The following is a 142,132-nucleotide window of genomic DNA, read 5'->3' on the forward strand; positions in this document are numbered from 1 at the left end:
AGGAGACCTTGTGCTCTGAGAGGAGAGAAGCAAATCGAATTAAAATTGGCTGGAACTAGGGCTTCCCTGGTGGCGCAGTGGTTGAGAATCTGCCTGCCAATGCAGGGGACACGGGTTCGAGCCCTGGTCTGGGAGGATCCCACATGCCGTGGAGCAACTGGGCCCGTGAGCCACAACTACTGAGCCTGCGCGTCTGGAGCCTGTGCTCCGCAACAAGAGAGGCCGCGATAGTGAGAGGCCCGCGCACCACGATGAAGAGGGGCCCCCGCTTGCCGCAACTAGAGAAAGCCCTCGCACAGAAACGAAGACCCAACACAGCCAAAAATAAATAAATAAATAAATAAATAAATAAATAAATAAATAAATAAATAAATAAAAATTGGCTGGAACTTTACCCTGTATAGACATTGTTCTCGGCCCTTCAGAGGGTTCTGGTTACTAAAATAATCCCTAATACTGAACAGATGAAAAGAAAGCATGAGAAAAGTTGAATAATTAAAATTCTAAATAGCAGCTAAACAATTGGGTGGATACCCTATGGCAGTTGAGGAATAATTGCTAGGTGATATTTAAAGATAAAATTGCTATTTGAAGAATACTGAATTTTAGACATACTCCCATAGACATCTAGAAGACATATTTTTCAGCAGAATGAGTAAGTAGGATAAATTCGTTAAGTGGTCAGTTTCACTAGATCTTGATGACATCACTCATTATTAGAGCCGTCATAAATTATTACATTTCCATTTACTTGGACACAGTGCTGGTTTCTGTTTGTCTGTTTTTTTGTTTTTAATTGAAGTAGAGTTGATTTACAATGTTGTGTTAGCTTCAGGTGTACAGCAAAGTGATGCAGTTTTATATACATATATATTCTTTTGCAGATTCTTTTCCATTACAGTTTATTACAAGATATTGAATATAGTCTCTGTGCCATACAGTAGGTCCTTGTTGTTTATCTATTTCATATATAGTGGTGTGTATCTGTTAATCCCAAGCTCCTAATTTATCCTTCCCAGCCCCCCACCCCTGTCTGTTTGTTTTTAACTAACACGCAACTAAGGGAGTGCAGAGTATCCAATTTGTGGATTTCTATAATCAACATTAAGTTCTAGGTTTTCTCATTTAGCCATTTTGGACACATTTCTTGTGATTGGCTACAGCTTGCTCACCACAAATGGGAATGCCATTCAGTGTAACACTGACCTAAGAAAATAGAATTGGGCAGGACAATTGGTTGGAGACACACAGAGGCACGATCTAAAGCTAAAAATAAAGACCGTTAGGTTTTGCACCCATTTTGCATTGTCTTCTCGTTACCTCCTCCATTAGCACAAATAATATAGTTGTATAAAGTACATCGAAACTATTACGACTCTTGTAATAAACGATTTCCTTAGCTCTGCTTAAAGGTTTCCATTTCCAATCAGACATCCAGCACCTTTCCCAGAGCTGCCTCCTTCACCTCAGAGAGAAAGAAAAGAGCTGGAAGCATTTTTGGAAAACAAGTGACATAATGCGGGAGTCCTCAAGCTTGGCTCCCCCCCAGTTACACTGACCAGACGATGCTCACAGGCGTGACACAGTCCCGGGGCTTTGCCCGGGTGCAGGAGCAAGACCCTGCTTGCTGGCTGTCATTCCAATCCTCCTCCCCTTCCAATAAAGCAAAACACATGTGAGTCAGTGAGGATTCCATCCCGGAAGTAGCATCTCTGACTTGTTGTAAAGTAAGTCATTCACCAACTTTAGTCCTTCACACGTTGCCAGTAACAAATTACTTGGAGTACACCAGGCATGCAGGCTACCGCCGCGTGTTGCAACAGCCCAGACGAAATGAGCTGGCACAGAGTATAGAATAAAACAACCTTGTCATCTTAAGTGACACACTCCAAAAAAAAAAAAAAAAATGGCAGTTATTTTGCAAGCAACTAAACACATTAAATCTAAGCCCAAAGTCTCCTAGGGAGTTGGGGATAGGCACACTGAAGAATATCCATTCTCTTTTACCAAGTAAAGTACTGAAAGGCACCCAGCTCTGGGAAGATCACATTTTCCAAGCCCCAAATTGGAACAAATCTGCTGCAGATGGTCAACAAACAGACTAAATATTTAAATTCAAGATGGTCCTGTAAAATCTAAGATGTCGTGAAGTCAGGCAAGGGAAGCACTGAGGTGCTCAGCCCAAACGGGGACAGAGGTGGACAGTTAGGGATGGAAAAAGATCCAGAGGGCAGAGAGGAGTGGGGGGAGCTGCCCGATCCATGTGAGCATGAGGTGGGCGTGGTGGGCGTGTCTTTGTGCCTGGCGAGGCAGCACGGGGCTGTGTCCACCAGCCTGCACTGCTGTGAACCAAAAATTAGAGTCCCCAGTCCTGAGTCTCACGTTTCACTCTCCTCTTTGGGACTAACAGGAGAGCCCCTCCAGAGAATCTGCATGCATCTATTCTTGGATAAGTATTTCTAAACATTAGAACAACTGCACAAAACACGGCAGCATCAGATCTACTCAGAAAATAGCAGCGAAGCCAAGAGCCAAACAAACTTTCACCTCGGGTGTCAAAATCACTCCAGTCCCGTGAAGGCAGAGCTGCTCTCGCCTGTTCCGAGCACTTTTCTAAACAGAGCATTGTAAGAGGATTCCTAAGAAGTAAATATTTAGAAGGCATGTTGGCCGATTAAAATATTTCATTAATAAATATTTAGGGACGTGAAAGTGTTTCTGTAAATGGTACCAAGATGAGCAATTCTTACATCAAGAGGAAAATCTTTAGTTGGTAATAAGCAGTGAATCTATTTTAATTCTTGATTTTGGGAATCCGAACTTACTCAACAAAGTGGAAGAAATTCCAAAATCTTAGGAAACTAAAATGCCTGCAAAAGTTAAGCTTTGGGGAAGCAAAACAAAGGGATGCAGACAATTGAAGGGCAGGGGATGGGTTTTGTGGAGACAGAAGTGTTCCAGAATGATCTCTGTGAGAGAAGATGGCCAAATGGAATACACACACACACACACACACACACACACACGCAGTTACGTTTTGTCATTTTGTACTGTTTTTTAGAAATGTATTTAAATGAGCAAATTATTTGGAAGTTGCCTTGCATTTTCTGATGCTGTTATGTAGCACAGGAAAGTTCCTGACTATAATGCCATCATTCATGTATTCTCTCATCCAACCAGGACTGACTGAGCATCAGACACTGTGAGAGAGGGTGGCATACAAAGGCAAACACACCCAAGCACAGGCTTTGCCCTCCTGAACTTAGAGACAAGGAAACAGAAGTAAGCCTGGAATGAAAACAATCTGGTGAGCGACCCTGAGGAAAGTGGCAAGACGTCTCCCTTCTTGTGACGTCTTGTGACGGAGGGACTCGGGCTGGCCGACCATCCTGGTTTGCCTGGGACTGTCCCAGTTCAGTGCCAAAAGTCACTCAGTCCTGGGCAAACTGGAAATTGGTTGGTCACCTAGCAGGTAGGAGTGGCCACTGCTGGGAAGGGGTGGTGAGCAGACAGTTGTATGGAGTGGATAGGATGGATCTGGGCCTGAGGTGTAAATTGGGGGTGGTTAGCACATGGCTGATAATGAACTGGGTGCAGGGAGAGAACGCGAGTTCTCTCTCATCAAAGTGAACTGACATCCACTTTCCTGGGGATGCTTCTCACATTAAACTTGTTGACAGTTACTAACATATCCTCCCTCACTTCCTTTTCAGTTCTCGTTTACCTGATATGTGTTTGCCTCTATGTACCACTTCTTTCATCATCATATTTTAGGCCTGATTTTGTAAGGAGCATATCGTGTTTTTTTTTGGTTTTTTAATTCAATTGTCCCCTTTTACTTAGAGAAATAACCCATTTTCACTCAGCATCATCATTTATATTCCAACTTGCTTCTGTCTTCTTGTTTTATGCTCTTTTCTTTGTTTTCTGATTGTCTGCTTTCTAGTCTATTTTGTTTGGGTATGTTTTTGTTTTTCCATTTTTTTCTTTTGCGATACTTGACTTCTTTGTGATCTGTAGGGCAAATAGCCTTTTAATTCTGTTAATTGTCACATCATAGATTTTTAAAATGCATTTAAAATTCATTCTTAACCTTAAGGGAAACCAACCATCAAAGTGAGCAGGTAGGCACACATTGTAATATCCCTTGAGGAAGACAGTGGGTTTGTTTAAAAATTACCTTTATTTCAGTATTTAACTCTGCTCACCCTCTGCTCTTTCCAGCCATGATTTCCTCAATTTTGAGTTCTATTTTAGGGCTGATTTTTATTTTATTCCACTATTTTTAAAATTTCTTTAATTCCACTACTTCTTTAATTATTGGTTTTGCTCCATCTCCATTCTGCACTCTCTTTCTGTAATCTTTAGAGCTGTCCTTCATATAGTTTTTCCTTCTCTCTTAGTTTAGTCAGCTCAGGCTGCTCTGACAAATAGCACAGACTAGGTGACTTAAACAATAGACTTTTTTTTAAATTTTATTTATTTATTTATTTATTTATTTATGGCTGTGTTGGATCTTCGTTGCTGTGCGAGGGCTTTCTCTAGTTGCGGCGAGCGGGGGCCACTCTTCATTGCGGTGCGCGGGCCTCTTGTTATCGCGGCCTCTCTTGTTGCGGAGCACAGACTCCAGATGCGCAGGCTCAGTAATTGTGGCTCACGGGCCCAGTCGCTCCGCGGCATGTGGGATCTTCCCAGACCAGGGCTCGAGCCCGTGTCCCCTGCATTGGCAGGCAGACTCTCAACCACTGCGCCACCAGGGAAGCCCAAATAGACTTTTATGTCTCACAGTTCTCACAGTTCCTTCTCTCTTAGTTTAGTCAGCTCAGGCTGCTCTGACAAATAGCACAGACTAGGTGACTTAAACAATAGACTTTTATGTCTCACAGTTCTGGAGACTGGAAGTCTGAGATCAGGGAACCAGCTCTGTCAGGCGAGGTGTGAACCCTCTTCCTGGTTTGCAGATGGCCACCTACTCACTGTGTCTGCACATGGTGGAGTGCAGAGAGATGAGGAAGCCCTCTAGGGTCTCTCTTATAAGGGCACTAATCCCACAATGAGGGCTCCACCCTCATGACCTAATGACCTCCCAAAGGCCCCATCTCCAAATACCATCACCTTGTGGGTTAGGGTTTCAACATATGAATTTTAGGGGGACAAAAACATACACTTACACCCCCCTTTATAAGACAATGGGCTGTGCTTCTTCTATTTGCTTCTAGCAGCACTGTCCCTGGCAGAAAACAGGTATTTACAGAAGCCAATTTTGTCAGCATACCACTTAAAAGGAAATCAGGAGCAGCAGAAGGGATGAAGCAGGAGGAGACTCTAATCCTGACTTGACCTCAGCGGGATGAATATTGAAGAAAGCAGATGCAGAGCCACCGTGGTCCCTCCCATCACCCACCTTTGTGACCACCATCCCAAATGCTTCCGCCTCTGAAATGACGCTCCCAGACGCCCATTCAGACTGCACCCTCTCATCTGTTCTGGCTGCTGCCCCTAAAACCAACATACAGCAAGTTGAAAAAAATTGGTCACCCTCTTGTTATTGCCCTCCTTGTCCTCATCCATTCAGTCCGATTTCTTGAGAAAGTCCTGAGCACTGGTCACCCGCCTTCACTTCCTGTGCCTTGCCCAATCCCCTGCAGTCTGCCCTCTTCCCCCCTGCCCCTCTGCCATGCCATCACTAAAGTGACCCACGATCTTCCCATGGCCAAGCCAATGTTTTCCTGCATTCATCTTTTTAGTCATCTCCCTGACATTTGACACTGCCGAACCCTTTCTCTTACTAGAAATATTTTCACTATTTTCCTTGAGAGACCCTTATCTACCCTGACTTCCTTTCTATGACTTTGTCTGTCCCTTCTCTCAACTACTCTTTGGATACTCATTCATTCACTCAACAAATATTTATGGAGCACCGACTATTGGCCGGTGGATAGAGCAGTGACAATAGTCTCTTCTCTAGTGGAACTTACAATCCAATGTGGGGGGAGGGAGGAAGAGCAAGGAGCGAGTGGTGAATGAATAAGTATGTCATCTGATGTCAAAGGGTCATAAGTTCTAGGCAGCAAAATAAAGCAAGGCAAAGCTAATAGAGAGTAACAGTGGGATGGGGTCTTTCATTGGATTAAGGTGATCAGAGAAGACATCTCCAAGGAGACACTTCCTCAGAGCTGGAATAATGTGAGCGAGTGACCGATGTGAAGACCTGGGGGACCGTGCATCTGGAAAATAGAACAGCAAGTCCAAATATGCTGAGGTAGATGTCTATTAGGCATGTTCCAAGAGCAGCAAGCGGAATATGGTGGGAGAAGGAAGATGAGAGGGAAAGTGAAAGCCAAGGTGTCCAGGGGTAAATGACAAAGGCACCTGCACACCAAGGAGGAAGGCCAGTGTTCTCCAGGGAGCTGCCATTAGTCTTTTTTCTTTGTATATTTTCAGAGAGGGACCTCATCCAAGCCTAGAACTTCCATTACCACCTTCATCCCAGTGAAGCCAAGTCTACTTCAGCTCAAACTTCTCAGTGAAGAATCAGATCCTAGTTAAGGCAGCTCTACTCAGATGTGCCATATGCATCTCAGACTCAACATGTCCAAACCTGATTACATCATTTCCCCCCAGAACTTCTCCTCATCTAGGATTTGCCATGCCAGGAAAGGAGTCATGGTCCACTAAGGCCACCGGGCTGAACTTGAGGCCTCTCTCCAGACCCCTCCTCCCTCATCCCCCCAACGCAACCACCAAACTGTATAGTTTCTGCTCCTTTAGATCTACCACCTCTGCCTGTGCCCTCTGCTTTGTTACAATGCCACCATCCTGGTCCCAGTACTCAGCAGTTCTCGCCACAAATGTAACAACCAGTTAACTGTTCTCTGTGACCTAAATCTGACCCTCTTCTGGTACATCCTGTATATGCTTGACAGAGGGGACATTTGAAGAACTGATTTCACTATATTCCTACCCTGCTTTAAGTCTAGAGTTTTTAGTCCAAATCACTTGGAAAGGGGATCTGTCCATCATTTGACTCTTAAGTGTACTCCTCCCCAACACACACACACACACACGCACACACACTCTTCCATCCCACCCCTGAGTCACCAGTTAGCCCTGGCTTTATCTCTTGCTGTTCTGTATCCCCATGCCTTCCCCCACCCGTCTCCCGTGTTCCTCTGCTTATAATGCCTAGAACCTCTTCAATTAATTTATGCCTATCTTGCTTCAAAATATAGCCCCAGCTGGTTAAGTAAATGCTGGCACATCCATATAAAGAAACACTATTCTCATTAAACAGAAGGAGGCAGAGCTCTGTAAACTGCTTCAGAAGCATCTGTAGGATTTTCTGTTTATGCAAAAAAGCAAGCTGCAGAATGTTGTGCATGGGATGCTATCATTTGTGGGCAAAAAAAGAATATTAGAAATACAATAGCAGAAGTAAAGATAATTTGGTAGAATATTTGAAAAAGAAAATGGAGGTGATATCTTTTAAAAACAGAGCATGCAAGAGGGAGGGGATGTGGGGATATATGTACACGTCTACCTGATTCACTTTGTTATACAGCAGAAACTAACACAACATTGTAAAGCAATTATACTCCAATAAAGATGTTAAAAAAAAAAAAAGAATAAAAACCACAAAAAAAAAAAAGAGAGAAAAAAACAGAGCAAAGGACAAAGAGATAGAAAATAGGTGGGGGGAAAATATAAGAAAAACGGCATCAATCCAGGAAGTCAAACATCTGAATAATAGGAGCTCCAGAAAGAGAAAATGGAGTAACAATTTATTTCTCAGTTTATTAAAGAAAAAAATTCAGAAAAATTTCCCACAATTTAAAGATACGTGTTTCCAGATTGAAAGGGCTGTTAAATTATCCATCACAAACCAGAATAGATGAAAAACATCAAGAGAGAGCTCAAGAAATTCACAACCTGGAAACAAAGAAGTTTCTAAGTACATTGAGAGAGAGAAAAAAATATATATCCATAAGATGGGCTCTGCACATTAGATGTGAAAACAGTCGGTCTCTCTGGATGAAGTGATAAAGTTCTTAACAGATAACTTACTTATTCATGGGTTCCTGGGTTTTCCCTTCTCTTTGGTTGCCAGGGAGCTCAGAGTCCAATTCTAGACTCAATTGCAGGCACTCTGATCAGTCAAGTTTTGCTGAGGAAAAACTACTTCCATCTTTAAATAACATTTCAAGGCTCTTAAACATTTATTTTCCTTTTAATGGCTTTATGGCCTATGTATTACTTATCATAAACTGTCTAAATCCTTTGGGAGACACATGAGCATGAAAAATAAGCCTGAAGGAAGATCTCCCTTCTTTCCATCACAGCTTTCCAGGTGTGTCCAGCCCCTGATGGGGACTTACCTGCAGCCCAGGGCACCCCTGTTGATGGTAGCCACCCCTTCTTCTGAACTGTTCTTTCTTCCCTCTGAACCACTGATGATCTTCTTTTGCAATGGTTGTCATGTTTGGGGAAAGGAGAAAGAAAAACAACCAACCTAGACTTTTTTTTATTTAAGTATTGCTAGTAAGTGTTTTAATTAATTTATTTATTTATTTTTGGCTGTGTTGGGTCTTCGTTTCTGTGCGAGGGCTTTCTCCAGTTGCGGCGAGCGGGGTCCACTCTTCATTGTGGTGCGCGGGCCTCTCACTGTCGCGGCCTCTCTTGTTGCGGAGCACAGGCTCCAGACACGCAGGCTCAGTAGTTGTGGCTCACGGGCCTAGTTGCTCCGCGGCATGTGGGATCTTCCCAAACCAGGGCTCGAATCCATGTCCCCTGCATTGGCAGGCAGATTCTCAACCACTACGCCACCAGGGAAACCCCCCCCAACCTAGACTTTTTAATGTAGTTACTTATTGTTTGTTTCCTCTACCAGATTTTTAATGTTGTGAGTGCGTACCCCCGGCTATATTCCCCATGGTTACAACAATGCCTGGCACATAGAAAGCTCTTCTATTAATCCGCTGGGCTGTCATGCAAAATATCACAGACTGGGTTGCTTCAATAAGAGGTGTTTATTTTCTCACAGTTCTGGAGGTTGGAAGTCCAAGATCAAGGTGCTGGAAAATTTGGTTTCTTGTGAGAGCTCTCTTCCTGGCTTGCAGACGGCCACCTTCTCACTGTGTCTTCACATGGCCTTTCCTTGGCTTGGAAAGGGAGAGCTCTCTGGTGTCTCTTCCTCTTCTTATAAGGACACCAATCCTCTTAGATTAGGGCCCCACCCTCATGACCTCATTTAAGCTTAATTAACTCCCTACAGCCTGTGTCACCAAATACAGTCACACCGGAGTTAGGGCTACAACATGGGAATATGGTACAGGGCGGACACAATTCAGCCCATAACAGCTCTTCAATATTTGTTAAGTGAATAAATGAAGCTAGAATCTTGGAGCTTGAGGGGATTTCAGAGATGGTCTGGGCCATCTGCTTATTTGACCCAAACTCAGAGAGGAAAAGTAACCCATTCATGGTCACAGAGGCAGCAGTGGGCACACCTAGGACTACAGGCCTCACTTGCTAGGAAGCAGTAGCAGGTGCAACAGTGGCTGGTGAAGAACATCTGATGTTAAACAGACCTGGGTTCAAGTCTGCGCTGTGCCACTTTCTAGCTATGTGTGATCTTGAGCACCTATTTAATCATTGAGAATGACTTTTGTAAAAATGAAAATAATATGAGGTCAAGCACGTAGCATAACATCTGGCATGCTAGAAGCACTCAAGAACTGTGAGTTAAATTTGACTCAGTGTTTCTTGGGGAAGAGCTGCCTTGGAAACCATGCTCGGGATCCTATGATGATGGAGATCGTCTGTGCCTTTGACTCTTTGCAGCTGCTTGCGAAGCTAGACCCAGAGGTGAGGGGATCAGAGAGTCCCCAAGCTCAGGCTAGGTGGTCCACCTGCACGGTGCAGAGCAGAATAAATGTCAGGAGGAGCTTCCCATGGAAACAACTGATAAAGACTTGGAATCTAAAGCTGGTATTCTGAGCAAGTGTGTAAACAGAGTGCCAACCACCTGGGCCTGAGAGTCCTCATCTGAGAGATGCAGTAACAAGGACCTAGTCACAGGGTCCTAGTGCGGATGAAATAGATCAGCTCAGCAAAGAACTAAGAAACAACCCAGGAACCAGCATCCTGCTCCCTTAGGGCCACACCCTGGCCTCTAGGAGGAAGAACCAGAAATGGGTACCGGACACCTGGGCATCTTTTTTTGTGTGCAGTACATAGTTATACATTCGTAACATGTGACAGTTCTTGATCCATACTTCAAGAGCAAGTGCTTCTGCTGCTGTCTAAAAGAATCTCTAATGTATTCGACTCCAGAAACAGATGGCTCCCCTCCCCCATCTCTGAAAGTTTAGATTCTGTTGCTCAGAGTGGAAACAAAAAAGCCCCATGGGCCCTCTTTCCAAGTGCATCTGGACAGAGAATCTATCTGACTGCTGTCTCATGGCGGTTCTCTCTGAACATACCTGGTTATCTGGAGAGAGGGCAGGTCAACTGTCACCTGCTCTCTGCCCTACCCTAACCCTAATTTGGCCTCGTCTGGGGGACAGTGGCTGAAGCCCCTCAGGCTGATACGCTGAACAATCAGCTCAAAGGGAGGCACTGGAGCGGGGGTGGGGGTCACCCCGGGGCCAAGCCCAGAGCCGGCCACCTCCCAGCACCGTCCTCTCCTCCTGTGTAGTGGTTCCGAGGATGCTTGACTTGCTGCTGACCAGAGGGAAGGTCTGCCTGACAGCTTCCGGATTCACTTCCAGGACGTTCAGATGAGCAGTAAGGTCTGCTGGTGGCTGGGGAAGAATGAATCATGAAGTCAAGACTGAGACTGTTGTGGAGGCCCAATGAGCATGACCTCCCCTTGATGCCAAGTGCACTGGAGAAATAGGGCCCGTGCACTCGTCAGTGGCTGGAATCTCAGATTTTAGAGTGGGGCAGACCCAGAGTCAAAGTCTATGTCTATTCTTAGCTGAGTCATTCAAATTCTCTGAGCCTCTGTTTCTGGATTAACCATGTGGTACTTCGATGACACCTGGGGCCAATTCCTCAACATAGTAAACAACTTGCCCTGAAGCGTGCTTTTCAAATGCAAAGCAACCAGTCCAGAGTTCACACACCTCATTTATTAGGCCCTCACATTCCAGGCTATTATCCACCTGCCCTAATCACACTAGGGCCAGATAGCAGACAGCTAGGGGCAGCTCGTAGGCCCCAGAACCTGCTGCAATTATTCAAAATAGCCAGTCCAAGCCTGCTTACCCTGCGGTGCCCATTCCTTGCCTTGGAAAGCACAGTACAGCTTTCTTGCCCACATCCCCCTATTCCCTCTGCCTCCCACCAAAGCCTGGTGCCTCTCCATGTGGCCCTGGGGGCCACGTCTCCTGTTTCTAGGGAACTGTATGATAGGCTTCTTTGTCTTTGTCACTTCTGCATCTGCGTGTCCTATCATACATGATTAGGACAAATCCTGGGTACCCTGAAAACAGTTTCCATAACTTCAGAGTGGGGATGATGAGGGTTATGCCCGCCTTCTAGGGCTGCTGTGGGGACTGAGCACAGTCACCCACCTAAGGTGCTGGCACAAGGCCCCTGCCAGGACTGATACACTGTGGCAATTATTACCATCTTCATTACCTGAAAACCTCTACATCCCAGGGCCACGCTTCCAGAAAAAGTGACAGATTTATGTCCTGTTGGCTGACTTGTTCTGTGTCCATACTTAAGATGTGGAGGTTTTTTGTTTTTTTTTTTTAATTTATTTTATTTATTTATTTTTGGCTGCATTGGGTCTTCATTGCTGTACGTGGGCTTTCTCTAGTTGTGGCGAGCGGGGGCTACTCTTCGTTGTGGTGTGCAGTCTTCTCATTGTGGTGGCTTCTCTTGCTGCGGAGCACGGGCTCTAGGCGCACAGGCTTCAGTAGTTGCAGCACACGCGCTCAGTAGTTGCGGCTCGCGGGCTCTAGAGCGCAGGCTCAGTAGTTGTGGCGCACGGGCTTGGTCACTCTGCGGCATGTGGGATCTTCCCGGACCAGGGCTCGAACTCGTGTCCCCTGCATTGGCAGGCAGATTCTCAACCACTGCGCCACCAGGGAAGCCCCAGATTTGGAGGTTCTGATTGGCCGGGCCTGGAGCTGGGGGTGGGGTGAGCCCTACTAGAAGCACACATGATTCCCTGAAAGAAACCGAGGGGGTTTAGATGGTAGATAAGATAATCCAAGCACACACTAGAAGCCAGTAGTTCAAATGGTTGTTGTTAACTTTTGAAGGGTTAAAAACCACATGAGGACCAGAACTTTGTCTCTATCCAGTGAGAAACATGCTATTTAATTAGTCACCTCAAGTCCATTTTTCTCTCTGACCCCAAAAAAGACTACAAAAGCAAAAATGTGGCTAAGATGGGTACAATGTGAAGAAAAGCTTCTTATCACAGCAGAGAAAAAGAAAAAGGAAAGAAGAAGGAAGGAAAGGAGAGAGAGAGTGAGGGAAGGAGAAGAATGCTCTTCTTAAAATCTTATACATACAAAAACCCACTCCACCAGAAGACATAACAGCAAAACAGAAGAAAAACTTTGCTAAGGAATCTGTGTCTACATCAATTCTCTGTCATTAGGAAGAGAGTCTAACGCTTCTTGTGGCCGTTCATGCTCTATAAAAATTGAAAAATTTATGTTGATAGTTGAGTTTTATGAAAGACATGGTGGGTTTTGGACCAAGGTACTATTTTCCAGTGTAATTCTCTTTTTCTTACAAACAATGAATTCTTATAAACAATGACTTCCGCCTGGAAGGTTTTAGACACCTAGGATTCTAAAAGGCTCTCCTTCCCGCCACACTGACATATTTGAAATCCACCCAAGGGTCTTTCCCAACGGACTGCTTAACAGAAAGCAGTGGATTACGTGTTTTACGGCAAGGGCACTGCGAAAAGGAATCAGCACTCCCTATGGCAGCAGTGCAACAGTTTTCACTGGTTCTGGAAAATTCTAATCCCAATTTGAACCCATATTTAAGCCTAATTTAAACCCATGTTGATATGGCCAGTAGGAACTGATTTTTTTGAAAAAGAAGAAAGCAGCATGCCCCTGGCCATGTGGAAAGCCATGTGCACACAATAGGAACAAGTCCAGGCAAATCTCAGACCTCCAGGCAGACTTTTCTGCTCTTCATGCTGCTTCCTAAGCACCGCTTGCAATTCCCAAACTGACCTCACCCTTAAATTCTCAAACTGACTGAATTTTGTTAAACTCTCATAGTTTGACGTGGAAATATTCACTGTGGTGAGGCCAGCCTTATGCAATTGGGGTTCTGCGCTGTGCAGGACACCCCAGGGTTGGAGCTAGCCTGTCTGTACAGCCACAGCGTCCCTGGGGTCACACATCCCACCTGGCACGACACCCAGTGAGCAGCTTGTTTCCTTCCCAGAGCAGGTTCTGCTTGGGACTCTGCCCCCTCCTCCCGGCTTCTAAGCCTAAGGCAAATTATACTTGCCCTTTGCAATCCAGCCCTGAGGATGCCCACCCCCACCTGCATCCAGGCTGGGTCAGGTGGCTGTCCTGTGTGCACCCTGACACCTAATTGACTACTTAACACCCTACAGAGTAATTTCTTGTTCCCACAGCTGTCTGATTCTTAGATAAAAGGATCTAAGTTGTACTTATGTTCTTATCCCGGGATCCTAGCACACTGCCTGCTATATAATAAGCATTCTAGACATATTTGTTAAATGAGTAACTGAATAAATGAGGAAGGAAATGAATATTTATTTAGAAGTATTTCTAGAAGTTTCCGGAAAGCCACAGAACTCCTTTCAGCTGACTTTTTTGTCTATCTCCCTTCTGGATTCTGCACATGCACGTGTGACATCCTAGTCATGCCCCTGTGGGTATGAATTAATTAAGGACACCCAGCAGGATGGAGGGCTCAGTGTCACAGCATTTTAGGGTGGGAAGGATAGAGGCTTCCGAGAACGGCAAATAGGTCACCCAACATTTTCTGACCAAACAGAGACTCTCTTGCAGCTCATGACTTGTTGAATTCTGAGCTGAGCGGGGAGCAGGTGAGGATGCAGCAGCATCTGAACGCCCCTTGATTCCCCGCATCCCTGCACGGTCACTGGGCTTTGGGGGCCCAGCACCTGCGAACCTCTCCACCGACACCTCTCATGGTTCTCCACCTCACTCTTTCATTCCAACTGCACTGCTCTCATGGCAGTTCCAGAAGGGCATGAAGCTTTTTCTAGCCTCTGTGAACTAAACTATTGCCTGCCGTATCAGTAAACAAAGGACATTGCAGCCATCAAGCCATCACATTAAAGCTGCCGGGATGGTGAGCCCCAAGGGAACTCTGAACGGAGGCAGGATGCCCCCTCCCCCCATCGAATCATCAGGTTACAGCCACCCACCCCACGCGTGGTGCACCCGAGGAGACTCAGGATAAGAGAGCACAGGACGCTGGCCCCAGACAGCTGAGGTGCGTATCAAAGGAATGATTTCAGTACGCCCAGACTCTTGCATCTTCCCATACGTAAAAAAGCGCTACACTCCTTAACTTGAGATACCTGGTTTTCCTTCACTAACAGTAATCTTTTGATGTTCCGACTACCTGATCTTTGTTGCAAAAACTCCTGTACATCCTGGCTCCCTCCACCGCCCTTGCCTCTTCAGAACGGTTTCTTAGCGTTATCTGAGATGCTGTGTCCTGGGCTTGAAGTCCTCGGAATGTCTGCCAAGTAAAACATAACGTTCAAATTTTAGGTTGTGCCATTTTCTTCCATCGATATCTCAAAGTCTTCGCATATGCTGTTCTCTCTGCCTGGCGTGCCCCTCCCTGATTTCTTTCACTTTGGGTCTGATGTCCCCTGTCCTACCTAAGTCAGGTGTCTCATTATCTCTTGGCTCAGGTGATTTCCTTTAGAGCATGTGCCACCCACAGGCTTGTCCCTCTCCTTCTGTCTCAAACCACCACCGGACTCTCAGCACCAAGAGAGCAGAGCTGATGCTGTCTCGCCCAGCCTCCTGTTCTCAGGGCTGAGCCCAGGGCCTAGCACACAGGTGTCCAATAAATATTTCTCAAGTGCACAACTGTCACTCTGTAGGCTTGTGGCTCATGCCGGGAGCATGTTCTCCCTCAACTGAAATCCACAGAGGGTCCTCAGCCAGGCCAGGGTTTTCCTAAGAGCCCCCTCTTCACATTCTGAGTCAGAGACTGCAAATTTGAAATTCCATTCGGCCACATTGATGATATAGATTCCACTGGAAAAATACCTTATGCCTTACGCTTATCTTTTCTCCCTTAGCTGTGTTTTGTATCTTTTTATTCTCTTCTCCCCATGACGTGGACGTTTGGTCAGTACTGATTTCTCTTCACCAAAAGAACATTATTCTTTTGATTTCCTTGTTGAGAATGCCCTTGTGCATAGAAAGATACTTTCACCAAGAGCCCACCTGAGATTCCTGAGTAGTTACTTCCTAATGTGAAGAATATTTTTACAGGCGGCTAGAATGCTACAACATTAGCAAGCTTTGGTAGAGTTCAGGGCAGTATATATCCCTTAGGAGTTATTCTTGTTTGAGCTGCTATTATTTCTGGCAGTGCTGTATGTACTTTGGGAAGCCCCAGGAATGAATCTTTGGTGGTGATGGTTGGTGTGGCTTAAGCTCACACCACCGCTGCCTTAAATAAAAGCGCTGCCATGTTGACGGCCCAAATCCACTCCAGCCTCCTCTAACTTCCTGTGCCTTTCACTTTCCTACACACAGGAGACTTCCTCAAACGGCATTTTCTCCGATACACTGAGTACATGCCGTTATAGAGGAGCCCACACTCCTGGAGAAATTTGGCAGGTGAAGTCATTTTGTGAAGTCTGAAGGTCACTTTTCTTGGACTCTCTCATCAACACTTTTCCCTCAGGGTAATGTGGTCAGTTCCTTGGGAACTAAGGTGGCTTGCAAAGAGGTATGTCTATGTACAGCTGATGTAAAACCAGGAATGAGAGAATAACTTGTAAGTATGTGTGTGTATACATGATAACAATAGCTTATATTTATAAATGCTGTATGCTCTGCGCTGAGCAATCTGCACAAAATATTTCATTCAATCCTTGCAAGTATTGTGCCCATCTCAAGATGAGAAAACACCCAGCCGTTAAGTGGTGGGGCTGGCATTCGACCCCAGGCAGCTTGATTTCAGTACTCTATTTGTGCGTGTGTACATTCATATATGTATATGTACACCATCCACATCACACACGTATCATATATACATACACGTGTGCTAACGTACATGTAAATGCTTAGGAAAAGTTTCTGGGTGGACACAATACTCTGTTAACTGTGGGAAGGGTATGAAATTGGGGGGTGGACACAATACTCTGTTAACTGTGGGAAAGGGTATGAAATTGGGGGTCGATGCCTACTTGTTACCCTACCCATTCCTCTAATCATTTGAATCCTTTGAAACAAACATGGATTATTTCTGTACTGAAAAAAACCAAGTTATCGATTTTGCTGAATGTGTCTCCACTAGAAATGTTTACTGAGTCACTGAATGTTGTGTATGGCTCATGTTTTTTTCCTTTCTTTTGCCTTTGGAAGGGCAAGTAGGAAAAACTGGCGGGATGAGAAAGCATAAAGTTAACAGGGAGCAGCATCTTGAGACCTCCTTGCCTTCCAGAACACCAAGGACCGAACAGTCCACAGACAACTTACCCCTGGCCACGGGACACTGTCTCTCCAGCTCATTCCTGCCTCAAATCCAAGCGCTTCGGCAGTGAGAGTACAAGAGAATCTGTTCATGTCTTTTTCGCGACTCTCTTTAAACATTCTGACTTCCATAAACTCATCCTCTCGAAGGATGCCGGCTGGTTTGAAGATGCTCATGGCACCACGATACCAAGTACCGGGTTGGTACAGCTGTGGACACCATGAGACATGCTCTTTGTCCCTCCAGGTGAACGGAGCAGGCGCTTTGCTTATTTGCACTGTACCCTGCATTTCTACCGCAATTCGTTCTTTGTGCATTTTAACATCTCTTCCTCCCTCACTGATCAGTGAACTCAGCTTTTCCCAGACCAGACCTTGACTTTCTTATTTGATTGTTTTTGTGTTTTGCCCTTGCTCCCTTCCTCAGCGTGGCTGCGAGCTTTTCCATGCGTTGGGCCATTTGTGTGCTTCTGGGGATTGTTTTTTCATACCCTTTGTCCATTTTCTACTGGCCTGTCTTGTTCAGTGCTTTACAGCCATTTTTACACAGTAAGGCTATTAGTCATTGGGAAAAGCAGTAATAATAGTAGCTAAAGCATAACGAATGCTACTCTGCGCCAGGCCCTCTGCTACGCACTTTACATGCTCCACTGAATTTTCATTCTCATTTAGGAACCTCAGTCACAGAGATTCAAGCCCAGCAGGCTGGCTCCCAGGTTAGTACTCTCAACGTGTTCTTATACCACTAAGGACATCCTGGGCCCTCACACGCCCTAGACACCCTCCTCCTCTCCGAGGCTTTTCTACCTGTCCTTTCAGGGTGACTGCTTCCTTTTGAAATCTGCAACATATATTTTAGGGCTAATTGTATCCATTTTCAGAAATTCAATTGTCCTAACACATAGATGACACCCAAATCAGAACACCAGTCTCCACCCTTCCAGATCCATGTCTCTATCTTCCTGTGTCTCCTTCTGAAAATTCAACACGGACTTCAAGTTGAGGTGGTAGAAAACCAGATCCCTGAGGTAAAGGGAGGTCTCCAAGACCAACGGAGCTGCAAGGGCTTGGGATCCAGAAAATACTGGGTTTAAATTCAGACTCATGCCCCAAGGGATCATGACACAGTACATAAGGTCTAAAGTCACCTACAAAATGGGAATAGTAATACTCTTGGCTTTGCTAGGTAATGGTGAGGAATGACTCAAGGAGTGTCTAGTTCTGGCCACGGAACAGCAAACGTTAGCGTTTCTCCCGCTGAAGACCTGTGCTTCCTTCTGCTTTCTGCGTTGCAGGGGGCTTCCAGGCCTGCAGTAGGGTAGTTGGTGGTCCCCGAATCGGTCAGAGCCCAACCTCTGGAGTGGCCTCGGGTCAAATTCTGGTTCTACCAGTTTGTTGCTGTCAAATTAATTCTCCAAGGTTCAGGCTACTCATGCATGAAATGGACTAAGGAGGGTAGCCAAGTGTGGGATTTCTTGAGGATTAAATGTTCCAGTCCATGGAAAGTGCTTGCCACACAGTAAGTGGTGCGTTCATTCACAGAGCATTTATTGAGTACCTGCTACGTGCCAGGCATGTTCTAGGCGATGGTGACCCAGCGGTGTACCGGCCATTGAAAGTGTAAATGGCTAAACGCTATGTATTCCATTTGCGATCTGCTTAGCAGGAAGTTCTTTGTAATTCTCCATGTGACTGCCTTTTTCTTGTTCTTACTTTTTAAACTTTGCGCTGGTCCGCAGTCTCGTACCTGCTTTTTTCCCACGGTCCTAGACAAGTGTGTCGTAAGAAGGATTTTGAGAATTAGGCGCCACAGTCCGCGGCCTGGTCAACGCCAGCTTGCGGATCCAAACCTCACCCAGGGGTCTCCGCTTGGGGCTCCCAGAGAAGGAGTGGGAGGATGGAGATGCCAGGGGCTTATGAGCGCTGCCAAAAGGTCGCGATGCAACAGCCACTTCTAGATTTGCTCGGTATCAAGGACCACGATCCCGGGGACGCCCGGCCGCCTGGACCTCGCTCCCTGGCCGGCGCCTAAAGGAGGAAGAGGAGGAGACGCCGAGGCCGGATCCCCGCCGGGGCTCGGGGAGACGCGGCGCCAGACCCAGCCTGCGCGCGCTCCCCCGCCCGGCCTCCCCGCGCGCCCCGGCTCGGCCACGCCCCTCCGCCCTCGCCCCGCCCCCGCGGACCCCACCCCACCCCCGCCTCCCGGCCGCCGCGGCTCGCCCCTCCCCCAGCCTCCAGGCGACAAAGGCTCGGCCCCACCCCCTGCTTTTCCACCCCTCACCCCCGCCCTCCCCTCGGCAGCTTCAGATAGGCCCCGCCCCTCCACTATAGCCTCGCCCACTAATTATTCACACCCCGCCCCACTTTTCAGCCGCCTTCTAGACCCCGCCCCCTCTGAGCTTGCCCCGCCCCCTGCTAGTCCACACTCCGCCCCTGCCTCCCGGAGGCCCAGGATAGGACCCGTCACCTCCTTCTCCAGGTTTTCCTCCCACCCCAGTCTCCCCAGGGGGCTCGGCTCAGACTCTGCCCCCGCCGCCCAAGGCCCAGCGCCGGCGCAGGACCACCCCTCTCCCGCGGCCCCGCCTCCGAACCCCCGCCCCCTGGACCCCGCCCGGGTCGGGAGACCACCCCTGCAGCCGGCTCCCTGGTCTTGGTCTCGCGCGCCCCGCCCCCGCCCCCGCGGCCCCGCCCCGGCGCGGGGACCACCCTCCGCCCGCGGAGGCGGGGGCCAAGCGCTCGGGGCACTCTCGGCTGTCCCGGCCCTTCGCCGCCGCCGCCGCCGCCGCCGCCGCGCGGTGGTTCCTGCGGATCCGCGTGCGCCGCCGGCCGGGAGAGCTCTCAGACCGCGAGGAGCGCCGCAGGAACCCGTGGGACGCAATGCGAGCCAGGTAGGCAGGCTGCACCCCGGGCCGTCCCCTGCGGGCCTCTCCAGCCCCGCGCCCAGCCTCTCTCCCGCGGCGCCTGCTGGGGCTCGGCGGGTTTGCACGCCTCGCGGGCGCCGCTCGTTCCCCCGCCGCCTGAGTTCGGGGCTCCGGGGTGCCCGGGCGCGGCTGGCGCCGGACGGCTTCGGGAAGCCTCTCGCGCCCCTCGTGCTCCTGGGGGACCCAGTCACCCCGGCGCAGGCGGGCGAGCCGGGGTTCCGGGCACGGAGCGGCACTCATGGCCCCCGCGTGCGCCCGGGGGATCCCCCTCCCCTGGCCCTAGCGCTTCCCGAGGCCGGCCCTGAAGGGTGGCCCGCCTCGGCGACCGGACGCGTCCTCGGGGCGCTCGGCTCGGGGGGCTTGGGCGCTCCCAGGGCTGGAGGGGCCGGGGCTTCCTCTGGCGCGGCCCAGGGGAGGAGGGAAGGGCGCGCGGTCCCGGGTTAAACTTGGTGACAGTGCATATTTCAACTTCTTCGGAGACCTTTTATTTTAGGATGGAAATGAAAACCCCGATTTCTGGCTTGGCCGTCCGGGGACCGAGCAGCCGCGAGGTGACAGCGCCGGCGGCGGGCGGGTGGGGACGGCCGGCAGAGACGCACGTTGCTGAGTGGTGTTTGCCGGGAAGCCCGCTCCGCGGTGCGGATTGGTGGTCTGCAGGATCCCAGCCTTGGAGTGCGGCGGCTCCTAGCCCGGGGCAGGTCGTGCAGCCGGTGGGACCAGGCCGCGCTGGCTCTTCCCCGGGGTGTTGGGCGGCCGGCGGTGCCGCCAGGGGGGCGCAGCGGGACGGCGGCCGGGCTTCCTGCGTGAGGAGAGGCGGGTGGAGCCTCACCGGTCAATGAGATTTAAAAAGGGAACGCCGGGCTGGGTTTTATCCGTGCTTATTCTTTCAAAGTTAGTGCAGCAGATCGGTACCGTGTGCTTTGTCAGTAGTAAGAAGTTCGCATAACTTTTGTTTCGATCACAAAAGCAATATATTCTCTGGGTAGAAATCAGAAGTATAAACAGTGAAACAAACCATCATTGATCCCACAGTTCCTGCCGGCCTCAATATTTACACTTTGATATTCACATTTCACAGGCTTGCGGATCTAATCGATAAGTTTACAAGTGGAGCCTCTCTTGACTAAATGAAAGCAATCCTTTTGTGCAGCTCTCCCCTTCCCACCCTTCTAACTGGGTGTGTCTCCGAGCACCAAAGTTTGGGTGTATCGGCCAGGCTCCCTTCTCAGGCTGAGTCCCCTTTCCAGTGTGTGGTGTTCTCCATGCCTTCTGTAGGCTGGAGATGGAGAGAGAAGCCAGCAGTCAGCTAGACCACTGGCTCAGACTGGATTGGCTGTGGTTTTGGTTCCTTGCCTTGAAAAAATGAAGGTAATGTTTCTCAATCTGCTGCTCAGGGCACCATAAAAATTAATGGGTGGTTTGCAAAGCGTTTGACACCCTTGGGTGGACAGTGGCGGTGCTTTGTGGGGCTGGGGGTGTCCCTTGCTTTCGTCATCAAATAAAACAGTCTGTCTCCTACTTGGCCATCCTGACCAGGAAACGGGCGCCAGGAGTGACTGGTGGGGTCCGGAGAAGGTTCCTTGGTTCCCTGCTCGGTACAGTCGGCCCAGGCTAAGCCCCGCAGAAAATGGGGGGCTTGGAAGGAGACAGAACTCCCCAATCCACCTTCCCTGTCTGCTTTCTGCACGTGGGCAGATGTGGAGAGTGTGAGGGGGCTTTGACGTTAAGACGGGACCCAGGGTTCACAGGCCTGATGCCCGCCCATCCAGAATACCGAGGCCTGCTGATCCAAGAGGGAACAGTTAGTTCTGGGAGAAGGGCTCAGGCTGTGAACAACCCTGGCTTCCTAGGCATTTGTTTTATGGCTCTCTTGTTTACGAAATGAACAATGACCAGCTCAGATCTGCGGTGCCTGAGAAGCTTCTGTGAGCTTTAATTTTTTTCCTGTTGTCCCAAGCCTCTGGCATCGTGCTTTACGGGGCTTTTTAAACAATTGGGAGAAACTCATATCATTTGTTAACGTCTGATACCGAAAGCAGGAGGTGCCGCACAGGTTGCCTTTTGTTCCCCTTGCACAAAGCAGCGGTGATGGAAGCTCCTCTTTCTTTAGCAGGTCTCGAGGGCTCCAGTTTGTCATTTGATAGTTTCATTTTTTTTTTATTGTCGCTGCCACCAGCACTTTGTTCTGCCCAATGTCTAGTAGCTGACCAGACCCCAGACACAGGGGGGACCCAGAAAGTGGTCTGGACAAGTTGCTTATAAGTGTCCTTCCGGGGCTCATCGACTCTTAGTACTGTGCCCCGAATTTTCTCCGCGTAGGGAGGAAAGGGGGAGTCTTCCTGGATTTTCTTCTCTACTGCTGTTTGCTAACTGGATTTCTGGTTGCCCAGCAGCCTGGAATTGTTTTCCTGCCGGCTGCTTCAACAGACCTTTTTCTTATTCTAATGGTTCTAGTGTGATGATAAGATTTGCTAACGTAAGTGGGGTTTGCGCCCAGGGTCCTGGGAGGCCACTCCTGAGTTTAAATCCTGGCACCCGGGCCTGCGAAGTGTGGGAGGGTGTGTGCGCTTCCTTCTTCCCGGGGAGGAGGCCAGCTGACTTCCCTCAGCTTCTTAAGGGGAGCCCTTGGCCCAAACAAGGTTAGGAGTTAACTGCTGTGTTGGGCCCTGGCTGACCTCACCCCCAGCTCGGGGCAAACCTCCGTGGCTCCGTGTTTGAGGAACCAGCCTTGCGCCTGCCCGATACTCAACTGAGGAGAAGCCGTTGTTCAGCCAGTGGGCCTTGCTCCATCCACGTGGGTTTCCCTTAGCTTTGTTATTTTCAGATTCGACACCCGCATTGGGCCACGTTGCAGTTTTTCTTCTGAGAATTGGATTCAGGCCCCTGGGATATTTCCTAAGGCCCTGGAGATGGGCGCTAGGACTTATTTGCCCTGAGGTCACTGCCTGATAACCAGGAACTGGGAAGGGTCACCGTGCAGGTAAGTAGACTTTGCCATGACTGCGTGGCCAGGAGGGGAGCCCGGGGGCCATCCAGTGTCGCACTCAGCTTCCAGCGAGCTGGGTCTCCCGCCTCCCCAGCTGTCTGCACAATAGAAGCCCCATGTTCTCCCATCACACCCTGGAGAGTTAACAAAAAAAACAGTTCAGCCAGCCCTCACACACAAGGGAACCATCCAGCTACTTACTCAGGGCCTTCAGGGAGCCCGAGCCTGCTTCTCCGTGGGCCCCGAGGGCATCGTGTGTTATCGGACCGCACGTCTGATGCCATGAGGACCAGTGTCTCAGGGGAAAGGATGTCGCGATGTTCAGCCTTTAGAAGGCAAGAGAACGCCGAAGGTATTTTAGAAACAGGGTGTGTGATGTGTTTCTAGGAAGGGTGAAATTCCTTATCGTGCCTCACTGCTTCCCATCCACCAGGTGTAAAAAAATAGCTTCCCAAACCTTCGATAAGAAAATATGGACTTGTGGGAGTAGAATGGTGTCCTGAGTTCAACTAATTTAAGTCGAGATTCAGGGTGTTTTTTAACGGGCATCGCTTGCTGAGGGTTTGTGATAGACCAGGTCCGGGGTGCACACTTTTATCCTCGCAAAAACAGCGAGGGGTTCCATTTTACAGGGAAGCTAGAATTGAAGTAGTTGCTCCAATCTAATCGTCCCAGTAAGTGCTTGATTTGAACCTGGACCTGCCTGGGCCCAGAGCTCTTCTTCACAGCTCCCAGTGTGCCAGAACGAAAGAAACAGGTCACACCTTCGGGAGCGTGAAGACACAGGCATGGAGATAGCAGAGTGCCTGCCTCCCTTACACAATGACCGAAAAAAGGTGATGAAGTCTTTAAAACCGTAAGAATTTTCGTAGTCTAAACGGAAAGCAACCCGTTTGCACCTTTGCTCCCCGAGAGCCGTGCCCTTGCGCCCGGTCTGCAAGGTAAAGTTTGATGTGTTTGGAAGATTGCGATTTTGAAGGTGGGACAACTCAGACAGAATCTGCTCTGAAGTTTGTCTTTGTACCATGAAAAGAGGGTATTCTGGGCAGATGAAGTCACTAGAATAAGATTAAGATTATGGGAAGGCTGTTAAGTAAATGTAAGATGAGGGTCCACCTTCCACTCTACAATCAAATAAAGGATATGCTAATGAGATTATTCTTATCTGCTCCATCAAAGCTCGTCTTAGGGGAACTCTCAGAGCTGATGCCTGGTAGCCCGACTCTTCTGAACAAATTGAAAAGAATCCTCTCCGTGAAAGGATTTCTGTGGTTCCATGTTCTTACTAAATCTCCCTCTCATCTCTCTCCCCTTCCCTGTTCTCCCAGTCTGCTTCATTGAGGAAAACCCTGCCCCATTCTTGTGAAACAAGGAAGCCTTCTAAGCTCTGTAGGCCTGGAAGGAATTCACATGTTCCCTTTCCTGGCTTTTTCCATGTTGCAGGTCCCTGAGTCCGAAGTGTGCTGGTCAGCCGGCTCCCAGGAAAAAAACAAAGCGTCTTGATGGTAGCATCTGTCAACTGCCCTGGTGTAAATCCTCCCACCATGGCTGATTTCAAGCTGCCAGTTGGGTCTGGCAATATTACCAAGTATTTGACAATCTGTGTAGCCAGTAAGAGTGGGCTGCAGCTTGCCTTTCATTGCACTGAGCTCACCAGCACAGCCCCCCTTGTAGAATGGATGAAATGGTTGCCTGGCTTCTGCTTGGACCACGGCTGCCAGGAGCTGTATGTACTGAGGGGATTTGGATGTCCTTGAGTAGCCTAGTTTGGCCAGCAAGAGTAGAGTGCTTCACAACTCAGACTCCGCATTAAAATCACCTGGGGGATTTTAAAAGCTGCCCAGTGGAATCGGCATTCTGTGTGTATCCGGGGTTGAACTCCACTGACATAGGGAATATGTGTAAAAAGAAAATTAGAGGTGTGGTTCGGGATTAGGCATGGCCGACCCTGTATTTGAGGCCAAGGAGTTGAACGTTTTCCGTGTGGGGTGAGGGAAGGTTTTCCAGCAGAAGCCTCGGAGTGGAGGAAGGGCCCACATTTTCCCAGTTGCCAGTCTGACTCCAGTGGCCCTCCACGGTGGCGGTCGACATTGTTTTGCCTTGGTTGCTTCTGCTGGTCTGGAACAGAGATGGGTCTTCGCAGAGGAAGGGGTCAGGATGAAGTGAGAGGTCGCTCCTTGGGGAGACAGCTCCTTGGGTCGGTTTGGTGAGCTGACCTCGGATGTTGCAGCAGAGAGCTGGCGTCTAGAGGAGCTTCCCAGGACCACCCAAGTGAAGAAAGGAGAAACTCCGTGGCTGAGGGCTCTTTAAGACTCTGGGCTTGGTTGCTCACGTAAGCTGATTACTTTTTCTCTGTCATAATTAGCAGTCAAATTATTTAAAATGTAAGAGCTTCCTTGAAAGGCAGCAAGCGCGTGGGAAGGGGAGTGTCACTGAACTTCTGAGCCATTTTTGGGAGCAGGTTTGGGAGCAGCAAGGGGCCAGCCAGGCCCGCAGGTGCAGATTTAAGGAGACATCACCCTTGGGTTGTACCCACGCAGGGTCCGCCCTGCTGGTCAGGGGTCGCCCGTGTGAGAGAGGGCTGGCTCGGACCTCGCTTCCTTAGAGTCGAACCCGTGATCGTGGAAGAGCTCACTGCAGACTTGAGTGTGGAGTGGGCCTGGGAGCATGCTTCTCAGTCACCCAATGAAGATGGGGTGGGAAGGCCAAGGGGGCGGAGGAGAGAAGCACCTGGAGGTGGGAGAATGTGTACCGTGTGTCCCTGAAGCCGAGGAGAAGGTTGGGGTGTGGAGGAAGGGGCTTGGGAGCCCCGTGCAAACAGGACAGTTCTGGGTTATGAATGATCAGAGAAGTAACACCCGGAAGTCTAGGGGCCACTGGGTTTGGCTTGTTAGAACCATGTGACTGTGGTAGTGGGGAAGCTTCTAGAAAACCAAGGACAAGGGGCGTAGGCTGCTGAGTTAGTGATAAAAGAAAAAGGACTGTCTTTTGAGGATATCAAGGCAGGAAGGACCCAGAGTTGCGTCAGAGGGCCTGGGATGTTCCGGACTGCGGAGGCCTGGTCGGGGGCTGACGGGGTGTTAGGACCAGCCCGGAGCGATGGAGGGTCCAGTGAGGGGGTGTGAGCGGCCCGGACTGTGAGGGAGAGAGGTGGGTGTGAGTGGTTCTCATCAGGAGGAACTGGTTAGAAGACTCCCCATGCCTTTTCACCAGCCTCTTTTGGGAGTTGGCTGGGGGCCTCATTTGTCCCTAAGTCCCAGCTCCCTGAGGCTTCTCATGGAAGCCTTTCCTGACTGCCCAGGCCAGGAGCTGACCGCTGCTTCCTCACCCGTCCGTTGTCCCCCTAGGCGGGGCTCTGCTAGGCATGGGGCTGCATCGTTATCTCTGCATCCTCGCTGCACAGACAGCGCATTCCGTGAACGAAGAGGGACCAGCCAGGATGAAGACCGAGGGTGGTGCCTTACCACGTAACCGTACAGCAGCAACGCTGAGAGTCTCCTTAGACGTCTTCACAGCTAAGAATTACGCTAGAGGACAGAAGTAACTTCTGTGAATCATGATCAGCTGACTTGTAAACGCTGTCCAGTGGCCCCCTCTCAGCTCTGCCCTTTACCGTTTCATTGAGTCCGGCTTCCCGCCTTTGTTTACCCGTTCATGCTGTTGCCCTTTTGGAAAGGATTTTAATTTTTATAGCTTTCGGATACAGAGAAATACAGCTCTTCCTCAACTTAGGATGGGGTTTGTGTCCCGATAAATCCATCGTACGCTGAAAATGTCGTCAGTTGCAAGTGCATTTAATTACACCTAAACTACCCAACGTCATAGTTTAGCCTTCTCTAACTTAAACGTGCTCCAGACACTTAGAATAGCCGACAGTTGGGCAGAATCATCGAACACAAAGCCTGTTTGGTAATCGAGTTTTGAATATCTCATGTAATTGATTGAATATTGTACTGAAAGTGAGAAACAGAATGATTGTCTGGGTGCAGAATAGTTTTAAGTGTGTCCGTTCCTGGCCCTGGTGATCACTCCCTGCCCTGCCCAGCATCATGGGAAAGCATCAAACCCACATACGCTAGCTCCAGAAAAGAGCAAAATTCAAAATTCGAAGTACTGTTTCTACTGAATGCATATTGCTTTCACACCCTCGTAAAGTCAAGAGATGTAAGTCAAGGACCATCTGTAAATGGAATATCTGAAAAAATGCAGGTACCTTTAAGCATTTTAAAATTACCCTAAGAATCATCGTTTTGACAAGTGGTGTCAAATATTTGTATATGTCCCTTACAGAAGTAGAAAATAAAGGTCCGTGTTTGAATTTAACTGGGAATAATGGTTGGAGCTGGTGTATTGATAGCACATATAAGTAATTCATGTAAAGGGCTGGGCCCGGGCCTGTGATCCAGGGCCACTCGGCGGCCTGTGGTGGCGGTAGTGATGGTGTAAAAGCAGTCGCCTACTATGGTCGGGTCTCACTTTTCCTCCCCATCATCCCGTCCCAAATATCCCCTTGCAGAAGTTGTGGTTTTTTCCCCCTTGTGACTTCAGAAATCAGTGTTTACGACATTTTTCGGAGGACAGTTCTATTCTGGTTTTGTGCCGGTTGGCAGCCATTTGGCTGTTTCACCTTTACGTGCTGGATTACGAAACCAAAATTTCAAATTTTGGTCACATTTCAGGCCCATGTTGGAGTCTTCTGTAAATGGCTCTTTCTTTGCCGTCAACCAAATATGAAGCAACACGATTTGCACAACTGAAATTCATCATAGGTGATTCAAGAATTAAGTGACTAACCATCCATCATGTTCTCCTAAACACTGTTTTTTGTACCCAAGGCATCGTCAGGGAACAGAAATAGCTGAAATAAGTTTTCACCGACTGGAAGGTGACAAGTGAGGAGAGGGGTGGAGTCAGCCAGTGGCACCCCAGTCCGAGACCTGGGATCCAGAATGGCCCTGGCTGGTAGGCTGGGGGGACCAGCAGCCAGTGGCTGGAGGCCTCTGTGCCTCTTTGCAAGAAGGCCTTACCTGCCCTAGCTACCTTGGGGGGTGGGAGAAGGAGGTGAAGCATCTTGTGTTCAACATATGTCCTTTCTAGATACATAAATTGTTATGGGAAGAGGGAAAGAGTTTGTTGTGATTTTTCATTTTTTTCTTTAAAAAACCCTGTCTGCTTAAGTCCCCCCACCCCAACCCCCCCGCAGTTACTCAAGTAATCGTATGTTCATCTTAGAAACCTTAGAAAATGCAAAAGGAGAAAAAAGTTTCATCAGTGGAATTCTGCCACTCATGGTAACTGCTCTGGGCATTTTTGTGTCTTTCAGTTATTTTCACATGTAAATCTAGACTCTTCCAAACAAAACAAGATGGTGGAGTGGGAACTTGTTTTTAGTTCACTAGATACCTGACGTGTAGTAATCCTTCAAGCAGTCATTCATTGTTGAATGAACATTATGCTTTTTATTGAAAATTGTTGACATATCTCCAGATCAATAAGTACAGGTTTGCATCCTCAGTTTTACCGTCAGATTTATTCGGGGATGCACCCTCTTTAACAAGTCCACGTTCATGGACAGTCTCCAGTGACTTTGAAATTATAAACAGCACTGCAGTGAACATCTTTCAATACATGTAAGTTTCTCCTTCCAATGAGTTTTTTTCTTTTATCCTTAAAATGTATAAAGAACTTTTAACTATATTAATGGTTGGGTGAACCGTATAATTGCTGCTCAGAAAAGCACGTCCAAAGGGAGTGATAGTCAGGAAAGTTTCCCTATCTGTTGAATAAGACTTGGTGAACTTTGAGACCAGTCTTAGCCTTGCTGGGACTCCTTTGGGGGGAATCGATTTCTGATCATCAAGAGTGCTAATGTTCTCTGTCTTGTGAGCTTTGCGGGCAGGGGTTGGAAGTGCACATCTCAATCTTAGGGAGAGCACATACATGCCAGTTTCAGAAACAGTAACATATGGGGGAAACCGTGTGTCCTAAAACCTAGGAGATGTTTCTGGTGGACGTCTTCAGGGCTCACTCCTTCCCAGAAGGGGACGAGTCTGATTTCCATGCATTCAGCTTCAAGAACTGTCACTTCAAGCTCCCCAGGGTCCTGTCACTATGGGCGTTGAGTGATTCGTGGAGCTGCGTCCCTTGATGAGCTGCAGTTTTTTCATCTGGCACACGGTGATGGCACAGACTTCATTTTTGAGACCTTCGGGTTCATTAAGAGGAGAAAGTGCTTAATACCTTCCACTGATGGTAAGGCTGTAATTTTGATTTCTAGCTGTGGTCTGGTGTCACAGGACTTCTGCATTCTGGCAGGAGAGGGAAGCTGAGTTATGGGCAGAATATTCGTTGGCCTGTGTCCCGAGTGTGGTTTTGCAGGGGCCCTGGCTGCCTCCTCTGTCTTGGCTCCGAGGTATCCATGAGTCATTGCCCACTAGTGTAAGATGAGGCGGCACTTTTCGGGCTGTCCTTTCGTGCTGGCTATTTGTTCTGGATGCCAGGTCCACCTCATGGAGTTTTGGGGGGCTTGAGAGCCGTGCCCTCTTGCAACTCTCTGGGACGTTGCCCTAGCCCCTCTCCCTCCCCCCTTGTTAGCTCCTGTTTGACTTGAACTCACTCATTCCCTCCCTCACTCCAAATCCAGTGCATGCCAGATGGGGGGTGGGGGATTGGGGGGATGGAGAGACCACCAGGGACAGCCTCTGTGCAGGGAATCGGCCACCAGTGCCCCAGGAGAGGAGGTCAGGTTTCCCCGGGTGTGCTGGGGTTCGGGACTGGCTCCCCAAAGAAGCCCTACTATTAAGTAGGGGGACCGGAAGGAATTGGGTGGGTGCCTACAGGGGGGACTTGGGGGCGGTGGGTGGTTGAGTGAGTGCCAGGAACCGATAGGGGTGCCGGCCTTCTGGGAGCACCTGGTGGGGATGCAAGAGGCAGGTGGCAGGTGGCTGGAAGGGCAGGTCCTTCTGGGCTTCAGTCAGCTTTGAACTTTTATCTCAGGCCACCAGGAGACGATCACACGTGTGAGCCTGACTTGCAAGGGGCCCCGGGAGGTGAGAGGATGACCGTGCCTCCCTCTCACAGCCCTGACGCCCCGCAGCCGCCTTGGGTTCCCCTCCTGGGGCTCCTGGCGCCCTACTCTGCGACCCACATGGGGCCCCTCTCCCTCCTGACCTGTTGTGAGAGTCTCATAGATTCATCCGATTGATTAAATGACCACCTTGTTCAGTTTTAAGAGTTACGCTTCTTACCCAAAATGACACTTAGAAACTGAGCCAACTGTCGGGTCGTTAAAAGAGTCCCAGCATCTTATATTCCAGAAAGGAAAAGGTACTGATGAAGGTGTGGAGATTTTCCAGATAAAACAACATCGGAGGGACCCAGTGAGACAGATCGGAGCACCTCGCCCTGGTCAGTTGAGTCCCTGGCGGTCTCTGAGCGTGGCTGTCCCCCCAGGACACGGCCCGGGGCGCAGGCAGGGCGAGTCCTGGTTTTCCTTGTCAGGTTGCGAAACTCACCAGGCCGGGCAGTTATTCCCCTCCTGACATTCCCCCTTCTCTACCCCACTTGGGTTGGTCGCTGCGGAGTTGGAGCTTTGCTGGCCTTCTGGAGGATTTCTCTGTTTAACCCACATTAACCTGGCTAATCCTGTGTCTACTTCTGGGGAAAAACTTCAGTCCAATCTTCTGCTCCAGTCAGACAACCAGCTGTCCTCAACTTGCTCGGGGTAAAGCCGTGACTTTATCAAGGTTAAAAGGGACAGAACTGAAAGCTGGAAAATGATGTCATAAACACCGCTTTTTTTTGTCATTAGTGAAATTGTCAAGAAGTTGGCTGCTTGCTAAATTGAGGGTCATTATTATTCTGGAAAGAAGCAGGGTTATTTTGATGAGCAGGAAAATGGAAAGAATAGCAGTGATTCCCTTGGGGATCCGGTGTTGGCAGCCTGAGAGTAACAGGTGAGTAAGGCATTCAGGACAAAGTGCCGATTTGCGGCTTAGCAGATGATTGTAAATTAGGCATTAAGGGGAAAACTTGAGCATGTGTGACTTTGAATATGTCAGGTTGTTTGTCCTTTGCCTTCAGGTTTTACTGCTGGGAATTGCAGATAGGCCGCTCTGTAGAGCTTGCACACAGGGCTGGAAGGGAGTGAACAGAAATAACAGTGGTTTGGGTGTGAAAATTGGGGGACAGGTCTGGGGCCGTCATCTCCCGCACAACCGCAACCCCCTCCGTTGTCTTTAACAAGACAAAGTAAACTGTAAATTTAACATGTTTTGGGGAGAAAGACGAGAAATGGCAGCTAATATTTGTAAAACACCTACAGGCAGTCAGTATACCAGGTCCTCTCACTTACACGTGAGATCCTCCCAAAACGCAGCGGGGCAGGTGGCATTGTTCACATCTTACCGATGATGAAACTGAAACCGAGAGGGTAGTTATTGTGTCCATGGACACAGTGAGTATCGGAATATACCAGGGAGTAAACAGTTTTATGTGGTCCTTATGCCTGGATATTAACCGAGGGGGTTATTTACCCAAAACATGAATGCCAGGCCTTACGTGCAGCTGTCCCATTGTGGATCCGTGGGCTATTGGAGAGGGAGGATTAAGTGCATTGAAAATGACACAAAACCAGACGTGGCCCTGGAGGGTATTCGTTCACGAGCACCCGTCAGATCAGCGCTGCGACACGCCGCCCACTTCTCGCCCCTGTGAGCCCGTCTTAGACACCGGCATCTTGTTTTTAATGTTATACCGACTCTTTCTCACATCCTGCATTTGAGGATGCCTGCGCCTTGACTCTCTTTATCTTCCTTTGAATTACAAGGATACTCAGAAACTTCAGAAATAGTTCTTTTCACTGGTGGCAAATAGTGCCCGTATCAAACTAATGTGAACATTGCCTGTCTGCGGAGAAGGCATACATGCTCTCCTTAACGAAGCTAACGTCATCCTTGATAATAGGAGTAGTAAAAAAATATGTAATCCCACTTTGCTAGCAAACTGTGTTTACGTATCCCCTCTCCTTTGGGTCCTTGTCTGGCGTTCTTACATAGCACCTTTATGCTGTGCTCATAATGATGGTAATAATTAAGACACCAGTAGCATATGCCGTATGCCAGCCAACGTCTTCAGCATTTTACCTCTAAACTATTCACCTTTCCATCCTGTGATGGGAGGGACTCTTAGCATGTCTGGATTACAGGGAAGCGAGGGTGCCAAAGGGGAAGGGACTTGTCTGACCCATGAGTGCAGAAGCCAGGATCTGAGTCTGAGCCATCAACTTTGACCTGTTCTGCCCCGCACCGGGGGCCAGGTCTCCCCCAGGCAGGGAAATCCTGGGGCCAACAAGGTGCTTATGGGAACCAGGCCGGGGGGCGGGGGGGACGGGTCAGGGAACGTGAAGTCTCAGGTGAGATGAGGATGGGCAGGTAACAGCCAGGTGGCTCGTCTGACGGGGACGATTCCCGACCCCCAGCCAGAGCCAAGGCTTGAACACGGGAGAGAGACCTTAATGCTGGGGGGGGTGGTGGCGGGGGAGCTGGGCAGGAAGGGGCATCTCAGTGTCCCCCCCCCCCCCGCCCACTGCACTGTCACACTTGGCACACATGTGAGCCCTCCTGCTGTGGCCCAGTCCTCTCCTGCCTCCTTCAAAGCTGTCGTTTATCAACATCTGCACCCCATCAGGCCCTGTGCCAGACACTCGGTCAAGGTGTCTTCATGACTCTGCGTGGCAAATGTTTTAGAGGTAAATCTTTGTACCTAAAGAGCTTGTACTCAAGTAACTCTGTTTTATGGTGCTTTTCTGATTAGCCGTGACATGTTCAACTAAGAATTAGTGCAGTACGGGAAGCTCCCTGCTTACTGTCATGGTGCCTCTGGTTTTCCTGCCTGCCAGCCATGGAGGAGCCCCACTGGACTTCCCTCCATCAAGCGAGGGTGGCCATCTGGTCCTCTGGGACCCATCCATCCACGGCTGATGGCATGAAAGGTGGGCTTTGGTCCACCAAGGAATCTGGGACTCCGGTTACCTTGGTGACCACAGTGATGACTGATGAAAGGTTCCAGATCTTGCCTCTTTGGCCACTTGAACTCATGGGGGAATATTTGGAAGTAGGAACATCAGTAGAACCATTGGTGGGCCGTGAGGTGGGTGGGTTTACAGTGGTGATTCCGTGATGGGGTACTCTGGAGAGGCACCTGAGTGCCTGGCGCCAGGTGGACCCCAATGCCGTCCTTGTTGTTTTCTAAGGCATCTCTCCTTTTTATTTTAATATTCTCTTTAACCCAAGAGTTATTTGTTTAAGTATTTAATTTTTTTCCTTGTCTGTTTTCCCCTTTTTCCTCCCTCTTACTTTCTGGTTAACTTCTGGTATGACTGCATTGGGGCCAGGGGCTGTCCCATACAGGTTTCTAATTTGGAGAGTTTTTTGGGTTTCAAGAATGCTTCTGAGTGTTTGCGAACGTTCCTTGGATACTCGCACGGCCTTTGCATTTTCTCCAGGATGCAGAGGTGGGTGTGGATCATTTAGATGATGCTCGTTGATGATGTTATGTTTCACGTTGTAACCAGGTGATACTCTGTCCGCTGCGCTGTCAGATTCGCGGGTCGGGCTCCTGTTTCCCGACGTGACTGCGGTTTTGTCGAGGTCTCTGGATCAACCCTAGCAGCTTCTCCTCCGTACATATTAGCTGTTCTTTCAGCATAATTGGATCTTTTGATCGCTTCACCATTTTGTCAATCAAAAAATGCTCTTGTGTGTGTATTCAGTGCTTGTGGCCTGAATTTCACCTTTTCTGATACCGCTTTACTGTCACCCCTTCTGGGTCATTTTCAGGTGTGTTTCACGCAGAGACAAGTGCTTCTCCTCACTGGGTTAGAACCCCTTCCTGGGTGATTCACGTTTGGTGTCGTAACTCATACGCTTGGTTCCATTGCTGCCCTGTTCCTTGAAGGGCTTGCTTCTCGCGTCCTCTTGCTGACTGTGGTTTGGAAGGTAGACCCGTGGCTGGTGGCTTAGTTACATTCATTGAAAAGGGGAAATTCCTGCTGTAAGTGCTTGGTGCGTGTTGAGAGCCGTGTCAGGACTCGGGTCTGCTGCTCCCCGGACAAAGCGAGCGTTTCAGCCAGGCCTCCTCCCCCAGGTCCCCCCTTCCCAGGGTCCACAGGCGCCGTTTTCCTCCTGCGATGTTGCATCGGTGATGTTGCCGAGTTCTCTGGTTCTCTAATCGGTTGGGGTTTGCGGTCTTGAGTGTGGTTTGATTTTGTGTGTGTAACGCTTGGATCTGGGGATGACTGAGGTGCAGTCAGAGTCTGGCCCGTAGACTTTCGGGGCCCCCTCCCCAGCGCTCGGTCCCTTCTGTGTGTCTGGCGGGCTGTGTGTTGTCACGTGGGCTGTGGGTTTCGGTGGGACCCCGTGGTCGCATGGCACCGGGTGCTGGCCTCAGTTGTGCCTGGTGTGGCTCTGTGACCTGCCTTTGCCTGGGAGGCCGGCCCCCTCCTGTTCTTCCTGCTCATTCCTTGGTTCCCTCAGCAGACACGCCTGGCGGCTTCAGCGTGCTGGACACGGTTCAGCCGTGACCTTTGCCCTTTGCCAAGAGCTGAGAACACAAGCTGATCGTGTTTCTTCCTGACCTGCACACTCCGAGGCCTTCCTGGTTTCACAGAGTGAGCCTGACCTTTTCGGCACAGCACTGGGTCTGGCAGGCCGGCCTTCGAGCTTTCTGTCTGGCCTGCCCGTCTCTGCAGCTGCTCGCTGGTCCCTGAGACACCACAGTGGTCCCCAACCTGATGCGTTGGCTGGGCCCCTTGCATCCTTCGTTTTAAAAGCATCCTGGGTGACTCTATGCCCAGCTTAGAGTGACCCCCATTGGAACCCATGTCTTGAATGGTATCATTCCTTAGACGATGGTTTTTCAGAAATGTCGCTGTGCTTATTAAATTGTTTTATTGTAAGAATAGAGTGCTTTTGTAACAATTCCAAATATTACCGACACCTGGCAAGTGAAAAGTGTGAGTCACTCGTCCCCACTGGAGCAGGCTGTGTCTCTGCCTTTTTTTTTTTTTTTTTTTAATCTTTTTTTTTTTTTTTTAAAGCTTGATAGTATTCGCATTGCTTAATTTGTGTCATGCTTTATTTATTTATTTATTTATTTAATTTATTTATGGCTGTGTTGGGTCTTCGTTTCTGTGCGAGGGCTTTCTCCAGTTGTGGCAAGCGGGGACCACTCTTCATCGCGGTGCGCGGGCCTCTCACTATCGCGGCCTCTCGTTGCGGAGCACGGGCTCCAGACGCGCAGGCTCAGTATGTGTCTCTGCTTTTAACAACCTTCCTCGGGCTAATTCCATTGTGTTGTGGATTCTTCTGCCGACCTGTATCGCTCAGGTTTCCGAGTCTGTATTCCCAAGTGGGGTTTAGGTATAGTTTCCTTTTTAGTTTGTTAGCTTTACAGATCAGGATCACTTTTTGCCTCGTAAAGCGATTGGCAAGGAGACTTTTTTTTAAGCTGCTTCAGACCTATCTTGTGGGGCACCAGGCCCCAATGGAAAGGAGTTAGATGTGTGTTGCTGCAGGGCGTTGCCAGACTGAAATTCCAGAAACTACGTGAAGAAAACAAAATAGGCTACTGTATAGGACCTCCCTCTCTTTTTAAAAATTTTATTTATTTTGAATTGTGGTTTCAAAAAAAAAAAAAACCTAGTAAAAAATTTACCATCTTAACAGTTCTTTAAAGTGTACAGTTGAGTAGTGTAAATTGTTTTCACATGGTGGTACAACAGGTCTTTAAAACTTTTTCCTCTTGGAAAACTGAAACTTACCCATTAAACTTTTCCCCATTTCCCCCTCTCCCCTAGCACCCCCTGATAACTAACCACCGTTCTGCTTTCTGTTTCTGTGAATTTGACTCTTTTACACAGCCCATATAAGTGGAATCATATAGTATTTGTCTTTTTGTGACTGGTGTTTATTTCACTTATAATGTCCTCAAGGTTCATCCAGCAAGGTTCATCAACACCATGGATGTGGTGTTAGTTGTAGCACGTGACAGCTGCCTTCCTTCTTAAGACTGAAAGATATTCTGTTCTATGGAGAGACCACAGTTTGTTTATCCATCCCTCTGTTCTTGGACATCCGTTTTGTACCTCTTGGCCATTGTGAACGATGCTACTATGAATGTGGGTGGGCAAATATCTCTTTGAGGTGCTGCTTTCACTTCCTTTGGATAGATACCCAGAGGTGGGGTTACTTTATCATAGGATAGTTTTATGTTTAACTTTTGGAGGATCCTCCATACCGTTTTCCACGGCGGTTGTACCAGTTTACATTCCCACCAACGCCGCACAAGGGTTCCAGTTTTTCCATTCTCGTCCACACTTGTCAGTTTCTGTTTTTTGCCCATAGCCAGCTAAGGGGTGTGAGGTGACAGCCCATGGTTTTGATTTGTATTCTCTAAAGATTAGTGGTACTGAGCATCTTTTCATACGCTTATTGGCTTAGCCTGCCCTTTTTAAACAGTATTTAGTTAGATTTTCTTTAAAGTGTTTCTGAGGAGCCTTTTTCTTTATAGGTACTTGTGGTAAAAATGAAAACTCAAGTGAATTGTTGTAGATTTTGAGGGACTCTCCCACGTACATGTGCTAGGGGAGCTTATTTCTGAATAGACCATTTAGAAGGAGGAGTTCCTTGTGAAAAGTGGGCACACCCCCGCTCCCACCTCCACTCTTCCCCGTTTTCATCCCAGAAAGCCACTTTCTCCTTCGCAGGTTGTTTAAAGGGTCGATATAGTTCAAGTGCGTTGTGATGAATGACACCTGTGAAACACGACTGTCACCCTGTAGACTTGAAATGTGAGAATTGAAGCCACGCACGCAATGCCTCTAAAGAGGGGCCATCGGTTGTCTTCTTTGTTTCTTTACAAGTAGTCCATGCTTATCACAGATGTAGAAAATACAGCCTGCAGAAGAAATGAAAAGTCATCTGACTCCCTGTCACCCCATCGCTGTCACACGGATGTGGTGTTAGAAACGGGGTCATTCGTGCTCACTCCTGCAGCCTGCTTTTTTCACTCAGCAGCTGTGAGGAACGGCGTCCTCTGGCCACACCGATGTCACCCATGCCATGCGGCTCCTTAGCTGTCCCTGGGACGAGTTGAGTGCCGTGGTCTGAGGGGGTGATGTCAGCACTTCTTCACGACCCCTGCATTGATGGAAAGCAGTAGCTCACCCACTCCTGTGCATTCCGGTCTGGACGTCTCCCTCCCAGCCTCACTGCCTAAGGTGGAATTGCAGCAGGCGGCCTTCGGCAGGAGAAGCACCTTCGCGCTGCAGATTGGTAGCTTCCGTGCTCTGTTCCGAAGTGGAGCCAGCAAGGAGCTAGCCCCTCACTGCCTGTCCTGCGGTGGCACCAGGCTGGAAGTGACTCCAGCTTCCGGGGGAGAAATGCACGTTACACACCCTCTGGGACCGTGAGGCTGCCTCACCCCTTTGGCCGGACGCTTCCCAGAGACCCCCTCCTTTTTCTGAAACCTGAATTCGGGGGCTGTAGCTCGCACTGCCCACACGGAGTGCGGGCCAATCTCGAAGTGTTTTTCCTGCGTCCACTTTGGTAGGTGTGGTTTGGAACCTTCGAGAAGGAATGTTTTCACTTGCCTCAGTGGGTCAGCTCTTCACCTGGGGGAAGGTCAGTTGGAGATACGGGAAAGGCGTGAACTGGATCCTTTGCTGCCCCCTAAAATGTGCAGTGTGGGGGACGGGTAGGGTGGGCGGCTCTGTGGGCTCGCAGCCCTTGGCTAACAGTTAACCTGAAATGCAACTCTGGGTTTGCCAGGCCCGCTGGGAGCCCAGAAGCTTCTGGAATCTTTAGCTCCACTTGGCCCTGAGGCTCCTGCCTTGATGGGCTGGCCCTTCAGCTGCTCCGCGAGGCTGGAGCTCCATTCCCTCGCTGCATGGACCAGCTTCCTTAGCTCGGAAAGAGTGAGGGGTCCGTGCCCAGCACACCTGCTCCCGCTTCTCTGTACCCCCCCACCGGCTTCCCCATTCACTAGCAGGTATTGGGTTGCTTTTGGCCGCTGGGTGGGAGGAGGGGCAGGAATTAGGTGGCTCTGAGCCAGTCTGTGTGCCCACCCTGGGGCATGCAGTTCATCCTGAACCGCTCAAGCCTGCTGCCCGAGACATGTGGCGATTTGTGACGGGGATAATCGTAAAACTTAACCCCGATTACAGGCGCGTGTGGAGTGTGCCTGGCTCACGTCTCAGCCCAGCTGGTAGCTGCCTGGCACCCCGGGGAGACAGGGCAGGGACATGGGTGTGTGTTGGCTGGGGGTGCGGTGATTTCTTGCGATTGGCTTGGTGCAGAGCTGGACGTGCCTGGCAGCGTCCAGCAGCTCTGTTTCGGAGAGCTCTTCGGGAGAAAGGAGCTTGGTTTGGGTTGAGCTGTTTTCCCCAACAGGAATCCTTCCAGCCTGTGAGCACGGGGGCAGCGCAGTACTGAGCCCTCTGCCCGCAGCTGCTGCCCTTTGTCACTTTCACAGTTGGAAAAACTTCCCTGGGGAAGTTCAGTCACGTGCCAAGGCCACCGTGGCAGACCTGAACCCAGACGACCTGCTGCCCCGAGCTTGGGGCCCCTTCCATCCAGGGCCTGAATTCCATCCTGTAACCAGCTTTCACCTACCCTTGCCTGGAGGCTCATGCCTGGTTCTAGAATCCTACCTAGGAAGCAGGCACTGTGAGCGTCTTCATTCAGTGTTTGGGGAAACCGAGGCATCGAGAAGTCCCCCCTAACTTTGAGGGTCAAAAGTCAAACAAGAGTGGTTTGACTTGGAGCCTTCTCTCTTCCCTCCCCACTCTCTAGCCACTTTGCTGCTTCTCTTCCAGAAACGAGCTAAAAGAGGATGTGTTTCTTTTCTCCCGTCTCATCCTCGGGGATCCTCCACCCAGAGTTTCCAGGTCGCACACAGACGCTGAGCACTTCTGTAAACTGATTGATGACTCCAGAGCACAGGGGTCTGGGGCAGAGTTCAGTGTCAGGGACAGTGTATGTCCCCATACATGCTGGCGTCTCCTAGGGTTCGGGGCCCAGCTCTCATCCAGTGACCCCTCTGAAGGACTCCCCCAGACTTGAGGGACCTCATCAGGTAATCCATCCATCCGGGCAGCGGGGCCCCCCAGGTCACTTGGCCAGGTGTGTATAAAGGCCCAAGCAGGACAGGTGGTATTTGCACCCTTCTCCTAGAAATTGCTTTTTTTATAAATACAGGCCAGGTTTTCACCTCTATTTATTTATCCAGCCTCTCAGGTTGTGACTTCCTGTTGATGTTATTATAGTCAACTGAAAGTTCTGAGTCACCAACTTAAATCCTTAGGAGAGTGGAGGGCAGTGTGTGTGTGGTTGAGAGGCCTTTACATAGAGCTTCCTGCAGCCATGCTAGGCCTTTGTTCTCTTGCACTCGGGCTGAGCACTTCTGTTGCTTGTTTTATAATAAATAGAAAAGCTTGTATTTTTTGCCCTTCTGGCTGGCAATGGATGTAGGGGGATCTTTCAGCGGAGAAGGAGGGAGGGGCCTGGAGAAGGGGGTTCATAGAGGCCAGGCCAGGTGACCAAGGTCAACATCATCAGTATTAAGTCCTGTTGACAGTACGTGCCCTTGATACGGTGTGATGAGGGTACTTCACCTCTGCCCCCTTCCTCCCCCGAATCCACAAACCTAGTCTCACCATGAAAAAAACCATCAGACACATTCCAGCTGAGGGGACGCTTACAAAGTACCTGCCGGATCCTGCTCAAAACTGTCAAGGTCGTTGAAAACAAAGAGCCTCTATGGAATTGTCACAACCCAGAGGAGCCTCAGGAGACAGGGCTGAATGTCATGTGGTGCTTGGATGGGGTCCTGGAGCAGAAGAAGGACATGAGGGAGAAACTAAGGGAATCTGAACAAGGAACGGACTTTCGATTGTAATAACGTGTCATCCTCATTCGTTGGCGAACGGGCTGTCCTAGAGCACGATTTAATCATGGGGAAATTAGGTGTTGGTTGGCATATGGGAACGCCCTGTGCTATCTTTTCTATAAATCTAAACCTATTCTGAAAGAAAGTTTATTTTAGAAAAGAGACAAAACAGCGGCAGGGAAGGCCAGTGGGTGGCAGGGATTCCCTGGCGCGGCTCTCAGGCCAGGGATGGGCCTCTGCTCTTGCATCTGCTTTGTGCAGTGACCGCAGCTGGTGTCCGGAGGGCGCCCTGCAGTGCCGGCCAGTGGTACCGGCCGCCCCCTGCCAGGGAGAAGCCCCGGCCTCCACACCCGGGCTAGTAGCTGCCTTTTCTGCCAAGCATGGTGTCCAGCCCCTTCCAGGTCAGGCCACGGCCTGTCTCTTCCGGCCAGCGTGTTCTTTGTTCTCTCCTGGACCAGACTTTGAATGGTGAGCTGCTCTCCCAGCCAGCAAGGAAGCCGGCTTCCAAACACAAACACAGGTCATCTCTGCCAGGTGAACTTGAGAAAGGCAGCAGAGCAGTGGGGACAATGGGCCTGCTTATAAACTGCTCTCAAATTCAGAACGTGGAGCATTAGGCTGGCGGTGGGAGTTGCGGTGGTGACCGAGGGTCCCGCTAATCCTGTTAGCGGATCAGGGGTTGATGCACGGAAAATGGCATGAGATGGTGAGACCATCTCTGCACCGAAGATGGCTGATTAAAGTATGCACGGCTGCATCGAGGCATCGGCTCCTTTAGGTACTTTCTGCTGATGCGGTGAGTCAGGGCTCAGGGAATGAGCACTGTTACACGCCCAGCGCTGGGAAAGTCACTGAGCGCACGTGCACACGCGTACACACGCACGCAGGCACAGGGCCCCTGCACTGGAGCTTGTAATCTTCTTAGGCCAGAAGGCTTTCCTAGAGGACCGAGCTCCAGGATGGCATGGGGACAAATGTCCGTCTCCAGCTGGACCTGCCGTCCTCCGGCCAATCTTACGTGCCCAGGAATCGCCCGGGACAGGGGCATTCCTGACCAGCTCCCGAGTGATAGGGAGGAGGTGGCCGGCCTGGGGACCGCCCTCTGAGTGGCAGAGTCTCAGTCTGGGCTGGTGGGGGGTGACTTCTGGAAGGAGTGGGGCTCATGCTTCTCCTTGGGGGCTGGGACTGAAATTTTTTCAGGTGGATAAATCGGGAGGTAAGCCTGAACGCGAGTACAGGGATGAGATTCAGCTGGCAAGCGACAAGGGCGTGGCAGGTGGGAGAGCAGGAGAGATGGCAGCCGTCCTGGGCGGCCCTTGTGTGCACACGTGGTCCCTCATCGGAGAGTAAAACTGCGAGCACCTAGGTAGTGTCGGCCGGGGACCCCGAGCTGTTCTAAGCGCTTCACGTGTACCGTTCACTCCCCACGGCAGCCTGCGAGTTGGATGTCCGTTTGGATGCCGTTTTTGCGCCTTTTTATTTATTTATTTTAATTAATTTTTTTGGCGGGGGGGGCCATGCCGTGCAGCATGAGGGATCTTAGTTCCCTGATCAGGGATCGAACTCATGCCCCCTGCAGTGGAAGCGTGGAATCCTAACCACTGGACCGTCAGGGAAGTCCCTTTTGCACCTTTTTAGAGATGAGGGCAGGTCTGCTCCTTGCTCGAGTCTCCACTGGTGGGAGGCGGGTGGGAGCTGCGCTCCTGGACCCGGGCAACCCACCCAGCCCGGCACCTGCTCAGGTGGGGTTTCCCAGCCGATGTGTTTACACGGACGAGCATCCGACCGGAGCTTAGGGTCCCTGCCCTGGGTGAGCTCCGGGTCCTGGGAACTTCTGGGCTCACCCTTCTCGCAGACGAGCGCTGGGTCCAGAGGCTCACGTATGTGATGGACGTAGCGCCGGGATGGCCGCTTTGGTGTTCTGACCCCACCAGGGGCCTCTTCCTTGCTGTCTGGGCTTTCCCGAAGGTTCTCTCTTCACCACTCTTTGCTTCCCAAACTCAGGTGTGCCGATCTCATCCCCGACTGAGACTCACAGTACGTTTGAGTTAATACCACCACATTCCCCAGCCGTTCCTGGAAGAAACTCCTCCAGATTCCTTACATGCTTAGGGTGTGCTGTGAAAACACCTTTTCTGGTCTTTTCAGCTCTTCAGGGCAAGCAGGCTGTGCAGCTTGTGGAGGGTTTTCTACAGAGAGCCTGACTTTTTCGGTACTGAATGTTCCCTGTGTGTCTGCCGGCTGTGGGACAGGAACCCCAGGAGCAGGGTGGCCGCCTTGCCGTGGCCCTCAGGGGCTTTGCTCTCACGGCCAAGAGCAGCTTCACCTCCCTTCCTCACTCCATCTGGAAGCGCTTTGTCACTCATTCATTCAGCAAGTATTTGAGAGCCCGCTGCGTCCGGGGGTGTAGGCGGTGGGCAAAGGGCAGGGCTCCCGGCACAGTCTGCTTTCCGCCCGTGGGCAGCAGGGACCAGATACCCTTTCCCTGCACCCCATGACCCCCCCAGGCCCAGCTGGCGTGCACTTGGCCGTGTGTGCTCACCAAACAGGGTCACCCTGCGCACAGATCTCTGTCTGGGCTCCTTCCCTGCTGCAGGCTGCAGTCTCGCCCATCAGCCCGCGTAGAAAGTTCTTTTGTTCCATGATATTGCCATGATTGAATCCATGCCGCAGCCAAACAGGATGTGGTCTGGGTCACTCCCAACTTCTAGCAATCGAAGGTTCTTGTTTTCTGCTGCCTGAAGAGGGACAAACCCCACAGTCACAGGGCACTTCAGGGCCCTGGGTGGGGAGCCCTGGATTAATGAAGAGCCCAGCTCAGCAGCGTCTGGGACCTGCGCCTTTAATTGCAGGGGAGGGAGCGGGAAGAGGTGGGGCGAATTCTGAGAGTCATAATCCAGCCCAGGAGGACACAGCTTCCAGGTGAAGCTGGAGGCCTGTGAGTTTGGTTTGGAAGGAGGATTTCTAGGTGGGGCCCTACTTCAGGTCGCAGCTGGTCTGTTTCTCCGCAGGGCGAGGTGAACGGGAAGCAGTGGCTCGATCCCCGGCCCTGCAGTGATACCCCTATTCCATGGGGTATCAGGGGCCAAGCCATGTGGTCCCTAAATCTTGAAGAGATACAAATAAAACTTAAATATATGGGATGAATAGTAAATTGCAGAAACAGTGAACACTCGTATAGACTGGGATAGCCTCTACCAAGGCCAAGAAGTGGAACTTTACCCTTGACTTTGAAGTTCTGTTGCCCCTCCCCATCCCAACACCCTCTCACCTGCCCCCTTCCAAATGTGTTTTATCTGATATGCCATAGGTGTTCAAGGTAGTCCCTTCTGAATTTTGTGGTTGTCATTCCCTTGCTGTTTATAGTTGTACAGCATACATGTACATTGTCTCCTCAAGCAATATCGTTTGTTTTTCACGTCTTCTTATTTATGTAAATGGAACCACACGCTATCTGTCTGTGGCTGGCCATCCCTAATGTGGCCCCCGTGATCCCCACCTGCAGGCATTCACAGCCTTGTGTCATCCTCCCCGGGATGTGGCCAGCCTAGCGACCTGCTTCTAACTGATGGAATTCGTCCAAAGTGATGGGTGTCCCTGCCATGAACAGGATACATAAGATTATCACGTCCTTCTTGAGAACGGACTTTCTCTCTGGCTAGCTTTGGCGAAGCAAGCTTCCGTATAGAGGGGCCCACATGGCAAGGAGCTGAGGCCCTCAGTCCAACAGCCAGCCAGGGACCGAGTGCTGCCATGAAGCATGGGAGTGTAGGAGGAGAGCCTTCCCCAGTCGAGCCTTCAGTGAGACCCCAGCCCGGCCTAGGCATTGACTGCAGCCTGAAGCAAAGGACCCAGCTAAGTCACACCTGGATTCCTGTTTGTGGTCTTTTGTTACCCAGCACTAGGTAACTGATAAACATCCTTCTGAGTGTTCCCTTCTGGCTCATGTGTTCATGAGGGCCACAGCTGCAGTTCTCTGACTCGGTTTTCCATGTGTACTAGACCTCAGTTTCCTTATTCCTTCTGCCCTTGGGGATCAGAGCTCTTTTCAGCGCTTTGCTGTTACAAGTCGCCTTTTCAGCATAGCATCTCTATACCCATCTATGGGACAAATCTGGCTATGGGATGGAGGGTGTCCCCTTCACGTCCCACAAACCACATTCCAGGTCATTCATGTTGTTCCACATCCTCACCAGCCCTCCATCCCTGATGTTGTCTGACTGTTCATTTTGGGAGGAGGTCTGATGGAGGTGAGAGGGCTTTTAATTTACGCTTTCTTCATTATCAGCCATAAAGTAATGTTTATTGGCTGCTCCAGTTTCTTCTGATCTGAAAATCGTTTTCATGGTTTTTCCTATTTTTCTTACCGTATTGTAGTTCTTTGACTTTTCTGGAGAATAAGCCTTTCTTGGCTGTGAGCATTGCAAATATTGCCTCCCAGTTTACTTGCCCACACGGGCTTCAGAAATCCAATGAGGCACTTCCCGAATCCTGTCCTGGGCGATAATTTGCAGAACTGTTTTCCAGGCGTTTCCAGTTCTGGCCCATGGGTCCTTGGTCTTGGCCAAGGCATCGTGCCTGGGAGATTAGGTCTCACTTACTGTAATTATTTGTTGCTGCCTTCCCAAGGCGTCTCTCGCTTTCTGTTCCCCTCTTGGCTCACCCTCTGGTCTGGGAGTGCTTTCCTGCTCAAATTGCTTGCTTTAGTCTCTTAGTCATTTTTGAAGAAAATCTGAGTCAGCGCTGGACCTCGGGCGGGCGCGGGGTGCACCTCTCCCGGCCCTGCAGCTTTAAATCTGCATTTCACTGTGGCCCCTGGAGGTGGGTGTTTTACTAAAGGAATGCGGGGTCTGGGGAGCCTGGGCCCAGCGTGTTTAGAACGAATGCATTCCTGGAGGAAGTTAAAATTAGAAAAAGCGGCTACACTTCCTGCCATTCAGCCGCAGTTGGCTGGTGTTTGTTTGCACAAGGATTCTTCTGGTAACAATCTGGGGTCGGTTTCGGGTGGAATGTGAGGTGAAGTCATGATTTTCGAGATGGAGGTGATCCGTTTCCATGGCAATCTTTGTTGTCAGAATCACGGCTTTGTTTGTGGATTCTTGTAGAATTATGCCGGCATGAAAAAATATTCTTGAAACGACTCCTTTTTATAGCTAGCAAGAAAGGTTTTATTTTTTGAGAAAGCTCTTTAACGGGAAGTTGATACCGTGGAGTGCATCTCTTTGTCAGTGAACTCTGCAAGGAGCGGACCTGGACCCATGGGGGCTTGGCTCACCCTGCCCCCTCCCAGGGGGGCCACCTCCCACCTCTCCCCTCGAGGCTGGACTTCTTGGGGAGCCCCCTCTGATTGGCACAGCCTGGGGGCCCACCCTCGCACCGCCCTTCCTCCAGGTTTAGCAAGTAAAAATGTACTACGTCCCAGTATGTTTGACTATTTGGGACATACTTAGAGTAATAAAATTATTTGCTGTGTATCTGAAATTCAGATTTAACTGGGTGTCCTGGATTTTATCTGGAGGCCCCAACACCGCCCCCCCTCACCCCCGGCGATACTTTGTGGTCCTCGGTCTTGGTCTCTCTTGGTCTCTCCCAGATGAGGAGGGATGTCGCCTGCTCTTGGCTGGCTGGTGGCACGTGTGGCTTTTCCAGGGCTGTCCCTTTTGTGTTTGGACGCTTCTTCGTGCCGGCGCTGGGCCGGTCGCTCTCCCCTGCTGGGGTAAAGCTTGCGGTCAGGCGGTCGTGGATTGTGCTGTGCCCATTTTATGGATGGAGGGCGTGCCTGAGGGCTCGAGTAGCTCATAAACATCAGAGTCCTCCTGCTTTGTCACTCGAAGCCCAGAGGCTGGAGGGCACAGGAGAAACGGAACGTCATCTTCCCTGGAGAACAGAAGTGCTCTTCAGAGGCTCACGCCCAGGGAAGCAGAGGCATCACAAGCTCACCTGCACCGCACTGCCCGGAAGTGCCGTCCCTTAACAGGAGGAGGCGGCGTGCGTGTCACCGAGACCTGGAATCACGGGTCTCTTTGTGGGAGCCCTGGCTAGCCACTGGGCCTTGAAGGAGGAGGTGGGATGTGTGTGTAGGAGTTTTCTGGTGGGTGGCTGATGTGGCCGGAGTGAAGGGAATTGGCAGTGGGTGCTAAGGAGGCTGGTGGGATGGGGCCAAGCTGGGGGGAGCTTGAGCTGGGGCAGAGAAGCCTGGCCCCCAGGTGGGGTGGTGGCAGGAGGGAGAAGGGCACTTTGTGTTCACGGGTAGGGGAATAATCGCCGAAGGTGAGGGAGCTGGAGGATGGATGGTGTAGGTGCAGCTGGGACCATCCGGGAGATAGCTGATCATTTGCTCCAAAACTGGGATGCAGATCACAGGTACCTGGGGGACTTTTCTTTTATGTTCAGGCAACAGGTACTACTAATAGAGCATCTTACCTCGTGCTCCGTGCAGGGGCTGGGATGCAACATTGAGTCAGGAGGGTGGATTCCTGCCCATGGACCCTACAGATGAGCTTGTGAAAGATACAGATGCTGATTCCTTGAGGGGATTCTGTAGCAATTTACTGAGTGCGTGCTGTGTTCCAGGTGGTTTCGGAGGTACAGCATGGAGTCCTTGCCTTCGAGGAGCATTTTCTCTGGTGGAAGAGAGAGGAAATAAACAGATGATAAACAAAGAATGTTGGGAGTGATCCCTGAAGCCAGGTGGAGACATGGGCGGAAAAGCTGTGTTGTTTTGAGAGAGTGTGTAGTAGGCTGAATGATGGGCCCCCAGGGATAGTCACATGCTAATTCCCAGAACCTGTGAATGTGACTTTAGACGGCAAAAAGGACTTGGCAGGTGTGATAATTTCAGGATCTTGAGACGGAGAGATTACCCCGCATATCCGGAGGGGCCCTGAATGTAATGTAATGACCAGTGTCATTTTATGAGAGAGGCAGAGGGAGATGTGATTACGGAGCAGAAGACCATGTGATGATGGAGACAGAGGCAGAGTGATGGGTTTTGAAGATGGAGGAAGGGGCCACACGCTGCGAATCCAGGTGGCTTCTAGGATGCCAGCAGGGAAACGGATTCTCCCTTTAGAGCCTCCACAAGGCACCAGACCCAGCAATACCTTGACTTTCCCCCAGCGAAACTGGTTTCAGACTTCTGGCCTCCAGACTGTAAGAATAAATTGGTTTTAAGCCACCGAGTTTGTGGCAGTTTGTAACAGCAGCCTAGGAAAGTAACACAGAAGCCTGGGGATTTGAGGAGGTGGCATTCGAGCAGAGCCCTAGGTGTAGGTGACCGAAGGTCCTAACTCATGATGCTTTCAGAAGGTGGGGGTGGGCTTCCCTGCTGACCTGTGGGCTGGGACCACGGGGCCTGAACCGGGATACAGGCCCAGCTTAGAGTCAGAAGTTCCTTGGGAACCATGAGCTCTGACGGCCTCCAGCCTGGACCTGAGTGAGCCGCAGTGCATTTATACGTTTTTAATGTAAAAACGTCAGTCGGGATATAAATACCCTTCGCTTTTGTCCAGTTTTAGCTGAGTGTAAGTGTATCTTATTAATGGAACCAAATATTTCCTTGGCTTTCTAAATCGGGAATTTCTAACAGGACAAAATAGCCCACCGGCTTTGACCAGAAATGACCGGGAATGTGCGCGCACATCACTCAGCCGGGCTCGTGTCTTGACCAGAAGGCCCCCGGTGGCCTAGTGCCAGCTTGACATTTGCCGTCTGTTCTCATTTGGGACCCTCGAGTGCAGAGCCTGAGGCGAGGACTTGGGGATTGGTATTCTGGGGAGAGGTGGTCCCCAGAAGCAGGAAAGGGACGCAGGAGGGCGACACGAGGAAGTTGGGGAGGCACGTGCAGGGTGAGTGACTGCCGAGCTCGTGGTCCCCGTGACTGCTGGGGACCCCCCCGAGGAACCTTGGCATCGTCCCTCTGGAGGACGGGCTGTCCCGGGGAGCGTGTCCCTGCAGGCTGAGTGAGGGCTGTGGGCCTGGCTGCTGTGGAGGGCTGGTAGCTGCCCATTTGGAGGGTATCTTGACAGCACAGCGAGGGGGTGACTGATTGCACACCAATCCGGTACGGTGTGGCCTCCACGAAATGCAGACTTGACTGTTCCCTGTGGATCGTGAGAAAGGCAGGTATTTCAGCCCCATCCAGCGAGGGCTGAGACAGCCACCAAGGTCTGTCCTCACGACTGTCAGTCACCAGCAAAGCACACGGTGTTCAGACGATCATTGGAGAAATTTCAGATGTGTGTGGGGAGTGATGGGGACCCAGAGGTACCGAGCACCTCTCCCGTGGAAGGACTTTTGACCCCTGTGTGTAGCATCCTCTCTTGATACCTGTTTGGAGCCCGGTCAGCCCAGGTGGCACCTTCTCCGTGTCCCAGGAACCCCTTCTCCATCCAGGGGTTCTCTCTCCATCTAGTTCTGTACTCACACCAGCAGCTTTATGTCCTGGCATTTTCTGTTTTCAGCCTCGTCTTTTATTTAGGTACTTGCTTTCTCTTAAACTTCCATTCTAGAGCGCAGGACCCACGTGTTGTATTTATGTTGTCCGTCCCTCTGTAGCTTGCAAGGAACAGAGCCGAGTGAGGATATGGGAGAGACGGAGGGTTCTGTCGACACTCTAACCTCATGTCCCTCAAAGCCAAATGCGCACCAGCCAGGAGAGCTTGAGCTGTGTTTAAAGTTGTGTTATCCTTTTACACCTAACTGGTGGTTGCATGTGACGAAGGTAAGAATAAGTAGATATGCAGAGCAGTCACTGGGAGGAGAGACTCATCATAGAGCTTCAGATGGCTCTGGCGGGGAGTGAGGGATGGTAAACACAACCCACCTTTCATGTCGCATAATAACTACCTGGGCTGGAGGGTTCTGACCAGGACCTGATTCCACACTTGCTCACTCGTTCCAGCCTGTAGTTAGGAGCTGGGGGATCGGTGAGAAATGACCCCATGGAGCTGTGCCCTTTGCCCAGCCTTGCTGGTGGTGGGGACGTGTGGTCACCCAACCCTGTGTCCACTAATGCAAGCATCTGCCCAAATGCCCACCACTCCAGTGGACAGCCGGCCATTGAAATGGCTTCTTCAAGTTGGCTTTTTTTTTTTTTTTTTTAACTTTTTTGGGGAAGATTGCATTTTTTTTAGAAGGTCTCATTCAAAAAGTAGGATATTCCGAGGTTGGGGCCCACCTTGCATTTCTGGATAGCATTGTACTTATCTCAAAGAAGTGATTAAGAAACTGAGGATTCACTTTGGGGGAAAAAATAAAAATACAGAATGGTCCTCTTATAACCAGAATCAGGTCGTGGGCTTCAGAAAATGTTTGTTGCAGTGATTCTGTTTCTGACCCAGTTTCTACATGTCTTTGAGAGTAAGACTTGTTATCTAAAAGTAGGGGGTGGTCTGTGATATTGCAATACGTAGCAGATTAAAGAATTACAGATCGTTCGATGCTCTTATAAAGTAGGTATTCCGCACTTTCTCCACCGCTTTGGCTAGGTTTATGGAACTGAAATGAGCCCCCTTTGCAAAGCTCAGCGGGGAAGGGGCCTCTCGGGGGCCTTATTCTGGGTGAGTCGGGCGTGGAGGGGAATTTGGGTCAGCTGGAAAGGTCCGCTAGGGTGGCTCCAGCTGCGTTCCCCCCCTCCTGCCTCTTTCACAGTTGCTGAGGTGAGAGGTTGCCCGGGTGAAGGTCCCCAGGAAGAAGAATCCAAGAGGTCAGAGGGTGGGTGGTCCTCATCGCGACAGCTCTGCCCAGCTCTGCCCGAGGTCAGGAGCGGTGAACCAGCAGGAGGGCAGCTTTGAGGAAGGAGGTAGCTGCTGGGATTCTGGCAGAAAGGGACCAGCGCTGGACACCATGTGTGCAGGGGCCGAGGCTGCCACTCACACCAGGCTGGGTAATTCCCCGCCCCACCCGGAACCGAGGAACAAGGGTACACATCCCGGGGTCACACGTTCAGGGGCCGAGCCGGGATTTGAGGCCCTGTTCAAACAGAGTCTGAGCTTCCACCACTGACTTGTCCCAGGATTTTCAGCCTCTTCTACGTTTGTCGGGAGGCTCTTTGCTCTGTGCCATCTCCCAGGACTGGCACAGAAACTCCCTTCCTGTGGTTCATAAACATCAGGCAGGATATTGCACTTCTTCCTACTTTAGTAGACTTGGGAAGGGGGTGTGTGGTTATAATTGCTGTCTTGGAAGAAGGAAAGAAGGAAGGCCGTTCAATGTTGGAACCCAGGCCGGCATTTTATACCCTCACATGGAGACATCTGGTCTGACTGCAGCCTGCTTTGTCCTTTTCTTTTTTGATATTTTCTTGTTTTATTTTTTGGCCAAGCCACGTGACATGTGGGATCCTAGTTCCCTGATCAGGGATCGAACCTGCGCCTCCTACATGGAAAGCACAGAGTCTTAACTGCTGGACTGCCAGGGAAGTCCCTGCAATCTCCTTTTTCTGCCTTTGTTTTCTCTGCACTTGACTGTTAGTCTGTTCATCAAGGTCACGGGGGCTGCTTTGCACCGGGCGTTATGATCCCAGCTTCCCATTTCTTGACCTCGGTCAGTCATTGAAACCCTGTTGAACCTCAGTTCCCTCGTCTGCTGAAAAGGACACAGTGATGCCGGCCTTGCCCACCTCCAACCACCAGGAGGCCAGCTGGAGAAGCACCTTGTCAGCTACTGTGCATGATGTCAGTGGTTTTCACAGTGTGGTCGGGGGACCAGCTGCACCAGCATCACCTGGGTGCAAGTTAGAGATGCGTATTCTCAGACCCGGCTCAGGCCTCGGTGGGTGGTGGAGACCGGCAGTCTGGGTTTGAACAAACCCTCCAGGTGAGTCTGATACGTGCCCGTGTTTGAGAACCACTGCTTTATTCACATGTAAGAAGTTAAGTTCTCAGCCATTTATGCCATAAGCATTTTGCGAGTTTTCCACTATGTATGTGGCTTAAGTCTCTGAACTTTTATGTTTCAAAGAAGAGAAAGGCAGGGTCCCTGCCCTCAAGGTGGTCCATAGGCTAGTAGAAAAGAAGGAGAGAGTATACTCTCACGTGATACGGAGAAAAAAGATGATAAAGTAGGAAAAAAGAGAGAAAAGAGTAATCTCTCGCATGATATGGAGAGCCCTTTTACACTTGAGGAAACCAAGGCCCAGAGTCAACTTAGGTCATGGAGCAGAGGTTATCAGGCCAGTGAAGGGCGGCGCTGACCTGTGAGCCCACAGGTCTGACTGGGGACCATCTCAGAAGCCTCCGTTTCCAGGCTGCCTTCCTTCAGGTGGTAGCTCCCACACCCAGCCCCGGGCTGGTGCCGGCTCCCCGATTTTTCAAAGGAGCAGGTTACGGTCAGAATCAAAAACCTAGGACTTCCCCCGGAAGCATTCCCTCATCAGCTTTTAAGTGGTGATCATCAAGACATTGGATTTAAGCCTCCAGCCCCGCTGGGAGCCCAGAACTGTGACCCGGGTCAGATTGTAAAAGTCCCTAAGTCATTGGTCAGTGAGTAGAAAAAGTTAGTCTAAGCCTGGAAGAAATAGAATTTTTTTTTTTTTTTAAATGGAAAAAGCCAGTGTCCGTGGATCTTCCAGTCTTCCAATATGGGGTGAAGGTCTTTCTCTGAGTGTGGGTTTCATGGCTGTGTCTGGCATGGACCACAGCCTAGTACATCCTCTTGATTCCCCATTTAAAGTCAAGTGACAACACAAAGGCTGGTGAAGCCGTCTGAGGTGGAGTTTTATTGTTTTTTTCCTTAAATGTTTAACGTGGTCTAGTTTGCCAGCCTGTTTTTAAGCGATTCCCCATTATTGAGTCTTTTACAAAATATTCCACCTGACCAGTCCTGGAAGCTGCTCATCTCACATAATTATTTATGTGATAATTAAATCCATTAAAATGTCCATAACAAGGCCCACCAGCTCCATCCAGTGGGAGCAGAAGCCTAAAGGAGGAGGAGACGGCAGCCTTGTGGCCACAGGTGTGGGCGTCCCCATACCTGAGAGGGAGTGGGCACAGGGGCCTCCACCCTCTTCCCCGCCCTGCCAGGGAGGAAGGATGCTCAGAAACGCCGGCCACGGACAATGAACTAAACCACCCACTTGATACCATGTCAGGCACCAGGTGGGAACCCACAGATGTACGGGGTGAAACCACTGTGGGCATCTGGTTGATGTGTGTTTCAATAATCCCCCTTTTGTGCTTCATGTTCAATATTGGTTTCATACACGAGAGAGGAAAGGATATTCCTTAGCGCACCATCTATACCATTTGAAATGTTTTGAAATGTTAGGAGAGGTAGGTGAACCAGTTCCGTATTCTGTGTAAGAAGATTCTGCCCCATAGATCACGCACGATTTCACTTGGCTGCATCACCCACCTCGTACCTAAATACTGTTTCAGTGAACAGTTTTACTAGTGTTTATTTTGTTAGCATTAAATACAAAGGTCAGTCTGCAGAAGCGTGATTTTTCTCAGTTTTGTCCATTGGTTGCCTTGTAGTTTCTTCCATAAACAGTGAAAAACCGAGGGTGAAGTCCACGGCCAGGCCACAGGACCCCGATGCGCCTTGGGCACCCCTTGCGAAGGGACCGGATAATGGTGCTAACCTGCGCTCAGGGCTGGGGGCCGGGAACCCTCCTCACTCGAGGTTGGAGCCAGCTCCAGGAAACAGTTCCCAGTGCATGAAGTTTACCTTTGGGCCATTCCTGTTTCCGTATGGAGACACACTTCCCATTGTTTGCCTCCCCTTCCCTCTTGCCGTATCAGATCCTATCTGCTACCTGGCCAGCCCTCCGCCGTGGGTGCTGCCCACCTCCCTGTGGCTTGAGCCGACCCCGGCCTGGCCCTCTGCCCCGTGGCCTGTGTAGGGCTGGTGTAGACCAGGGGTCGGCACACTTCTACTGTAAAAGGCCAGGCAGTAAGTATGTCGGCTTTGTGGCCCCTCGGGTCTCTGCGGCAGCTACTTTTGTGTGTCATTGACACACAAAAGAACCACAGACAAACCGTAAAGGAACGACGGGTGTGCCTGTGTTCAGTAAAATTATATTTCTGGACACTGCGACCTGAATTTCATATAATTTTTATGTCATGAAATAGTCTTTTGATTTTCCCCTCCAGCTGTTGAAAACTATTCTTCATTCACGGGCAGACACGTGTCTGTTCTTCATTCTTCAGACACGTGTCGGGCTGGGTTTGGCTCTGCTTTGTGCTTTAGCGCTGCTACTTTGGTGTTTCCAGGTGTGGTGGGTCAGGGGTGGGCGAGAACCGAGCCCTGCAGCGGAGAGATCCCAGTCTAGCTATTGTCAGGTGCTGGATGTAAAGGATCCTTTGGCTGGTGGATCCGTCTGTCTCCATCGTGACGGTTGGAAACCTAAGGAAAAAGCTTCCTGGTTTTCCAGTTTCCCCCAAACCACCCTGGAAACGCTTCCCCTCCAGCTTTGAAGAACTGTGCTGGGCGTCTGCGTGGATATAGGGCCACTGAGCACATACTGGGATTGTAGGAACAAAGCACGCAGGTGTGGGTGTTCAGTGACATCAAAGGACCACGTAGGTCCTGCCCCGAGAGGCTTGGTCCTGCAGCACGGACGGCTCTTGCGGGGTTAACACAGGCCAAGCTGTAGGTCGAGGTGGATCCGAGGTTACAGAGCATTTTTGAATCCGTCACTTTCAGCTCTGAAGACAGGCAGCATGGTGAGAATTCCTAATCCCGTTTTGCAGATAGGTTGTATTAGTTTGCCAGGGTGCTGTAACAAAGGACCACAAGCTGGGGGGCTTAAACAACGGAAATTTATTGTCTCACAGTGCTGGAGGCTGGAACTCTTAAGACTGAGTGTACGCAGGGTTGGTTCCTTCTGAAGCTGTCCCAGAGAAGCTGTCCCAGGCCTCTCTCCGGCTTCTGGTGGTTTGCTGGCAACCCTTGGCTTGTAGAAGCATCACCCCGACCCCTGCCTTCATCTTTATGTGGAGTTTTCCCTGTGTGTGTATCTGCCTCCAAATTTCCCCCTTTGTAAAGACACCAGTCATATTGGGTTTAGAGTCACCCTAATGACCTCATTATAACTTGATTACCTCTATAAAGAACCTTTCTCCAAATATGGTCACATTCTGAGGGTCTGGGGGTTAGGGCTTCAACATAGGCGTGGGCTGGGGGGCATGATTTCATTCATGACATAGGGCAGGTGGAGAGAATGGCTGAGTGTCTTGTTGGGGCCTGTCCTGGGGTGAGAATTGAAGACAGGGCCGTCATCTCTGTCTTTGTTGGAATAGAGTCTACTGTCTAAGTTTCTGGAACCTCTAAGTTTACCTACCAGGCTTTCCAGACTTCCTCAGGTAGGATTAACTCTGTAGCTACATCGTCAGCCGAGATTGTAAGCTGTGGCTAAAACAGCTGCTAAGTGATGCGTGAGGGCGACCTCAGTGCTGTTCTCACTGGACTGTACTCGTGCTCGGAGGCTCTGGAAGACAGCAGAGTCTTCTCAGCATTGCTATTTACAGCTCTGTGGTTCTCGGAGATTTCCCCCAAACTTCGGCTAATGAAAGCACTGATGTGTCTGGGAACAAACCAGAAAATCAGGGAATTAGGCATGTTCTACACTCCAGAGCTTTGGGCTAACCTGGTCCACACACACTAAGTCCCGTGTTTTCTTTTGGGGGCCGTGGGGACTGATGGGCCCCCTGGTGACTGGCGGCTCCTTCTTTGGCCGAAGGACCACGCCCCTCTCCTGTCAGGAAAGCTGGTCTTTGTGCAGAAACCTGGGGCTTCCAGAGGGGTAGAGCCTGGAGCTGGGGAGGTGGAAAGGGGCCAGCTGGTCCTGTTCACCTAATCCCCCCCACCCTGGACCTCATCGGCATGACTGTTCACGGCCAGAGCTGTGAACACCGAGTGGGTAGAGGACTCCAGGTGTGCACTTGTACCTGCCCATGGCCCATCCAGGACCCTGCCAGGGTCCATTTGAGGGAATAGAGCTCGGCTTCAGGGCCGTTGGGCTGTAAACAGAAGCTCTGTACCCAGGATCCTGCTGGAGTAGACAAGAGCAAAGCCCAGGGGCTCCCTAGGCCCTTCGCCCCGAGTGCTGAGCGGCCCGGCGCCTAAAGCCGCGGTGAATGAGGATGCTGCAAGTGGACAGTGAGGGCAGGCATCCTTCTCTCTCCATAAAGACCTGGTGGCCGTCTGCTCTGGTTCCGCAGAGTGTACAGCTACTCTGTGTCTGAGAGACGGGCTTTAGCGTGAGCGGTAACGTGGATGCCAGAGGCCAAGGCCGTTAGCCGCACGGAGATGCTCTTTGCAGGGAAACCCCGTGGCCTCGCCAGCCCCCAACCACTTCTTGCCCTTCCTGAAGGGCCTGCAGATGGACCCATGCAGGGGTCAGAGGCCCAGCAGTGTGGGCCCCTGGTCGGGATGTAGGGTAGAAAGTCCCATCCCCCAGCCTAGATACGGGGGCTTTGGGGTTTATAAAGGAAAGGGGACATCCAAGTTTTTAGGCTGGTTCAGTGACTTGAAAAAAAAAAAAGGGGGTCTTTTCAGTGCCTCCACCCCCTAATACAATGAGGTTCTCACCTGCTCTGTCTTGACAGTCTTTGGGGTCCTGCGGGCCATCTGATGATACCCCGAGGTCCTTGGACCCGAGAGCAGCATGGCGGACGCGTCCAAAATCCGGGTGATGGGTGGACGGCGGCCTCTGGGTCCTGAGCATTCTCCCCCATCCCCGCATTTTCTCATCTTCTCAGGATCTAAATCTTTTGTCACATTTAAATATATATTTCCTCAGTCGTTGCTGCCTTTTTCGTAGCGTTCATCGATCTCACTGGAGTTTTTGCTTTTGCCTTTGTGGTTTCATACGTTGCTTGTGCGCTTAGGTCTGTCTCTACCTCGAGAGTTAACTGTACTGTACACCTGCCGGCTTTTCTCTTTGCTTCTGGTTGATTTCCTTCCGTGCCTCCCTCTCCCTCCCTCTGGGCTTTCTGTACATCTGGAATTCGTTTAACCGTGGAAGCCCCAAGGGGAAACGCTGTTCTGAAGACCGGCCAGCTGCCCCGGCATCTCAGGGGATAATTCTTGCCCTCTGGTGACGCTCCTTGTAATTGCATGTGAATCATTTACTCAGCTGAGGGTCTGTTCTGGGCTGTCTGTTCCGGCGAGGACAGTGATTTAGGGAAGGTATCCAGGATGAAATTTCCTCCTGTTTCACAGTCTGGCCAGGCGCAGCGTTCCTGTAAAGCTCGGAGCAGCTCTGTTACTGCCATCCAGAACATCGAGGTGGCGGGGGGCTGCCGTGCGGTGGTGGTACCTTCAGTTCCACCATCCATCACCATCCTTGTTTAAGGAATCTGTCACAGACATGGCCTCCATGGTTACTTGTTAGTAACCGCCTCCTAAATGACCAGCAAGTGGGGAGGAAACCCCACTGCTGGGAAGGCATCGGGAATACATCTTTTGGGTTCAGCTGATAAGATTATTCTGTTGAGCCAACACTGCCCGTCTCTGCAGCAGAAGTAACAGCAGGTGAGGGAAGACGGTGCAGCATCCGGGAGAAACAAGCAAAAAAAGGCCTTGTGGCAGGCTGGGCTCCCAGAAGCCAGCGGTGACACAGGTCACCATGCAGGTTTACTGTGACACCCTCTTGGGGTCGGCCCCCTTGGAAGGGACCGGGGGTTGGGGGCAGAGGGAAGCCCTTGGAGACCCCACAGACACTCCGGCCCTGGGACTGCACTTCCCATTTGTCCGGGTTGGGAGAGGGGTGGCGGGCATCCTTTCACCCCTTCATAGTTGCCCCAGGGCGGGGCCGTGACCCGGGGGGAGGAGTGCCTCTTTCCAGGAGGCAGTTCTAGGAAGCCGGCCACACTCCCAGCAGCCGGGATGCAAAGGGGTCCCGGTGCCCCATCCCAGCGATCCACCGCCGTCCTCACCTTCCCGATAAATGCAGTTTAGAACATAATCTGCTCTTGGCGTGGAAGAGTCTTGGAGGGAAGAGGTGGAAATGAGTTCTTCAGATGAATGAGACTCTGAATCTCAGTCACATTTCCCCCTTTTGTCTGGTAGCATCTTCCTGCTCTGGACAGAAGGCCGGGTCCTGGGACTGGTCCTCTTGACGTCAGAGAGCTGGGCCCTGTTGCAGGTGAGTGCTGCAGACGGGGCATCTGATGAGCAGCCGGACCGGGGCCTGCCACATGGAGGCGGCTGTGTCAGGACCGAGAGGCACAGACCCGTGTCGGGAGACGGGCCCCGCGTGCCTGCAGAGCCTCTCGGGAGGGAGAGGTCGCTTCCCCGTGACCTTTCTCGGCCTTTCCCTGCTCTGCAGCCCTGTCTTCACATCCTCGTCAGCTCTCCGTGTCCCCACGTGGGAAGGTCAGATGTCGCCGGTGTGCCTGGCACCGGTGAGTTCCCAGAACAGCCCCTGGTTTCTGTTTACCTTCGCGACGTCCCTCTCTGTGGCCACCAGTGGAATGTTCTCGCTCTCCCCAGAAACCAGCCGGGCAGCTTGTCCTCCTCCCCGACAGCACAGCCGGGGGACTGAGCCCAGGTTGGCTGTCCTGTGTGTTTACACAAAGGAGTTATTCTTAAAACCTAAGAGGTTCTGAGTTTCCCGAACAATGGGCACCAGTGACGAGGTGCGACGCGTTTGGCTGTGTGGGTCTGGGAGAGGTTAGTCCTGGGAAGGAGGAGTACGATGGCAGAAAATGTTAACAGGAAGCATTAGCCCGTATTCGGGAGGAAGAACTGGAGGCATCCGGCAACTCCCAGCAGAAGGGAGAGTAAAGGGTGGCCGGGTAGAATGTTCTCGGATATTTTCTCGGCTGTCCTTGATCTTTATTCCTGCGGCTGGCAATACTAGTAGGAAAAACCATCATTTGTAAAATCAGTTGAGTAAGATCATCTACAGAATATGGTGCAGGCTTCATGTGTTTAAAAAAAATGAGACTTTCCTCTCCAGGTGAAAGGAGTGGGTATAATTTAAAGGGGTCATTTGCAGACCCGGGGTGAAGAGGGGAGTTGAGACGGGGAACAGCTCAGAGGCTGCTTCCTTTCAGGGTCAGGTTTGAATAATAAAAGCCGTTCCAACTAAGGTGCCTGAATTAGTGAAGGTTATTCTTTACATCATGTGCGCCTCCTGTTCACCTGGGGGAAGATGATTGGCTTTGGTTCAACTTTCTTCCCTCCCCACCTTTTATATCACATTTCTTTGTTTTCCAGTATCAGCCTGTGCCTTAGGACCGAAAGAATGTTTGGGGACGTTTGCAGGTTATGACCCGGGGGCTTTTAGTGGTGAGTGAGGAATTCAGGAGTGTTCTGGTCCCAGGGTTAATCCTCACCCCACTGAGGTCTTAGAGACTTACAATATTTCTGCCCAGGAAGCAACCATCAGCAAGCCCTGGAGGCTGTGGTCTGTTTGGGTTGCAGCGAAGCCCAGTGAAAGGCATCCACATTCCTCGCATTCTTTTGGACTGGCATTGGCCTGAATGCTGGGATTTCTGAAGTCCAGCAAGCAAGTACGCAGCTGGGTTCTTTTCTGTAGATAAACGTGATAGATGCCAGCGGTGGTGCGGCAGGGCTCCCCGCCTGACCCCCACAGGATCCCACCTCTGCGTTTGAATTGGGGGTCTGGTGCAGACCCCCTCCTGAGCAAAGCAGAAAAGGAGGTCAGTGGGGCCCCGCCTAGGACCCCTCTCTGGCTCTGGCACTTCCCTGGGTGTCAGTTATGTGGTTTGCTTTGTCCGGCACTGAGCCAGGATCCCCGGGGCAGCAGGACCTCTGGGAAGAGGAAACAGGAGGTTGAGACGGGGCCTTCCATCTCAAGGTGACCTGAAGCAGTGCCTGCTGTTCTCATCTTGTCATTAGGGGTTCCTGGGAGTCTGGAGGATCACCTCTGCTTGCCTTGGAGATGACACACGGGCCCTGTGCGGAACTTAGGGGAGTGGGCATGTGTCTCCCAGCATTTAAAGAGACCACCCACACTGGCTGTGGCCAAAATGGGATCTTGACATCTGGCCAATTTTTGTGGCTTTTTTCCCTCCAGAAACATAAATGCAGTGTTTCCTCTTTGCTTCTTAATATTCAAGATCTGATTTGTCTCAAGTTCATTGTGAGGCAGAGCTTCCCAGGGTTTTGCTGGTGCTTAATTTTGTGATTTGAATGTAATTCCACCTCTGTTATCACTGTCAGGAATAGTGTATTGAAGGGCTGGTGGATGCTGCTATTCAAGGTGATGGACCAGGTGAGGGGGCAGGAAAGATGCCTGGCTCCGGTTCCCTTCACTTCAAGACCCCTGTGAGGGACCGGTGTAGCGGCAAATAGCAGCTTGGCCCGACAGCTCCTTGGGGGGTGTGCCAGCCAAGGAGGAGCCCTGTGCGGAGACGGAGGTCAAGGCTGGTTCCCATGGTCCTGCCAGTGGCCGTGGAAGCGGGAGCTCCAGCCTCCGCTCACCCTCCTCTGTCGTATCTCCTCCAGCCCAGGAACACTCCATACGTTCTGCCCATTTTACAGACAAGAAGTGAGGCTCAGAGAGTGCCTCATTCAAGTTCAAGTTCAGAGAGTTATTAATAAGCCTGTTTGTGTGCCCCAAGCCATCCTTCCTTATTGGGAGGACACATGAGCTACGTGGGCCAGTATCCCCGAGTCCCACTCCGGCCAGTAGCTATCAACTGTGAGTCACAAACGTGAGCCACGTAGGTAATCTTTAGAGTAAAAATAAACAGATGGAATTAAAGTTTCTCTCTTAGAACTGTAAATTTACTTAAAACAGGATGCAGTTAGGAAGTGAGCTGGATGATCTCAAAGGCTGGTGCTGTCCAGCTGCCTGGACTTGTCCGCTCTTCCTGTCGGGGAACTCTGGCCAGGCACCGTCTGGACCACGTGTACAGTCACTGACAAATTCTTGCTCTGCAGGGGTTACTTTTCATACCGGGGATCTCCACATTTTCTGACTGTGTGAGTTTGTTTTTTTCATGTGAAATTCACATAGCATTCAATTAACCATTTAAAAGGATACAGATTGATTGGCATTTAGTGCATTCACAGTGTTGTGTGACCACCACCTGTCTCTGGTCTCAAAACATTTTCATCACCCCAGAAGAAGACCGCCCTCCCCATTAAGTAACTACTACCATTGCCCCCTTGTCCCCGTGCCCTGGCCACCACTAATTGGTTTACTTTTGAGGTTTGAATTGGGGGCCAGTCTGTATGTAAGGGAGATCCTGGCTTTCAGGTGTCCTCGGGACAGAGCAACCAAGGCTGGCATCCCAGGCCTGCAGGGCCCCTCTGGCGGTGAGGTCTGACGTCACAGTGGTCACAGTGGTCGGCAGGTGATCCACTGGGGGGATGGGGACCCGGCCACGCATCGCCTGAATGTAAGGCGGTGCTCAGCGTCTTTCAAAACCTCTGTATGAATAAGCCTCACGTAAGCGCTGCCTCATTAAATAAAGGCTGCAGTTGACTGTGAGTGAGGTCAGGTGCCACGGAGTGAAGCCTGGAGAATGCGGGCGGGTGAGAAACCCACGCGCTCCCCCAGAAACGGCATCTGCATCCTTCCAGGCCTTGTGTTTTAGTCTCATCACCAGCCTGCCTTTTCACCCTTCTTAAAGCAGGAGTGTCATGAGGACCGCTGAGACATTTTTAACATACTTGAGGCTCTGGAGATAAAAGAGGTGAGTCAAAGAAAGATTCCACCGTTGTTTATTTCCAAAGCCTTCCATCTCGCTGAAACCTGCTTAGACTACAAAGAACTTCCCAATCTAATCAGAAAACCCCAGTTTCCCTATCTCTGGCTGGAGTTTTCCCCTTTTGTTCGTTATTTAAAGTTGACTGGGCAGATTGCAATTTAGGAAGGACAGAGTGACTGTATTTCATTCTTGGGTCAGAAAAATGTCTATGCAGAGAGCTTATCGTGTTGGTCTTTTCCAAGCAGAGACAAATTTCAGTTAGGAGCCCATAAGCATTTTGCATAAATTAATTTCCTTGGTCCTCGGTTTCCTCATCTGTAAAGATGGAGCCAGTCTCAGAAGGTTCTCAGAGATAAAAAGGAATCGAATATGCACTCAAACTTGCTCAAGAGAAAAAGTGGGAGGATTGTTGGAAAGATCCAGAGATCAAGCCCCCAGATCACAGAAGACCTGGGAACCGGGATTTGAGACGTGAAACTGCTCTTCAAGAATCGAATTGCATGTTCCCCTGTCATCCGGCCTCTGCTGCTCAGCCAGCGTGCACCTGGCCTAGGAATGGCCACCAGCCAAGGCCCAGCAGTCCTGTGTAGGATGTGCCCCTGGGCCGCTTTTGACTTTCTCAGCTCCCTGCTCTTAGAAGTGGGTTGGGCCCCACTGACCCTTTTGAGCTGGTCCTCAATTGCTGGGTCGGCAGGCAGACAGTGGATCGGTTCACCTATACGTGGTATCTGTGGCTGACCCATCGGAGGGGACAGGGCCATGGGGTGTCCAGCCTGGGGGTGTGCCTGGGCCGGGCAGTGAAACTCCCAGGAGAATGAGGAGGCGTCTCGAGGGCTCAGTAGTTGCAGCACGCGGGCTTAGTTGCCCCTGTCGACCACCCGCACAACATCTCCGATTTTCAGGTCTGAATCAGAGCAAGCCCAGGTCGGCTACAATCCAAAGGTGATTTTCATAAGCCAGGTCCTTCCCATTCTGTAAAGGAGCAAATATCATTGGGACTGAACAAAAAGCAACAGAAATAATAACCAGATAAAGGAAAGAAGAGTTTCATTTGGGCTTGGGCTGAATAATACTCTTGGTCAAGGGCAGACCTTCAGGCCCTCAGTCAGACCCAGCACAGGCTTATCTCCCGGTCACCTTATCTCCAAGCCAGTCTTAGGCCTTCCTCCAAGTCAGGGGTTTCGAGGGCAAAAATCATTTGAGGACTCTGATAAGGGCTATGGGCTTTTCCCTTTAGAAAATCAGCTATACCTGTAAAGTTGTACCTATCATTTTGGGGTCTTGAGGACCCTCTAAATGGACCGACAGCTAGAGGTCCATAAGCCTCATGGGGATACACCTGTTACTGATAAAGATTGTGTTCAATGGGCCAAGGCCCAGACCATTGGGCTCCATCAGAGGACACCCCAGGGATCTCTAGATTTCCAGCGGACTTAATGTAACTTGAGAACCGGGCCTCCATCTGCTTGGGCATAAATATTGGTCGCGAGGCAGGCTTGCATATGTCGCTAGGAAATAGTTTGCCCTCCTTGGGATGCTAAGTTTTGGTAGACATTCTTCAGGGTACCACTCACGAGTGGGCTTCAGAGTGAATCTCACTGAGCTCCGGTTGATGGGGTCCTGGCCACAGGGTGTGGCCTGGACTCTGAAACAAGCCTGTCCGCATGCAAATCTCAGGCACTAAAGCTGTGTGGCTCTGCCCACCGGCCCTCAGTGGTGCCTTAGTTTGCTCTTCTGCAGAATGGGGATGGGGGCTGCAGTTAGGGGAGGGCGGTGCCTTCACAGTTCGCTCCCGCATCGTGGTGGAGAAGTGGATCTGGTGTAATGAAGCTGAACCCACGGGGTGGGGACAAGGGCCTGCAGGCTGGGAGGCCTGAGTCTCTGCATCCAGGTGGCTCCAGGCCCCCATCCTGTCCTCCCGCAGCTTGCTTTGGCTGCCCCAGTCTGTTCCCATTTCTGCTTAGTGAGTTTGAGTTGCGTGTTTAGAGTCCTAAACCCGCCCCGCCCCCACCCCACCCCCAGATTCCCCGCACCTGTCCCTACTGGGGATGCCTTGCTCTAGTGGGACCACAGTGCCTGGGGGCTCTGGGTCAGCACCCTTGACCAGCGGCTGCCTCCTCGCCGTAACTGGGGTGCAGTTCGCCTTGATTCCTCCTGTTACGGCTTCTTCCCTTGGCTGGACCAGCCTCCCTCCTGACTAAATGTAGGGGTTTTTTTCTCCATCCTTTAGTAGTTTACCCCGATTATAACAAAAATATATCTCAACGTATACAATTTTTTAAGTAAAGGTATCTTTTCAGACTGTTCTCCGTGCGCACACACATTTTAGCCTGAATTGGGTTTCTGATGGGCACATTTTCGGGTGTCCCGATGTGGTGATACTTAGTATAGTCACGAAGTTGTACCACCACCACCTCTAGTTCCAAAGCCTTTTACCAACCCAACAGGAGACCTGGGAGCAGCCACGGGGCGTCCCTCCCTTCCCCAGCTACTGGCAGCCACTGACCTGCTTTCTGTCTCTCTTGATTTGCCTCTTCTGGGTATTTCTTATAAGCGGAACTGTACAATACGTGACTTTTTGTGACTGTCTTCTTCCATTTATCGTAGTGTGTTCAAGGTTCACCCACATTGCAGCACGTGTCAGAATGTCCTTCCTTTTCGCACTGGGTGATATTCACTGTATGGAGGGACCACGCTGTGTGGGTCCACTCATCCGTCACTGGATGCTCGGCTTGTTTCTGCCTTTTGGCTGTTGTGAATAGCGCTGCTAGGATTCATCACACTGTGATGTTCTGACTTAATTTTAAGAGCCATCTTCTCTCATCTCCAAGTTCTTGTCGAGACCCCTAGTTTTAGACTCCAGCTCCCTGCCCCCACCAGCCCTGTCCCTCCGCCTGCACGCCTGTCCCTGGCATCTTACAGGTCTCCAAGAGCCAGGGCTTGCCCTGGACTTGAAGTCACCCTTGGCATGGACTGGCTTGGGTCACTGTCGTGCGGTGGCCGCTCTGGTGCTGTCCCCTGTGGATTCAGCCATCCGTGAGCTAACACGGCAGTGCCGGGAAGTGCTGCTTACTGAGTGAGGGGCGTCAACAGCAGGTCGAGGCCAGGCGTCTCTCCAGGTGTGGCCCCTCGGTCGCCTGCATCAGGACCGCAGGGAGGCTTGTTGCGAGAAACCAGCCTCCTGGGCCTCGTCTGCAGTGGCTGCCTTGGGGCTGCCCCTCGTGCTCTTTCCACACCTGCGGGGGGGTGCGGGGTTGGCCCGGGGGTTCATCTGAAATCAGTGCATCAGGTGGGCTCCCTTGCCTCCAGTAGAAAGGCCGGGGGGTGAGGAGGTCGGGGGAAGGTTGGAGCAGCCCTTCCCTGTGTCCCCAGATTCCAGTACCTTCCTCGCCCTCCACCACCCCGCTGCTGTCGCTACCCCAGGGCATTCCTGCAACCTCCCACCTTGCTGTCATTGTACCTTTACTAAACTCGACTCAAATGATGCTAATCTGAGTGACAGCTCAGCCTGTCTGTCCCTACCCAGTGAGAACCTCAAGCTGGGCCCAGGAACCTGTGTCCTGCGAGGGAGGGGTTTTGACCTCCGGGTGGGTGGGCAGCAGGCGGAGCCCCTGCAGCTGTCCCGCTCCAGCCCTCTGGCTCCGACCCTAATCCTGTCCTGGGCTGGCCGAGCGGGGGCACCCGAGAAAGCTGCCCTCTCTGTACTGGGAAGCCGTGCTGGGAGCCTGCTGTCTCTTCCTGCGGGGGGCGCGAAACAGAGAAAGGACGGCATGTGGGAGGGGGGCTCAGGCTCGCCCCCCCATCTCTTCCTGCTTTGTTCCCATAGGGAGCTGCTGCTTCGTTTCCTTTCTTTTTTCTTTTCCTTTGGGCCTGGGCATGTTCAGAAAACCTCATAAGGGCTACTTGCTGCTTCGGGGGTATCGTACCTGACATTCCTAGGTTTTGATAAAGAATAGATCAACCGGAAACCTCTGGCGTAGCATTTTTATGGGAAACAAAGTATATTCTCTTTCGTTTTTAATGATTTGTAAGTGTAATACAAAAACCTTCCAGAAAGGAAACCAGCCGGACCGAGGCAGCCAGGACCACCGCATGCTCAGAACCATGGGTGTCACTCTGAGATGCCGCCCGGGGCTGCCGGCCTGGATTTCTGCTGGGCCCGTGTCCCCAGGAGGGCGAGCCCGTCCGAGGATGCGAGTGTTGGCCTGTGCTGCCGCGGGCCTCCAGCGCCACCCCTCTGTCCCATGGCCCTGCCCGTGGACCCAGAGGGGCCGAGACAGGAGATGGTGGAGGAGGGCGCCAGGGGGGTCGGGCAGTGACAGCAGCGAATTGTCCACGTGGGATCCAGGTAGGATGAAGGTGTGGGGTCCACGCGGTATCTGTGTGTCCTTGGACAAGTTGCTTCTCCACATCTGCTTCGTCATCTCTACTCACCGGATCCGCTTTGGAGATTTAAATTAGTTGGTAAAGCCTGTAGCACAGGGCCTGGCCCCAAGATAAAGGGTGTTATCTTCCTAGTTAGGATTCAAACGATTTCTGTTTTTGTAGGGTCAGGGTGGGCTCGTACCTGAGAAATTGAGTAGGGGGTCCAGATGGCAGGCAATTTGAAGGACGTGGGTGTCCAGGTGAGGCATGGGTAGTGCCCCAAAGAAGGCACGGAGGGGATGGGGCGCGGAGCCGGCCAGAGAGCAGGCGACGCCCGGAGTAGGGGCCAGTGGGGTGTGGCCTCAGGACCAAGTGGACCAAATCCTGCATGCACCCTGCTTTTGTAAATAAGGTTTTATTGGGACCCAGCCATGCACACTCACTGTCTGTGGCCGTCTTTGCCTTTCAGAGGCAGAGCTGAGTGGCTGGAGTTGAGGCCAAGTGGCCCACGAAGCCCGTGATCTTCCCTGTCTGGCCCTTTCTGGCAGTGGTGTCCCCAGGGGACATTGGCAGCGTCTGGAGACATTTTTGCTCGTCACAGCTGAGGTTGGGGGCAGCTACTGGCATCTAGGGGGTGGAGGCAAGTGTGCTGCTGGCCATCTGCAGTGCACAGGATGGGTCCCAGAGCAAAACATGATCCGGCCCCAAATGTCAGTAGTGCCAACGTTGAGAAACGATGCTTTCCAGAAAAAAAAATATCTGTTTCAACTAGAGAACGGACTGGTTTGGGGGAGGTGGGCGGTGCTTTTGTTGGAATGGGGATGCAGGAAATGGGGCAGGCTCGGGTGGGGGAAGATGAGCCAGGCATGCTGGCCCTGAGGTCGCCATCCTGAGGGCGTGTGGGAGGTGCTGCAGAGACAGGGCTGCCAGGCAGACCAGGCTTTGGGCATCAGCAGAGACTAGGTGGTCCCATCCCCGCCCTGTTCCCTGGGGTGGCTATGGCCCCTAAGGAGAACGCTCCAGGGGACAAAAGCAGAAGGGCAAGGATGGACGCGGGACATTGGACACTTGAAGGCAGACAGAGGAGGGGAAATCTCGGAAGGAAGGGGGAAGGACCAGCCATGCAGGTGCCGGGAAGACACGTGCAAGACAGGCTTCAAAGACCAGCTCAGAGAGGAAGGAGAGAGCCGTCACCCTGGGAGGCCATGAGAGGTCAGTAGTTAGAAAGCCGCCCGGTGAGACACATGCAGGAAAACGCCCTCAGGACCTGGGGCTCCGGTGGCCTCATCACCAACCCCAGTGGGAACAGTGTGTCCAAGGCTTGGGGCAGGAGCCGCTTCGGGGGAGGTGAGGGGAGGAGAGCAGTAGCCCGGGGGCCGTTGGGAGCCAGGGAGGATATTTGTAAGCAGAAAGACACCAGCGCCAGCCAGCAAGGAGCCCTGGGCTCGAGCCAGCTGCTGGTTCTGTAGGAAAGGGAGCCCCGGTGCCGCCCGGGGCTCTGGTCCAAGCCGAGGCTCTGGGTGACAGAGGGCACAGCCTTCCTGCGGACCAGGAGGAGGAGGAAGGACAGGGCAGGGGGTGGCAGCAGGGAGAAGATGCCGCTAAGAATCCGCTAGACGGCTGGGTATGAATGGTGACAAAACAAAGCAGAGGATGGGAACGGTTGAGGAGGAGCCCCTTTCTACGGTGGGTAATTTTTTTCTTCCCCTGATCCTTTTTCTTACCCTCTGTATAAAATAGTCATCCTCGGGCACTTTTTAGTTGGAGGCGAAAGGAAAGCTTCTCCGACTGCCCTCTGGCACCAGGTCACACTTTCTCCCTGGCCAAGGGCCTCTCCTGTGTCACCCTCAGAACTGGAAGGAAATTAGCTGATTATCAAAAGGCCAGGGACCTGGATTCCAGGGCCTCTGGTGAACTCACCCTCCCCGCAGGAAACCTGTCGGGTCGGCTGGATTCCATTTCATCTCTGCCTGGTACAGACTTGTAGCAGAGGCTCTGCAGAAAAACAGGGAGTGATTTCACGCCAGGTTTGTTAATTTATGCATTGATTACAAAAACAGAACAAAACCACAGAGCAGACACTCGGACTATCGTGCTAGCTCCGCCCAGCAGCCCAGCGTGGGGTCCTGCTCTGGTCTCCAGGAGCCGGGCTGCTGTTGGCCCAGCGGGCGGGGGAGGAGCAGCTGGTGGTCTCGGAATGGTCTAGAAAGGAGCTGCTCCAACCCCGCCGTCTTTGTGCTGGGCTCACACCAGCCTCGGGCTGACTGCAGCAGGCCCTGCGGCCACCCAGCTGGGAAACCTTGGACCAGTGACCTAGCTTCTCTGCACCTCGGTTTTCTCGACTGTTCGTTGGAGGGAATGATCAACCGTCTGTGTCATGGGGTGGCTGTGACATGTAAATCAGTGGGCACAGAAGCACTTAGAATAGTGCCTGACACACGACCAGCAAATGCTGTGAGGGTAGGGCAGGGCGACAGGCACCCTCGTTTTATTGCACTTCGCAGATACTTTTTTTTTTTTTTTAACAAATTGAAGGTTTGTGGCGACCGGGCATCGAGCAAGTCTGTTGGCGTCCTTTTTCCAGCAAGAGTTCCTCATTTTGTGTCTCTGAGTCACGTTTCAGTAATTCTTCAACTATTTCAAACTTTTTTTTTTTTTACTTTTTAAAATAAATATTTATTTAACTATTTCACATAATAACTGTTATTTTTGTGCTGGGGATCCATGATCAGTGATCTTTGATGTGACTATGGCAAAAAGACGATTCACTGAAGGCTCAGATGATGGTTAACATTTTTTAGCAATCAAGTATTTTTTAATAAAGGCCTGCACATTTTTTTATTTTTTAATTTACTTTTATTTTTTAATAAATGTATTTATTCTATTTATTTTATTTTTGGCTGCGTTGGGTCTTCGTGGCTGCACGCGGGCTTTCCCTAGTTGCGGCGAGCGGGGGCTACTGTTTGTTGCAGTGTGTGGGCTTCTCATTGCGGTGGCTTCTCTTGTTGTGGAGCGTGGGCTTTAGGTGCACGAGCTTCAGTAGTTGTGGCTCGCGGGCTCTAGAGCGCAGGCTCAGTAGTTGTGGCACACGGGCTTAGTTGCTCCGCGGCATGTGGGTCTTCCCGGACCAGGGCTCAAACCCATGTCCCCTGCATTGGCAGGCGGATTCCTAACCACTGCGCCACCAGGGAAGCCCCTGCACATTTGTTAGACAATGCTGTTGCACAGTCAATAGACTATAGTACAAGGTGTAGAGTAAAACTTTTCTATGCACCAGGAAACCAAAAAATTCATGTGACTCGCGTTATCTTGATACGTGCTTTATTGCAGTGGTCTGGAGCCGAACCTGTGTTATCTCGGAGGTCTACCTGTAGTTTCCCAGGGCTGCATAACAAATGACCATAAACGGCATGGCTTTGAACAACAGAAATGGATCCTCTCCAATTTGGAGGCTGCAAGTCTGAAGTCAAGATGTCTGCAGGGCCAGGTTCCCTCTGAGGGCTCTAGGAGGACTCCTCCTTGCCTCCTTCCAGCTCGGGTCGTTCACCCACCACCTTGACGCCCTCTGGCTTAAGCTGCATCACTTCCATCTCTGTCTCCATCGTCGTGTGGCCATCTTCTCTCTGTGTGTCTGTGTCTCTGTATCCCAGTGTCTTATAGGGACACCAGGGATTGATTTAGGGTCTGTCTGTGATTTAGGATTCGAGCATATCTTTTTGGGGGGGACACCGTTCAGCTGACAGCAGTGGATGTGGTTGGCTGTTGTACCTGTATTATGGTTTCTGTTGTAGTTCATGTCTGTGTCGTCATCATTTCTGCGGGCCTGCCAAGAGCAGGATGGTCTTGGTTTTCTTTGTGTTCTCGTAGCAGCTAACAAGGTGCACGACGAGTGCTCAGCACCCCTGTAGTTAGTGACTTAAATTAAAGAGGACTCCACTTCTGATGACCTTCAGGTTTTCAGGACAGACATGAAGAAGGCTATGAACATAAGAAGTCTTGCTTTGGAGAAGCCGCCCCATTCATATACTGTGAGTTTGGAGCAACCTGTAAGCCCTTGGTTGGTGTAAGTGCTACTTATTGAGAGATTGTTGCTGTGTGCCAGGGATGCTAGAGGTCCTTGCTGATCTCGAGCTCACGGCCTGGCTGGAGAGACACACAATTAAATGAGCAGTTACAGTCACGCGATCAGGTCCTGTTGTAGGGGAGCCCGGGGTGCCAGGGCTGGTGACCACAGATGTGGTGTTGGCAGAGGGCAGCCTATTGCTTTAAGGACTTGGGACGTCCCTCGGACTCTGGCAGCTCCCCGTTTGCCCTAGCATGGGCGCACAGGGGACGGGAACGTCCCTGCACCTGCCCACGGGTCCCGCGGGCCCCCGCGGTACGGCAACGTTTAGTGACTGACGCAGCGACTGACCCAGCATCTTCGCCAGACAGTCTGTCATCAGAGTCGGCTCTGTTTGCCCCGGTGAGAAGCGTAACAGTTAAGAACGTGCTCCATGAAGTTCTTTTAACCGGAGCTGAGGGTGAAACCCGAGTTACCTGCCAAGTTTTCACCCGTATTGTTACTGGATTCCCTTACGTGCGTGTCTTAGGTAAAGAAGGCCCCAAAGGGGTTGACACTTCTGCGTCTAACTGGGCATGTGACCGCTTCACTAGACGAGAGGGACGTTCCCTTAGCTCTCAGCCAGTGTCGCACAAAGTCCCAGGCCACTCTCACAAGGGCCCAGGTCTCACCTGCCCGGCCGGCTGGGCCGGAGTCCCCGCGGGGCTGCTCTGGGCAGGAACCAGCCCCACCGCCTGACTCTTGCCTGGCCTTCCCCCGACCTGCCTTCCCTTGTTACTCGATGTCCAAGGTGCTATCGTGTCCCCGGAAGGTCACGTCTACTGGCACCTCGGAATGAGACCTTATGTGGAAATAGGGTCTTTGCAGATGTAACTGGCTTAGTCAGAGTGAGTGGACCCTCATCCCATGACTGGTGTCCACAGAAGACAGCCACGTGGAGACACAGGGAGGAAGGCCACGTGAGATGGAGGCAGATTTGGGGGCATCTGCAAACCAAGGAAAGACAAGGCTTGCCCGTGACGCCACGAGCCAGGAGAGAGGCCTGGATCACATTCTTCCCGAGCCTTTGGGAGCAGGGCCCTGCAGAGACCTTGATTTGAGACCTGTAGCATCCAAAGCCGGAGAGAACGGTTTCTTTGTTTTAAGCCACCCCATTTGGCGTGATCTGTTACAGCAGCTCGGGAACCAGCCCGTCCGAGGCCTCGCTGACCCCAGGGCACCTTGGCGAGGTGTCAACCAGCACAGCACACCCCGGGGGCCCCCGGGGACTCAGAGCGGCCACGTGGGGTGGGGGAGGGGGAGGGGGAGGGGAGGGGTGGTCAGGTAGGCCTCTGTCTGCGTGGTTGGAAAGCCGATCGTTGAAGACCCTGGTGCGTGTGGGCACATGGGGGCCAGGCTTGGGGCATCAGCTGCAGGTGATGCCAGATAATTCCGTCCGGCGCAGTGAAACCCTCCAGTCAGTGGAGGCTCCCCGGAGGCCTGGTTCTCAGCCCAGCTCTGCGATCAGCTCCCTAGCTGCAGGCAGAAACCCCACGCTTCTGCTTCGGTTGCTTCTTTATACTTCTTTATACTCTGAAAGGCGTGTCATGTCATCGTTGCACTTTCGTACGTCATGCATCCTTGAGGTTTGACGCCTGCGTCACCCACGCTCCTTCAAGCTGTGTCCCCATCACCCAGTGGCTCCCTGCGCCCCTCCCCATCTGGCCCCGCCTCCTCCCGCCATCCACTCTTGCCGACGTCTGCGGGTCCACCTGCCTGTTCTCATACATCCTGTAAGACACGTGCTCCTGGGTTTGGCTTCCGTGTTCAGCTTCATGCCCGTGGGCCATCTCGGTGCGTTGTGGATGTGTATTTCCTATCAGTGGTACCGTATGAATGTGCCGCCAGTGGTTTATTTCCTCCTGTTGGTGGACGTCACGGTTGTTTCCAGTTTGGGGCCATTATGAAAAGTGAATCCAGTCCAAACATCTGTACGCGGGCCCTTCTGTGGACATCCACTTCCTTTTCCCTTGGGTGCATGTGCCTGGGGTGGAATGGCTGTGTTTGGTGCATGTAAAGTGTTGATGCTGCGCTTCGTGCAGGTGGATGGTCAGTGAAGGATTCCTGCATCTGGGCTAGGAAGTGATGGGGCTGGGCAGGCGGCAGGTGGGCTAGGGGGTGGACCCGTCTCCTCCCCAGACCTCACGCCTCACGCCTCCCCTTTCCACCCTTCTGACAGAGCTGCTTTGTATTTACCTAGTTCTGGCTCAAGGTTTGTGCAAAGATTTTCTTTGAAGAATGTGTCCTGCTTCTAAAAATAAAACCTTGCATGCTCCCGGGGCCCTTCTGATACAGGGAGTTCTCCCAGGTGCTTGGTATTCCAGTGATCTGCTTCAATTCAGACTCAACGCCCAGCGAAGTGCGGTTGGATCTGTTCTGGAGGCAGCGACAATGACACCAGGAATTGGGGTTGAAGGCCATGAAGAGGTCCTGGGATTCCTGAGACCACATCAGGCTGCTCCGTACTGGGCCTTCTGTCTGTAAAACACATGTTGACCCCTTCAAGGTCAAATGCTTTTTGGGCACAGTGGCCCATGGATTCACAGAGCTTACATCACCCGCATTGTGGGCTTGTGCCCTGTGGGGGATGAGTCATCTGGAGAGTCCCTGTGTCTGTGCCTTGTGTACGTCTGCAGAACTTGCCTCCAGGACTTTAGTTCCCTGGGTGTGTTGACCCAGGACCTTGTGTGTAAGACCCAGAAACTGCCCTTGGGTGGTTCTGTGATGGGTCGGGGTGTGGAATCAGTGACAGCAGAGCATTCCAGGGAGGATTTGTTGAAGGGTAGATGGGTTTGGCCAGGGTTAGAGGAGCCCGAGAGAACCTTCCAGGTAAGGTGAGTAGCATGCCCAGCTGAGTGTGCCGAATTGGGGAGGGGACCTGTTAGCTGGCCATTGGGACCCTTGTAGCTGGGGGTTGGGTGGGCATGAAGCAGGGGGTTGAACAAGTGGGCTTTTTTCCAAGCGGTCGGGCGGGACCTCGGACCACCATTTGAAGTTGAGGCAATGGGGCCTGGGTTCTAAGTGAAAGGACTGTTGTAGGTTCTTTGGTGGCCGGTGAGTGAGTCCGGGCTGCACAGTGATTCTTTGCCCTGTGTGTGTGTTAGAATCACGGGAGAGCTTTTTAAAAATACTGCTGAATCTCCAGGGTGGGACTGTATTATTCAAAAGCCTCTCCACGTGGTTGGCATTGACATCCAGGGTGGGGCAACTGTTAAGGGGAGCCCTTTGGGGTGCAGGGGTGCCGGGCGTGGCCATGGGGTGGAGCGTGGGGAGGTGGAGATTGGAAATGGAAGGAAGGGAGCCAGAGAGAAGAGGTGGCAACACACCAGCCGGGATCAGACTTAGAGATAAAGGAAGAGGATAAATAACATTAATAACAATAGCCCTCACCAAGGACAGTGGTTATGAGAGGGGCGATATTGGGGGACACTTGGCAGTGCCTGGAGACATTTGGGTTGTCTGGGGGTGGGGATGCCCCCAGCTTCTGGTGGGCGGAGGGCAGGGGTGCTGCCAGGCATCCTGCAGTGGGCAGGGCGGTCCCACCCAAAGTGTTTCTGGCACCAAGAGCCGGAAACCCTGACTTGGGGAGAGCTGCGTGCTGGCTCTTCTCTAAGCACTCGGCATGAACCAGCAGATTTTGTCCACACACTTTGAAGAGGTCAAGAGCGTAGTTTTCCCCAAGTTATAGATGAGGAAGTGGAGGCCCCAGGAAGTTAAGTTACGCCCATCTGAGGGGTTCCACCAGGGCTGAAGGGGAAGTCATCAAAGGTGAGCAGGTGGTGACCTGGGTTTTGAGTAAAAATGCCAACGCCTCCAAGTGAAAATGCAGAGAATTTGTGGTTTGCAGGAGACTTTGTAAGTTGGTTTGAGTCCGTGGTACATCACTGTTTGGGGACGTCAGTGCTGGGCCGACTGGCGTTCATCTCCAGGCACGATGACGAGGAATGGTCCTCATTGAGCGCCTCCTATGTGCGCACCTGGTGAGCCAGATTTTACGATCTTCCTGCTGCAGGTGATACAAATAGACGCTCAGAGAGGTTAAGTCACTTGTCCAAGAGCACACAGCTGGAGCTGCCGGTCACACTCCGATCTGGCTCCAAAACCCTGTGTTTCCTTCTTTATAGGATGCTGTCAACCTTAATTTAGTCCCGCCTACAGGCGAGGAGGAGGAGGAGGAGGAAGACGCTGGTGATAAAGGATAAGGTGAGGAAACCAAGGGCCATGCTAGAAGACCAAGCAGGGCCTCAGGGAACAGAGCTGGGCCTTTCCACGTCCGGGCTGGAGGCAAGGTGCTGGGCGTGCAAACCTGCCACGTCTCCCCTTGGTGGTGCCGGATGAAACGAACTGCTTATCTCCTAGGCTGTAGGGACGGTCGGCCTGGGGGGAGAGGATGAGCTTATATCCGCTCACAACAAATGTTTCCAAAACAGCCTTTTCCTCCCTGGCGTTTTCCCAGTATTACTGTAAGTCGAGGAGTGAGAGAAGGTGGGATTCGGCTTGTGCCGGAAGACATATTAAACCCCTAAATGCCCGTCAGCAGGCTGTCTGGCCTGCAAGCCTCTGCTCTCCCCGCCGGCCTGGCATTCCCTCAGCCGGCCTTTCTCCTTCCGGACAGCGGGTTCCATCGAATCTCCGTTGTATCCGGAGCTGTGCTCTCCTGCCCCCTCCGTCCCCGTGTCCCTGGGGAGCCCGAGTGCCCCCTGCAGCCTTATCTGTCGCCCTCAGCTGCTTTCCTACTCGGCTTCTACCAGCGGCTGGAAATTTCTGTCAGGGTTTTGCCTCTGCACTGTGGCTACATTGGGTGTCTTTCCGTGTTACTAAATGTTTGTGCCTTTGGTGCATGTCCTGCTGCAGACCCGTTGGGCCCCCTCGGAAGGAACCTGACCTCGTGGCCTCGGAGCCCCTGCGGTGGAGCCCGGGGCGGGGGCCTGTCCCCGGTTCCCTGCAGCTTAGGGGGCACTGGCCTCCTATTGTCTAGTGATTCCAGTGTGTTCTCAGTGAGTCGAAATGTTCGGAGATCTCCTGAATCTTGGTGAGAGCAGCTTGTTGCACACCCCGACTTACTTGGTTGCCACCGAGAAATGCCTCTGCGGGGCGCTTGCGGTGACTTAGCGAGATTTTCCACAGTATCACTCGGGATATAGAGGTCCAATTGCCCCCGGCATCAGACTCAGCCGTCAGGCATGTGAGGTGAGTGGCGGTCGGGCGATGGCCTGATAGTTTGGGATCTTAGGAGAGAGTGTTCCGGAAGCGTGGAGGCAAGACCACACTTTGCAGAGGCCGGGACTCTGTTTTGGGGTCTTGGCTTTCATTTGCTTCGTGGAGTTCCATTTGTGTTAGATGTGACAGAAAGAGAGGAAGCGGGGGAGAAGTTCGCTGGGGGCAGGAGGCCACGCCGGCCAAGGAGAGTGAGGGTCTGAGAAGCCGAGTCTGTGTCCACACCCCTAGGAGGGTGTGTGACTTTCCTGAGACCGCCAGAACAAACTGCCACACGCTGGGTCACTCAACACAACCGAAATTCATTCTCTCGTGGCTCTGGAGGCCTGAAGTCCGGGGCTGAGGTGTCGGCAGGGCTGGCTCCTTCTGAGGCCGTGAGGGAGAAGCTGTCCCGGGCCTCTCTCCTTGGCTTGCAGACGGCCGCCTTCTCCCCGTCTCCGCGTCATCTTCACTCTGTGCCCACACTTCCCCGTTTTGTGAGGACACCTGTCATATTGGAGGAGGGCCCACCCGTAGCACTTTATCTGAACGTGGTCATCCGCAAAGACCCTGTTTCCAAATCAGGTTGTATTTGCAGGTAGTGGAAGTTAGGACTTCAACGTCCTTTGCGGGGGACACAGTTCAACTCATAACAAGAGGGTATTAGAAAAATGTGAGCATATGTGACTTCTCAGTGCCGTCCTCTCCCCAGCCTGGTGGCTTTTAGGTTTTAGCCAAAAGATGCTTGCTTAAGTGCTTGACCTGAACCCCTTGGTCGGGCCTTAAATAGCTCAAGCAAATGGAAATAAGGTACAGTGATACTAAACTTTCACTACCCTCAACCCACAGTTGTAGTAACTAGCAATGGAGATAGAATTTATGAAGTGATTAGTGGTTTATAAAGAAATTATACTACCTCATTTAGTAAAGCACCTATGAGCCAAGGAAGTTTAGTTCTTTGCTGCAGTGAAACTCATAGCATTCCAGACCACGGTGGTGTGTAAAAAATGGGGTGTGTCTTGAAATTGGTGAAAAGTGCAGGGCTTATGCGTGAACTGGGTCAGTGTAAACAGCATGACCACAAACTCTGTGTGTGAGGGGGCTGTACCGTGCCCGGGGGCCCCCGTGCCCTGTGTGTGCACACGTGATTCCCACGTGCAAGCTCTCTCTGTGGTCCTCTTGCATTTGGGGACATTGAGGCACAGAGGTCAGACTGAGCATGGCTACGTTGGTGAGTGGTCAGGTGGGTTTTTTTCTGAAGTGTGTGACATTGACCCGAGTCAACCTGAGTGGCAAGAGTTGTCAGCAGGTGAAGTTTGCAGCACAGAGCTTGCCAGCCAGAGGGAACTGCCAGTGCAAGGGTCCTGGGACAGAAATGAGTTAAATTCAGAAACTGAGTGCACAAGAAGGAAACAAGGTCGTGGAGGAGCAGGTGGGGCCACGGTCACGTAGTCCCAAGAAGGAGGTTCGATTTATTGTGACTGCAGGGAAATGCCCCTGGAGAGACTTACTTTGCTGAGGGGCCCAGCTGCTCTAAGGAGGATGGTTTCGTGGTGTGTTTTGGGGGCCGGAGGAGCAGGGAGACCAGGTGGGAGGCCTCTGAGGCGAGTCCAGAGAGAGAGGAGGCGCTTAGCTGGGAGCAGAGGGCAGAGAGAAGAGGTCAGATCCGCATACTTCGGGCGTGGAATTGCTTGGACTTGTGCAACTGCCTGGATGTGAGGGGTTTTGACAGAGTCCGTATGGTCCCCAGAGCTTAATTTACACTCTGCCCCTTTACAGGAAGAGTGTGCCAGTCCCTATACACTGTCCTGGCACTCATTTTTTAATTTATTTATTTATTTATTTATATATTTATTTATTTATTTATTTTTATTTTATTTTTGGCTGTGTTGGGTCTTCGTTTCTGTGCGAGGGCTTTCTCTAGTTGTGGCGAGCGGGGGCCACTCTTCATCGCGGTGCGCGGGCCTTTCACTGTTGTGGCCTCTCTTGTTGCGGAGCACAGGCTCCAGATGCGCAGGCTCGGTAGTTGTGGCTCACGGGCCTAGTTGCTCACGGCATGTGGGATCTTCCCGGACCAGGGCTCGAACCCGTGTCCCCTGCATTGGCAGGCAGATTCTCAACCACTGCGCCACCAGGGAAGCCCCTCATTTTTAAATAAACAGAGACCCACCCTATTTCTGGAAGAAAAGATAAAATAGTATAAAGATGTCCGTTCTTACCATTGCTGTGCCAACAAAAACAAAAACCCAGTGGGGTAACTTTTTTGAAGGAATGAAGAGGTGGGAAGACATATTACTTAATTATTCCGAAGTTCATTTGGAAGGAAAATACAGGTTCAAATAACTGATAGGAGACTTTGAAATAGAATGGTTCTTGGGGGCTGGTCCTTCCAGATGGCCAAACTTGGTAAAGCTCCCGGAGTTACATAAGGGCTGGTGTTGTTATAAAAATAGGCAGACTCATGACATGGAATTGGCCAGATTCAAACCCTGGCGTCTATACACATTTAAAAAGCATTAAGATGACATCACGGAGGGGACAGATTGTTCGGGAGCCGATAAAGGAGTAATTGCTTAGCTGTTTGCTAATTAATTTTGTAAAGTTCCTTGCTGAGCAGCAAAATAAATTCTTTGTACATTGATGTCAGTCCACATACCATTTTTTTTTAAATAGAGGAAAATAGATGTGAAATGTTTATCAAATTTTTCATTAGGGGAGCCTTTTCTGTGCTTCAGGGTGAAATTACAAAGGAAGGATTGATAGGGTCAGAGAGCTGAGACTTTACCTAAAGTTAGCAAATGGATGGGTGTGCGTGAGCAACAGTGGGGAAAATATTTGAAACTGATCTGAAACTTCAGACTCTAATCAAGCAAAGGATGCAAAATGATAGTCACGAAGCAAGAAATAAGATGTCCATATTTGAAAGTTTCTGACCGATGGTCAAAGGAATGTGAATTTAAACTCGGTATTTCGTTGCCCAGTTGTCATATTAGGGAAGGTTTTCTCAGATAGCTGGCAGAAGGGTGAAAAGGGACCCCCCCCCCCAGTGCTGTGGCGAGGATAAATGTCTGCAGCTTTCCAGGAAAGCATTTGGCAATGCTTCTTCCTCTACTAGAAAGTCATCTTAAGAAAATAGTCCAAAATTCAGAGGAAGATTAGGGATAAAGATGGTCACCAACCGCCCTGCCGTTTATAGTAGTGGAAAGTCGGGAGCCTTCGGTGAGCAGCAGGTCAGGGTGCTCCCCCGCCTCAAGCCCCGCTGGTCGGAGCTTTGGTGATGACTTTCCATCAGGAATGATTCTGTTGTTGAATCAGGTATGCTGCTCGCCGCATGCAAAATCAGTGCTCGCAAGTGTTGGTAGAAAGGAAAGATGCCCTTAATCGGAATGCCGGCAGTCTGGGGAGATGGTGGACTCAGCGTCTCCCAAAAACCACCTCCAGAGATTCTGCTTAGCCATGAAAGCTTTTGAAGGGAAACAGGGAAGTCATCTCAGTTAATCAGTGAGGTAGGGGGGTCAGCGCTGTGGCCATCCCCCACTGTGTGCAGGCTTGCGTGCAGGCTTGTGTACGGGCTTGTCAACTCCTCGTGATCTTTCTTTAGATACTATTTTGTTCACAGTTTGTTGGCGAAATTACTGAAGGGGGAGCTAGGGAAGAGATCTCATCATCTGTTAATTACTTCTTCTTCGTTTCTACTTCTTCCATCTACGGAAAGAACCAACAGGGTTAGGCAGAGTATTTCGTGATCAAAAGATTTGAAAGGTGTGCTAGGGCCAGAGGTGAGTAGCGCATGGGGGCGTCTGGTTTAAGGTTAATGACAGGACAGAGGGGCCTCCTGCAGAGAGCTCTTTCCTGCAAAGGACTTTCTCCTGCCAAAAGCGGCCGCCAATTCTCAGGCACCGGCTGGGTGTCCAGCCGGTCAGCTCAATTCGGACACTCTCTACCTGGAGATGAATGAAGTCTGGTCCCACAGGTTGAGGGCTCAGTCCCACAAGACTGCCCCCCACCTCCCCACTTCAGACGCGCATGACAAGTCCAGGTTGTCACCTGTGCTTCTGACCAACTGGCTATAGATTGGAGCTTGCCATGACCCTCCCTCCTTGGGTTTGATTAATTTGCTAGAGCAGCTCACAGAAGTCAAACATTTTACTAATTAGATTACAGGTTTAGTATAACAGGATATAACTCTGGAACAGCCAGATGGGAGAGACACGGAAGGCAAGGTATCGAGAAAGAGCACGGAGCTTCCACGCCCTCTCCTAGCATCCCCTCCCCAAATCTCCGTGTGTTCACCAGCCCAGAAGCGTTCAGAACTCCAGCCTTGGGCTTTTACCGGGGGCTCATTATACAGACATGATTGATTAAATCATTGGCCATCTGTAGTTTATGCGACTGTGCAGCCTCTCTCCCCTCCGCAGAAGTCAGAGGGCAGGACTGAAAGCCCCCATCCTTAGGTTACCTGGGGGTGGCCCCAAAGTCACCTCATTAACATAACAAAAGATACCTTTACTGCTCTATTTGCTTAAGAAATCCCCCAGGGTTTTAGGAGCTCTGTGCCAGAAATAGAACACAGACTTATATATATACATATATATTATATTTTATTTATTTATTTATTTAATATATATATTATATACTATAAATCACAATATCACAATCAGGTATCCTCTGTTTCCTAGTTAGTAGAATCATGAGGCCAGGAGGAATAGGAATGCATTTTTTTCAGTTATTGGGAAAATGACTTGCGCCAAGTCATGGAGCTGGAATTGGGAAGGCTGGATTTAGATCCACTGGGATTAATACATCGTTCTAGGCGCTCAGTCAAGTGTTTGAAGGTGTTTGGAATTAACCCCACAGATGGCATACTGTTATACACGCTCAGAAAATGGCCTTGCAAGGCTGGAAAGAACCTGCTGGAATCATGGTGTTGGGGAAGGAGAATGGAAGTTTCTTTTATAAAATGTGTGTGTTTTTTTTTAAATTACAAACAGTAGAAAACTTAGGAAAAATAAAGAACAAAATGATCCACACGATTGCCACACCTGGACGTGGTCGCTGTCAGCATTTGGTGTGAAAATTACTCTTCTTTTTTCTAGTAAGTATACATTTCTAAGAACAAAGTGGAATGAGTTTTATTGTGAAGTTTGTGGATTTCATTTTTCTCAGCGTTCTGTTGTATGGGTTTTCCATTCTGTCGAGTATTAGAAAACAAATTTTAACAGCTACGTAACCCGTCCTGGAGGTAGAACCCCCTCCTGGATCACAGTAAACAGTGCTGTACATGTCACTTCATCCACATCTTTGATTTCCTAAGGACAGATAGTTTGAGGGGCAGTGGGATGGGAGGCAGAACAAGAATCCCGTCCCCTCTACTTCCCTTAATAAATATTGATGAAGTATATAGATCAGTGATTGGTTTATTGCCCTGGATATCTCAATTCGTAATTCATGGACACGGTAGAACTTCTGTAAAGAAATTCGTTCATTCCATGAGTTTCATTGGTTGCTTCCTGTGCTAGGTGCCAGATCCTCGATAAATGGGTGGATAAAGCCGTAACAGTGGATAACACCCGAAACGGGTGGATAAAGCCGAAACAGTTCTTCCATCCGGGGGAGGGTCTGGCTGAGAGGCAGCAGTGAACCAGTCAGCTGAGCACTGACTTCACCTGGGTCCTCAGCAGTTGGGCCGCATGTAGCCGTCACTTCCCCAGCTCTGGGGGCCCATCGACAGGCTGTCACTGTATTTGCTGGTTGTTTTCAGTGGTGCCGTCTGGTGGGCGTGGCTCTGGTCTCTGCCTGGGGAGTGTTCTCACCCAGCTCATCACCCGCCCCCCCCACCCCCATTACCACTTTGGTCTCTGCAACTCTTGCCTCCTCCCCGGTCTTCACTTGAACTTGAACTTGAGCCTCAGACGTGGCACGTCTGTCATTAATGAGAACCATCAGTAGATTTGGGGGCATCATGAAGCCTTAGGAGCTGCCTCCCCAGGCCAGCTAGCTCGTCTGAATCTGGCATTTTCATCTGAGTCTCAGAAATGAACCCCAGGGAAAACCTCTTTCAATAAAAACCAAAAAAGCCTCAGTTTCCTCACCTGTAAAATGAGTGGCACCAGCTGCTTTGTGTTTCCCAGAATGGTAGCTAAGCTGAACTTTAAAAAAAGGTTTTAAGTTAATATATACTGGAAAAGATTTATCAGTATATCTAAGGAAGACCTTTCTTTTTAAAGGATAGAAGCTTCCTTTTTAATGCTATAGAAAGCTGCCTTTAAAATAACTTTCTTGAATAAACTTACATTGTTAAAGTAGGTTGGTTTAAAGAGAAATATTAAATAATTTGATTTTTTAAAACATTTATTTATTTATTTACTCGTTCATTTGTTTATTTATTTGGCTGCTCCGGGTCTTAGTTGTGGCATGTGGGATCTAGTTCCCTGACCAGGGATCGAACCCGGGCCCCCTGAATTGGGAGCACGGAGTCTTAACCACTGGACCACCGGGGAAGCCCAGTAATTTGATTTTTTTTTTTTTTTTTAAGGAAGACAGTAGATGAGCGGTTAATGTTTGGAAACCACAAGTCTTTCCAGTGCTGATGTTTTGCAGTTTTGTTGAACTCATCAGACGGGGGTCAGGAATCTGAGTCTACCCCCAGCCAGCCGGTCAAGTGAATGGGCCTCTCTTCTCATGTCTTTTGTAACATCTGCAGAGATAATCATGCTTTTTCTTTCAAGTCGCTGGCTGGGGACCAGAGTGGGGAAGTTTTTCTAGTCTGGGCTGATCACAAGATTTTACTTCCCAGCCTGTCTGCTGCAGCTCTTCCCATGTGACTCGGGGAGGCTGACCCCACTCCACCAGACCTCCTAAACCCCGTGCTTGGGGAGCACTTGACATGCACGTGTCGGGTCATCTTTGAACTCCTTGCCATTGTCAGCAGCAGGGTGATAGGGCAGGAGGACATGTGGGTGGAAGGCGTCCACATAGCACACACGGTGTGTTGGGCAAACCGAGGTGTCTGGGCTTCTGGTCCCACGCAGGCCCAGAAGGTCCGTGCAGGCCCGGAAAGTCCCGAGCAGGCCCGGAAGGTCCTGAGCAGACCCGGAAGGTGTGGTGGAGACATCACCCCTCCCCCTCCTCTTGGGGTCAGTTTCATACACGTTGTCATGCCAACTAAATGCTCAGCAGTTGAGGGAAAAGACCAGGTCTCCATCCACTTGTGTCTTTGGTGGTCCCCGCTGCACGGTGGTGCTGAATAAATGTTTGGGTGGAGCATTTGTCCTTTCAACACATGGCACCACACACCAGCTTGGACCAGGCACTGTGCTTGGTGCTGGAGGATTACAGAGGAGCCAGGTATCCAGTTGGCTTTCGAAGAGACGAGGGTAGTTGTTAGGGAACTGAGAAATCACGTGCAGAATCACAGCTGTGGTGCCCAGAATGCAAGCGGTAAGTGCCCAGAGAAGATGACGGATGAGTCCCGAGAGAGCTCAGGGAAGAGGTAGGATTCCATCGGCAAAGGCACTGTTTGACGGGGGTCCCTCTCAAATGGGTAGGTCCTAACGTAGCAGAAACTGGGGGCACTGTTGGGTCTTCAAGTCAGTGGGGCGCGGAGAGAGATGGAGGCTTGAGGTCGGGGGATGGCTGGGGGGGTTGGTGTTTGGAGCCGAGTGAAAGAAACAGTCGCTGTGCTTGGAGAGTGTGACGCGGACATGGAGGGTGAGTTAGGGCAAGGAGGGTCTGGAAAGACAAGCCAGGTTTGGATTGACTTCTACAGACTGCAGCAGCCTCTGAGGAGGCTGAGATTGTTGTTGTTTTGTTTTAATTAATTTATTTTTTATTTTATTTTATTTTTGGCTGCTTTGGGTCTTCGTTGCTGTGCGCGGGCTTTCTCTAGTTGCGGCGAGCGGGGGCCACTCTTTGTTGCAGTGCACGCTTCTCATTGCAGTGGCTTCTCTTGTTGCGGAGCACGGGCTCTAAGCACGTGAGCTTCAGTAGTTGTGGCACACGGGCTCAGTAGTTGTGGCTCGCAGGCTTATTTGCTCCGCAGCATGTGGGATCTTCCCGGACCAGGGATCGAACCGTGTCCCCTGCATTGGCAGGCGGATTCTTAACCACTGCGCCACCAAGGAAGTCTGAGATTGTTGTTTTTACCCAAGGAGATGATGGGATTGGTCCAGCCCACCCTGAAGCACAGTCTCACAGCTGGGCATCAAGTAGGCTGGAGACAAGAGGCCAGGGCGTAAGAGGCTCAGGCCCCGCAGAGGCGGTGGAGAGGGACTTGGCCACCCCTTCACCTCCCTGACCGTTACCCACAACCCGTGATTCTCCAGACTCTGATTTTCTTACTTTGTCACTGGCTGGTGAAAACGCCCCGAGTCATTGGGCCAGCTCTCTCCAACGATCACACTTTACACCATAAAAGCAGCAAGTGAGAAGCGGGCACCCGCAACTGCGGGGTCCCCTCCCACACACCCCGTAGAGCCTGAGGGGGTGTTGAGCTTGAGTCACCAGCTTTGGGTGAACAGAGAAGGCCTTGAACGTGTGCATGTTGCCAGCCCAGCGCCTGCACACAAGAGCCTTGTTCCTAGAAGCAGGTGCAGCTCTCGTGGGCTGGGCTGCTCACCCAGGCACTGTGGTCCCCTACTCGGGAGGTGCCCAGGGACCAGGACCCACGATTCTGCCCGCGAACCTCATTGCTCTGCCCAGATGGCCGGCTGGGGGCCTCCAATAGCCGCGCTGCTGCTCGTAAATTGAGGTCACTGTTGAACCAAAGTGAAATGCATCCCAAACGCTGGAACGACCAGCTGATTCCCTGTGGTCCCCTCTCTCCGGTGGGGCCATGCGCTTTCCCCCCAAAGGAGGCAGCCCTCCTCCAGGCCACCGGGCAGCGCTTTCGGCTCTGCTCCAGGTGGATACAGGAGGGTTCTGGAGATCAGGCTCCTGTAGGTGGGAGGCAGCGTCCCGCCACCGAGATGGGAAGGTTCGAGTTTCGCTGTGTAGGACTGTGCTCTCGTAACCGGAACCTGTGCCTTTCCCTGCCAAGAGAGGAGAGCCTGGAAAGGGGACACCAGTCACGTTTTGCCTTTCCACTTGGGCCGTTGCCCAGACTAGTCGGGTCAAGGATCAGGAGGCGGGGGGAGCCGGGGTGCTGTTTGGAGTCTGTGGGATGGGCCTCCCTCCAGGGCAGTTTGCTTTGGAGGGAAAAGGATGTCGTAGACGTCTACAGGCGTGCAGACAGGCTCACTGTCACCCCGCTGGGTCACCACCGGCTCGCCTTCCTCACGGGATCTTCCTCGACGTGGGGAGGTGTGACACCAGGTGTCCCTGGTCCATCCCTGCAGCCTGACCGGGCACGTCGGCTTCTCCGCGGCGGCCCGTCAGGTTGGGAGCCCAGGGCGTTGGGTTTCGGGCAGTTGCTCACAGGAAGCAGATCAGCTTGGGAGGGAGGGTATCTCTGGATTATGTTCATCCTTGGGAACATGTTCTTTCTTGGGGAGAGAGTGAGGTGCGGACAGATGGGTTGGAGTGTTTGTCCACAGAGCCTGGTGACTGACATCGCCCGGAGCGGGTTGAAACTCATGCTTTCTTTTTAACCCAGAGGAAATCTGATGAAATCAACATGATACTCCTACTCCAGAAATTAAAATCAAATGTGGAGAATGAGTCATCTTAAACAAGGCACCAACAGAATTCTCCAGGGAGGAGCCCAAGGCAGTCTCAATGCCCGATGCCCTCCTGCGGGAGGGGTCCAGGCCCAGCGCCTTCCTTCTGCACCTTCCTGGGTCTGGGCCACCCGGAGGACCTGGCGCTTGGCTGTGCACACGCTGGGGTCCTGACCAGGGTGTTCTCCACCCTGCAGATGCTCGTGTTCCGTTATTTTTCTTGGTTGGTTGATTTTTTAATTGTTCCTCGGGCAGAACGTTGGCATACAGGCCCCCACAAGAATATTCTGGGATTCTAGGATCTGGGGAGTGGCAAATCCACGGGGGTAGCTGAGGGGCTGTGTGCGGGGTCACGAGTTTGCCACCGGAATCTGTAGATAAGTCTGTCCTTGTACAGCGGTGTCGTCTGTTCAGAGGCCAGCCCCGTAGTCAGCAGGGAGGAGCTGGCAGCAGGCTCTTTTCTCTCTGAGTGAATTGGCCTTTATACTAAAGATAAGAAAACCTCATTAGCTGTGGCTCAGACGTTAGTAAGCTTTAATGTCCCTTCCTGACTTCTTAGACCTGACTTCTACCATGTGGAGGTGAAGCGGGGGGCGGGAGGCTTCCCAAGTCGAGGCGTGGTTCCGGGGGTGGGGGATGCAGTGACTGCCACAGCCTACCCTTCTGAGATGTCCTGAGGTCCAGTGCCGGCCACCCTGACCAGGAGTGCGTGCAGCTGCAGGCTGTACCCGAGAGGTGGTGGCTCCTGGGGCCCGTGGGTGACGTCCAGACCCTAGTGGAGGGTGGCCAAACTTGTAGGCCAAGCTGCCCAGGTACCTCCCAGGTGCCCACCCAGCTAACCCATCAGTGTTTTAGAAATGTATAACTTGGATTTCCAAAAGAGGGTAAGATTCCTAAATGTAGCCTGCTGAGTATAATTAAGTCACATCAGCCATCTGGGGGGACATTTGACACTTTCGGGGGATTTGGGCTCTTTCAAGGAGATGATCCCAGGGATACCTACCAGATAGCTCCAAAGCTGTATTCTTTATTTAAATGGAGTTCATTTGCTCATTCATATTTGAGCGCCTGCTCTGTACAGGCCTGTCACAACGCAGGGAGCGAGGAAACAGGCTGCGTCCCGTGGCCTCGGAGAGCTTACGTTCTCTTGGAGAAATCAGGCTAGAAAGCGAAGAGCACAGGATATGTCTAGTGTTAAAAAGGAAAGTAGGGGAAGAGGGTGGGCTGAGGGATGCTTCTATTGCAGACACCTGAACGCAGTGAGGGATCCAGTCTGGCGAATAATAGGCAGGGGCCTCCCAGGACGCAGGAACAGCATGTGCAAAGGCCCTGCAGTGGGAGGGAGAGAACTTCAAGAAACAGGACCAATGAGCCAGCAGGACCCAGGATGCTGGCCTTGAGGGCATTGTAAGCACGAAGACCTAAGGAGCTTTGGAGGGTTTTGAACAGGGTCCCGACTGACTTTTGTAAAGTCTCCTGGCTGCTAATTGACGGGTGGACTGTGGGAGGGCAGAGCTGGACGCGTTAGACCTGGTGGAAGGGAGCTGATGAGTGAGTTGAGAGGTGACAGTGGCGTGGAGGTGCTGAGGGGAGCTCAGCCGGAGCTGCGTGGGGTGGCGTGCACACACGCAGTGCATGCCCTCCACGGATGGGGGAGTAAGGGAGGGGCCGCTGGGGAGGGACATGGGCTTTGGGGCTGGCTGAGTGAGCCCATCACCCGTTGGCTGAGATGGTGAAGTTGGGGAGGGGGTTTGGGGCAAACCCCAAGTTGGGTTTGGACCTGGGAGGTGCTGGATGCCCATCAGTCCTAAAGGGGAGCCCTCGGTGATTGAATCTGGCGGATTCACAAGGTCACTTGTCAGTTAAGTGGGAACCCAGCCACATCCACTTGTGCTGTGAGGGGGCTCAGACCGCCTGGGCATTTGGATTTAGGGCTCCTTAGAGTTTTTCCCAGTCAAAAGAAGACACACACAGACACACACACACCTTCATTCCTGACACGTCCCTCTTGGAAAGGCAGGTGATGAAGTTTTCCTAGTATTACTTTCCTAATTTTAAAAAATATTTTGTTGTGGACATTTTGAAATATGTACATAAATAAGAAAATGGTAAAAATAATTAATAATGAAAGTAATAATAATAAAAATTAAATAAGAAAATAGAGAAATGGTTAAAAAATAGAAAAAATAGCATAGCATATAGTAATATATACTAGTAGTATAACATACAGTAAAATGCAGTGTTAGTGAACCTTTGTGAGCTCATTATAAAGCAGATCAGACCATCAGGTCATCTACCCCCACGTTCTTTTCTTTTTTTTTTTTTTAACATCTTTATTGGAGTATAATTGCTTTACAATGGTGTGTTAGTTGCTGCTATATAACAAAGTGAGTCAGCTATACATATACATATACATATATTCCCATATCCCCTCCCTCTTGCGTCTCCCTCCCACCCTCCCTATCCCACCCCTCTAGGTGGTCACAAAGCACCGAGCTGATCTCCCCGTGCTATGCGGCTGCTTCCCACTAGCTATCTATTTTATATCTGGTAGTGTATACAATGTCCATGCCACTCTCTCACTTCGTCCCAGCTTCCCCTTCCCCCTCCCCGTGTCCTCAAGTCCATTCTCTACATCTGTGACTTTATTCCTGCCCTGCCCCTAGGTTCTTCAGAACCATTTTTTTTTTTTAGATTCCATATATATGTGTTAGCATACGGTATTTGTTTTTCCCTTTCTGACTGACTTCACTCTGTATGACAGACTCTAGGTCCATCCACCTCACTACAAATAACTCAGTTTCCCACATTATTTTCTAATAAAGCAGGGATTCACTCAAGTGGCGTGGCCTTGAACTTGGGCCACTTGAATTTGAGGCTCCAGGATACTGGCTGCAGAGCTGAGGTCAGCACATCGAGTCAACCGGGAGCTTGCAGGGCTGTGGGGAGGAGGGTGGAGCAGAAAGAGGGTGGGGAGAGAGAAGGCGGTGTTCCTGGTGCCACAGGTGAGGGCAACGAGCTCCAAGGTGAGACACGCATGCTTGAGAAGCGTGTCCCTGGTTCGCATGGGGGTGGAGGTAAGTGATAAACCTGGGCGCCCAGGTGAGCCTAGCAGTGGAGGGCTCCAAGTGCCAGGGCGGGAAGTCCACCTTTAAAAGCAAGTCACACCTGGAGGGTTTTGAGCTGCAGGAGGGACCTTTGAGAAAATTAAGGTCACATAGGGATTGCACCAGGGAGGGAGTATTCAGGGATCTGACGGCCACGGGCAGCCGCAGAGGTGTGAGCTCTGTTAAGCAGGGCGGGAAGCTGACAGAATCTAGTAGCTGCGCCTCCGGGCAGGCGGGTCCCTCCAGGGGTCTCTCCACGCCGGGGTCCGGAGGAGGTGGAGACACAGAGCCTCAGCCCTGAGCCCTCACCCTGAGGGTGCCAGGAGGGGCGAGCACCCCAGGCGTGGCCCAGCCAGGCTGCCTGCCTGTCTGTCTCTGCTGTAAAGTAACATGCTCGAGGCGAAGGTTGGTGTCTGCACTCTGCGAATGTATTGGTGGACGTCAGGACTGGGTCCAAGGACGGTCTCCGCCTGCCCCTGGGAAAAGCTGCCAATCTGGGCTGTCCACGGGGCACTGAACATCACGGGACAAAAGGGTCCTGGTCCCGCGGAAGAGAGGGTGAATGAGCGCATTGAAGCTCCTGTGAACAAGGCTTCTGGTGGTCCGGGAATCAGACTCAGACTTCAGTCCCTGGCTGGGAAGTGGCGACATTGTCAGGGCCGCGCGGTTACACTGGCTTCCAGCGTCCTTGAATGGCAAGCTCAGTGCGTGTATCTGTGTTTTAAAAGGACTGCACATCTCTATGCAGCTGCGAACACACAGTGGCTCAGGGTAATCACTGTGTCCCCCATCAATGACCAAACAAGAACAAGGATCTGTCTCCCAGAGTCCCAGTGGTGGTCTGTGCTCTGTTCTCCCTGCCCAGCCCTGAGGCCCTGCTTTCCGCCCCTCTCCCGGCCTCTCCCCTGGCCCTCCTGCCTTCTTGGCAGGGGCGGCAGGAATCTGATCGCTCTTAAATGTTAATTTCCACTTTTCTTGGCCGCCCTTGGCAAGCTGTCTCAGTGTCCTATAGAGGCCTCAGCTGAGTTCTCGGCTCTCAGGCTTCCAGCCCTGGGTAAAATCCGCCCCATCCGGACTTCAACCAGCCCCTCTGTTGAGGACGTGGCCGTCTGTGCGGGGCTTTGAGGCGGGCCGGGGCTCGTCTGGATGTCCTCTCTCCGTTGCCACGTCCACCTGTGTCTCTCCCCTCCACCAGCTCTCTCAGCGGCTTCTCCTAAACTGTGCCAGTAGTTTTCAAAGACAAAACGGCATTGCTGCTTGCGTTTATGTCATCAGCAGCCAAAGTCTCTCGATCAGAAGCCTTCTGTGGCTTCCCGTAGCGTCCAGGGCCGAGGCTAGACCCTTGGCCGTCACGTTCTGGCGCCTGCGCTCCAGCTTCCGCAATGCTCAGCCCGCCGTGTCCTCCAGGCCTGCGTGCCCTGCTCTGCCTGGCTATTCCCCCCGCCCACCCCGCTTAGAACCCAGGGGCACCTCACCTCCTCTGGGCACCTCACCTCCTCTGGGCAGCTGGCCCGGTTCTGCGGAGCCTCGCTGGTACAGCAGGCCTTGGGGTCCTTGTGCCCATCTCGGCTTCTTTTAAAACCCTCCACTAGATGCTCCCCACCCCTGCAGTGAGTGGGACTCGGTAATACTCCCAAGGGCGGTGGTGGGCAGGGCCGGCGCCTCTTTCACTCCGATCTCTCGATCTCTCGAAGCGTGGTCAGGATGCACTGCCCTGGGAGAGCCCTGGCATCCTTTGTCCTGACGCGCACCGCTGCTGGGGTCCCTGTGTCCTGAGCAGGAGCCTGTGGGGTGGGGGCCCTGGAGGACGTGGAGCAGGAAGGGCGGTCCCCTCTCTGGACGTGCCTCTCAGTCCCGGGAGCAGCCTGGCCTGGCAGGGCCGTCAGATCCCGCAGCTAACCGCATCCCCTGGCCATAACCAGTGCCTCCCAGCTCCTTCCCCTGTGTCCGGCTGCCGCTTCCTAAGAGGCCCAGTCAGACCCAGAGTCTCAGGTAGGAATTGTCATTAATGTGACAGCCCACCCGTCACACGCAGGCTGCGGGCTCAAAACCATCATAAAGCTCTCCTCCCTCACCCGCCCACCCACAAATCCCATTTTATCCTCTGCGTTGATTCCCATCAGGAAACGAGGCTTCATCTTTTGGATCCGAAGTATTTTCACGTTCTCTCGTCTCAGTAAATGGCTCCACACGCGGCCACAGGTTGCCTGGTTGGGGCAGAGCCGTGCCAGCCCGGTGACCAGGCCTCTGGTCCAGCTCCGACACAGCCTGTACGGACAGAGCCGTGGGGCCACCGCGACTGATGGGCGGGGGGGGCTGGTGTCCCCGGCTGGAGGGTGGACTCTGGGTGGGGAGGAGCCATGCGAACTGCGTGGGGACCGGGAGACAAAGCCCGGCAGCACTTCCTGGCCCCAGCTGCCTCGTGCCTCCAGCTGGGTCAGTGCCGTCCTTTCCTGGAGGCCCAGCTCCGTGCACGGTTCTCTGCGGAGAGGAGCCCGGGGGCGGGAAAGGGAGTCCGAGCGCGTGGTCACATCCGTTGTAACCTCACAGGGCAGGCATGGAAGTAATCTGGGATCCCACTCAACTGGGGAAACCATCCAGGTGCTTCACCCCTTCCTTCAAATAACTGGCATGTTTGTGAGTGCTGATGTATGAGTCACAAATAGAAGTGTGTGTGTGTGTGTGTGTGTGTGTGTGTGTGTGTGTGTGTGTTTTGCAGGGGGGTGTTCCGGATGGACTGGGGAACTCCAGGATGGGAGGTGGGTGGGAGGGACGGCGGTCTGGGCGCGGGTTGGGCATGTTTTTAAGGGATGCGTCACCCCCAGGCCCCCCTTTGCTCCCTCCCCAGAGAGGCAGCCACTGCTGTCCTGCCTCCTGTGCATGTGTGTCTAGGCCCCCTGGCCCTGAGGATGCCAGGGCCCTTGCTCTCCCCTTCTGCCCTCCTCACACACTGTATGAGTCAGCTAGGGCCGCTGTAACAAAATGCCGTAGGATGGGGGGCTTGCACAATGGAAATTTATTTCCTCACATTTCTGGAGTTTGCGAAGCCCAGGACCAAGGTGCTGATTTGGATCTTGGGTGAGGGCCCGATTCCTGGCTTGCAGACGGCTGCCTTCTTGCTGTGTCCTCACCTGGCAGACAGCAGAGAGAGAAGTGAGCTCTCTGGTGCCTCCTCCTGTAAGAGCCCTGATTCCACCCACCTCATCTAACCTCATCCCTCCCCGCCCCCCGGCAAAGACCTCCCCTCCAAATATAACCACATTGGGTGTTAGAGCTTCAACAGATGAATTTGGAGGGGGACGCGTTCAGCCCATAACCCAGGTCTTCTCTCCAGGGTGTTCAGGTGCAGGAATGCGGCCTTCTCTGGCCTCGGGATGACCTGGAATCCACCCTAGAGCCACTGCCAGCGGGTCACTCAGAGCCAGGACTGGGGCTGCCCATGCCCGCCTGTGTTGGCCGAGGCAGGGGGGTCGGTAGTCACTGAGCCCTGCCCCTTGTTCTCAGCGCCTTGCCTGGGTTCCCTTTTTCTCCTTCACGCAAATCAAATCAGAACAGTGCTATTACTACCCCATGTTACAAAGGTGAAAGCGAATCTTGTGTAAGCTGCTTAACTCAGGGTCATCCCGGGAGCCATAGAGTGTGGACGCAAACTCGGTCTGCTGGGTGCGTGCTCACTGCACGCAGAGCCTGGGGCCGGGCTATGTCATCCCCACTGCAGAAGCTGCGGAGGGTGGCGCTGGGCCCCCAGGTCCCTCGCATGAGTAGGGCCACCCTCCTGTGTCAGAAGACGAATTTCCAGCTGCCTGCGGACAGCAGTCAAAGAACAAGGGACCTGAGGACAGGTTACATGAACCCAGCCATACTGGGGTGAAACTCACCTGCCCTCGGGTAGCCCTCAGCTCCGAGTGCTGTGGCCCAGCTGTGGCCCAGCTGTGGCCAGCTGGAGCGTGGTCTGCCCAGGTCCGCTCTGGGAGAGCATGTGAAACTCCCTGCTCTGAAATTGGCTCCTGGCAGGTCCTTTCCTGTCCGTTGGCCCTGGTGAGAGGTCTGCTTGGAACCAGTCACCTTGTTCACCTCCAGAACCCGCCACACGCCTGGGTGCCCCTTTCCCAGAGAAACCGAGGCCTTAGGAGAGAATCTGTGTTCTTTCCCACAAACATTTCCTTTGCTGACTTGGTAACAGCACAGTGATCCAGTGAATATACCACGTTTCGTCTGCAGAAGTCACACAAGAATACCTTATATCCACAAGCGGCCACGTGTGTCTTATTTGTGTTTGTGTATTTGGGGTCCAGGGAGGATTTAGGGAGCGTGTGGGCAGGGAGCCGTCCCCTCAAACCCACGGCAGCGATGCTGAGTGCTGCTTGCCCAGGGCTGGAATCACAGCGGTGGCTGTTCCTACGATGGGACCAGCCACTTTCTGGGCAGAAGGAGATTTATTTCCCCTTCCCTGCACCCTGGAACTCGCGGTGTGGACAGATCCTGTTTTGTCCTCCTCTTTGACTGTAAAATGAATGGGCCGGCCAGGTGCTCACGCAGATCTCACAAGCCTCATTGTGCCCCAGGAAGAGGGAGGGCAAACAGCAGGGTAGGGAACACTGCTGGGGCTGTGTGCAGCAAGAGAACAGATGAGACGGGCATAAAGTGGGCATAGAATCCGGGGAGTGAGCCCTGCTCTGCTCCCTTGCGCCAGGAAAAGTGACACGGCCTCTGGAAGAAAGAGGATTCCCACTTGCCGTCAGTTTGCTCTTTAACCGTGTTTCACTTGCTCAAGGGCAATTCCTTTCTTCTTCCCCTGCTCACAGGAAGAAGCACATTGCAGAGCTGACGCCGTAGCGCAGCATGGTTGCCTGAGACAGAAGCTTCAGCAATTGCTGGAATAAGTGGAGGGGAAATATGAAACCTTAGCCGTTCACCCGGCAAGAGAGTTTCAAGATGGCAGCTCAGCGCATCCGAGCTGCCAACTCCAGCGGCCTCCCACGGTGCAAGTCCGAGGGGACCTTGATTGACCTGAGTGAAGGGTTTTCAGAAGCAAGCTTTAATGATGTCAAAGGTGAGCTCCTGGGAACGGTACTGGCTGGGGTTTGCAAGAGCTCTAAGACGCAAGGACTCCTCTCCTTACAGGCTGCCACGTTCACGTTCAGATAATTAAATCTCAGCTCTCTAAACTTCATCGTGTTATGAATTCAGCCCTGGAACAATATCCACTTGTTTTGTTTTGATGGGTTGGGAGGTTGTTTTGAATTTTCCTCTTTGTAATGATACTTCTTCTTAATGCAGAATATGTTTCTCTTTTCATGAGTTTTGGTGACGTTAAGGTAAGAGCTTGGTGGTGTACAAAACTAAGGGGAAGGAGAGTGTACTAAGTCAGTGAGGTCCTGCGAGCCACTGGAGAATAAAAGGGTGGCCGGGGACAGGGGTCAGCACGCTTTCTCTGCAGAAGGTCAGAGAGTGAATACTTGAATCTGTGTAGGCCATATGGCCTCTGTCACAGCTATTTAACTCCGAGATTGTAACGAGAAAGCAGTCACGGAAGAGAGAAAACAAATGGCCATGGCTGTGTTCCAGCAGAACTTTACAGAAACGGCCGGCTGAATTTGGCCTGGGGGCCAGAGTTTGCCAAGCCCTGGTTTAGAGGTGGCCCCGGGGTTTCCCTAACAGCCACGTAAAACTGGGCTGGTGATAAAGCCTATCTTTTGGACACCGAGGTGGATGCCAGTGGGTCATTTTCCTTCTAGAGTCCATCCTGCCCTCACCGGCCATGGTCGGTGTCTCCCGTGAGCGTCCTGGCATCTTGTACTTCATCGTCCTCGTCACCATCACCACCGTCAGTTGACTTTCCCACCACGTTTACCGAATTCTGTTGAAATGATCCATTGCGCTGCCCACAGAGATCAACGGCAAGAGCTTTCGCTTTACCTTTGTGTCGTTAGCCCCTGGCACAATATCGGTGCTAAATAAATATTTCTGGAACTAATCTGCTGCCTCCCAGATAAAATCATGATGCACCACCCCGATGTGCTAAAATCATAATGTGCCTGTTTCTGCCTTTCTTCTTCTCTCTTCCAGTTACCCTCAACTTCCTCTTCTTCCTGTCTGTCCTTTATGCTTGTGGCCCTGAGCAGTGCTTAAAATGTTCTTTTAAAGAAAAGGCTAGCAAGGGAATCATGAGGTTTTATTAATAAGAGCAGCGGACCTGTTGGGTGTTGCTATACGTAATCACGCCATTTCTTTTTCATGGTCTGGTAATGGGCATTGTTTTCTTACTTTGTAACCCAGCTAGTCATGGTTGAAGCGGGAAACTGGGAGCTCAAGTCGTGCAGTTTGGGCTGGGATTTTGAAACGAGGGGCAGAGAGCTGAATTTTAAAAGATAATGATGATGCCGCTGCTGATGTGGGAGGAACACTGCAGCTGGGGGAGGAAGGCAGGCGAGACAGCTGGGGATGTGGGGAGGGGCTGGTTAGCGGGGGGGGGGGGGAGACCCCCTGACTCCACTCCCGAGGGGCAGCCTGTGGCCCAGGCAGCATTTCGGCCCAGCTGCTCCCCACACATGCCGATGGTAGAACTGGCTTCAAGGTGGGAATCTATTCCAGCCAGAATATCTGCTGCAGAATCTTCTGCCCTAATGAATGTTTTTCCTGCATAAGAACCGAGGCAGAGGGTAGGAAATGTATTATTCAGTGAACTGAACCTCCTGACACCCAGGGATATTTTTTTTGTATTAAAATCAAGGTACCTGGGAATCTGGGCAACACTCTCCAGAATTCATTAAGATGGAATTCGATACGGATTTTCCTGCATTTGATTGGATGGAAGCCCCAGCCTTGTGTACACCCCAGGTGTCGGTGGCCCTTGTCTGATAGAGGGCCGGGTCTTGGAAGAGAGCTCACACCCGCGGTCCACTTCCACAGGGGCCCGACAGGAAGGGGCACCGTCTCCCATCAGACAAGCCTCATCCTTGAGTGAAATATCTATTACTGCTCCTCTCCTAAGGAGAGTGCTTGGAATTTTGAGTAAAACCATTTTTATTCTCCCGTCTGGTAAGAAGACTAAAGTGATCATTTGCACTGATACGTTTTCTCAAGTTATGTACACAGCCTGCCTAATAGCTTTGGTTTTTAATTTTAAAAATGTTACTGTAAGGGAATTATTCTGGACGAACACAATAGGGATATAACTTTTGAGGAATTCTAACAAGATTTTAGTAGCTGGCCAGCTTTCTTTGATTTTCATTTAGTTTTAATTTTTATGTGACATTTTCATTAGATGTGTCAAGGAAACTGGAGCCTGTGACTGGAAAACAAAGTGGGAGGGAAAATCTTATATTATCCCCTGACCCCAGCTGACCCATCTGCCTTCTTCCACCTCCCCTCGAAGCCATTATCTTTGACTTGGCTGTTTTTATTCACTGCCCCCCTTCAGTGTTAAGTGATTGCTCTCTGGTGTGATTTTATAGCAGAAGGGCACAGCCCAGGGGGATTCTAACTTAGCCTTTGGACAACACCTTGTCCCAATAACATGGGTATGGCGTCTCTGTTGTAAGCTTACAGGATGAGCATTCATTCCACGTATGTTTATTGGGCACCTGCTATGTGACACAGGCCCTGTTCCAAGGACACCACTGCGAGCAAAACATAGCCTAACAGAGCTTACACCCTAGTGGGGCGATGGAGCCCTCCCCGACAAAACCAACATAAATACGTATGGTACATTTTATATTGGTTAATGATGAATGCTATGGAGAAAAATTAAATTAGGAGGGGGCCGGAGATGTCTATTTAAACATAACATTTTGTGAGTCTTTACCTTGTACTAAGCATTATTATGCTAATCACTTCATCACCATCATCTTGCTTAATCCTCACCAGAGCCCATCGAGGAAAGGTGGTTCATCCATCGTGAAGAATGTCAGGCTCCGGAGATCACACCGCTGCTAAGGGTGTAGATTCAAAGCCCAGGTCTGGTGATCCCCGTACCAGCTTCTCCCCGACACCCCAGACAGGGTGGTAGGTGACAGCCTTCAAGGCCCAGATTCACACCCTGCTAATAAGCATATCTCTGTAATTTAGTTACTGTAAATAAATAGAAGCTTCCTACTTTATTGCCTGAGACTTTGCTGAGGACATGGAATTTAATTTTCATTATTTCCTTTTATTTATTTATTTTTAAAGATTTTTTTTTTTAATGTGGACCTTTTTTATTTTTTTAAGTCTTTATTGAATTTGTTACAATATTGCTTCTGTTTTATGTTTGGAGTTTTTTGTGTGTGTGTGGGATCTTAGCTCCCCCACCAGGGATCAAACCCACAACCCCTGCATTAGAAGGCGAAGTCTTAACCACTGGACTGCCAGGGAAGTCCCCTCGCTATTTCCTTTTAAAGGAAAGGGAAACTGGCAAATGATTTTTGGGGGGGGGGGAGGGCCAATTTGATAGAATAGGATGTCTGTTGACTTAATCATGCATTAGACAAGATGTAGGTGTAGTTCCACTAAAAATGTAGTCCTTTCTTTGCTTGTTTACATAAGCAACTAAAAAAAGTTTACTTTCATTTGTTTGTTACAGGAAGGCAGCAAACTCCATAAAACAAGGGACAGTTGGGATGGGGGGGTTGGAGAGAAATATATGGGCTTATTTCCATCAGAAAGAAGTTTCTTCATCCTCTGAGTATATGTACTTTGTTATGTATGGGAGGGAGAGAAAACACTTAGGTTTCTAATTATCTGTTATTTTTCAAAACACACCCTACTTGTTTAGATGACTTTTTATTTTTTTTTTTTTGCTGTTCCAATTGCTGTTTACCTTGGTAACACACAGTTGAAGCCAAGAACCATAAATTAGCTTGAGTCACGGTTTAAAGTGTTGGGATTTTTCAGACTGCTTAAAGAGTTGTTCAAAAAGAATGTGAATTACGACCAGACCTAAACCTTTGATTTTCAAGGGATGACAGAGAGACCATTTCCATGTTGTTCTGAATGATCGTTTAAAAGAGGTTGAAAGAGACCAACCTCAAAAATCTTATTTCATATAAACTGTTTGATGAAGAACGGGTTCAACTTGGAAACTAGGAAACAGGCCTGATAGTCAAGGGAACCTTCCCCTTGGTTTATTATGTATTTTATGCTGAAGGCAGGACATGGAATCAGCTCTCAGACACCGAGAGATTCTGTTGCGGGTCTTTTCCTGTCCCTGGTTACATGCAGTGGGTCACTTAACTCAGCATCACTGTGTTTTCTAAGTAAATCACATTCAGCTTCTCTTTCGACCTAGCAGCAGTCCCGGTAAAAGTAAAGAAAAGTTGGGTCAAAATGAGATATTCAAAACCTGGGACATATTGATAATTCCATTATGCTGATTCATGTTTCTGTGGATGGTGGAGAGACTCTCTGTGGCCTTTCCACCTGACTCAGACTGCGCGTTGGGATGGGATAGAATCTGGGGAGACAATGCTCGATTTAGGCTGTCGGCCAGGTGAATCACCCACCAGATTTTACTTTGGTTTGTGTATGTCGTTTACTTGCCGGACTCATTGTCTCCATGTCGGGGGTGATGGTTTTCCAGACCTCTCTTCTCCCTGGTGTTGACGCTGCTCTGCCTCGCCCTGAGGGCCCGCCCTCACCTCCTGTCCTTTGTGTTTTACGCAGTGCCTTCTCCCAGTGCCTTGCTCGTAGACAATCCCACGCCCTTTGGAAATGCAAAGGAAGTGATCGCAATCAAGGACTACTGCCCAACCAACTTCACCACCCTCAAGTTCTCCAAGGGCGACCACCTCTACGTCCTGGATACGTCAGGCGGGGAGTGGTGGTACGCACACAACACCACAGAGATGGGCTACATCCCTTCTTCTTACGTGCAGCCCTTAAACTACCGGAACTCCACCTTAAGTGACAGCGGGATGATCGACAATCTTCCAGACAGCCCGGACGAAGTAGCCAAGGAGTTAGATTTGCTCGGAGGATGGACAGATGACAGGAGGGAGTCAAGCAAAACCTACAGTAATAATCCTTTCTGGAACGGTGTCCAGACAAACCCGTTTCTCAATGGGAACGTGCCAGCCATGCCCAGCGCGGACCTACCGACTCCCAAAAGCACCGTGGACTTGCTCCTCTTCGACACGGGCACATCTTCGTTCACCGAGTCCAGCCCAGCGATGACCAACAGCGCCGGCAACATCTTCGACGAGCTGCCGGCTACCAGCCGCCTTCACGCGGAGCTGACGGTCAGGCGGGACAACCCTTTCTTCCGGAGCAAGCGTTCCTACAGCCTCTCGGAACTCTCCGTCCTCCAAGCCAAGTCCGACACTCCCGCGTCCTTGGGCTTTTTTACGGGCTTGAAATCGCCGGCCCCCGAGCAGTTCCAGAGCCGGGAGGACTTCCGGGCTGCCTGGCTGAGCCACCGGAAGCTGGCCCGGTCCTGCCACGACCTGGACTTGCTGGGCCAAAGTCCCGGGTGGGGCCAGACCCAAGCGGTGGAGACGAACATCGTGTGCAAGCTGGAGAGTTCGGGGGGCGCCGTGCAGCTTCCCGACACCAACATCAGCATCCACGTGCCCGAAGGCCACGTGGCCCCAGGGGAGACGCAGCAGATCTCCATGAAGGCTCTGCTGGACCCCCCGCTGGAGCTCAACAGCGACAGGTGCAGCTGCGTCAGCCCGGTGCTGGAGGTGAAGCTGAGCACCCTGGAGGTGAAAACCCACATCGTCTTGGAGATGAAGGTTTCAGCTGAGGTGAAAGGTGACATTTTCAGCAAAAGCACAGTGGGCCTCCAGTGCCTGAGGAGCGACTCAAAGGAGGGGCCCTTTGTCCCCATCCCACTCACCTACAGCTACGGGGACACGGTCCGGGTCCAGCTGGACAACCTGGAGCCCTGTATGTACCTGGCCATCGTTGCCCACGGCCCGAACATCCTCTACCCTTCCACGGTCTGGGACTTCATCAATAAAAAAGTCACCGTGGGTCTCTATGGCCCCAAACACATCCACCCATCCTTCAAGACGGTGGTGACCATTTTCGGGCATGACTGTGCCCCCAAGACCCTGCTGGTCAGCGAGGTCACCCGCCAGGCCCCTAGCCCGGCCCCAGTGGCACTGCAGCTCTGGGGCAAGCACCAGTTCATCTTGTCTAGGCCCCAGGATCTCCGAGTCTGCATGTTTTCCAACATGACCAACTACGAGGTCAAAGCCAGTGAGCAGGCCAAGGCCGTGAGAGGGTTCCAGGTGAAGCTGGGCAAGGTGAGCCGCCTCATCTTCCCCATCAGCTGCCACAACGCCAGCGAGCTCTCCGACTTCACCTTGAGGGTCCAGGTGAAAGACGACCAGGAGGCCATCCTGACCCAGTTTTGCGTCCAGACCCCACAGCCACCCCCGAAAAGTGCCATCAAGCCGTCCGGGCAGAGACGGTTCCTCAAGAAGAACGAGGTCGGGAAGATCATCCTGTCCCCGTTTGCTGCCACCACCAAGTACCCGACTTTTCAGGACCGCCCTGTGTCCAGCCTCAAGTTCGGCAGGTTACTCAAGACGGTGGTGCGGCAGAGCAAGAACCACTACCTGCTGGAGTACAAGAAGGGGGACGCCATCGCCCTGCTCAGCGAGGAGAAGATCCGGCTGAAGGGGCAGCTGTGGACCAAGGAGTGGTACATCGGCTACCACCAGGGCAGGGTCGGCCTCGTGCACGCCAAGAACGTGCTGGTGGTGGGCAAGGCGCGGCCCAGCCTCCTGTCCGGGCCCGAGCTGAGCACGGCGGTGCTGCTGGAACAGATCCTGCGCCCGTGCAAGTTCCTCACCTACATCTACGCCTCCGTCCGCACGCTGCTCATGGAGAACATCAGTAGCTGGCGCTCCTTCGCCAACGCCCTGGGCTACGGGAACCTGCCGCTCACCTTCTTCTGCCGGGCCGAGCTGGACAGCGAGCCCGAGCGGGTGGCGTCCGTCCTGGAGAAGCTGAAGGAGGATTGTAACAGCACGGAGAGCAAAGACCGGAAGTCCTTCCAGAAGGAGCTCATGATGGTAAGCGCCCGGTGGGGCTCGGATGCGCGGAGGATGGGGCTCGGTCCAGCCTCAGCCTCTCCCCTTGCACGTGTGGGAACGGGTGTGGTGTCGGGAGTCCGTGGACCGGTGTCTGGGCCCCCGTTCTGCTCCCTGAAACTCACACACACCTGGGGATAGGCATTGACGTGGGACCGGTAGGGACCCCCAAACAGCTCGGAGCCACTGCGGCGAGGGTCGTTCAGGTCTCTTCCTGCTGAATTTGTGAGCTCCTCTGGAGGTCCAGAATGCATTTCTGCCTGCCCGGTCGGGGACGCAAGGGGGCCCTGTGCTCCACCCGCCCCTGTTTAGATCTCTTGGGACAAGATCCATCCTTTCATCAGATTCCCAGCGGGATCTGTGACTCGAAAGTTTGATGAACCACCGCCCCAAAGTCTGACTTTATCTTGCTGTGAATTTTTCTCTCCAGGCCTTACTTGAAGGTTCTCCCCTCTCTCTGTGTCATTTCCTCTTCCTCCTTCTTGTGTGTGTTTGAGTTGGGGTGAGGACGGCCTCTGTTTTGCCAGCACAATTGGGAACTTGGACCCTAAGAAGTAAAGAAGGGGGAGTTAAGAGTCCCACTGCTGGGCACAGCCGGCCCACAAGCCAAATGGGAAGCTTTCTGGGCCCGATCACGGCCTCCAACAGGCTTGCGCTCTGCGCTGGTCATGCCGCCCGCAGGCGGTCCACTCTAACTGCCAGTTCAGTTGTGGTGGCCTTGGAGGAGTTACCTGGGAGAAGCCTAATGTCCTTGGGCATCCCTGGTCAGATCTGTGCCGGACATTCTCTGTCGACTTCTTTCTATGATAGAAGCCGACTCAGGTCTCTTCCTGGTCCTCATGATGTGGACACGTCCCCTAGTTTTTGTTCCCATGGGAAACCCCCGGGACTCGGTCATAGGCTTTTCTCTCATGTTCCACCGACTCCACACGGTCCTTTTCGCCTCCTAATCTCTGTAAGGTGTGACTCCCAGCGCCCCTGAATTTCTGCCACTTCAACTCCCCTCCTTCCCCCCAGCACTTGCCATTCTGAGTGAACGCCTGTTGGAACGGATGGGCCAGGCGTGTCTGCGTGAGCGAGGACGCACGCGTGGCCAGAGCTGTACAGCTGAGGGTCATCGTTGCATGAACGTCCTGGGCTGCCCCGTGGGGCTGGGGGGACAGAAGGGATACGGTCCACGGTGGCATGGCCCCTGCCGCAGGGAGTATGCATTGCAGCCCGGCAAGGGATCGGGGCAAGAAGAAAGACCCCTTGTCGGTGGCCCCAAGATACTAGAAAGTGCCAGATGCGTGGAGCAAGATGAGAACCTGACATTGCCCAGAGAAGGGAGGCGGGAACTGGAGGTGGCAACCGGGGGGTCGTTGGGGGCATCCATCGCTGATGGGTCGCCGATGGCAGCTTCGGTTGGGGGAGGGGGGGGAGGAAGCCGGTTGTCATGGCAATGGGGGGGGTGAGGCGGGAGTGGGGATGGGCAGCAGAGGAAGCTCCCCCCCGAGCTGGATGGGGCTCCTGCACAGCGGGGACCCAGGACCCTCCCTTCAGGGGCTTGCCTCGCCGGCCCACCTGTGAGATCAATTCCCAGAGCTTGCTTCCAGCCCCAGCTGCCCGGTGCCCTCGTGGACGGACCTCGCACAGTGGGCGGGGTGAGCGTCCAACTGGGGTCCTCCGTCGATGGTGGAATGATGTGCGTTCATGGAACATAAAGGGTATTGACCGTTCCTTCGTCACAGCTAGAAAACGCCCACCTGGAACCGGCAGACGTGCAGGACGCACGTCTGTCCTCCCGCCCTGGACAGAGGTGACTCTCACTTCCATTTCCTCCTCATTTCTTTTCATCTTTTTTTATTCAACTTGGAGAACTTTCTCTGAGAGCAGGTTTTTCAGGTGGCTTCCTTGGGTTAGTGTGTGTGAGGACGGGGGTCTGTGTGCGTCCCAAGTCCCTCTCCCTGGCCCCCGCCCCCCGCCAGCCCCACACCCACCAGGACTCCCAGAGAGGAGGAAATGAACCTTGACCTTGGCAGGAACTTGGCCCCAAGACAGGTTAGGTTAGATTTGCGGTACAGAAGTGAAACTGGTTTTGCAACATTTCCCCCACTCCTCTCCTATCTCTTCATCTTGTGGGCTGGCAGATTTGAATGGTTGGCCAGACTTCTAGAAACCACAGGCTGATTTATCCCAGCGTGTCTCAGGAGTCACTGGAAACCAGGTGTTTTATTTCGAGGGATGTAACAAATCACTGAGCAGTCAAGCTTCCTATGGCCTCAACCACTGATTTAACCCACCCCCTCTCCAGCCCTGTCACAGCCAATCACCTCTTCCCCACCCCTCTCATTTTGAAGGTAGTTTTCTGTTTCGTATGGCTCCTTGGTTTGGAAGCAGCGATTGAACGAATTAGAAGTGGTGAAGGTTTTGGATGGTAAATTTGCGGGGAGATGGGAAGGAGAAAGGAATCAAGGACTGAGGTGTCCATCCCTCCACTGCCCTCTGCACGAGGTCCGGCCCCTTCCTCTGCCCCACAGGCCCTGTAAGACCCAGCCCCGCCTATCACACCCCGGGGGGCCCCTACCTGCCCCTGCACACCGGCCATTCTGGCCTTTTCTCTGTATCTCGGACACACCCAGCTGCCCTGCCCCAGGCCTTTGCACCTGCTGTTCCCTCTGCCTGGAATTGTCTTCCCCCAGTTTCACGTCGTGGCTTTTTATCGTCCTTCAGATTCCAGCTCAAATGTCCTCTTGTCAGACCTTTCCTGCAGCCCTGGATAAAGCAACCTTGTGTCTCTGGGTCACTGATCCCTCTGTGTTATTGTATCATTGTCTTCACAGTGCTTTCTCGAATCTGAAATGGTCTTGCTTACTTGTATTCATGGCTCTTGTCATTACCCTAACTGGATATGAACTCCACGAGGGAAAGGACGCTGGCACGTAGGAAACAACCAGGTAGTTGATGAGTGAACGAATGAATGGATGCAGGCTAAGAATCTGATCTGGACGCAGCCTCGTGAGGTCAGACGTGTTTCTGCTCTCTGGTTCCGTTCCCTCTTCCTGTTGTTTTAGTGCGTATTTTCAATCTCAGAGCTGGTCCAGAGGCATCTTGTGTAACCGTATGACCTCCCGCTGTGCCTCTGCTGCCCTTGCTTACCTGCATGGTGTGACCACCGTGGAAAATGCCCCTCTGTGCCCGGTCCGCCCAGCTCTCCAGTAGAAGCCATGCATGTCTGTGACAGAGGATGGCCATCCAACACCGATGATGCCCCCCCGCCGCCGACTATAATGAAAATGGGGGGAGGCATGATGCTGGGCTGACCCCAAGGAGAGTGACCAGGGTGGACAGAGCTCCCAGAGTCCCCAGGCATTAGAGGGCATTGAATGAACCCCTGGGGATCTCTTAGCTGGGGGGACTTGTGGGTTGGAATGGGCACCACCTATTTGAAGAGCTTTTGAAGTCAAATTCTGTTGTCAGAAACAGGCCCGCGAGAACTGGTGGTGGGTAGATGGCTGCAACTTCTAACAGCTCGGAAGAGCCGTCGCGGCCAGCCAGGGGCAGGTGTTTGCACTCCATACTCTTTCAGCATTTCTTGGGTGCCTGTTTGTGTGCTTAGTGGGGATGCTGGGTGCTGGGCCTTTCCCTGAGGGACATGCGGAGTGAACAACCACAGGAGTGCAAGACAGACTCGTAATGGGCCCCGAAGAAAAGATCCCCTTGGCGTGGGTGGACCAGGGAAAGGCAAACATCCCCCCTGACTCAGGGGGGATGTGCAGAATCCCATCCAACAGGGAGGGGCTGTCGGGTTGAAAGCACAGTATGGGCAAGGGCCAAGGGTGCGGAGGAACAGGGGATGGGGTAGAACCAGAGGCTGCGAGAGGCCGGAGGCTGGGCTGAATCAAGTTGATGATACATGGGGGGATGGGAGGGAGGCCCACAGCCACCTGGGCTGGATAATGCTTGTGCTTTATTCCGTGGGCATTGGGGAGGGGTGTGTTATTTTAGGGGATGTGAAGGGGAGCCACGTGGATCCAGGTGTGTCCCTGTGCCTTGGGGATCTACCCAGGTGTGTCCCTACTCCTTGGGGATCCAGGTGTGTCCCTGCTCCTTGGGAATCAGGTGTGTCCCTGCTCCTTGGGGATCCAGGTGTGTCCCTGCTCCTTGGGGATCCAGGTGTGTCCCTGCTCCTTGGGGATCAGGTGTGTCCTGCTCCTTGGGGATCTACCCAGGTGTGTTGCTCCTTGCTGCCTTCTAGTCTCAGAGCCACTCAGGTGACAGCCAGTCTCCCCCTCCCCCCCGCCCCCCTGAGTGTCATTCTTTCAGAATACCAGGACACCTGGAGGTGGAGGATCTAATTTTTACACACATCCCTGATTGTCCTCTTGTTAAGGCAATGAGTGGGCGGGTCATTTTTAGCAGAGATCAGAGATAAAAAGTACAGGTCAAACGGAAGTGCTGTGAGGCGGGGAGCCCCTCACACGCTTGTGCCTAGATCCCTTGGCTTTTTACCCCCATCTGCCTTCAGACCTGGCCGACCTTAGCAAGAGGGCGCCCTGTGCAGTAGCCCTGGGTTTTTTTCCATCCTGCCCTGGCGGGTGGGGATTGGATGGCCAATGGCCCTGGGTCTGGGTTGCGGCGTGGCCGAGAGGGGCAGTTCCCAGGCCACGTGCACATCGGTGCTGATCGTCAGAGCCTCTGGGGTCCTGGGGTCTGCCCCGCTGCTGTGGCTCACCCCAGGTTTTGCTTTTTTCCAGAATGAAGATCATCCTCATTGACTTTTCTGTTTGTAAAAACAGCAGATGCTGCTTTTTGCGTTGCTATTTGGCAGTCCTGAGGAACAGCAGCAGAGAAGGCCCCCGGCCCGTCTCCCAGAGGCAGCCTGTGTTAGCGGTCTGCAGTGTAGACACTGCGGATATTCCTCAGTCCCCTGCGTTTGCCCTGCACTGTCCATATTCTGCATTCTGTACACGCCTGGAGAGCATGTACAGGCGGCTCTGTCTGTGTCTGCGTGGAGCCTGCGGGCCCCCCAGCTGGGCAGGTGCTCTGGTCCTCGGTCTCCGGTAGGGCAGTGGCGCCTGGTCTCACCGTTACCACCGCTGCTCCGAGCCGGGTCCCGGCCCTGTGGCTCTGCACGCTTGTCCCTGTGCGTTCCATGACAACATGCTGCGAGCTGTAGGAGCCCTCCAGACACGGGAGGAGCCAGCGTTGGCGCGTGGCAGTGGGTGTCACTTCGGGGCATGCAAGGCCTGAGAATGACAGGGGATGCTTTAACAGCCCTGCTGGTGTCGAGAGCTATCACTGCAGCGACCAGACTGGACGGCCCTGCTGGTGTGTACACACTCCCCTCACCTCTCTGAGCCTTGGGTTTCGATGTCGGTTTTTGTTCTGTTTCATGAAGGCAAGAAACGACAGAGTATGTTCCTCTGTTTTTAGGGCATTAATGTTGCTTCTGATACACTTTGTGGGTTTGGGGAAGGGTTTTCTGAGTGTGGTCGAAAGCCCAAGTGGAAGACATTGCTATGTGTTTGTACCAGGACTTAATGACAACACTCAGCACTGAGTAGAGAGAAGGATTTGGTTCATGCTGTAGAACTGCGTGGATTGGGGTGATGGCCATCTCGTGTGCTTGTGTGTGTGTGTGTGTGTGTGTGTGTGTGTGTGTGTGTGTGTGTGTGGGGGGTGGCAGAGAGAACCCTGAGGAACCCAGCTCTCTGAGAACTGGAAGTGTTTTCATTCAACGACACACTTTCAGTGTAAGAGATTGTTCCCGACTTTGGGGATTACGAGAGGCGCAGTGTCCTCCTGGCCAGGAGGGAGGGAAAGAAGGAAGGGAGGGAGGAAGGAAGGAAGGAAGGAAGGAAGGAAGGGAGGAAGGAAGGAAGGAAGGAAGGGTGCTCTGGGCTCTCGGAGAAGTTTCTCTGAAAAAGGGAAAGTTACTGTGGGATATAAGTCAAGGTGGGTGGTTGCTTTAGGAGTGAGGTGTGGGGTGAAATCAACACCGAGAACCTTGAAAACTAATGGAAATAAAGGGGGATGTTGAGATCGGGGAGAGCTAGGGCTGGAGAGGACGGTGTGGGGCGAGACTCTGAATCAGGAGGAAAAGCTCTTTAACCCCCAGAACAGGACACAGTAACTACCTGCTGTGCACTTAGGGAGGTGCCTGGGGACTTCCTGCCGGGTGGTCCCAAAGCCCAAGGCTGCGGATACAGGGAGGAGCAGCGTTGCCATGGTGACTGCCCTCTGGTGTTCTAACATCTCAGGAATGGGAGCATGACTGGGGTGGACATACAGCAAAGGGATGTTTCATTGTATTTTCATAAGAATGTCTCTTCAAACAGGGGTTGACACAGTGGCCCGCGGGCCACCTGCTTCTGTAAATGAAATTTTACTGGAACGCAGCCCTGCCCACTCGTTCAAGTTGTTGTCGTGCTGTTCTCACGCCCCACTGGCAGAGTCGAGTGGCTGAGGCAGAGACGCCATGCCCGCAAAGCCAAAAATAGGTCCTGTCTTGCCCTTGGAACAGACTTGGCCACCCTGACTGAAGTCATGGGTCACTCCAGCTCGAGGGAGTCCAGCTGGAACCAGCCTTGTGCTTTATTTCTGGTATCACCTGTGTATACTGCTGTGTGTGCTTCAGGGAAAGGATTCCAGCACCATATCCCTGCCACTGAGAAGTTTTCTATTGCTGAGACTTGGTGGGCACCCAAAATGTGCCGTTCAGAAAAAATAAATGCATGAACTACCCCTTGGCGGTGGTGTGGGCAGCGCTCTGCCCCAGCTGTGACCGCTCGGGGCCAGAGAGAGGGTTTGAGTTTCTCAGGACCTTTGTGCCTGCACCCAGTGCCCTGGGAGAGAGCAGCTTTGATCGCCCCCGCCAGGGATACCGGAATCAGAAGCAGGCGACTCTGAAGTGTTCTGTTACCTGGAAAACAAGGCCACCTGCGGAGCCTGGCAGCTGAGCACACAGACACTGCTGGGACACCGTGAGGTAGCCTGGGTGGGACCATTGTCACGGGAGGTTGGCCAGACGCCTTCTCAGGACACCAGGCGTGGCTGGAGGGCACCCTGCGTCTCCTGTGTGTCTGGGCTCAAACCACGCCACGCCAAAAGAATTTCTTCTTAACTTTTTTTTTTTAATTTATTTTATTTAAGTAGAGTTGAATTACATTGTTGTGTTACTTTCTGCTGTACAGCAAAAGGGCTCAGTTATGCATATACATACATTGTTTTTCATATTCTTTTCTATTATGGTTTATCACAGGATATTGAATATAGTTTCCTGTGCTATAAGTAGGACCTTGTTGTTGTTTTTTATTCAAGCAAAAGAATTTAAATCCAGAATTCTACCAATTTGTCACACGTCTCCCCCATACCATAAACACATCCCTGTATACTCTTCACATCTTCGGCAGCACAAATCTAGTAAACATTTAAGTTTTTTCAAACAATTTCACTTGAAGATACCAAAGTTCAGAGACCATTTTCTGAAATCTGTAAATCGTTGAGATGAAGTCTCGTGCTCAGTTCCTGATGTCACGTGGTGCCCACACAGTTGGAAAGGCCATTGGCCTGAGCACCGGGAAATCTGGACCTGCCTCCACTTCTGTGCCCTCGAGCTGTGGGACCCCTGGACAAGCCACCTAGCATCTACGGGGTCTATAAAACAGACACAGTGCAACCCACACGGTGGGTAGCAGCTGGGGACAGGCTGCCTGGAGGCCCTCCCCAGGTCTGGGAGCCCCTCCCTTTCCCTCCGATTTTACCTGCAAATTGGGGTGAGCTTGGCTTCCCTTCATGGGGGTTCTGAGAGGTAGACGCGCCCTGCACCCGGCTCACTGGAAACACTCAGGGAAGGTAGTCTATTTAAAATCAAAAACAAAAATCAGAAAAGGACCACGTGGTCCTCAAGCTCCCTTCTTTCTTCCCACCTTTATAGCCCCCTCGGACCCAGGACGGCCTCCGATTGATCTTATGTTTTAAAGGCAAAGATTGAGATGCTGGGGCATCAGGCTCTGCGTTCAGGGACTCCCCCAAAAGTCACCATTTCTTCATTTGTTAAGTTGCCCCCAAATAAACATAAAACGTAGGTGAGAATACTCAAAAATAGCTGCGTTCTCTCAAGTAGCAGCCCCGCAGATTGATCCTGCACAGATGCCAGGCCGCCTGCGTCTTCACGAAATGTTTGAAGGGAGCGCGTGAGCGGCGTGTTTGGCTCAGCTGGGGAGGGGCTGCCTGGTCGATCGGTTGCCGTCTTTAACACTTTCTCTTCGGAGCCTTGAAGCGACGTCAGGTGCTTGGACAGAGCGTAGAGGAACAGAAAGAGGGCCGGGCCCGGTGACTGGTAGCGGCATCTCTTTGGTTGCATCCTCGACGTCTGAGGACCCAAGGGGGTCTCAGACCCCGTCGCTTCTGCAGGTGTCAGGCTGTAGTCCGGCAGAGGGTCCGGGGATGAGAGCAGGGCGAGCCGCGCCTTCCATGGCCCAGGAGAGCTGGTCCTCACCGCGCCTTCTCCCCCTGCCTGGGGCTCCATCCTGGCCGCCCAGAGCTGCACACTCATTGTACCGGCCTCACCGGACCCGCAGCCCGACACCCAGCAGCCGTCTGTGTAGCTCGTAGCTTGGGGTGATGCGTGCGGACAGGAGGCCTGCGGGTTTGTGCTACTGATGTGGCTTTGTGTTTCCTTAAGCCAGAAACGCTCATGTGACACAGCCTCCAGCCTGGGGCCACACAGAACTCACAGGATGTCGAGCCCTGTGTTGGAAGCCCCCCTGACTGACCAGCCCCTTTCCTGGATGGGGGATCGAGTCCAAGGTGGGCCTGTGCTGTTCGGGCCGAGCCAGGGCTTGGGCAAGGCTCTGCCCGTTGCCTCCTTCCCGGCTGACGGGCGTTTGTGTCCCTCCATAGTCAGTGATTCCCGTCCTAGAGACACCAGAAGGCTCTCGCAGCTTTGTCAAGGGAGCAGAGTCCCAGCAATTCTGGAGACTTTCCTGATGGTCCTGTTAGCCTCCCCTCCACGCGAGGCCTTCGTGTGTCTCCAGAACCAGAGAGGCCTGGTTCTGAGCCCTCACCTGCACCTCTTCTGCCCGTTGGGTCTCCCCCGCTGTGGACGTCAGCTTGTCCTGCTCTGAGCCCCAGGCCGTGCCGAGCTGGCTGTCTGGGCAAAGGGCATCACCTCTCCAGGTGCCCCAGCCGGGGAGGGAACAGATGAACAGCCGTCATCCCACGCACCCTGCCTGTCGGCGTCCCGGGGCTGCCGCGACAGAGTACCGCAAGCTGGGAGGCTCCGAGCCGCAGAGGTTCATCCGGGGACAGGTCTGGAGGTGTCGGCAGGGCTGGCTCCTCCTCGAGGCTCTGCGGGGGTCTGGCCCGTGCCCCTCTCCCAGCTCCTGGTGGCTCCAGTGACGTGGCCACATCACCCCACGTCTGCCTCCATCCTTACGTGGACTTCTTCTCTCTGTCTCTGCATGTCTGTTTCTCTCTTTATGAGGACACCAGTCATTGGATGAGGGGCCCACCCTAGTCCAGTGGGGCCTCATGTTAGCTAATTACATCTGCAAAGATCCCTACTTTGGCATTCGGTCACGTTGGGAGGTTCCAGGAGGACGAGAATTTGTGGGCGGGGGACCCGGTACCTCCCACAGATCGTGGTTTTTCCTGCACCTGGGAGTCCCGGCGGTGCTGGCGCTCAGGCCTTGCCGCATTGAGGGTACTGGCTCGTGGTCTCTGCGGTGCGGGCTTCCCATGAAACCGGAGCCTGCCCTCTGTCCTGCCTCACGCCTGTTCTGCCTCATGCCTGCTCCTTCCTCCTTAGGCCTTACTGAAGATGGACTGCCAGGGCCTGGTGGTCAGACTCATCCAGGACTTCGTGCTCCTGACCACGGCGGTCGAGGTGGCCCAGCGCTGGAGGGAGCTGGCCGAGAAGCTCGCCAAGGTGTCCAAGCGACAGATGGACGCGTACGAGTCTCCTCACCGCGACAGGAACGGGGTGGTAGACAGCGAGGTGAGTGGGGTGCCCTTCCCTCCACCTGTAAGATGCAGTGATGACGACGTCTACTGTAAAGCATTTTTACGAGGACGACACAGGTAAAATGTGGAGGCAAGTGCTTGGCACGTAGTAGGCTCTCGCCGAGCGGGAGCAAGTCTCATCCTCCTCGGGATCCTTAGTTGTGAGCCGGGCCTTGGCGGCGGCAAGGCCACTCTCCCGTCAAGTGGGACGTTGGAACGGCATCCTCGGAACTGCCCATCCGTCCCTGATCCTGATCTTGAATTACCTTCAGCCCAATGATGCTTGACGGAGCCCTTTGCGATCAGTTCTGGCTGGGGCTCTGCCCTGCACGGTGTGAAATGCATACCTGGTATGTTGTCAGCTTCGGCCAAGGCTGGTTGGGCTCCTGCTCAGGGAGTCTTTGTTTTCTCACTTGTTTTGTGGTGGTCACTTTAAGTTTCTGGAAAGACAGGCAGGCTTGCAAGACCTCAGAAGCAGAAGTCGCAAGAATAAGGGCATCCTTTATGGATGTGATGAGTTTCTAAATAAATGGAAAGTGCTATGGGAGGTTGGAAGGAAAGAGAAACCCTTTCTGTTTGTTCGGTCACTACTTGGTACTATACACCTGCTCTCACACAAAGTGTGTTCTTCCCTCTGAAATGTGCTGGCCTGGGACGGAGGCGGCTTCTTTGGGTTCATTTCACTCTTTAAAAAGTAGCATAAGTGATGAACAGAGATGCTGGTACTAGGAGAGGTTCTAAGACCCAGTCTCTCAGTGTCCCCCAATTTTTTCTCTCTCTTTTGGTTTTGGACAACTCCACTATCCAGGCCATGTGGAAGCCCGCGTACGACTTTCTACTCACCTGGAGCCACCAGATCGGGGACAGCTACCGGGATGTCATCCAGGAGCTGCACATCGGCCTGGATAAGATGAAAAACCCCATCACCAAGCGCTGGAAACACCTCACAGGGACCCTGATCCTGGTGAACTCCCTGGACATCCTGCGAGCGGCCGCTTTCAGTCCCGTGGACCACGACGACTTTGTGATTTGAACGGGTCTCCGACCTCCTGATGCCCTCCCAGAGGGCTGCTCCGGGGCGCATGCTCTCTGTCTGCCCCGGATGCCCAGGCGGGCACGTAGAGCTGGGGAGGGAGGGAAGGTCAGCTCAGACAGACCCAGGGTCCCTCCTGGCTGTATCCACACCCAGGACCGAGCACACGCGATGTTCCACCCGCCTCCTCTGTCACGGGGGAGACCTGAAGGGAATTTCTACTGCAGGTTGTTGCCAATCAAATAGCTTTCTATTTGTTAAGTATAAATTTAAATTTAAATCACTTTTTTTTTAAAGTATGGGGGGTGGGGCGCGTACGAGAAAGGTGGTATCTAATTTTTTAACGGACCGTAAAGGTAAAAAAAAAAAAAAGAAAGAAAACACTTCATGGGGCAGATACTGTTGAGGTTTTTATGTTCTATAAAGACCTTTTTAAATTATGTTACAGATGTATATATGTATTTAAGGGTCATGGGGGCATTTCTGATTGCCGGATTCTCTTTGCATTTCAACACTTAGCACGGAAAGACACTCGTTCAGATGTTGGACCTTTTTGCCTCTGTACTTGTAAAAAAAAAAAAAAAGAAATCAAATAGGAAACGTGGTGTTTCAGTAAATGAGTGTGGTCCGTGCCCGTTCTTTCTGAGGCTGCCCTAGCCCTGCGATTCCCTGTGATTTTTATTACCTTCTGTACCTTGGCCTCGTGTTGCAGTAAAGGAACGGCCACAGCACAGGGGAAGCTTTTTTGAGCTTTAGCAGGAAGAGTGAAATCCAACAGGAGCAATTTGGGTGCACTTGAGATGAGAGGGCGGCGGGCAGGTGGCATTCTCTATGGCCCCTGCCTGTGTGCCCTTAATCCTGCAAAAGAGCTACGCCATTTGGAGAGAGGTGGCCCCTGCAGCTCTGAGAGGTCCTGCTTCTCCCCGGGGACAGGGGAGTGCTTGCTGCAGAGCTCGAAGCCTCTCCTCTGGGCACGAAGAAAACATCACCACAAGCACACCCTACGCTGACGTCCAGAGGTGCCCGCTGCCATTTGCCAAATTCTCTACTTCTTTCCACCTAAAATGTAACCCCTCTCCCCTCCTGGTGTGCCCATCTCTCCTTGGAAATAAATAGCATAAGGAAATCTTTTTTTTTTTTTTTTTAAACAATATGAAGATTATCTGAGCAGGATGAATATCATCTGAAAATGTTTCCCACATAAAATCTGGGACTTGGCGGACTGTTGCATTGATAACCTTGATGGTTGGAGATCAACTTGCTGGGCTGAATTCTACAATTGCGTTGTGGATGCATCTCGGAAGGGAGTGAGGGACAGGGATGAAGAAATACTGGCAGATCAATAGAGCTGATCCCCAGGAAGGGGCCAGGATATGCGCTGTGCTTACATGAGTGATGCTGGGCCATCTGGGGTTCCGGCATCTCATTCTCTAAATCTGCTTTCTGGAAACATGCTAATTACTTAGTATAATCAATGTAAATCCCTTATTGGGCTAAAACATTCTTATATATCTATTGATTCAAATACGGAAGACCAACTGACTAGAAAACAACAACAACGATAAAAAAAAACCACTACATGTTTTATGCTGCAAGAACCAAGATACACAATTCCCCCAAATCATCACACGAAATCACCTTACGTACTGGTTCTTCACTCTCCGCCTTCAGTCTTCCCAGAGAGCGTCTCTCACTCTTCCCCAAAGAAGAAACAAAACCAGTCGCACCTTAAATATTGAGATTTTTCCTCAGGGGCTTTAAATAGTTTCCTATGCAACATGTCTTGTAGCACAAATTCAATTCTACGGAAGTTGCAGTAAATTTTCTTTGGATATTTTAACATAAGTGTGTGTGTTTTTTTTCTGTACCCACCCAGACTTTTAATAAAACACAAAACCTAGTGTAAGTATCTGTGCATAGAACAATGGCTCCGTCCCAACCCGGTCTCCCCTAGGTGACAGTGTGACAATTGGTTTAGCGCGTATCTGTTTTCTTGCTATTGATTTAATTGTTCTTGGAATATAGGGATCTCAGTCATCAACTAACTAATGGGAATCAGTGTTGCCTAGAGCACCCAAAGGGTGCAAGTGGGTGGCTTGCCTTTTTCTTGGTCCTGTGTACCTGGAATTGGCCAATCCCAAACCCACAATACACAGCTGAGGGCCGAGCCATTTCTCAGTGCCGGGCATCTTCATCAGATTACAACAAGCTGGACTCCCACGGGCCCTGCGCTCACCATGCCCTCTGGACCAAGCCCAGGGAGAGAACAGGATGAGGGTAGGTGGGCAACTGATGGAGACCAGCCCCACCTGCAGGTGGTGGGGAGGAGTGGGGCTAAGGAGAGCCCCCTTGAGAAGTTAACTTTAATCCAAGGCAAAAGGCTGAGTAGGCACCAGTGAGCCCAAGGCCAGGCCAGACCTGGGGAACAGGGTGTCTGCAGCATTGAGAGTACAGGGACCACAAAGGGCTCACCCCCTCCCCACCACGGGCCTGGGGCGTGTTATACAGGGGTGCACCTGTACCCTCCGTGCTTCTCAGTTCCAGCCCCGCCAGCCATATCCTGACACCGATTTTGCAGTTGACTGACTTGCACGGCTAGTGGCAGAAGTGGAGGTTTTAATCCAGAGCTGCTGTCTCAAAGTGCCACATACCGGGTGGTGTAAAATAACAAATTTATTTTCTTGAGGTTCTGATGGCCAGACGTCCCAAGATCAAGGCATCACTTGGCTGTCTGCCCTGTGTCTGCATCCAAACCTCTCTTTTCTTAAGGACCCCAGTCATGGATGAGGGCCCACCTGAATTGAGTGTGACCTCATCTTAACTTGATTACTTCTACAAAGACATTATTTCCAAATAAGGTCACATTCACAGGTTGGGGGGATGGGACCTCCAACAGATCTTGAAGGACAGAGTTCAACTCACAGCCCCGCCTCCTTCCCCGAGGCCTTTGCATGTGGCTTGCTTGGGGGAAGGTAGGGAAGGAATCCAGCTGGATCTATCTGGAGGTCTCTGCCCAGGTTAAAGCAAAAGTCAGAGGGTCAGAGGAAGGTAAATCTTTAAAAGGGGAAACTACTTCGGATGGGACTGGCTAGGTCACCAAACCTACTTTCTTCCTGAGCAAACAGCTCAAGTGTTTTCCAACCTCCCTTGCAAGTAAGTGGCGGAGTGACTCAGCTAGTGGCACATTAGTGTTGGTGATACAGGCACCATCAGGCCGGTCCCATAGAACCTTCTGGGCACCCCTCCACTGTCCCAGTTGAACAGAAGGAATTCCAGGGACCTAAAGGTGAGGAAGAGTCAGGCAGCAAAGCCCAGGTCCCCAAATGACCCCTTTGAAGGTTTGCTTTGCAGCAACCAGTTTACCTCCAGGCCCCGGAGGCTGTGGCGTTATGGCGGCCGGCATCTCTTCAATCTCAGGTTCGGTATTCCTAAACGGAAAAGCTGGAGGGGTGACGGGTTTGTTCTTAAAAGGGAAACATCCCTCTCACACCTGGATGATGTCAGGTAAAGATGAGGAGAACTTAGTCACACTAGTTTTCCTTGGCTTGCGCACGTCCAGAATTGGGCACTACTAGTCTGAACATGAACGACTTTTCTACTTTTACTGAATATTCTCTAGGCTACTCCCAAGAAGCTTGGTTAAGATTTCCAGTCCTTTATTGATGTTGATTTTGATATTGATAATGGTAATAATTGGCATATAAAGTTATGGTATTTGTAGGTGTTTTTGAGGACCAAATATTCAGAAGAAAGACTTCGTTGAAAAAAGCTGTGCTCTGATTTCCCAAGAAAAGGGCAATTTTGCGCCTGGTCAATTCCTGCCTTGGTCTTCGCCTGACTGTCGAGCAGTCACATCATACGGGGTATGCACCAAATCATTTACTTTGTGGTCACCAAGACCCCACCCCTCAGGTAGTCTCCGGTCACCTGGCCACAGCCGCCAAGCCCAGTTTCAGTCCTGGGACCCTCCCCGCCAGGGGTCTGGTCTGCAGATCCCCGCAGCCCATAGTTGGTCTTCCAACCATCCCTACTGCCATGCCTGGACTTAACGACCTCTGCCTTGTGCCTTTGCTCTCATTGCTTTTCATGGCCAAGCTACTCCAGCGCCCTCTCACCTAGTGCACCTGCCCACTCTCCTCCCCCCTCCATGGGATACAAAGGAAGACCCAGAGACGCTCCTACGGCCCGTTGTGCAGTCAGTTCTGGGTTTCCCCGCGCCCAATTGCAGAACTCACTTGACCGTCTCCGCTTCTCAGAGCTCCCTGCTTCTGCCTGGGCTCTTCTTGAGCTGAAACACCTGTCCTTCCTTCATCAGCCACGCTGAGCTCCTTGAGGCAGTGGCTGTGTCTAAACTCGTCTCTGAGTCCCCAGAGCTTTGTGCAATAAATGTGTGTTGCATGAGGGAACTACCCATATCTCTGCCATAAAAATGCATCTCAGAATGTGGATGACTTTGGCTATTGGAGTGGGTAGAATGGGCTTTGTGCTGGGTTTACAACCAATGTTAAAAATAAGTGAAACTTGTCCAGCAGTGAAGGCATCAAACCCAGCTCATATTTTAAAAAGGGTTCAGGGACTTCCCTGGTGGTCCAGTGGTTAAGACTCCACGTTCCCAATACAGGGGGCCCGGGTTCAATCCCTGGTCAGTCCGTGTGCTTCGACTAAGACCTGGCACGGCCAAATAAATTTTTTAAAAAATAAGAAGAGTTCAAAGGGAAAAGCATGACAGGGATGGAACTCAATGGAGTGTACACCGACAGCAATGACACGCCCTAATGATTCATTTCCTAGCACAAGGGCAACGTATATTTGGACCTTGGTTTTTGCTGTAATAAAATTGAGTTTTACATAGAATAGATTGAAATGACCTCATCCTAAATAGTCAAGTAACCTGAATGTTGGGGCAAAAGGGAATGCCAAGTGCCCAGGCTTTGCTTATCACCTGTGCTCTACGAAAGGTTGGTTCTGTTTAACCCCCCGGACCACCTTGGTTTCACAAATGGGAACCCTGAGACTCAAGGAAAGCGAACAGGCCCAGCTGGCGCAGTGGCCAACGCCCAGCTCTGTCCACCCCAAGCCGTGCCACATCAGATACAGAGCATTAGAAGCAGGAAACAGTGTAAAAGCCATTGCTTGAGAAGCAAATGCCCAAAGCCAGAGCCGGGGCAGTTTCATTGACAAGCCGGCTGTGGGTCAGGGTTAGACGGGTGTCTCCACTCTGCCCTCACAGATCTCCGGCGGGATGTGCATGCACACTGGGCATTACTATTTTGTGGCCGTTTCCCTAAAATCAGGAGTATTTAAAATATTTGCACTTAGCCAAAGTTTTCCCTTTTGGGTTTGTTTTTGGAATTTTAGCTTTATTGAGGTACAATGAACATACAAACAAAGTTTTCCTTTTTTAAGACCCAGTCATTTCCACCCGAGAGCTCATCCTTGGTGGGTTACACAGCAATATGCGTGTGCTTGATGCTGCTGAACTTAGTGAACCAGTTAAAAATCAGGAAGATGGTAAATTTATGTTCATTTTACCACAAGTTTTTTAATGTGAAAGAAAAAAGTTATAGCTCCAGTTCCCTGCACCCCCAGGGTCTGGTTATGAAAACTAGGGAGTGAGATTCAGGGCTCTTAACTCTTTTTGTGCCATGACCCCCTTGACAGTTTGATGAAGTCTGTAGACACCTCAGAATCACATAAATGCATCAAGTAATGTGCATTCGTGACCTGGGATCTCAAATGAAAGCAATTATTCTTACATACAGTTACCCAAAGATTTTTTTAAATTGTGATGTGCTTCTTTATGCACCAAATAACACTGTCTAGTAGCAGGTCTCGTATCCCCCATAAGCTCCACGTAGTGAAGAGGATTTCAATAGCTGCAAAAACATTAATGGGCATAAAAATATCTGAGATTTAGAAGTTGTTTACAAAATCACAGGAATTTCTAATATTACAGAGGTTCGTTGCCTCCATGCATACTTGAAGGAAATGCTAATGTTCAGTTAAAAGTTCATGAAAGTAAAGACGCAATTTTTTCCCTTATTTAAAAAAAAAAAAAAGCTCCTCCTAAGGAAAGTGAATCACCAAGATTTGCTATACCTGTTGTTTGAATTGCTTGTATTAATATTTTCTGCTCCAGGTTGGCAAGAATCGTCTTTTTAAAGCTCTGCTTCTCTGAGTCAATAGCGTACCTAACAGGGGAGAAGAAAAACTGGAAGAAATTAGCTGGTTGTGTCTATGACTTTTTATTTTTTATTTTTTATTTTTTTAATTTATTTATTTATGGCTGTGTTGGGTCTTCATTTCTGTGCGAGGGCTCTCTCTAGTTGTGGCAAGCGGGGGCCACTCTTCATCGCGGTGCACGGGCCTCTCACCATCGCGGCCTCTCTTGTTGCGGAGCACAGGCTCCAGACGCGCAGGCTCAGTAATTGTGGCTCACGGGCCCAGTTGCTCTGTGGCATGTGGGATCTTCCCAGACCAGGGCTCGAACCCGTGTCCCCTGCATTGGCAGGCAGACTCCCAACCACTGCGCCACCAGGGAAGCCCTGTCTATGACTTTTTAAATATCTCAAGTCATTTTTCTCAACTTTCTATTTCAATTGGTTTACTTTTTATCAATACAAGAATATCTGTATTCGTGTCATATGTCTATGGTACAATTTTCAAGGCAATTTTCACCTCGGGGACAGCAAAAGAACCACCAAAACTGAGGGAACAGCATAGACTTCAGCGGGATGCAGGCCGCTTGGCGGAAGGGCCAGCAAGCTGCTCGTCGGTGTATGTGGTCTGGGTGCCGTCGTGGGCACGCAGAAGCTCAAGGGCGACCCATCAAGGGAGAGGAGTCAGCTCCCGCGCTTCCAGGAGTCTGTAACCCAGAGCAGGGGCAAATATTCAAAGCTCCAGGGAGATTGAGGCACTGTCATGAGAGTGGACCAAGAAGGAATTCCACGGAGGGCGGAGCCTGTTGGGTGACGGGGCTTTGAATGAGAGTGTGGTTGTGTATTTGGGGGTTCTGAGAAGAAACCCCAAGGTGGAGGGGAAATCCTGAGAAGATTCTGCAAGGGCAGGGGAAGGGGGTTACTAAGAGATGTGGATTAAGTACCTTCTGTTTGCCCGGCACTGTTCCGGGCCCTGGGGGTTTAACCCCTGTCCCCATGGAACCCACGCGCTAGTGGGGAAACAGCCGGTAAACTAGATCAATGTTCAGTGTGAGGTCAGGTGGAGGTGAAGTGCTAGGAGGGACACTGAGAAAACTGTGACCTTAGGGGAAGGAGCGGGTGTAGATCAGGACGGCCTGGAAGGCCTCTGATGAGGCGAAGTTTGGGGACAAGTGCGGGGTCAGAGGCGCTGGGGTTTACGCTGCTCTACAAAGGGCCGGGGGAAGGAGAGTGGGGTGAGCAGGCTTGATGCCAGGTTAGACGCAGAGGGAAGGGGAGGCTCTGGGGGATGGGAGTGAGGAGGTGACAGACCCAGCCAGGAGGTGTTGGTCGGATTAGCCGAGGAGAAGCCCGGGGTCCCAAAGCCCCTGCACTGACCTGGATGTCCGGGGCCGGAGGGTGTGGGCCACGGAAGGGGGAGAGGGACTCGGTGTGGCTTTTTTTTTTTTTTTTAGTATTTGTTTATTTATTTATTTTTGTCTGTGTTGGGTCTTCGTTTCTGTGCGAGGGCTTTCTCTAGTTGCGGCGAGCGGGGGCCACTCTTCATCGCGGTGCGTGGGCTTCTCGCTATCGCAGCCTCTCTCGTTGCGGAGCACAAGCTCCAGACGCGCAGGCTCAGTAGTTGTGGCTCACGGGCCTAGTTGCTCCACGGCATGTGGGATCTTCCCGGACCAGGGCTCGAACCCGTGTCCCCTGCATTGGCAGGCAGATTCTCAACCACTGTGCCACCAGGGAAGCCCTCGGTGTGGCTTTTGATTGGGCAGGAGCAGCGAGGCCAAGAGGGGCCTCTGAGAACACGGCGGGTCAGGGCTGGGGGTCCCCAGCGTGGACGAACGGCTTCACTGGGAGGTGGGGAGGGGTTGATTAAGCTGTGGAGGACGTGGCTGTCGGGGGCAGCAGTGAGGGAGGAGCAGTTCTAGGACTCTGGCTCCAAACAGAAGAATGGAAGGCGTCAGTGAAAGAGTTTAGACCAAAAAAGCCAGCGAGAAGCTGGAGCAGACCGTGTGGAAACCTGAACGGACATCCTCCACGGGGCCTCCCCTCCCAGCACCCATGCCATCACCTCGACCTCTAAGCCTTCTGGGTCGCCCCCTCTCATTTCCTCTCCCCTCTCTCCGGGGCTCCACCTTGGTCCTGGCCACCATCACCTCTCCCTGTACCTGCATCTCCAGCCCCGCCCCCTCATCTCTTCCTCCACACGGCCGCCAGCGTGGTCCCTGTGAACTAGAAACCCGTGCCCCTTGCTGCTTAACCCCACCCTTGCGGGCCGACGAAGGCGTGTCTCCCAGACGCTGGCGCACAGGTTCTTGTTGGCCCTGCTAAGCTTCCACCTGCCCCCCCAAAATGAGAGGAATAAGGACAGTGCACGGAGGCTTTCGTGAAAGCCAGATTTACAGAAAGCAGGTGACGCTCCCTGATCCTGAGATTAAGCCTTCGTTCCTTTTTAGTGTTAACGTGTCCTTTATTTTGGCAACTGATAAAGATAGTATATTGTCGTAGTTGTTTTTTTGTTTTGTTTTGTTTTTAAAATTTATTTATTTATTTTTGGCTGCGTTGGGTCTTTGTTGCTGCACACAGGCTTTCTCTAGTTGCGGCGAGCGGGGGCTACTCTTCGTTGCGGTGTGCAGGTTTCTCATTGTGGTGGCTTCTCTTGTTGCGGAGCACGGGCCTAGGTGTGTGGGCTTCAGTAGTTGTAGCACGCGGGCTCAGTAGTTGTGGCTCACGGGCTTAGTTGCTCTGCGGCATGTGGGATCTTCCCGAACCAGGGCTCGAACCCGCGTCCCCTGCATTAGCAGGCGGGTTCTTAACCACTGCGCCACCAGGGAAGTCCTGTCGTAGTTGTTTTAATGCCTTTCTTGGCAAAGTACAGTGTTGGCTGATGACAAACTCCCGTGCATCCCTCACGACTCGGATCGTTGGACAAATAAGGGAGATACAAGGTGAACTCTGTTTCCGTGGCTCTTTGCTCTTGTGGCTGTTTCGAGCTCACTGAGCTAGTGGCTTTATTATGCTTTCCAGGCGGTCAGTTTGTCCTCCTCTTGAGGACACTCTTGCTATGCATGGAACCCAGAAAACGCAAACCCACGTGCCAGCCCTCTGCCCTTACCACAAACATAACCCGAATCTGTCCGTGTTAGAGCCATGTGTTTCCTTGTTGTGCCCTCACAGACTGCAAACTGGGCAAGGCAGATGCCACAGTGTCCCGCTCACGCTCAAGAAACGCACACTCACACTCAGTACATTCTTGGATGAATGACTTGTTGAATAAACAACTTCCCAATGACCACTGCTGACCGATTCGCTTGGGAGGATGGAGGCCAAGTACCAAGCGCCTGAACAGGTTTGTGTGTAATTGTAATGATGTTTAAAAATCAAACAAATGTAAGTTTTGTGGCGAGTCCATTTTGGATTTTATTCTAGAAAGTTCTATCTCTACTTGTTTTAGTTCACTGGTCTTTCCAAGGGAGAGGAGTCAGCTCCTCTCCTAAAAATTGCATCTTTATTTTCATGAACTTTTAACTGCACATTAGCATTTCCTTCCTCACATAACATTACATATGTTCAGCTCAGCTGAAGCTCACACTTTACGGGAAAAAAAAAAAAAAGTGTTTGCTTTATTTTTCACACAGCAGCATAGTTTTCTACACTCCAAGTGCAAAATCAGTTCACACCCAAGGTGTGGATGATCACACCTAGGTGAGAATAGCAGACGTGGGTACACAAGGCCAACACCTGCAGCCTCAGGTCAGCTGTCCTGGTGTCACAGGCCTCCCTGGACAGTCACCTGAGTAGAGCAGGCAGGGTGGTTGCCTGGCAACTCTAAGGAATCACAGGGCCGTCCTTCTTGCCTAGAAGAGAAAGGGTCTGGAGAACTGAGTCACTTTCATTTTTGACCCTGAGCCTGGTTAGGATCAACATCTGCAGAATGAAGGATTCATAGTAAAATCCTCACTGACAAGTCAGCTTAATGACATGTGAGATTGAAATGTACAAATGCAACTTCCTGTGTGTATATGGAAGTGCTGTATGAAGGTGTATTCTTTGTGCAACTGGTGAATTAATAGGAAAACAATTATGGGTTAAAATAATTTGGAAAATCATATTCCAGTTCTGCAAGTCATTTTTCACAACACCTTTACATATTTCTAATTATCACATTTTCTATGTGGTAGATGAGTTGAGAAATTAAAGACAGAAAAGGTGCTGAATGTGTATTGAGGGACTCAGGGCACTTGACCTAGTTAGAAATAATTTACACAGACCTTGGAGGTTTATGTATTTTTCCCGGGACCTGGGAGACAGTGATCATTTTTCAAATATTAGCTTTGTGGAAAATGCATAAAGATGTCCTGACGGCTGGTGTCACGATGCCACGCACAGTGTATCTCAAACTATCAAAACAAGAATAAATTGGTTTTGCATTCCGAAATTCATACCCAAGTAAAAGCGACTCCATTTTCTGTTTGTGACATGTGATATATTCCAAAATTCTGCTGGAAGTATGATTGGATACCTTTGATGTATCAGGCAGCACTCTGTCCCTGAAAGAAAGAACTTTGCACAGTACTCATATATTTCATTTCAAACAAGGTGGTTTATTAGTATAATTATTCTCAAAATGCCTTCAAAATATATACACTATTCAAAGGTTTATAATATTTACTCTTATTTGGGTATTTTGCAAGTCAATCAGATCAGAACAGAGCTCTAGCTAAAATATCCTTATTATTCGGGATTCCCACGGGTTTGGATCCACAACTCTGGGAGGAAGTGAAGTGGGTACCAGCTTGGTAATCTTGAGAAAATGAAATAACTCAACTATTTAAGGCCATTTTTTAAAACGAAATTGCTGTGACCACTGGCCTGATTTTTTATGTGTAATCCACGGACCACCTGAATAGGACTCTCCTGGTGGCATTTTCATCTGTATTAAAAATGCAGATTCCAAGATTTCCCAGGGCTTTTGAGTCAGATGCTGTGGGACCTGTACAGGAAATCTGTATTTTACCAAGCTTTCCATCTGATTCTTGGGTGCTCTGAAGCATGGGGACAAGCTCAATTTTTCATTTTATGGTAAAACACTAGACAGAAAAGAAATGTAAATGATTTCTGAGTAGGAGGGGATGGGTATGGATTTCGTTTTGTGATTTCTAAATATTTCAGCAGCTTTGGCTCCAGACTCCTCTCCTGGGCTTCTTGGCTTCTCCTCACTGTCCCACTTTTCAGTCACCTCCTGCTGAACCTTAATTAAAATCCAGGCAGTTATTTTCAGGGAGGCTTCTCTGATACGAACGATGTCTCTAGGGCTTGTCGGACTGTCCCCGATGGGAGGAATAAATGGGCCAGTGCTCAGCCATGGGCCCGCCTCCCTCTGTCCTGGGCCTTCTCAGGCCTCCTATTCATCAGGGGTAGTGATGTTTATCCCCGCTGGACACTGTGCCCCCCAGGCCAGGCCGGGGTTTGGACCTTTCCCCGTGTTCTGCATTCAGGGGCTAATGTCCAGGGCTGTAGGGATTTCCAGCTGCTTCCTGCCCCCATGGGAGGCACCGTGCAGGCAGACGTACAGTCTCTCATTTGGTTAATGCTGGTCCCCAGGAGGACTTTGCAGAAGTCCCTCCCTCCTGCACACCATCCCTGGCTCAATAGACCTCGGATGGGCCTGGGCGGTGTGTGCGGGGTGTACTTGTGTGTGCACAAGTGTGCAAGCACACATGTGGGCCTCTGCGCCAGAGGTCAAGGAGGCTTCTGAGACAGCCTCCAAGCATTCCTCACCGTGGGCAACACCACCACTGCAGAAGCCACTGGCCCCTCAGTTTTATTCCACGGCCACCTAGACAAGTAACGGCCAACACTTAGCGCTTTCTCAACACTTAGCGCTTTCTCTGTGTGTCACAGTCCTAAGAACTTTAGAGATTCTAACTCATCTGATCCTCTTGACACCCCTGTGCAACTGGTAAAATTATTATCCACATTTACAGATGAGAAAGTAAGGCACAGAGAGGTTAAGTAACTTTCCCGAGGTCACACAGCTACAAAGTGTGCAGCTGAGATTCAAACCCAGGCAGTCTGGCTCCAAGGTCTTTGCTGAACCCCATTCCTACCATACCCAGGTGATGTTTTCCTGTGAGTCAAAAACCCCAGCGAGAGGAGGAAACAGGGACTTGCATAACTGAAAGTGGTAAAGAGCAAAACTTGTATTTCTGACTTCAGAATGTTCTACATGGAGATGATGAAAAGTGGGGAGGGGTTTGTAACAGGCTTTTCGTTTTTAATTTCCTTTGGTTAAGCAGATGTAATTAGTTTGTATTCTCTCCACATATTTCAATGGCTGGCATGGAGACAGCACAGAGCCTGCTGAACCAAGAGTGATTTTAAAAGCTGCCTCAACAGAAATGTCCATTGATACTGAGGTGGGTCAATAAATCACAGTACGCTTACACAATGGAATACTGTTCAACCATTAAAAGGAATAGGCAGATCTATAATAATTGGTGTGAAAGGATCTCCAAGATATACTAAGTGAAAAACAAAATAGAACAGTGACCATAAAATCTCCCATTTATGGAAATTACACACAAAACATTCCTGGAATGACACCCAAGAAGCTTGGTCATGGGGTTGCTAAGGCCTGGAGTCCTGCCTTTGGGGGAAGAACTCAGTTTTCGTTGTATATGTTTTTGTGCCATTTGATTTCCTACTCTGTACCAGTGATATTTTTTTTGCTATAGATAATGATTTATGAAATGAGAATAATTTAGAATTAGTAAGTATCCAAGGAATAAAACGAATACCCCAACTTGCAAAATTAAAAATCAAACAAGTACCTAATTACAATCCTGTTAATTAGCACAGTGAGCCTTTAGAGAGGGATCATCAAAACTGATAGAACAGAACGTTTGCAGCCAGCGCCCCTGGATGGGTTTTAGGAAGTTCTCTGAAACCCTCAAATGGTGTGCTTATTTTTTCTTTACTTTGGTCTGTGTATCCTCCGAGGAGGATGTCTGAAGTTTTTTTTTTTTAGATTCTCATACAGGTTCATGTCCCCCAAAGTTCAACAACCACTAGCCTAGAGGCTGTGAAAAAAAGGCGATGTCCGTTTAAAAGACTCTCGTACGCAGAGCGTTAATGAGTATGAGAGGTACTCATAGGTACTGGCCTTGGTCAAATGAAGCCCACCCACGCCCAGGGCACACCCTTCCCGGATGTTTCCAGCAACTGCGTCTTGCGCATATCACATATATGACATGCATCATTCTATCAGTCTGCCGGGACCACTTTTGGCTGACTGCAGCTGAAACCTGGCCGAAAGCGGCTGTGCCGAAGAAGGGGTTTATTTTTCTAACTTGACCAGTTCCCAGGCTGAGTGCATGGTCCAGGGCTGATGCACAAGCTCGGGGAACTAGACTTTCATCTCCCTGCACAGCCATCCTTAGGCTGTGGCTTCATGCTGCATCTCTGGGTACCAGGTCCATTTTCCAGTCAGCAAGAGGGGGAGAGGGCAAAGGGTATGGGATCTGCCAGCTGTCTGTCTTTTTCTCACAAGGGAAACAAGAACCTTCCTGGCAGCTGCACTCAGTAGAATTCCTTTGTGTTTCATTAGCGCACACTCAAACAGCCCCCGCCCAGCTATAAGGGAGCCTGGTGCGGGGAGCGTTCTGTTCACTAATTGGTTGTTGTGTAACCATAAACCAACTAGAAATCCTGTTAGGACGGAGGAATAGGGACCAGTGCTGATTGCACGACCCCAAGTGGAGCCCGTACATACGCACGGGAGCACGTGTGTCTGGACCTATTCCTGCACCGTGAAGCAACAAGCATGGATTATTCGGTCAGTTGGGCCTGAAAACTGGCCTAATACCTTCATTTCGAAAGTACAGCCTGGGGCTGTAACTTACACACCTGCATCCACTAATGCCATTAGAGTCAAAGCTGAATATCATATGATTTTAAACTATTCCAATGTAACTCCAATAGAAGTGCATGACACAGCTTGGGACGTGGTGAAAAATTCCTGATGGAAGCAAACCGCATTTCTTTTTCAGTTTTATTGAGATATAATTGACGTACAGCACCGTCTAAGTTGAAGGTTTATGAGTTTAGCGAGTTAAGTTTATAAGTTTAATGGAAAATACATTTTAATAAAAATGACCTACAAGAAAAGAATAAATGAAGCAACCACCTGTGCCTGATTCAGCCAAAGTTCCAATTCTGTGCAGACTCTCCAGGGCACCTCTGTTATCAACAAAAAATGCCATGAGCCTGGCTCACATTCTTCACTGTGGAAAAAGCAAAACAAGGAAGCCTTTTCTCTGAGCTCTTTTCCTAGACACCACCAGATACCATCCAACAAGGGTGGATTTCTCTGAACTAGGACCCGAGGCCTGGGGCTGGGGCAGGCAGTGATGTGGGTCACCCGTGAAGAATTTTGATGGAAGAAAAGTGGGTGCCGGAAGTGATGAGATGTAGGTCTTGGACCAAACGACCAAACGGGTGTTTAAATGTACAGAGAGTGACTGTTCAGACGGTGACATAGAATTTGAGTTTAAGGAAATAATACTGACATTATTATTGTGATGATGTCTCGAATTCTAACTAAAAGCATTCTCCGCGCAGGATAACAGCCAGCCTCCTGGGATCACACCTACCACTGCCCGTCTCTCTCTCTGTTTTGGGGGACGTTTTGTTAAGAAAATTTTTGCAATGTGGTGTTTCTCCAAAGGCCAAGCACCCTAATTAATGGTAGCATTTCACCAGAAACTAAGTATGAATATAAACTTAAAAGCGTTCTCTCCCTTGGGAAACTTCCATTTTCTTTACATTAACTCTGAAGTTTTAATTTGAAAACCTTGTAGTTTAAAGAGATGCTACTGGAAAATATAGTGTTCAAATTTTCCCTCCTGTTTATGACTATATAATAGTTGTCCTGAACATGGTAGATTTATCTGGATCAAAATATAATACATGAGGAAAAAAATACCGAGTGTAATATCCTTACAGAAGTACCCACAGCTTAAGAAAAAAGAGTAAGATTTTCTTCGTTTCCAAAAGAGAAACCTCAGAATACATGGATACTTGCTCAGCCTTTTAGAGAGATTATTTGAGAACGAATTCAGATCATAGCTTCTCTTTCATGGTTACACAGGATGGTATTTTTAAAATCTTCCAAAGTACCTTTGATTTATGTTTTCTCTACACCCAAAGGAATAACTATAAGGTGATTCAAAAGCTCTAGTTTGGGGAAATGTCAGTCCTTTCGTTTAGTTTCTGAGGATAAATTTAAATCCCTGTTTCTTTCACATAAATATTCTCTGTTTATCACGGCTCTAAAATATGTTTATAGAGGTAGATTTCATGTAGTCTGATTCTTTAAGAGTATTTCAAAGCATTCTACGACAGCCTGTGAATCTTTAAAATGTCCCGGTGGGAGCTGCACACAAAACTAAAGAGATACCCGGGAAAAAATGTAGGCGCTGTAAGTGCCATGGGTGAAGCGAGCGCACGAACATGTGCTGGGTGTCTGGCACAGGTCCTCAAGGTGCTCCGGTCTCTCCGACGAGAGACAGCAGGAATTTCCTTATCTGGACAGACTCAGGAGGACCAAAATAATGTATTGTCAGGCCGTATAGTGCCATACCGTAGCAGAGAACCCTCTGGGGACAAGATGAACGGGAGGGTCACATTTGAGACCTGAAAAATCACATCTGGGAGCTGCTCTCAGTTCCCTGACGCCTCCTTGGCATGCGTGGGGTCCCCTCCTTGGAGACAGCTGTCTCTCCATCGTCTCCTTCCTGCCCCGCCCCCAGGGAGCTTCTTCTCCAGCATGTCCTAGGGATGTTCTTCCATCCCTGGCCTTGGTTGTTTCCTTTGTTAGACCCATGACCCTTTCCTCCAGAGAACTGATCTCACTTTGTAATTACACCTTCTTTAATATGATTGTTTCCTTGACGTCTGCCCCCCAAGGAGACTCGGGGCTCTGCTCGCCACTGCATCCCTGGCTGCACAATAAACACTTGTGGAGGAAGAAAGGAAGGGAAGGGGAGAGGGTTGCTGGGGATGGGGGAGGGGGGGTGGGGGTGGGGGTCACATTGCTGAGTCACCCGAATTCCCGCATGGAAGGTCTGGTCTGACAGCCCCTACAGAGCTCAAAATTGGAACTGAACACAGAATTAATTTGGCTGCGTGCTTTGATTATATCCAAAGGCAGACAGCCAGCTACTGCCAGCCGGAGAGCAAGAATTTCCTTCGTTTGGAGAACTCAGCCAACTTCCTTGCTGCTCCTGAACCATTTTTAATGTCGCTTTCAAGCAGCATCGTCTGTCGTGCCTAGAGTTGCTTAAAGGAACAAAACTGCCATCACGTTTTATAAAACTAATTTTATACCCAGAGATCTGAATGTATGGTACGTTTCTGAAAATTGCCTACAGGCGTCTGGTTCGAATACCATTGCCTGTGGCTTTACAGCTCAATATCGTCAAAATAGAGGGCTGCCATAGACCAACAGGAGCTCAGCTGAAGTTCCTTTTAGTCTTCTGGAAAAACTTAGGACCTTTAACTGCTCTTACCAGCCTTGTACTGTGCAACAAATATTTTCCATTGCTGCTTTTTCCTCCTGAGTTATCCATACACATCCAGTGTTAAATGAAGAAAGACAAAATGATGCCTGAGTTCTGCAAAGTCAACCTGAACCTCACATCAGGGGAAATGCTTGATTCTTTGTGTTACAAGTGGAAGTCCATGAGGAGGTCAGCTCAGAATGTTGGAGATGCAGCTGCATCTGCGAACATGAGTGGCTGTGGCTAGCTCGTGTTCCCCTGGCTGGCCTGAACCACATTCTAGAAAACCCACTTCCACCCTGGAAGATCAGATGTGATCTCCACCAGGCCAACCGCTCTCCCAGCACTTAGAGAAGCCTGCTTTGCCCTGCACCTGAGCGCTTGAGAGAGAGAGAGAGAGAGAGAGAGAGAGAAAGAGAGAGAGGAGGGTGGGGAGTTTCCTAAAGAGAAAATGAGTGGGGATTTCACTGTTCATCCTCCCCCTTCTTGTTGACTGCTCTGGAACGGGTTCATTTGTTTTGAATTCACACTCTTAATAAAAGGGGTTTTGTACCAACACCTCTCCACTCAAGCACTGCTGTTGGAAATTCAAAGCCCTCTGTGCCTGCCATGGAGATCAATGCAAGTTTGCAATGTATTGAATCCAGATACTATTATATGTGGGTAGTAGACCAAGTCCTCTGGACTTGCTGTTGGTCAGTGGCTGGGGAGCAAAAGATACATCTGTTTCTATTTTTGGTTTTGTTTTTAACCAGTGAGCTTGGTCATTATTCATTCTAAGGATGGAAATCTTTAAAAGTCTTTCAGGCACAGAGGAACTGATTCCCTCTCCTATTCTGGTTTATTGTTGTTTCGTTTTGTCCACTTTTTTTTTTTCTTCCTGTAAAGATAACAAATGAAGAAATAATGAGTCATGGTCACTTCTTCCCTTCAGTGTCCCTCATATTGGACATAAAACACTGATTCTATTTTTGTCTAGATCTCATTTCTGTCTTGGTCATTCTGTAGAAGAAGCTTTTAGACTGGTTATATGACTTTTTTAAAAGAAATGATAAAGTTGGACTCTTGTTTCTAGCCAGGAGGTGTAACCAGCTCTGAACTTGCCTACCTACCATAAACAATGAGAAAACTGGACAAAATATAGGAGACAGCAGTTTTCAGACACTGGACCAAAGTCAGTGTGTCAGTGCAGGATTTTGAGAGAAGGAAAACAAATGAGGTGAATGCCACCATGGCCCCAGATTTCCACTGGGAGGCACTTTCTGGACCACAGCACAGGGAGAGGGAATCCAAGCAGGTCGTAAAGATCTCGCTGACTTGAGCATCAGGGATCGGAGTTCAGAGAGGCCAAGGAGGCCAGAATTTGTGGAGCAGAGTACTGGAGTAGAATGAGCTACACAGAAAAAAATCCTCTTTGTGAGGCCTCCTTCCGTGCCCTTGAGTCTCTGGGTGAAAATCATAATGTGCCTGCATAGGACCAACTCTCCAAGGTCAGGGAAACAACTATTAGAGGATTTGTAAGGTTAACCATTTCCAGACCTCACACAGTTCCAACCAGTCAAGTGGAGAGAACTCACAGAACATACACGGCATTCAGAAAAGAACTCAGAAAGGTCATGTATTAGTCATAGATAAAACTAGCCCAACAGTAAAGGCTACTCTAAACCTGTCATTAAAAACTTAACAACAAGACTCAAAAATATCCATCTGATTCAAAAATAATTTAACAGACTGCCAAAAAACCCTGCAATACTATTTAAAGGAAGACCAAAAAAAACCACCAAAAACTGGACATTCAATAATGCAATAGTCACAATGTCCAATATCCAGTCAAAATTTACTACATGCAAAGGTGTGAAAAAATGTGACACATCACCATGATAAAGATCAGTCATAGAGACAGACCCAGAAATGATGTAGATGATGAAGAAATGATGGAATTAGCAGAGAAGGACTTTAAAACAGTTGTTATAAATACGCTTAAGAATTTTAAGGAAAATAAGAATATAATGAAGAGAGAAATAGAAGATAAAACCAAAGGAAACTGATAAGCTGGATAATACAAATCTGAAGTAAAAAATTCTCCACACCTTTGCCAATCCAGAGGAACTAATTTCTTTTCATCTTTTAATATGAAAATATCTCAAACATACACAAAAGTATAGAAAAGAGTATGATGAACTCCCAGTGCTCATCACTCATGTCAACATTTACCCAAATTCTACTCTTTGTGTTTCATTTGACCTCTTAAAGCTTTTTTAAAAAAAATCTGGAGTGTTGAAAACAAATCTCAGATAGCATATCATTCCACTCATAAATACTCCAGTGTTCATCTCTAACAAATAATTGATCAAGGCTAAACACACACACATAATACCATTATTACACCCAAAAGATTAGCAATAATTTCTTCATATTGCCTGATAACCAATCTACCTTTAATTTTCCTGATTGTCTCAGAAGTGCCTTTATGGTTCATTTGCTCTACTCTTTGCTTTCAGATAATATGACTCTTAATTCTTTCGTAATCTTAACAGTTTACCTCCTCTTCTGGTTTTTCCATGCCAGTTATTTCTTAGAAACAATCTGATCATTTTCCAGGTCACTTGTCCAACAGAATGTCTCACTTCTGGCTTTGGCTGGCTGACGCATTGGGGCATCATTTAAATCTCTTCTCAACTTCACATTTGCTGTGAATGGGCAGTTAGGTCTAGAGGCTTGATTGGGTTCAGGTTCAATCTAACAACAATAATACTTCTCAGGTGGGTCTGTGACCTTCCTATTGCAGAGCTTCAGGGGGTACACGATGTCTAGCTGCCCCACTTTTGGCAACATTAAGATAGATGAAAGGCATCAGCTGTTGTCAGCCTGTCAACTTTTCACCTAGTGGTTTTAGCTGTCCCTTGGAATGATAATTTTAAATTATCTTTGCCAATTTGATAGCTGAGAAATGAGAGCCATCTGTTTTAGTTGGTTGGTGTTATTTGTTGCTTATTTTTCAAGTCAAGGGATTTCTCCATGATTCATCTCCCTACCTCCTTGCCAGGTCTCCTTGCTGGGTCTTCATCATCTCTGGTCTACTCCTTGTCTTGCCCTTCTCCTCAAGCCCTTTGAACTGCTTGATGCAGAAACCATTCCATGCACAGCTCCTAGGAATTGTCGCCACATTCCGAGCCACGGGTAGGTATGAGATGTCAGCCCCTGATTCCAGCTCACTGATGGACAGGCTGCAAAGCCACCGATTCTATATCCTGTCCTTGTCATGGTCCACACTGCAGAATGGGAGAAGTTTAGTGGAACATTAAGTCTGTTCATTCCTAACTCACTTTTTAATTTCCAGATCCTCTTTCTAAGACACAGGCATGAGTCTGTATGGGCTGGGCCATGGGCAGTTTGTGGAAGAGACACTGTCCTGAATCACAATGGCCCCTCCCCTCCCGAGTTGGCTTTGGGTCACCCTGTGCTCTTCCCCTCTCCTTCCCCTTCAGACGACTTATCTCCCAGGAAGCTCCAAAGGCTCTCAACAAACATGACCTTGGTGACATCAGCCCAGAGGCCACAGAGACATGCCCAAATCTGTCTGACTCTTGGGATGAGCACAAGTTAGTCTGGGCCTCGGGAACCCTGTCCCCACTAAACAGTGACATAGAGCAATGTGGTCGGTATTCTCAGAGGTACGAGGCACTGCTACCAAAAGATTTTTTTAAAGGAAAACAATGTAAAAAATCTTCTTAGTAATCCAGGTATCTTTGTGAAAAATGTTGAAAATCCCCCGCGGGACTTTGTAGGAAAGAAAGACTTGAGAAGCACTGTTGTGACTGCTGCCACGCCCACCCCTCACCCACGGGGAGCGTGTAGAACACCTACAAGGCAGGCATTTCCGTTCCCTGCCACAAGAAACTCTCTTGAGCTGCAGGTCCTGATCAAGGACATGTTTTGGAATTTGGTGTATTTTGTTTTCTACCAGTTTTTCGTCATCTACTGGTCTGAGGGGATTCCAATACAGAGTCCCCGTTGGCATGGTGAGGGGCACAGGGATGGACTCCAGCTAGTGACCATGGCAGCAGTAACATTTACACATCCACAGAGCACAGAGGGGGATAACGGTTGAATTCGGAGTGCTGTGAAGGCAGGATTTTGTCCCTGAGTGGCCCTGGGTCCCAGACCCCTCTCTCAAAAAGGCCCCCAAGGGGAAATTATTTTCACCTTAAAAACAGCAAAATGAAGGACACGGGATTCTCTTACTAATCATTCACACAGATGCTTATTTTATCTTTGGAAAAGTGATGTAGAGGTGTTGGTTCCCATTTTCACAATTAAGAAACTCTCAGTTCCCACTCAGCTCCTGACCCCACGGCCCCGTTGAGGCCACTGGCCGCCCCCTTCCTCAGTCCGTTTCCCCTCTGCCAGCTCCCCAGCCTGCTTCCTTCTCTCCAGCCCAAAAGCCAGTGGATCCCAAACACTCTTTTACTAGAGTTGTCCGATTCTCTTCTTTCTCATTAGAATGGATTTATTCCAGTTAAATCTCAACTCATTTTATCTTACTCAGGGAGCAGCTGCCAAGCCCGAACGACGGTGGGGAAGACACTTGAAGAGCAGGAGCCGTGGACCCCTCGGCAGTTTTGAGTCTGGACAGTCGGTCCTTCTCCCTGTGTGGCTGGATTAAGGGCGCTGTGGAGCTGCCCAGCTCTCAGGTTCTGGGAGAACGTGACCAAGGCACCAAGTCTTCAGAGTTCCCCAGGCTGGGCTCCCACCACCCCACCTCCAGCCCACCGTGCTCTCTCCTGGGACTCTCAGAACAGCAGAGCTGCCCTTTCTTTCAGACTGAGCTTCCTTCCCTTGCTGTCTGTAGTTTAAAAATGGCACCAACCCACTCCTCCCGTCCAGATGTGCATTCTCTGCACCCTCCCCTTGAAGCTACAAGGACCGTGACTGCTTCACCCAGCAGAGTACGGCCAAGTGATGCTGTGTGACGTCTGGGGCGGGACAGAAGGGACCGCCTACTTTCTGCCATTTCTCTGGAACATTTGCTCTTGAAATCCTGACCGCCATGTAAGGGGTCCTATGAGGCTGCCATGCTTGCAGGAAGCCCAAGCCACATGGGAGGTCATGAGAAGAGCTCTGGTCAAACATCAGCCTTCAAATCTCCCCAGCCCAAGCACCAGACGTGTGTGTGAAGAAGCCTCTAGAAGATCCTGGATTCAAAGATTCTGAGTTCAAAGGAAGTTATGCCATCAGTACGCTCATGGTGGAATCATTTGCCTCAGCCGTGAGTCACACAATAAGGAAGCTGGCAGGTAAAGGGCCACATCCATGCAGTGGACTTTGTGACAACTTTACGTGAGGACAGTAGAAACAGAACATGCTGTTGTGTGCATTTCCTGAGGGAGACAGATATGTGTGCACTGAAAATAGTTCTGGATAAAGTAATTTAAAAAGAAGAGAGACAAACCCTGGAGACACAGTGCTCACATACAACAGGAAGCTTTCACAGGAATGTTCATTGCGGCCCTAGGGCCTTAGCAAAGACGTGGGAACAACCTCAAGCCAGTCAATGGGAGAGAAGACCTCTTCATTATCACCCGGCAAGGTGATAAAACTATACAGAAAGGAAAGCCGGGGAAAGACGCACCCAGGGTTCAGGGTGATGATCAGCTTCCGGTGGCAGAAGCCAGGAGGATGGGCAGGTGTAGAAAAGCCACGTGGTGACATGTAGGTCATTGTCAATGTGCCAGCTTTCATTTTGGGTGGTGAGTTCAAAGGTGCTTAACGATAACTAGTAATTAAATAAACAAATGTGGGGCAGCCTTGGATCGACCACGAGGGTAGACCAGGAATCGAGGACTGTGATGAATGCGATTCTGTGTCCATGAGGCCCAGCAGGGCACAGAAGGAGGCTATGGAGATGGGAGGAGAGAAGGGGTAGAAAGCAGCTCTTTCAAGAGGCTGGGCAGTGAAGGGGAGAAGGAAACAAGGGAGCAGCCAGAGGAGCAGGTAGGGTCCCCAGGTGGTTTTGTGTGTGTTCGTTTTTAGTTTATTTGCTAATGGGGATCACCCAGTAGCTGGAAACACGGAGGATGCAGGATCAAGGGAGATTCAGGACTGACATCCTTGAGGAGGCGAGAGGGAGCGTGACCTGGAACCCGGGGAGCAAACCCACTCTCCTTCCCGACACCAAGCAGCAGAGCCGCCTGCGAAGGAGCCCGTCCCCACCTGACAAGGTGCGGTCCTCCATCAGGGGAGCGTGGTGCCAGGTGTGAACTGAGACCTCGCGGCTCCCTTACACACCGGCCTGCGGGCACACAGCAGGCTTGGCCGCACCTGCAGGGATGTGAAAAGCCCCAGACGCAAGCTCTGCCCTCCACCTGCCTGCGGTTCCTCCGAATCCAGCCTGTACCCCCATTCTCCTGGGGAAAGGAAGATCTCCCACTTTTCCAAGGAGGACACATTCAGCCGCCGTTCAGCCACCACCAGGTTTGCGGGCTCCCCCAGCGGTCTGCAGAGGGACCCCGAGGCTCCCTGTACCTGCTGGGACCCACCTGTGTCTCCCCCTTCAGAACCCTGAGCTCCAGACACCGGGCCCTCAACTCTTCTGTCACGCTGCTCCCGGGGGTGTCTTCCTTCCTTCTCGAGGGTAGGAAACAGTTCGTACGACCTCAGGCTTCGTGCAGATGCTGCGTCCCACACGCAGGGTCCCCAGGTCCCCTACCCACCCCGCCCCCCTCTCCCGAGGACTCAGTGGTGAACGGCCACCTTGTGTGCCCGGGGGCAACCAGGCTCCCAAAGCCCTCCTCTGCCCTCCCCGGCACCGGGGGCCTGGTGATCCCTCCGCAGGGCTGGGGCGGCCGGGAATCAGGCCTCACCCTGAGTCAAACTCATCACTCACAATTGAGCCTGAGGGGCTTCCCTGGCAGTGCAGTGGTTGGGACTTCGCCTTCCAAGGCAGGGGGTGCGGGTTTGATCCCTGGTCGGGGAGCTGAGATCCCACCTGCCTCGTGGTCAAAAAGCCAAGACATAAAACAGAAGCAAGGGCTTCCCTGGTGGCGCAGTGGTTGAGAATCTGCCTGCCAATGCGGGATACACAGGTTCGAGCCCTGGTCTGGGAGGATCCCACATGCCGCGGAGCAACTGGGCCCGTGAGCCACAACTGCTGAGCCTGCGCGTCTGGAGCCTGTGCTCTGCAACAAGAGAGGCCGCGACGGTGAGAGGCCCGCGCACCGCGGTGGGGAGTGGCCCCCGCTTGCCGCAACTAGAGAAAGCCCTCGCACAGAAACGAAGACCCAACACAGCCAAATAAATAAATAAATAAATAAAAATTAAAAAAAAAAAAAAAACAGAAGCAATATTGTAACAAATTCAGTAAAGTCTTTAAAAATGGTCCACATCCATATATATACTACCAAACGTAAAATAGATAGCTAGTGGGAAGCAGCCGCATAGCACAGGGAGATCAGCTCTGTGCTTTGTGACCACCTAGAGGGGTGGGATAGGGAGGGTGGGAGGGAGGGAGACGCAAGAGGGAAGAGATATGGGAACATATGTATAGGTATAACTGATTCACTTTGTTATAAAGCAGAAACTAACACACTATTGTAAAGCAATTATACTCCAATAAAGATGTTTAAAAAAAAAAATGGTCCACATCAAAAAGAAAAAAAAAAAAATCTAAAAAAACCCCAAAAAACAGAAAACAAAATTGAGCCTGAGTGACACAGTTTTACTTTCCTGAAAATTATTGTGCTTTCTCTAAAAAGTGGATTTATGTGTTTGTGAGGAGGCTCTTCACCCTGTGGCTGGAAACTGATGCTTCCGACTCCTTCTGGAACATTCCTTTTGGGCTTCTCCTCCCTCCCCTCCCCCACGGAGCCTCCCACCAGTGGCGGCTGGACTCCTCTCCTTCTGGTCTCAGCCCATCCTGGCCCGCTGCCCAGTCACGCCCACTCCTGGACACACACGGCCAGTCAGGTCTCCACACAGTTCCCTCCACTTGCCTCCTTGTCTTCATCCCCATGGGACACTCGCCACGCCCCACGCCCCCCCCCCCACCCACCCTGCAGCCCCCTGGAGCCCTGAGGCACCTTCTGACAAGACCAGGGGGAGAGGCTGACCTTGACCTCGGTGCTGCACTCCCTCTACTCCCTGGGGAGCTGGGAACACAGACCGAACCTTGGCTGGAAGGGACAGAGGAGGCTCTGATTGACACCCCCCCTCCCCCAGACCTTTGCCCACCACCACAGCTTCTGGGCTGGAGCAGGAGGAGAGGGTGGGACGTGCTTTTCCAGGCTTGGTTTCCATGAATTATCTGGATGACAGCAAGAAACCTAGAAGAGGGACCCACGATACTACACACTGCACACCTACACGTTTCCCAAAAGCTGACACCTCCAGCTGTGCGGGAGGATGGTGAGGAATGAGGGCTGTGGCCTTCGGGGCAGAGATCTCCCACAGCCCTGTCATCCTGGACGTGAGGGCCCCTAACAGGAGGGCGGTGGGCTAAATCCAGTGGGTGGAGAGATGGAAACATCTGAGGACCCTCATGCTCGGGGCTGACCCTCCTCTCAGGAATTTTCAGAAACCCGTTTTGCTCCTGGCATAAGAATCTCCATTCCGTCCACTCCCTAGTCAAAATAAGAGACAGGTTTCCTAGGCGACCAAGGAAACATCTCAAGAGAAGGGTTATACTGTTTTGAAGTGTTTTGAAATCTTATCAATGGTTTCCAGGGAAACCCGGGATAATGAATCACCGTCTTGCTAGGTAACTGGAAGAAGAGCCACAGGGGAATGTATTTGAATTCACAGTGTGCATGTATTCAGTTATTTATTAAGGCAGAAAAGCATATTTCACTCACATCTGACATTTTAATTTTATTGTTGTATGTGCAGTAGCTCCATGGGGAGGTCGGCGTTACTTGTATCACAAAGTTTAAAAATTATGGAATTTATGAATCACATGAGAATCGAAATTTTAATTAATATTACGTATTACACTTTGGGAAAATAAAGATGTAAAGTAGTCACTGAGCTGCCAAATTTTGGTCAAAACAATTTGTAAATCGAAAGGCAGCAGCGTCTCCAGCAGAAACAATGCAACGGCATATTATATCAGTGGAAAAATGACCCAAAACATTGATGTTTCATACAGACCATCCTCACTGTGACCCTATCTTGTCAGTTACTTCTACACCTTATTTACCAGTCCAAAAAAAAAAAAAAAGTCTGGCAAGTCTTAATATCCAGTGCATACTGGGGTTTATTTTATTTTATTTTATTTTATTTTGCATCCATTGAGATTACTAGGTGCTTGTGTATTCCTTCAGCAGACACTATTTTTCCTTTCTTGGTTGGTCCATGATCATCTTTTAGGGTTTACTCCTGCATCTCAAATTCATCTTTGCCCTTGTTTATTGTGTGACTATTTAGGAAGTGTCCCTACACCTCCAAAGATAGCTCAAAAGACCAGTGATGGAAAAAATACATCCTCTAAGTCTGGTCAACCTTATGTTACCAAATCTCTTGAGAAATATCTTCTGTTTACTTGAAATTAATTTTAAATTCCTGAATAATATCTTTCATTGTCATGGTGCTGTATACATGTTTTATATAAAGTGACTCTATTTTTCTGGGCTTTTGTTATTGGGATTAAATACAATTGACTGCAAGCAGAAATATATGAGTCTAACTATAGATCAAATTGATATCACAACCACATTAAAAAAAACAGTGAATTCAAGTAACTTTTGAAAAGTTTTCTCTGACTATGGACCCTCCAGTGGGATATATTTTAAGGACAAAAGAACCACAAAAAAGTTGGAATTTACTTAATAAGTTTGTTTTCAGTAGTGATATTGGGGTAGTAATTACAAAACTATTTTGCATGTATTCTAGGACTGGGCAAATGAGTTAATATATAAATGTCGGAAACAAGGATTCTCTTTTTTTTAAAATAAATTATTTATATATTTTTGGCTGCACTGGGTCTTCAGTGCTGTGCGCGGGCTTTCTCTAGTTGCGGCGAGCAGGGGCTACTCTTCGTTGTGGTGCGCGGGCTTCTCATTGCAGTGGCTTCTCTTGTTGTGGAGCACGGGCTCTAGGCGCGAGGGCTTCAGTAGTTGTGGTATGTGGGCTCAGTAGTTGTGGCTTCTGGACTCTAGAGTGCAGGCTCGGTAGTTGTGGCGCACGGGCTTAGTTGCTCCGTGGCATGTGGGATCTTCCCAGACCAGGGCTCAAACCTGTGTCCCCTGCATTGGCAGGTGGATTCTTAACCACTGCGCCACCAGGGAAGTCGGGAAACAAGGATTCTTGAAACAAGGATTCTTGCTGTGATGGGAGATAAACTAATATGAGGTGTGGGAATGTGAGGACAAACCCTCTGACATTGCATTGGAGGTAAAGGCACCATCAGTATGAGCTCATGATTTTTTAAAAAATATATATTTTGAGTCTTTTTCTATTGAAGAGATAAGGAAACAATGACACAGCTGCAGGGAGCACACCTAGTACCCAGATCTTGGTTTCTAAACAGTTTTCTCCACCAAAGGGAAAAATGAGACTCCAGGCCTGGAGCAGGGAAAGTACAAGGTCAGTCCGAAATGTCTTACAATGTCAGAAAGAAGGAAGTGTCCAAAGACGTATGAGGGCACAAGAAAATAGCTGACGTGAAGGTCCTCTCACTGCACAAATTTGGAATGATTTGGGTGTAAAAAGATTTTTGATTGTAACACACTGAATTTTTTAGATAAGTACTCATGAATCCAAAATGATACCTTTAAAAAGTGGTGAAGGGACAGGTCTTCTTTGAGGAATAAAGCCATCTAATTGATAGAGAAGAAACAATAGCATTAGAAAAAGCACCGTTCTAGAGCCACTGATGTAATAACCTGTTCAGGTGAGGATCATAATCGGTGCTTAAACCACTAGGTAGAAGGCTTCTGAGGAACAGGATATTCACATCATCTCAAAATGTCACTTCACAGATTACTTACTAAAGGATAAGGTGTATTTTAAAATGGTAATTTAACATCTCCAGCAACGGGACAAACTCATCGCGTGTGTCTCCTGATGCGGTGCACTTGTCCACATGCCTCATCCATGCGGTATTCCTGCCGGAAACGTCCATCCTCAAATCTATCATGAGAAAACAATGTCCCAAATTATGGGACACTAGGGAAAAAACGGAGCCCAGCCTGGACTCTTGGAAAATATCATTCATGAAAGACGAGAAAATAGTGGGCTGCTTTAGATTAGAGAAGATGAAAGAGCCGTGACGACTGAATATAATTCATGATTCTTGATTGAATCCTGGATTTTAAAACAATCTATAAAGGGCATAATTGGGGCAATTTGAATATGGATTGAATATTAGATAGTATTATTATATTAAAGTTAAACTTTTTGCGTGCAATAGTAGTATAAATGGTGATAAGAGATAATGTCTTTATTTTTAGTTTGGGTTGGCCGAAAAGTTCGTTTGGGTTTTCGTAACAGCCGACGAAAAACCCGAACGAACTTTTTGGCCAACCCAGTATTTAAGAGTGAAGCCTCAGGATACCTGCAACTTCCAAATATCAAATAGTTCAAGTTCATACAGATATAGGTACAGATATACGTACATGTACATATACATGCATAAGATATATGCAAAATCATGTCTGTATATATACACACTTACAGGGAGAGAACAAGTGAGGCCAAATGTTAAGTGATGAATCAACGTCAAGATTATTCTTTCAACTTTGCTGTAAGTTAGAAAATTTTCCATACAACAAGTTGGGGAAAGTTGAAAGCTATCGTACCTTCCATATCCCTGACGCAGCTTCCCACAGGTCACAGAAGAGGCGCTTTCTCTGTAGCTCAGATTTGCAGGCAGCTGGTGCCCACGCTCAGGCCGGCCGAGAAAGGACAAGGACAGCAGGGCCCAGGGGTGAGAAGCTTCTAGGCGGGAACTGAACTGGCCTCCTGCACCTCCTGGTGGCATCCTGCTCCCCCCACCCCACCCCCATATACACGGGCAAGTGTGATTCGTCACGTGCACGAAAGCTTTGTAGGTGTGAGGGCTCAGGCGTGGTCCACAGAAGGCATGCGGGTCAGAGTTGGGAGGATCACATCACTGATTTCCCCATCCTGAGAGTCCTTGCAAACGGGCACAGGGGCAGATGGCAGCCCTCCCCACACACAACACCAGGAAAGCCACGCGGCAAAGAAGCCCGGAGCTCAAATGCACAGAAAACTGGGTCTGCGGGTGCCACTGAGGGCTTGGAGTCAACTCTAAACCCTCCACTCAAGGCCCAAGAAGGGTAAGAGAGCGGCCACAGACCCCTGGCCCATTTGCCCTAGAAGGAGGACGTGAAGACTCCACCCTGAGGATCCTTGGCTGACTTTCTCCAGGCCCGTGTAGAATCCCCATTCCCATTTTTCAGGTTTTCTTAGGACCCCGTGTTGGCAGAAGAGGGACCAAATCTCAGTATATACCTGCTGGACACTGTGCAAATTTCACAAGTTTAATAACTTTGCAAAGACACAGACTTTTTTTTTTTAAATTTATTTGGTTGCACTGGGTCTCAGTTGCGGCAGGCGGGCCCCTTAGTTGTGGCATGCGAATTCTTAGTTGCGGCATGATGTGGGATCTAGTCCCCTGACCAGGGATCGAACTCGGGCTCCCTGCATTGGGAGCACAAAGTCTGAACCACTGTGCCACCAGGGAAGTCCCAAGACACAGACTTTTTTTTTTTTTTTTTTTAAACCTCTTTATTGGAGTATAATTGCTTTACAATGGTGTGTTAGTTTCTGCTTTATAACAAAGTGAAACAGTTATACATATACATATGTCCCTATGTCTCTTCCCTCTTGCATCTCCCTCCCTCCCACCCTCCCCATCCCACCCCTCTAGGTGGTCACAAAGCACCGAGCTGATCTCCCTGTGCTATGCAGCTGCTTCCCACTAGCTAGCTATTTAACGTTTGGTAGTGTATATATGTCCATGCCACTCTCTCACTTTGTCCCAGCTTACCCTTCCTCCTCCCCGTATCCTAGAGTCCATTCTCTAGTAGGTCTGAAGACACAGACTTTTGATGGTGTCCACCAGCACCCTACCCCATCCCCAGCTCCTGTTCACACCCACCAGCAAACATTTTCCAACCAGCAGGAAGGCCATGTAGACAAGGCAAATTACATTTGCTTCTGCTGTTGCCCTGCACGTCAGGTCAAGGTCAGGCAGACTGAGAACGTGCAGGGCCTTCCCTGGGTCACCCCGAGGAGCCTGGGCCCCGAGCTGGATGCTCAGGCCCTAGTCCCAGCTGCAGAGTGACCTTGGGCAATCTTTTATTTAGTCACAGTGCCCTACTTTCTCGCATGTGATGTATACTTTTGTCTGCCCTTTGGGGCGCTTATAAACTGAGAGAAATAAGTTTGTGAAAGAGCATTTGAAAATGCCTCCTTCTCTGCACATACAGCTGCAGCCAGGCTGGAGGGAATACCTGTCTCTGGCAGAAAGTGATCGTTAATCAGATGTGAGTTTCCTTGCAGTGTGAAGCCTTCCTAGGAACCATCCTATCGGAATTTGGGGTTAATGGCCGGAATTCTTCAGCTGCCCGGCGCCAGAGTGATTTGACATAAACAAGGAAAAGTGTTCGCCAGGTAACATAGTGGCACCTCCAGAGCAGGCTGGCCCTCCTGTCTGTCTGGACCCCTGTGCTTGTTCTTTCTCAGCCCGTGTATCTCTTCTTGCTGATGAACTGCTGCTTTGGAGCGAGGCATACGGATGAATCCCTAGAGGTCCACACATGGCAGTGAAAAAGAGAAGAAAAAGTGCTGTTATAAAGCACCCAGCTTTCTCCCTCCAAAGTCTCAATTTTTCATTTTGAAAAGCCTATCCCAATGTAATAGAAACCCTGTGTGTCAATCTGTAGCCAGAACCCAGGGCTGCGCTGACACGGTTTCCTAAAAACCTGGGGTCGAGCTGGTCAAATCCGTACACTGGACATCACCAGCCACTGAGGCAGCCAACTTGGAGGATCGCCCAAATCGGGAGGAGGATGAGCTGGGAGACACGTCAAGTGCCAGCTGGCAGTGATGTTGGGGAAGTGAGGCAGACCAGATTTTAAGTTAAGCAACAGAAACCTGATGAATTGTATCAGGCCGTGTCAGAGGCAGAAAGCTGTTGATCAGGCATAGAAATCTGTTCTCAAACATGGGCAGGGCCACGCCAGCCCTGCCGGGGGTGAGGGGAGCTTGGCTAAGCATTCTCGGTTCACTGCCCAGCAGTGGGTGAGAGACCTTCCACACCCCCAGACGGGCCTGGCTTCAGTTCTATCTGGACAGAGCAGCGTCTGTCATCCAGCTGCCCTGGCGACCAGCCTGCTGAAGAATGAGCCTTGTAAGTTGAGACATGCCACCCCTTCAACAATCCCATCTCCCATGATTGACGGAGAAAGCAGTTTCAGGTTTATACATCAGTTGCTGTGAGTCCAGTTAACTTGTGTCTGTCTTTGCGAGATAGAACCACTCTCAGGGCAGTAACAAAATCAGGTTTCTGGAAACTAGAACTGGAAACCAAGTACAAAGAATTCACCAAAGTCAGAGCCCCCCAGGGGCACCTGCTTGTGTGACCAGCTCTGCAGCCCTGGAGGCTGGCTCACCCGCCCTTGAAACTCAGTGTCTGTGATCACTGAAGAATCTTTTTTTTTAACATTTCCAATTCTTTTTGTAAATATCTGTGCTTTTACTTTGCTTCCTGTGTCTATTTTCCCTCTTATTTTCACTGTAAGCACAAATAAAACGTTCAATACCTGCTGATTTAATAAATGGATGGGTGAGTAATAGCTTCAATATTTTTGACTGAAAATGAATAAATATCTATGAGAGCAAAGGCAGATAGTATATGAAAGCACTTTAGGAGAAGTGTGCTTTATAAATACGGGAGGATTGTAAGTGACCCGGTGGGATTCCATTATAACACTGACTGACCACACACGGGACTCACAACAAAAAGAACTCCAGGTTTGCTAAGGGCTGTATGGTTATAAGTTAGTTTCTTATACACGCCCTCAATTTATCCTCACAGCACCATAAGGGGGCAGGACAGCGGCAGGCAGGAATTAGGGTTAGAATGTTGTGTCATTTGATCCAAGAATGCCTTAACCATGACCAGCCAGTCACCCCTTTTTTCCCCTCCTCTTTTCCCCTTCCCACCGCTTCATCCCACCTTCCACCCTCCTGACCCTCCCCACCACACACAGAGCAAGGGGTTTTTATGGGAGTGAAATACAAAAGGAACACTAACAGGACAGAGACCAATTATTAAAAGTTAGCGCAGAGCAACTGTGGACATGAAAACCGAAAACCCAAACAAACCTCTCCCTAAACCTAACATCTTATATAATTAACTCAAAGTAGATCATGGACTTAAATGTAAAATTTAAAACATTTTAGCAACATGGATGGACCTAGAGATTATCACATTAAGTGAAGTAAGTCAGTCAGAGAAAGACAAATATACTATGATATTGCTTATATGTGGAATCTAAAAAAGACAATACAAATGAACTTATTTACAAAACAGATGGACTCACAGACATAGAAAACAAACTTATGGTTACCAAAGGGGAAGCGGGGAGATAAATTAGGGGTTTGGGATTAACATATACACACTACTATATATAAAATAGATAAGCAACAGGACCTACAGTATAGTACAGGGAACTATACTCAATATCTTATAATAATCTGTAAGGGAAAAGAATCAGAAAAAGAATATATATA

At 50.8% G+C, this 142,132-nt stretch overlaps 1 protein-coding gene and 1 long non-coding RNA gene across 6 annotated transcripts; one reads left to right on the forward strand and one right to left on the reverse strand.

The window, feature by feature from the left end:
* The first annotated feature begins 19,273 nt into the window (after positions 1-19,273).
* SH3BP4 (SH3 domain binding protein 4) lies at positions 19,274-111,286 on the forward strand. Of its 5 annotated transcripts, none has more exons than XM_036857987.1 (6): positions 19,361-19,597; positions 56,583-56,658; positions 91,431-91,678; positions 96,268-98,627; positions 108,439-108,627; positions 109,441-111,286. In XM_036857987.1, exons 3-6 carry the CDS (start codon positions 91,561-91,563, stop codon positions 109,663-109,665), a joined length of 2,892 nt encoding a protein of 963 aa, XP_036713882.1. In that variant the 5' UTR covers positions 19,361-19,597; positions 56,583-56,658; positions 91,431-91,560; the 3' UTR covers positions 109,666-111,286. The 5 variants fall into 5 exon arrangements, with proteins under 5 accessions (XP_036713884.1, XP_036713882.1, XP_036713881.1 ...); XM_036857986.1 differs by lacking the exon at positions 56,583-56,658 and adding an exon at positions 72,791-72,869; XM_036857985.1 differs by lacking the exon at positions 56,583-56,658.
* Positions 105,859-109,546, reverse strand: LOC118898068. Its single transcript, XR_005020614.1, has 3 exons — positions 109,476-109,546; positions 106,391-106,486; positions 105,859-106,283 (listed from the first exon to the last, which is right to left on the reverse strand). It is a non-coding gene; the product is annotated as an uncharacterized LOC118898068 (long non-coding RNA).
* Positions 111,287-142,132: the final 30,846 nt, after the last annotated feature.

Source organism: Balaenoptera musculus, chromosome 7 (genome assembly GCF_009873245.2).
Source record: "Balaenoptera musculus isolate JJ_BM4_2016_0621 chromosome 7, mBalMus1.pri.v3, whole genome shotgun sequence".
Taxonomy (NCBI): Eukaryota; Metazoa; Chordata; class Mammalia; order Artiodactyla; family Balaenopteridae; genus Balaenoptera; species Balaenoptera musculus.

Bases quoted from the DNA above. Each gene is read 5' to 3' on its own strand.
- SH3BP4 (XM_036857987.1), top strand. From the start codon at position 91,561: ATGGCAGCTCAGCGCATCCGAGCTGCCAACTCCAGCGGCCTCCCACGG. The intron at 98,628-108,438 runs GTAAGCGCCCGG...CTTCCTCCTTAG, and splicing joins TCCAGAAGGAGCTCATGATG to GCCTTACTGAAGATGGACTG. The intron at 108,628-109,440 runs GTGAGTGGGGTG...TCCACTATCCAG, and splicing joins ACGGGGTGGTAGACAGCGAG to GCCATGTGGAAGCCCGCGTA.